This window comes from Schistocerca nitens, chromosome 1, assembly GCF_023898315.1.
Source record: "Schistocerca nitens isolate TAMUIC-IGC-003100 chromosome 1, iqSchNite1.1, whole genome shotgun sequence".
Taxonomy (NCBI): domain Eukaryota; kingdom Metazoa; phylum Arthropoda; class Insecta; order Orthoptera; family Acrididae; genus Schistocerca; species Schistocerca nitens.
In genome coordinates, this window is record NC_064614.1 from 506,458,750 (window position 1) to 506,602,928 (window position 144,179).

A 144,179-nucleotide genomic window follows, 5' to 3' on the forward strand; every position below is an offset into this window, starting at 1 on the left:
CACATCTTACGACACCGTGGCAGACACCTGTATGAAATCCAGACGGACACGGGTGTTGCAGTGCGTCATTTGGACCAGCTTCGGCCTCGTGTGCCGGCAACACCTGTTCCGGATGCCACTACACCACCTTCGGCTCTACCTGACGCTCGGGATACTGGAATCTCTCATTAGTCACAACATGGTCCTCTCACCATCATATTGGTGGCAGCACAAGAACTGACGCCACCAGGAGACGAGCCCATGCAGGAACCAGATGACCATCACCTGTTGGAGCAACTCTACTCACCTCCTCCTCCAACGGACGCCGACATATAGCCCATGTCTCATGTCATATCAACTGGACTTGCCGCAACGGGCAGATTGGTGCAGGGGGCCCCAGCAGATTCGACCCCTACGTCTCCTGTCATCTCGACCCGTTATCATCGGGGACACTTCCGTCCATGTGGGAAGCCGCCTCTTTGAGACTTTACGGTGAGTCAAACAACGGCAATGGACGTTAGCCGTCTCCAGGACACCTCCATCAAGAACAGTGCAACCATTTCATAGGGAGGGAAAAGTGTTGTGACTCGCCGATCATTCAAAGCGCTGCTGCGCAATTACGCGCGTCCTCTACTTGCGGCGCTGTCTGCCAGCCATGCAGCAGTTGTGCCACCTTAGCGGTCAGCCGAGCAGCGGCCGCTAGACTGGGACTCAGTGCTCATTAGAATGCTAACGTGTACACGTCTTGCTTGTCAACTTACTCTGTGATTTATATGTGTTGTGTCTTTCTGAAATATATTTGTTAAACTTGATGTTATAACACAGATGTTTATAGCAGTGTAGGAAAATCCAAGCGTGTTCACGTCCACAACACCTACAGCAGAATGGCAGACGGAACGTGTATGCACATCCACAGCAGTGAAACGCTTAATCTTTTAACTCTGAGTTTCCTCAAACACTGATATTTTTGTGGTCGACACGCAGCAGTTAATACAATGCAGTAGCCAGAACAGCAGCAGTTTGTCCACAGTAGGCTGCATGAACACATCTCCCAAATTCAAAAAAGCACTGTCACTGTTTCACACTACATGACCCTCTAGTGAATGTATATAGCGTATGGCTTACTCTCCTAAGCAACTACTGCAAAAGCTATTTTCTAGGCACATCTATATTTGCAGGCTTTGCAAGCAACTCAGTCAGCAGAAAATAGAAATTATCTCCAACTTTAGATGGAAACATAGCAATTTTAAGATACAGAACATCATTAGGAGATAACCAGATAGCAGAGCTGAAATGTTTACATCTTTCTTTAAGTGAATGCCTTTCAGGTGCTGATAGACTCAGTGATGTACACATTGGTGCAAGAGGAAATTTTCACACACAACGCAATGGAAAATTCCTCAACATGCTCTGCCTCAGTTTACACCACAATAAGTGTGCAGACAACTAAATTACTCATAAGTGTTACAGGAACAGAAGCTTACGGTTCATCAGTACAAATCATCAGTAGCTGACAAACACGAGGAGAGGAAAAATGAATGAAGTAAACCTGACTACAGGACAAGAAAGTACAGTCATACATGTATTAACTATAAAAGAAAACAGCACACACACAAAACAAAAGCAAAAGGAAAATGTAAGGCTACATAATTTCTTTGTAAAATACCAAATGTATATCACACACAAGTTGTATCTTTAGAGAAGAAATGTATTGGCAGTGCTTGATTATGCAACAAAATAAAGTTTTATATCTTGCCCACAATACTGAAATGTAACATACTCGAATTCCAAAAGGTTGATTTCATTACATACCAGCACACAATTGCAGAGCCTTCAGGAGGGGGTTCAAATGGCTCTGAGCACTATGGGACTCAACTGCTGAGGTCATTAGTCCCCTAGAACTTAGAACTAATTAAACCTAACTAACCTAAGGACATCACAAACATCCATGCCCGAGGCAGGATTCGAACCTGCGACCGTAGCGGTCTTGCGGTTCCAGACTGCAGCGCCTTTAACCGCACGGCCACTTCGGCCGGCTCAGGAGGGTGGAAAACCACAATCTACACTGACAAAAGGCCATTTGTAACCTGTAATAAAATGTGATCATAATGACATAATATTTTGTATACAAAATTCAGGAAAGTATGAACTATTTTTAAGTAATGTATACAATTGAACTGAATTTCAGGACTCTTCTTAAAACACAATGCATGCAATTTTGGAAAATGTGTACATTCTCTAAGAGTTGTGCTGCTTTATTTTACAACAATTCATTCACATCAAAAATATTTCTTATCAATCTACAGATTCATATTTTGTACTGACAGATGTTATGCAAAATAGTTTCATCTATAGCTTTTACGGACACTATCTTCAGATACTTCACAAATACAGAAAAGTGTACTGAACAGGCTGTTTCCCAACAAGTATAGAATCTCACACTAAATACACAAAACTGGATGAAAACATTTTACATCACAACCAACCCTCTCACTGACCAGAAGTTCATAACCACTATGTTGTATAGTGTGTGGAGTCTGAGATCAATTACAAAACCAATCTGAAATTGTTCACAAAAATGAATATTTATGTACATGTGTGGGTTCATTTACTAATTAATGAAAATACTCATTCCTTCTACACCATGCCTTTTTTTGTTATTATTACAATATCATCATCTTCACTAAAATGACAATTTTTGTGACTCAGATCACCAGTTAAATACAATATGCCCCTGAAATGTAAACAGGAAACGTATGTCACACTAGGATATAAACTCTCAACAATTCCACATAAAATTCTGTACATTTGACACAGTGAGTAACTGATCATCCATCTCTCTCTCTCTCTCTCTCTCTCTCTCTCTCTCTCACACACACACACACACACACGCACGCAGACAGACAGACAGACAGACAGACAGACAGAGAGATAAGACAGACAGACAGACAGACAGAGAGATAGAGCAAGCTTTCTGTATCCACACGAAAGATCAATTTTCATTTTATACAAAATATTGCCAGAGAAATAAAAACAGATCTGTTCAGCATTACAGAATGATTTAAAATCTTCTTACTTAAATCTTCCAGTAAGTGATTCTGTACCCCTACATGGTGAAAAACATTGATAACAGTAAGCCCATCTTCAAGGTCAAGATCATTTCCTGTTTCTGAACATTTGGAATTAGAATTGGTACACACAGATGGAATGACACATATATCACAACATTATTTTCAGGTATTTGTATGGTCACTAAAGATATTGTGTGATGTAATATATGTAATTCATTTGGTCCAAATAGAAGGAATGATGAAGAAGAATGATTTATACTGATATTGCGTTCAAAATACTGTCTGAAGGTTAAAAAACAATGCAGTGAAAGGTAATTATTTTGGAAATTGAATCATAAGTAAGACATCTGTTTATAACCTATGCTTCGAATGACAAAATTTCACTGGCATGTAGAGTGTATTATATCAAAACAGAAAATATTAACATTTAGTCCACAAATTACTGTACACATGGAATTTTATAAAATATGTCAATTTTTTTAAAAAGTCTGACTTCTATTTACAGTTTTAAAAAGTAATACAAATAAAATATTTCCCTGAGAAGAAGCCTGCACGATATCATCCTATTGTACAAAATTAAAATTACAGCGTCCAATAATGAAGTGACCACTGGACAAGTCAATTCAAACAGTTATGCAGTGTGATTGTTCACCACTGAAGAGAAAACTAAATTTGTATACAATATATTTGAGCCTCTTCCCAGTCAAGTTTGTACAACACACAGCTATACTAAAATAAATAAATAAAACTTTTCATTTTATAAGTATATGTTCTAACAATACACTGTATGTACATGTCATTATTGGTAAGACCACTTCAGAAGTTTCTAATCATACTGTTCCAAAATAATGTGAAAAATTAAAAAGTCTTTAAAGTTAGTGCTCTCAGAGTCTGCTATTTTGGTCAGCTTAAATATTATGCAACAATTACTGTAAGCTAACTAGAGGAATAAAATGGTGCCGATCAAATTCTCAGATAAAATTTACAGATAACACAACACACACAATCATAACACGAATTGTATCACATTACTTCACAGCTTTTTATATAAATATGAAATTGCTGCAGCTTAATCTTAAAAATGGAAAATAAATTAAAAGTAACTATACACAAAACATAAACCGTACATTTCAGATAATAGCTCTTCTTACACTATCGTATTTTCATATGTTTTAAAATTAACCTTGAAACCACTTCAATTATTTCAGTTTGCACAAGCAATTAATAACGAATCCCACATGCATAGGTCCTATCACGAAATGTTGTCAGACAAGCTAAAATGAGATGATAGGGTGTCCTGATCACTGGTACTTGGGCCATCACACTGTACCAGGAAGTTAATTATACGGCGGGTTTGAGCTATTCCTCTACTGCTGCCTACAGCCTGTTGTAAAGAAAAAGAGAAATTTCTTCTTTGAGTATAATAATACATTACAAAAAAAATATTTACAATATGTACAATTAAATATTGTTATTTATATTTAATTTCAGTTTCATTTTGGCAAATATTTTCCTTATATCTAACAAAATTATTTATATAGTCAGCATTTTCAGATACAGTAAGCAAAATATGATGGTAATCATTGCTAATGATGATGTAAATAAGCAGTCTGTAAATGGCTTAAAGTGGCAGCAATGGTGAAGTGAAAATGTATCATTTGCTGGAATTGCAAGTAAAAGGTGTGGTCTTGTATTCCTGGTGTCCACATTTGTAAGACATAACAATAACCTGTGTATTTTCACTAACTGTCTGAAATTATCTTCTTAAATGCATGCAAATGACCAATTTCATCAACAACACTATTTAGCTGATCTATATACAGCTTTATGATCCGGTACATAGGTGATAAGGCAGGTGCATAAGCAACCAAAGTCAATACAGATTGCACTGGTGAGGCAGCTGTTTCAAAGCTGATATTTTGTGGAATACAATATGAGTTTTTCTGTAATTCTTGCCTGTAAGCTATCCGTCACTCAAGTATGAATTATAGTGTCTATGGTGTGCAAACAACAGACTTACACACATGAAAATGAGAGGATACAAATTGCAATGTATCTGAGTTGCGAACATCAAATATTCAGTTCTGGAGATGAAGATATAGAGCACAAATGAAAAAATTCAAAAAGTGTCATTCAAAGTGCCTTGTCAGCACGGTGTGTGTGTGTGTGTGTGTGTGTGTGTGTGTGTGTGGTTGTCCGTCCCCTTTCTGGAGAGTGTTTTAGCTGAAAGTTCAATGTGTACCAGTCTTTCTGTTGTGCCTGTCTGCAACTCAATGTGTCATCTTTACGGCGGGCAGAAATCTATCCCTTTTCGTAATATTTTAAACAAGAATGTTCCGAGCAAGATCTTAAGGTATGGGAAAGACCCACTGTGGTTTAATAGCTGTGTTAGGAAACTTCTATCAAAACAAAGAGAGCTTTATCACAAGATTCAAGAGAAGTTAAAATCTAGCTGACAAACTGAAGCTGAAAGAAGCAAAAATGAGCATAATGAGAGCAATGAGACAAGCAGTCAATTACTTTGTATGTAAAATTTTGTCAACTGATCTGACTAACAACCCTATGAAGTTTTGGCCATACATAAAATTATCAAGCAGTTTGAAATCCTCTGTTCAGTCAGTCACTCAGTGACCATAATGGCATCGAAACAGAAAATGACAAGAGAGAAGGCCAAAATACTGAATTCAGTCTTCCAAAATTGTTTCACAATGGAAGATTGTATATGGTCCCCTCCTCTCAATCATCGTACAAACTTGGAAATAGCAGATGTTGACATAATTGACTGCAGAATATAAAAACAACTACAATCATAGTGGAAAGGTTTCAGGACCAGATGAGATACCTGCAAGATTATACGGAGATTATCCGAAAGAACTTACTCCCCTTCTAGCAGCAGTTTATCGTAAGTTGCTGGAGCAATGAAGGGTACCTAGTGACTGGACAAAAAAGCAAGTCATTCCCATTTGCAAGAAGAATTGTAGAAAAGATGTGCATAATTATAGGGCTGTATCACTGTCATCAATCTGTTACGGAATTATGCTCATGTATTATGGTGGTTTTGAAAAAAATCTCCGCTATAAAAATCAACGAGGATTCTTCGGAGATCTTTCGAAACTCTATTCACTCTGTTCCTCCATGAGATCCATAGCACTGTAGACAACAGTGCTCACTTGGTGGTACCGTAAGTACTCTCTGGCACACACTGTCAGGTGAGTTGCGGAGTACTGACGTACGTGTACACACAGAAAATGTAGGCCTGAATTTAATCTTCATTAGGCAGGTGTCAACCAAGATATGAGCAACTCTTGACTTATTGTTACTGTAATATGCGGCGCTGTCTGACAGGCTTTATTTATCGTCATCCTAAATATACAACACAAAAGGAGTGAACACAAATACTTGTATAAACTGATAACAAAGGGTTCTTGGTGAGTTGTTATGTTTCTTCTCCTGCTCCACCTTTGAATGGAGCACTACGAAATGACAATATGCAGTTATTAACAATTAAATTAGTAGGTTATTGCTGTATTGCAGAGAAAAAACAGCTGTGATAAAAGCAGTAGGAATAGCTTAGCTTGTCACATGGCACAAATGTCATTATACTTTGATGGAAACAGAGCACAGGATGGGCAAATTTTAATGCAGCCAGAGCACGCTCGCTTGATGCATTGGCAGCAATTCACCTACTAGCCAATGTTAACTGAACATTTTTTTTTCTTGTTTTGGTCCATAATACCACCTACCAAAACATTTAAAGCTAAGAGTTTGCAGTAGCAGATACCTGTTCACAAGATTCAGAGATGGAGAAATGCTCTTGGCTCTTAAGGTATGAATTTTAGAGTCCACGTTTACTTGTCTTTTTTGCTTCAGACTATCATTCCTCTCATATATTTAGAATTCCTCCCAGGATACCTTGTATAAGCCATAGTGTCTCAATGGCAATCAATATAGGAACTAAATATCTGAATATGTATGAGGTGTAATCCAGAAATACAATGAATAATTTTATCAGAAATAAATTAATAAGCTGAAATGGAATCTGATTCAATCTCCTTCAAAGTACTGTCCTTGGATAGCAATGCACTATCCCAACACTGAATCCACGACTGGAAGCATTTCTAACATGGTGTCAAAATGTTTTTCTTTAAACAAGGTCTTAATTTTTGGGAAGAGCCATAAATCGCATGGTGCTAAATCTGATAAGTCAGATATGAAAAGACATGAATACTACTCTGCACAAAGACCTCGTGATGAAGAAGGAAGCCACAGGGGCCATTTTTCTGGTCTCTTTCTCTGTACATCATTTCACAAAAATTGCGGTCACCCTTGTAAAATTTGGCATTTACAGCTGTTGCCCTTGAAAAGAACTCCAATCAAACTATGCCCTCAGTATTGAGAAATCCAAGGACAGGGTGTGTATGTGGACAAGGAAAAAAACTCATTTCCCAGTTGAAAATACACTTTTTCCGTGTTAAGTGACAGTATGCTTTCCCTCAGAACTGTAAAACTTATCAATCCTATGAACGGCTATGGTTTGTGTTATTTTACACACTGGCGTAGAACTTCCAGCACTTTAGAAAACAAAACACAGCAAAAGAAAAAACCGTTTTGGAAAGATCTTTGATGTGCAGCAACATGTACGCTGTATATTTTCGTATAACGAATGTATAAATTTGAATTCCAACGAACACAGCATGTCAGTTGCAATCCAGACTGTGACGAGCTTTTGTAAGCCTGTTCAGGTCACATGATCTTGCCAGCCGCTGGAAGCGCATATTCAAGGCATGTAGTCAGCCAATAGCAACATCACTGCTCAGTAGCATGAAGACACAAACAGGAAAAATTAATGTTCTAAATTAATATGCATAGTGTAGCTACAAGGAAAACATAGCTTTCACATATAATATTGGTCGCAAAGATTAATAAGCTGCAAGAGAAGCTGTGCTTTCACATATAATACTGATCTTTTTTTGTGTGTGTTACACTTTAAGATACATCACACAACTGTGCCAGAAAAATTTTAGATAATGGCATAAATGTCTGATTTTCTGGGCTTGAAATTCTTCTATGGCTCATCCTAAAAGTGTTGATTTTTCAACGAGAGTCAAGTGCTCTGTGGTTTAAGAAATTAATTGCATATTCTCACATGTAACATAATTCATCTTGTGTTAAAGGAAATTTACTTTGAAAGTAGCGCTTTTCAAACCATCATTCGCAATATTTTCCTGTGACCTGTCAGAAATATGTTCATTTCAGCAGTTGCCAGAGAGAGCCAGAAAACAGGCGTTATTGCGCTTGTGCAGCTACAATGTGTAGGTAGCCCGTATGTTTGTATGTGTGAAACATTAAGAGCTCTTACATTACATCATACAAGTAAGAAGACATCAGAGGATACTCCAAGAGCACTGGAATTTCATAAACCATACTAAAATGCATAATTCGGCTTAAAGTGCGCATTCATTTGTCCAAATTCACAATGATGTAGGCTCAACCTGATATTAAGCTTTTCAGTGTGGTTTTCAGGATGTAAATTTTCTTGGAGTACCAGTACTGTATTTTCTCATGTTTGGTTCTTTATTATCGCGTAATCCCGTATGTACCAGAAGATGAAAACACTAACTTGAAATTCAGTGAACAGTCGATACTAGCCAATAGTGTGGAACGAAACACATTGTCTGAAAGAAATTGACTGCCTCAGCAGAAAAAATTAATACAAGCCAAATTTCTTTAGCAAACTGACAAAAATAACTTCATTGTTCTGCTAGACGATTAATGCTTGACTGTCAAAAAAGTGGAAATAAAACAAAATCTGAAAACTGCAACAAATAACATATTTTAGCCTTCAGTAATTATGTGACTGTATGACTGTATTTTAATTCGCATGAAAGTTCCCGGCCACACAAATCAATTTTGTTTTCATTTGACGTGAGAGCCGTAAACAAAGAGGAAACAGCAAAATCACTAAACATACACACAGGTCACGTGGAGACTACCCCCTCCCAACTACAACTCACACTACTCCACACATGCGCGAATCTGGCAAGAAAAATTTTTGCAGATAGAATCTGGCTGCTTGCTGCTACTGTCGATACAGCTAACAGTTGCATTTAGTGTAGCCAGAAGCAGGAGAAAGCACTGTTCATACGCGACTCAACTGTACATGTACATGAGCTCACTATTAACTGCTCAAACGAATCTAATGTAAACAGTTGTGATGTCATGCTGATTGAAAGCAGCTTTCTGCTATGAAGCTCTGCATAGTCTTCATTCTAAAGCATTTGACACATTTTGCTGTTGGCAGATGCTTGTGTGAGAACCCTGTGTTTTGTTGCTGTATATGATGCATTTCCTTTGCAACTTCAATTTTCGTTTTTTCCTCTCATATATGTTTTACTTTTGCAGTATTATCACGCAGTAGCAGAATACAGTAATATTTTTTGTTAGAGTATCATTTCTTATCATTCAGGATTACAAAAATTTTACTGCAAACTAAAACAAAGTAAAATTTCCGGAATTCTAAAAAATTCCCGGGCTTTTCCAGGTTGAAAAAATTCCTGAATTTTTCCTGGATTTCCCAGGTTGTATACACCCTGAATGACCACAACTTTGATACTCGATTTTGACTAACTTGCCCTGTTAGGGCAAGAAGCTTCACTGGTTTTCCATTGGAAACTTTGAATTTTCATCTCAGGGTTATACTGACAGATCCAAGCTTGACCTGCAGTCACTATTTTGGACATAAGAAGTAGTCCAGATCTGAATGAAGAGATCCATCAACTATGTGCAAACTGACACATGATTTTCCTGAGGAAAATTTTTTTACTCATTCATCTCATTTGCAAGTTATTAGTTAAAACCCTTTGCACAGACCCAAACAAAATGTGAAGTTCTTTGGTAAACTCTTGAACAGTTATTCGCCTGTTTGAACAAACAATTTTTGCCACTTTTTGCACATTTTTTTCTGTTTTTGACAATAAGGGATGTAGCAAACATTGCTCATCTTCTACTGACTCATCTTTGCAACTTGAAACAGAACTTAGTTTTCCGATGTTGTTCAAAATCCATGATGCACAACGGACATGATAAACACAACCTTACCGTAGCGTCTCTGGACACGACTGACAAGCCAAAGCGTGTTCTAACTTGACACAGTCTGTCTCAATGGATCAGGCTAAAAGACAAATTACACTGAATGATTGTATATCACATGATTTTAGCATCAGCAGTTGCAGCTAAAAAGATTCATTCACCGTATCTTTTATCACAACTTGTACACCCATGTGTCTACCTATACCACTGTACAAGTGACCTGTAACTTCACCAAGACAATGGTTGGTTGGTTTTGCGGAAGGAGACCAGACAGCGTGGTCATAGGTCTCATCGGATGAGGGAAGGAAGTCGGCCGTGCCCTTTCAGAGGAACCATCCCGGCATTTGCCTGGAGTGATTTAGGGAAATCACGGAAAACCTAAATCAGGATGGCCGGACGCGGGATTGAACCGTCGTCCTCCCGAATGCGAGTCCAGTGTGTAACCACTGCGCCACCTCTCTCGGTCACCAAGACAATGCATTAGCCCATTGTTTCTGAACTGTGTCATAATTATTGGAGTAGCACTTGATGGAGATGGGGATGTCTGTGTGTCCTAATAGGTCAACAGGCTAAATACTACTGACCACACCTGGGGAAACCCGAACCAAGGTGTGAGGGACTGGTCAGTCTTTGCAAATTGTAGTGGTCATGTCTCACGATAGCTCTCCAACACTGCCTTGTTAAGGCCATGTCAAGGCATGTCACTGTCATCGGCAGGGCATAAAAGATTCTAAATGCTAATATGTAGGTGTCTTTAATTTGACTGCTCACGAGTGTTAAAAAGAACTTCCAGAGAGACATTATGGCTATTTGCAGACTACAACACCCCTCTTTTCTTCTCTTGGGTTGTTAGTAGCTAAATCTTTTCAATAATACCCAAACATTTTGCAAACCATTAATTATTCTTTTTCTTTTTTTCCTCATTACCTGTGGATGGAATAAACCCTGACTCTGAAATCTGAAAATATGGTAAACTATTTTTGTTGCCTTCTACCTCCTATCGTATATTACTCCAACCTTTTTAACAGGATAAAACTCTCATCAACAGCTTTACAAGGCATTTGCCCTTGTCATCCTCTGAACTACTGTGCATTTCTACATTTTTCACATCATCAAATATTGCCAGAGTTGAAAGAAATACTAAGTGATAGAAAAAAAAAATAATATTGAAAGTGTTGTCAAGCACTTCACCACTGAGCCATTGGCCATTTTTATACACCTTGTAAATTATGTGTTTGTATGTTAACGTTCTGGGGCATATTTAATTTTCATTTGTAATCACAATTACTTACAGAAGCTGTGAGATTCATGAAGTCATAAACCTTTTGCAGCACACCAACTATTGTCTTGAAATTTCCCTCAGGCAGGTACTGACGAATCAGATGTTCATAGTCCTGGAAATCACATAAATTGCTTACATCAAATTTCTTTGAATCATCTGCTATGGCTGTCACAATAAAATTCAAGTTTATTTACAAAATTTGCTCCTTTTATGTATAATATGAATCAATGTTTATTTTCTTACCTTATTATCTATAACAAGATATCCCAACAGCAGACCTACGTAAGCACCAATGAGAGTATGCTCCATATTACGACCAGCTTTCTGTAACACTGTAGTGAAAGGGCATTTATTAATGTGTCACTTTCATCACAATTATATAAGTGTTAAAGTCGAACAATGGAAAATCCAGGATGGAATAACCACAATGTTAATTAGGGTAGATTGCTAGTAACCACATAGGGGAGGCACTGAGTGGCACACAGGCATATACACAGTGCATTTAAAATGCAGACAAAGCTATGGGACCAAGTCCTTCAAATTTAGAAAAATGCACACATTCATACATAACTTGTACTCACATGCCAAAGTCATCTCCAGGCACTGAGCCGCCCCCCCCCCCCCCCCTTAAGGCAGTTTTAATGTTATTCACAGATGGGTACACAATGGATTTATATGAGACACTCCACAAGCAGCAAATTTTGCAGTTCCTCCACACTCCATTGGCTACTTTTAAATTTAAATTAATGATCGTCAATTACCAAAGGACCTTTTTGATGTATCTACTGACGCACCGAGAACAAAACTACAGACACAAAATAACTGGTTTCTTATTAGCAGTATTTGTTTCAATTCAGCTCATTATCATAGCTGCCAACCTCGAACCTTGAGAAGGGGCTTTCAGTAATGACATGGAAAGTGTACAGAGGGGACCATACTTGGAAAATTTTAAAAATTAGAAGCCTAATTTAGTCCTTTAAATGCTATATTTCAGACATTTTTCAAATCCTAAATAATGAAGATATATTTAATTGGTCACACATTTATTTTTATTTTCTAATACCAAGTACCATCTTCAATAAAGAAAACAACTTCATCCTCAGTGTCACTCACATTTCACATGAATGTGACAAGCGTATCTACAGCTGATTATCTCCCTGCCACATCCATGTCTACAATTGACAGCTGCCTCCTACATACATTCATTCCTGCTTAATAGAAAATAGTGTAATTTCTTTTTTTTTATGGCAGTTTATGAAACTTACTGACAACAAATTTTTCCAAAGGCACAAAATGAATCCTGTTGTCTTTGATGTTACTGTGCTACTGAGAAATGAAAGCATAAATTCTTTTACTATGACTTTCAACTTTTTAGAGCCATTCCTCTACATCACAGAGAGTGACAAATTCATGAATTTTGCTTTTTGTCTACTCCATTTCATACAGAAAAACAGATTAAGAAAACATACAACAATGCAGGTAGAGCAAAAACAAACAGTGGCATTTAGTGATTGCAAGCCAGGAACAATGTCCCTTTTGATCTGTACAGACACAACTGTGGAGCTTTGGTTTTGTGTAGCCAAGATGTTGACAAGATGATGTATCATCATTAGCTCAGTGCTAGTCACAACAATGTGCAAACAATGTTGCAGAACATGTTTTGAATTAAGAATAAACACACTTTTAATAAACCTTGGTGACAAATTCATTCTTGGACAGGTTTACTGAGTACCCAGCAAGGAAATCATTAGTGTTTATAAATAATTTTAGTAACATAATATTAGTGAAATGTAAACAGGGCCTTTTCATTAAAAAATCAAATTATAAAACGTCTATTTCAAAAAATTTTTAGTAACTTCTCACAGCTGTGTAATTAAGTAGATAAATTTGTAAGAACTGTGATCAATCCACACCAGTTGGCAACCATTCATTATGTACATCAGCAAGTATATACTGCCTGAACACTCTGGATTATATACGACTGCTGTCAAGTACAAAGAAACAACAAAGTTAAAGTTGAGTTTGGGACGTATGATCAGTCTGATACTAATTTAGGGCAAGAGGATTATGCTTTTGGTACATATCACAAATCCAACATTTTATAGTGCAACATCAAGGAAAAAATTGCATTTATAACACACAAAACATTATGTGCAAATATAAAATAAAATTAGAGTGATTTCTTTGTACTTCCCCTCCTTTTTACCTAAAACGTTTTCTTCTGGGGGAAAAATACAGGAAAAAACAAAACCAATAGAACTAGTCAAGAGAACTAGTCAGATGTTAAGTAAAATCAAACAATGTTAATTCCAGGATGGAATAATAACATGAAAAGCATACAATGCCACTCAGCACACGGGGCAGTCATTGGGCACAATGAAAGAGACTGCTAAAAATTCAAGATTTCAGTCAAAGAAGTCGTCCTGCTGAAATGGAAACACACACACACACACACACACACACACACACACACACACAAGGGCCACTGAGGTCCTCTGTGGACTACAACTTCGCCTGACACAAGCAGAAATCTGTTGGGATGGATGGAGGTGTTAAGGAGATGGTTTGAGGCGGAGATGGGGAGGAATAACAGGGTAGGGTGAAGGTGGGAGAAGATACTTTTCTGACTGTGAGAGTGTGCAGGGATGTGGTACGGACAGGAAAGGGCTGCTAGGTGCACAATCTGAAGGCTATGCTGGAATGGGGGAGAGGAGAGAAGTAGAAAAGGCGTGCACTGTTGGGCTATATTGCATGTGTACTGCTGAAGTGGAAGCAGGGAAGGGGATAGGTAGGTGGAGGACAGGGACTAGCAAAGGCTGAGACCAGGGGAGAATCTGACAGGACGGCAGTGGGCTGGTATGAATGTTTGTCGGGGCGGCCCGCCGTCAGATGGACACTGTTTACAGGCGAGCTAATTGGAAGTAAAGGCAGCTAGCAAGCAACAAGGCCCAGTGGTTATCGGGGCTTTTCCAGACAGAAACAGGGGTATGTTATGGTGGTATGGTCACAGGACGACATAATATGGAGGGACCTGTCACTTGAAATGTAGTCATCACTAACCCTTTGACTGCTGGGGACATGTAAACTCGTCATGCCTCGGTTCTTCCCTATGGTGCTAAGGACATGTTTATGTGTCCCACCCCACTGGCCTTCCCACCGCTGGGGACGAGTTTAGGCACACTGAGTCACAGCTACCTGAGTGCTACAGACGTGTATACATGCAGAACTGTCTTCCCCCACTGCTCTTCCAGTAGCTGTTCAGTGGTCTGACTGTAATTCGAGAGTGCATAAATGTTTGTTGCTGTGTTCCCTCTTTGCAGAATTCAAATTAAGATTCCTGTATTTTTGTCAGTTTTCTTGTTTTCTACGTGAGAAATGTCACATCACCATGGTTGCACAGATAAAGAAATCCTGGATATGCTCACTAAGAGCGACTGTGAGTGTGAATTATCTAATGTTGCTAACAGTGATGAGTCTTCAACAGAATCTCGAAGCTGTAGTCCTCAGCCCTTTGCATCAGAGGGTACAGCCAAAATTACAGCCAGCAGTTCCTCTGAATCCGAGGAATCAGAAAATGACAGTGAAAGGGTTTGGACAAGAGCATGCTTAAGTGACACATTTGACTGGAAAGTAACTGATTTCCAGCCATTAAACCACTACTTTGATGACTCGAACTCAGGACACAAATGTCAATAAGATACTTTCATTTTTTGTGATATTTATGTCTCAAGAACTGTTGCAATTTACTGCAGATGAAACAAAGCTTTTTTACATTGACACCAGAAAAATACTACAGAATCTGTGAATTCTCGATTGTCAAAGTGGAAAGACACTGGATTTGAGGAAATGTTTTGTTTTGTTGCTGTTTGCCTTCTAATGGCACAAGTTAAGAAGTTAAAATTAAGGGATTATTGGCCCAGAGGTACACTTTTGAACACACCAATTTTCAGCGAAATTATGTCCCGTGACCGTTTTTGTCTACTTCTGAGAATGTTACACTTCAGTGATAACTCTGCGAGTACTGGAGGCGAGTCTATTTAAAATTAGGAAGATTGTTGACAAAGTTCCTAAGACGTTTCGCAATTTATTTCGCCCACGTCACAAGCTTTGTATAGATGAAAGTCTCTTGCTGTTCAAAAGACGATTATCTTTTGAGCAATTTATTCCAAGTGAAGTAGAATTGGAATAACGACATTTGTACTGTGTGACTGTCAGAGTGGGTATATTTTAGATTTTATTGTATATACAGCTGCAATAACAGAAATTGGGTTCCACAATTTGGGAAAAAGTGGCGACGCATTGGCAACTCTTATGGGACCATATTTGGAACAGGGTCGTATTCTATGTCAATAATTGGTACTCCAGCATGGACCTATTCCTTTGGCTTCACAGCCATGGAACAGCCGATGTGGAGCTGTTCGTAAGATAAAAAAACTGCAGAAGAAATTAAAACAAGCAGAAACTGAGTTTAGGTACACTGACAAGGTCCTTGCTATCAAGTGGTGCGATAAGAGAGAGGAGGTACATGTTGACCGCAAGTCACACAACACAAATTGTTGAAACAGAGAAGACTGACAGAAATACTGGCGAAAAAATAAAGAAACTGCAATGTATTGAAGATTACAATTTGAGTATGGGTGCAGTTGACCGTTGTGACATGTTACTGAGCTCAGTGGGATCAGTGTGTAAGACTGTGAAATGGTATAAGAAATATTTTTTTCACATTCTGGACTTTTGCATTCTAAATGCTCATGCTCTCCACCGGTCGGTAACAGGGCGAAAAATGGCACTCGCAGAGTTTCACTTTTCTCTTGTAAGGGCAATTTTAGAAAAATATGGTACAGAACAGAGAAAAGCTGGTAGGGGAAAGTGCTACAACGACAAGAATCCTCTGCGATTCACAGGGAGACATTTTCCGGCTGTTATCGTGAGTGAACATCGCAGAAAAGTACACAAATGTGCAGATGCTTGGTTTGCACGAAACAGAAACTGCCGGCAAACTAGATATCAATGCAAAACTTGCAACTTTCCTTTATGTGTTGTACCCGGCTTTGAAACTTATCATACAAAGAAGCATTACTAATTATTGGGAACTAAATCTGAGAAAGTTTATTGATGCTTCTGAATGAATTACTAAAAAAACAGGCAAAAATGTAAAAAAAAAAAAAATTCTCCAGTGCCGGTCCAAAGCCCGGATCGAAAAGCGAAAAGAAGAATGGGAAATAGATGCAACAGGTGTAGAATTATTCAAAAGAAGCCTGACTTCTTCATATGCAGAAGTTTACTGCCAAATAAGCGGACTTGGTGATTGAGATGGTGCAATATCTGTACTGTGGAAAATGTAATTACACCGAGGACATTGCGCCAGTATAACAAAATCCATGTATTAATTTGTGTACGATACATTTAAATTATTAACACGTAATATGGACAGTTATATTCTTTTATCCTTAGCAGCACAAATGTAGAGCATATTCGGTCTACTTGTACAAAACATGTTTTCCATAACTGATTTAAACACCTTTGATCAACGAGAAACAACATGCCAGAGTTAAAGCTCTTTTCTTAGTGCAATTTTTCTTGCTACTTTGCCTCTGTTGTTAGCCAATATCGAAAATTAAACTTATTGTTCTGGGGAGGGTGGAGGGCTTAAAATTTGTTGTTTGAGTCAGATTGGGTTTGAAGCATTAATAGAAAACGATATTTGAAAAAGAAGTATCGAATATACCCTGTTTTCATCTTTTCATAAAAATCAACATTTTTTTGACTAATTTGTGGATTATTGGAAAATAGTACGGGAATAAAAATTTTTACTCCTTATCATTGTGCAATCAATATACTGCACTCTAAATTTCATTTTCATCATGTGTTCACCACCGAGCAAGGTGGTGCAGTGGTTAGCACACTGGACTCGCATTCGGGAGGACGACGGTTCAATCCCGCGTCCGGCCATCCTTATTTACGTTTTCTGTGATTTCACTCCAGGCAAATGCTGGGATGGTTCCTTTGAAAGGGCACGGACGCCATCCTTCCCTAGTCTGATGAAACCGATGACCTCGCTGTCTGGTCTCCTCCCCCAAACAACCCAACCGCAACCCATAATGTGTTCATACTATTAGATATGCTAACCCAAAGTTTACATTGTTTTCGGGCCTGATTTTCGCACCTAACTTTCGTTCCAGTTGTACAGCTTGGTACGTTTTACAGAGCATAGTTTTTTTTAGCAAAATCAGAATGAAAATACTGCATTTTTGATGTTTTTACTAAATCTTCAATTTTGCGCTTGATTAATTCAGTACTGAAAAGTGCTATGGAAATGAAAATTTATTTAAGAACCTTGTGTTGGTAGGTTACTACATGCCAAGTTTCACATTCGTCATAGCGTTAGTTCAGGAGATGCAAGAAGCCAAACTTTGAAATTTTTTTGGGCACCTATTTTTTTGGCCGATTTACCTACAATTTTCTGGCTCAATATGGCTTGTAAAATTCTTTTCATTATTATTCTTAAGAGAACGCATAAAGTTGTACAAGATGGCCAAATTTTATTTTTTTACAAAACCTTTTGCCCGGGATATTACAGCTCAAAGTTGCCAAAAATTCACGCTGTCCCTGCACGAGTTGTATTCAGCCGAGAAATATTCAACACAGGGTGGGTTGAACAGCGCGGGCATCTCTGCTATATGGTAAGTAGCAAGTTTCCTTTTCCTAATATTGTTACAGTCCATTGTTTGAAGCATAAAATTGGGAGTATAAAAACTGAAATAACTGGAAATATAAATTCACAATTGGAGGAAATGGAATCGGAGCTTGCTGATATGTGTAGTGAGTGCAAAATTTGATCAGCTAGATAGTAAATTCAATGAGATTACAAATAAAGTTGAAAATACAGTTAAAATGGTCAAGAGAGTTAATTAAAAAGTTGATGAGGTAGGAAAGGGATTGGCAGCCAAAGTGGAAACTGTGGAAGATCATCTTGTGAAACTAATGGAGGCACAAGAAAAGAAATGTATAAATTATGAAATAGGAACAAATGCAGAGTGAAAATCAGTGAATGATGGCATTGTTGTAAAAGTATAGGTGAAAAGCTGTAAGGGAAGTAAGTAAAAGAGAGAAAAAGATAAATGAATTGAAGGAATCAATACGTAATGTAACAGCTGGGCTAGGGAATTTAATGATGGGACATTCCATGGGGCAAGGATTGTGTACAAAACCATTCAGTGGAGGAGTAAGTACCATGCAGTGGACTTCTTAGCTGTATGTAAAGATAATTCTGTTGCATGAGTGAGATGGTTAAAATTAAATTCATAAAGAGGCAATTACAAGGGGGAGTGCAGACATGAGGTAACCAGCAAGTACAGCAATTCGTCGATTTCAGGACTTTTGAAATTATGTTCTTAAATAAATACTGGGGTGAGTTACACAAGTAAGGTTACAAAATGAATTTCTGAATGGGACAGGATATAAGAGTGGCAAAGAGAGCATGAGGAAATTATGTGCAACAGAATTAAATCAATTAATACATTTGGATAGGACAGCAGAGGTTCTTACAGAAATCTCTACAATAACTAATCCAGAGCCCTGCTGATTCTGTAGAAGCATTTCTAGATTTCACAGAAAACATGGATAAGGCTCTACATTACAGATCAAAATTTGTTGAGCAGAGGGATAGTAACTGAAAACATGCCAGAGGTAATTACAATAATATTTTCAATAAAAATCATAAAAATGGGGGGAGAAATGACAGGAGTGGACATAATAATAGTAGTAGGAATTGGAACGACAGGCAGCAGGGAGATAATGGGAATTATGATGAAAGACGAGATAATTTTGAACAAAGGAAAGAGGAAGTATGGCTAGGGTCAAGATATGAGAGTGTACAGGGTGCAAGTCTTCAAGGCAGACAGTTGGAAAATTGAAGGGAGCCTCACTCAAGGTCCACAGCGGGGCTAATGGATATGCAAAGAATAGGACCAGACAAGGTTACAATAGGGAAGAGAACTAATGAGAAACACGGAAGAGAAATAGCTTTATACAATATGGATACAATAATAGGTAATGAAAATATGCGAGAAGGGTTTAATGACTACAGTAATTGGAACAGGAGGAATAATATCAATAACACATGCAATATGAACAAATGTAACAATGCTGATTCTTGCTATTATGTTGGGGAATTGTTTGCCAGAAATAAAATGGTTGACCTAGAAGATAATGAAGAAAATATGGTGGGTTTAATTTCAATGAAGATTATAGGCAATTTTGAAACAGAGGCAGTGACTCTGCCAGAACTAGAAATAGGTGTCCATGTGGGAATGAAGAGCAAAGCAAATAATAACGAAAATATTGGGTAATGTTAGTGGACATGTAGGTGAGTAATGATGAAGTTCTTCAGATATTAATGTATGTGAGCCAGCTCAAAGTGGAGTATGCGCTGTTAGTGATAATACTGATATGTCTGTACCAGTGGCTGCACATGGTTACGCAGTAGGTAATGATGTATATGAAAATGCTGTGGCTGCACCAGTGGGTGCACCTAATAATGTTGTGTGAGGTAATGATGAGTTAGTGAGTGAAGTTGAGGCTGACTGAAGTAATGAAAATGTCCTAGGGAAGCAGCTCAGACAAATGTTGTTACGGAATGTTGTCAGGTGGTTCTAAATAACAATATTAATAGTGATTGGGTGGGAAAAGAGAAAGCCGAGTATGATGTTAATTACTTGGTATCTCATGATAAGATCCATAAAATATTAATTCCTGAGAAATGGGATAATTTAAAATTTAAAGTGGCAAGGAAAATTGAAGGAGTGAACAGGATGTACAGGAAGTTGTTAAGGGTTTGTTTATGGGAGTATGTATAAGACTTATCATACAATCGATAGAGAGAGCATGGACGGAATTGAAACAGATCTGTTGGAAGAGACTGAATTAAAGAGGGTAGTTACTGAAAAAATATAACCAAATATTAATTTCAAAGTGGGAAATGTAGAAAGTATTGCACTATTAGATTCTGGCTCTAATGTGTCTGTTGTATCTGAATTGTTCTGGCAACAGATAAGAAGCAGATATTAGGTGGAGTTGACTGCAACTAGGGTTAAAATAAAGACTGCAACTGGGGGATGTAGCAAGCCAGTAAAGATGAAAATTTTATAACATTTTAAGATTAAGGAACAGTATTTTGATATAGACTGCTTTGTGGGGCCTGACCTTGCTATGTACATTATTCTCGGGATGAATTTTATTAGTAAGTATGGACGCAATATTATTGTAACGCACAAAGTTTTGGAATTGAATGATGGAGGTAGCATAAAAAGAGTTAAATTTAAAAATGAACTGAAAAGAAGTAATGTGATGATTCGCCTAAAAAGGAAGAACAAGCATAGTTGGGGGCCATATTCTCTGGAGCCAATAAGTTATAAAGAGATCAAACATCTTTCAAAGGATCAAAGCTCACAGGTCAAGGAACTATTGAGTAAATATAAAGGCGTGTTTTGAGATAAGCCTGGGAAAGTAGTTAATTTTAAATATCATTTAAAGGTAATGCCCCCTGAAGTAATTAGTATTAAACATTTCATTATTGCTGTGGCAGGCAAGGAAGCAGTAAGAGCCAGAACAAAGAAAATGCTACATTGGAAGATTATTGAGTTGGGCAAGAATGAGTATAGTAACCCGACTGTTAAAGTAAAAAAGAAAGGTGGTTCTTTGAGAATTATGTCAGATGCAAAGAGACTGAACAAAATAATTGTAAAAGACAATGACCAACTGAGAACATGAATGAACTTTTGAAAAATTTTAACAATATACAGGTCATGTCTAATGTAGATTTAATCATGGTTTCTGGCAGGTGAAGTTAGCTGAAGACAGCAGGAAGTATATTGCAGTTTTATTTGAAGGGAGAACATTTATGTTTAGAATGGTTCCATTTAGATTACATATATCAGTGGCTGTGTTGGTGTGGCTAAATTAAATCATGTTCTTAGATATGAGTTCTTGGGAAAACTTACTTTGTATGTTAATGACGTATTGATAAACAGCAGCTGATGGCAGAGACATTGCCAAATACTAGAGGTGGTGTTCAAAGCTATATATAAAGGAGGAATGACTCTTAACCTGAATAAATGTGAATTTTTGCAGGAAGGATTGTCATTCTTACATCATCTGTTAACTTCTGAGGTTATACTACCTAAAGGCTATAGCTGAGTGCAGGAGAACAACAAATAGGAAGCAACTGAAGTCATTTATTGAGCTATATACACTTTATCGAAAATTCATCAGTGATTACAGTATGAATTCACCAAATCTATGAAGGTTATTTCAAAAATAGTGTTAAATGGAGTTGGTCTGCTAAGTGTGATAAGGAATTTGAAGCTACCAAGAGCAGCTTAGTTAATAGTAAAGTATTATACTATCCGGACATGTCACTGCCTTTCTGCATTGCACCTGCAGTTTTCCAGGAGAAAATGACAGATGGAAAGATACAGAAGAGAACTATAGCATTCACAAGCTGGACGCTGTCTAAGTATGAACTAATGTATGGAATATCAGAAAAGAAGTTACTGGCTGTGGTATTTGGCTTCCAAAAATTTAGGATGGCAGAGAGCTTGTAGTTTTTACTGACCATAATGCTTTAAGCTGCCTCCAAGAATAACTGCTGAACAACTGATTAATTAAATGGACCATGTTTCTGCAGCAATTTAGATATCGTATTGCGTATATAAAAGGGACATACAACAATGTGGCAGGTGCCTTGTCCCAGCTACCAATCGTTGAGGAAGAGTGTGAGGAAGAAACTGAGTCTAAGAAAGAGTGCCAAATAATGAGTATAAGAGGTGTCGAGGAAGAGAAGGGAATGAAGAGAATGCAATGTGCTCAAGTGTATAAAGTGTACATTTACCTAGTTGTATAGTTATAAGTAATTCTGTGAGTTTCTCAATGTTAGATGTGTCTCTGGATGTGTTGTGTAACCTGATTTAAACAACTGATACTGTTGGAATTGAAGGCAGAAGTTTCATTTAAATAAGGATTATAGGAACTTTACTGTTCATGAGCAGATAGGGACATTTAATGTGATTTGTTTTTGGTATATGTGTATACATATGATATTACTATTGTCAGAGGAGAAGAGAGAGGTGTATACAACTATGGTATGGGAAATAACTCGTGGGGATTAAGTCTGAAGCATGGGGGTGAGGTGAGTAATGCGATGTCTAGCACAGTGTTTGATTGTTCTCTCTTGTGTCAGTATGTAAATGTAATGTTCAGATTTAGAATCATGGAAATCATTTATTTTGTCAATTAGATCACAGGTAACTTGTGGGATACAAATGAGTTTTCTCAAAATTTAAAATGATTTGTTTATTATCAGGGGAATATCCAGCAGTTTTAGTATGTATTTATTGTTGACTTGGTAGTCTCACTTGAGATTTAAACACAGAGGACACACGGTGAACGAGGGAAGGGTTTCTCTAGTTTGATCACTGAGGAGTCATGGTACGAATCACTGAGCGCTCAATCACTGGGATTTTTGTTTGAACACTTTGATAGGATAAGGCTTGGCTCGCGGTGGGTGGCACGGCACTGCTGGCTGTATACTGACGAGTGTGGAAGGTGTACAACTGCACTATGACTGTCTTGGACAAAAGAATCCAGTTGCACCAACCTGATGCAACTACAGGAACAGCTGTGGATGTGTGTATGCATGAAGAAGGAAAAAAAAAGTGAAAATGACAATATATTCTAATCTTGGGTGCTGCATGTACAAAAAACACTAACATGGGCATTTATTTCACATAAAATCAGTTTGGTTACTATCTCATTCTAAGACTTGATTATCAAATTATTACTAGCATGTCTAGGTAAAGATACATCAATTACATTTAAGTTAACATGTGTGTACGTTTGCTGGTGCTAATGCTCATGCTAATTGACTTACCACTCACAAAATTATTACACGAGTTTTGGCTTAGTTAAGTATCTGGAAAAACTGGTATTACTTGACATTATGTGAACAGTGAGATATGGTGGTACTTCATATATCACACAGCAGGTGAGTAATGTATATGAAGTTGAGGTATGTGACTTACAAGCAGATGGTTTGACTGTCACAGGACAGAATGAATCTGACATGTCGGCTGTGGACCAATGTGAATTGGGGCGGCAAGCTGTCAGATGGACTGTGACAGGAGAGCTAAGTGGAAGTAAAGGCAGCTAGTAAGCCACGAGCCCGAATGCTCACTGGGATTTTTCTGGGCAGAAACAGAGGTTTGTTCCAGCAGTATGGTCTTGAGACAAGCTAATATGGAGGGACCTGTGACTTGAAATGTAGCCACTAACATGGTCTTAATGAAAACTTATTAATACTTGTTACAAGCATGCTAGAGGAATACCCAATGACAGTTTTGGAACTGTGGCAATGGGACGAGCTCATTAAACACAGATCCATGCCTGAAGCTTTACCAGTTAAAAAACTATAAACATTATTACAAAACTGATTATGGTAAATTGTAACAACTGGATCCACCATGAAAGTCACACTTGTGATACACCAGATGAAAGAGGATAATACCTGCAATATAATGATCAGATTATTTTTGTAATTATACAACTATAAAATATAATAAACAATTTAGTTTGTTCACATAAACAGTGCCATAACTATGAACTCCTCCACAGACACACAAATGATCATATCATCACGAGTTTTCTTCCTTAATAGTCCAATAACTTTTGACATGTATTGAATTGTAGCTGTGACATATGAAATACGTGGAGTTAGTGTTTTGACTTTAGTGCCAAAAGTGGCAATTTGTGTGTTTGAGATTTGTTTACAATTGTTCAAATAACATACAAGTGAGTTTGTTAAGAGATTTCAAAATGACTGCAAAGGTTTTCATCTGTTTTATCATAAGTATTTATATGAAATTATTATGAAAATTATGAATGGTGGTCAAGATGAGAGTATCTGCACTAAATCGAGGAGTGCCCATGTGACCAAACCTTTAAATAAGCATGTGGGGCAGAAGCCTCTCTTCTAACTATAATCTGTCATAGATCTCTTGAACAAAAAACTGTGTTCAACAGTTGGAAGAAAGCACAGCTCACACTCATTGACAAAAAGGGTATAAGAATTGATCCACAAAACTACCATCCAATATACCTGATTTGTTGTTAATTCTTAGAACATATTGTGAGACCAAAGATAATGAGGTATATCTAACAGAGTGACCTCCTTCATGCCAACACTACCAGCGCAGATTCTGGAAACTTCGATCACGTGAAACCCAACTCTCACTTTTCTTACATGACATACTGAAAGCTTTGGATTAAGGCAGTCAAGTAGATGCAGTATTCCTTGACTTCTTTTTTTAAAAAATAATAATAAAAAAAATCAGTGTCACATCTACACTTATTGTCAAAAGTACAATCATATGGGGTATCAAGCAAAATTTTTGACCGGACTGAGGATTTCATGATAGGGAGGACGCAGCAAGTTACTTTGAATAGAAAGTTATTGTCAGATGTAGACGTTGTCTCAGGTATGCTGTAGGGAAGTGTGTTGGGACCCTTGCTGTTCACATTTTATTTTAATGACCTTGCAGCAGACAGTATCAATAGAAACCTCAGGCATTTTGCGGATGATGCAGTTATATATAATGAAGTTCTATCTGCAAGAAGCTGCATAAATATTAAGCCAGACTGATAAGATTTCAAAGTGGCGCAAAGACTGGTAATTTGTTTTAAATGTTCAGAAATGTAAAATTGTGCACTTAACAAAACAAAAAAAAAATGTAGATCCTGTGACTGTAATATCAATGACACTCTGTTAGCTGAATCAGTAGATTTAGCTGTCAACGTAGTATATATGCCAACATATTGACATAGTGATGATGAAATGGAAGAAGTATAAGAACAACTTGGGGAAATCCGCACTATGTGCTAGACACACATGTGGAGACTCTTATTATTATGGGTAACTAGAATGCTGTGACAGAAGACATACAAAAAGCTGAAGTGACAGGTAGGTATGAATTAGCAACTAGAAATAAAGGAGGGCACGGACTTACTGACTTTTGCACAGAAAAAGAGTTGGTGATCACAAATACATTATTTCATAACCACACAAGATGATGATATATATGGATAAAACAAAGTGATACAGGTGACATGTTGTTGATGTAGTCTTCAGTCCTGACACTGGTTTGATCCAGCTCTCCATGCTACTCTATCCTGTGCAAGCTTCTTCATCTCCCAGTACTTGCTACAACCTACATCCTTCTGAATCTGTTTAGTGTATTCATCTCTTGGTCTCCCTCTACGATTTTTACCCTCCACGCTGCCCTCCGATACTAAATTGATGATCCCTTGATGCCTCAGAATATGCCCTACAAACCAATCCCTTCTTCTAGACAAGATCCGCCCCAAATTTCTCTTCTCTCCAATTCTATTCAATACTTCCTCATTAGTTATGTGATCTACCCATCTAATCTTCAGCATTCTTCTGTAGCACCAGATTTCAAGAGATTCTATTCTCTTCTTGTCCAATCTATTTATCGTCCACGTTTCACTTTCATACATGGCTACACTCCATACAAATACTTTCAGAAACGACTTCCTGACACTTAAATCTACACTCAAATGTTAACAAATTTCTCTTCTTCAGAAACGCTTTCCTTGCCATTGCCAGTCTACATTTTATATCTTCTCTAGTTCGACCATCATCAGTTATTTTGATCCCCAAGTAGCAAAACTCATTTACTACTTTAAGTGTCAAATTTCCTAATCTAATTCCCTCAGCATCACCCGACTTAATTCGACTACATTCCATTATCCTCGTTTTGCTTTGGTTGATGTTCATCTTATACTCTCCTTTCAAGACACTATCCTTTCCGTTCAACTGCTCTTCCAAGTCCTTTGCCGTCTCTGACAGAATTACAATGTCATCGGCGAACCTCAAACTTTTTATTTCTTCTTCATGGATTTTAATACCTACTCCGAATTTTTCTTTTGTTTCCTTTACTGCTTGCTCAATATACAGATTGAATAACATCGGGGATAGGTTACAACCCTGTCTCACTCCCTTCCCAACCACTGCTTCCCTTTCATGCCCCTCGACTCTTATAACTGCCATCTGGTTTCTGTACAAATTGTAAATAGCCTTTCGCTCCCTGTATTTTGCCTCTGCCACCTTCAGAATTTGAAAGAAAGTATTCCAGTCAACATTATCAAAAGCTTTCTCTAAGTCTACAAATGCGAGAAACGTAGGTTTGCCTTTCCTTAATCTATTTTCTAAGATAAGTCATAGTGTCAGTATTGCCTCACGTGTTCCAACATTTCTACGGAATTCAAACTGATCTTCCCCGAGGTCGGCTTCTACCAGTTTTTGCATTCATCTGTAAAGAATTCGTGTTAGTATTTTGCAGCCGTGGCTTATTAAACTGATAGTTCAGTAATTTTCACATCTGTCAACACCTGTTTTCTTTGGGATTGGAATTATTATGTTCTTCTTGAAGTCTGAGGGTATTTCGCCTGTCTCATACATCTTGTTCACCAGATGGTAGAGTTTTCTTAGGCCTGGCTCTCCCAAGGCTGTCAGTAGTTCTAATGGAATGTTGTCTACTTCCGGGGCCTTGTTTCGACTCAGGTCTTTCAGTGCTCTGTCGAACTCTTCACGCAGTATCTTATCTCCCATTTCATCTTCATTTACATCCTCTTCCATTTCCATAATATTGTCCTCAAGTACATCGCCCTTGTATAGACCCTCTACATACTCCTTCCACCTTTCTGCTTTCCCTTCTTTGCTTAGAACTGGGTTTCCATCTGAGCTCTTGATATTCATGCAAGTGGTTCTCTTTTCTCCAAAGGTCTCTTTAATTTTCCTGTAGGCAGTATCTATCTTTCCCCTGCTGATATGTGCCTCTACATCCTTACATTTGTCCTCTAGCTATCCCTGCTAAGCCATTTTGCACTTCCTGTCGATCTCATTTTTGAGACTTTGTATTCCTTTTTGCTCGCTTCATTTACTGCATTTTTAAATTTTCTCCTTTCATCAATTAACTGCAATATATCTTCTGTTACCTTTGTATTCCTTTTTGCTCGCTTCATTTACTGCATTTTTATATTTTCTCCTTTCATCAATTAACTGCAATATATCTTCTGTTACCTAAGGATTTCTACTATCCCTTGTCTTTTTACCTACTTGATCCTCTGCTACTTTCATTATTTCATCTCTCAAAGCTACCCATTCTTCTTCTACTGTATTTCTTTCCCCCATTGTTGTCAATCGTTAGCTAATGCTCTTCCTGAAGCTCTCTACAACCTCTGGTTTAGTCAGTTTATCCAGGTCCCATCTCCTTAAATTCCCACCTTTTTGCAACTTCTTTAGTTTCAATCTACAGTTCATAACCAATAGATTATGGTCAGAGACCACATCTGCCCCTGGAAATGTCCTACAATTTAAAACCTGGTTCCTGAATCTCTGTCTTACCCTTATATAATCTATCTGAGACCTTCGAGTATTGCCAGGCTTCTTCCATGTATACAACCTCCTTTTATGATTCTTGAACCAAGTGTTAACTATGATTAAGTTATGCTCTGTACAAAATTCTACCAGGCAGCTTCCTCTTTCATTCCTTCCTCCCATTCCATATTCACCTACTATGTTTCCTCCTCTTCCTTTCCCTACTATCGAATTCCAGTCACCCATGACTATTAAATTTTTGTCTCCCTTCATTATCTGAATAATTTCTTTTATCTCATCATACATTTCATCAATCTCTTCATCATCTCCTGAGCTAGTTGGCATATAAACTTGTACTACTGTGGTAGGTGTGGGCTTCGTACTTATCTTGGCCACAATAATGCATTCACTATGCTGTTTGCAGTAGCTTCCCCGAATTCCTATTTTCCTATTCATTATTAAACCTACTCCTGCATTACCCCTATTTGATTTTATAACCTTGTATTCACCTGACCAGAAGTCTTGTTCCTCCTGCCACCGAACTTCACTAATTCCCACTACATCTAACTTTTAACCTACCCATTTCCCTTTTTAAATTTTCTAACCTACCTGCCCAATTAAGGGATCTGACATTCCACGCTCCGATCCGTAGAACACCAGTTTTCTTTCTCTTGATAACAGGTGACATAAAATTGCTTATATTATGGTCAAATAATTTTACATTATGATCAGAAAGGAACAAGGAAACCACATGTAACAAAATGAATCTTATTCTGGAGCTGATATATTCAGCAACTGTAACTTAGTTGCAATGTAGCACAAACTACAATTAAAAAAAGTTCAAAGTTCAAGGTAAAACCTGAGAAAACGGCAACAGATAAATTAAGAATGTTGAGTACTCAAGAAAACTATAGAAATTTGGTGAAGTTAAAACCGAAGGAAGGTCATACAACAAACACCTGAGTTGGAAAAATCTAAAAAATGCACCAAAACAGCAGCAAAGGACACAATTGGTCTCTCTCAAAAGTAGCCCAGTAAACCGAGGCTAAATGCTCACATGACTGCATTAATTGAACAAATAAGAAAGTGCAAGGGGAAAATGAATCACAATACAATAGACTAAGAAACTTAATCAAGCAAAAAAGAGCTAAAGAAGAATAGCTGAAAGCCATATCTGGCAAAAGAAATGAAAATTACAAAAAATGTAACATAGGAAAGGATCACAATCAGGTAAGAAATCATTCTGGAAAAAGAAAACAATTCAGTAATTCAACATGCTCCAAGGGGGGAAGGATTCTTTTAGAAACTGAGGATGTAGTGAACAGATGGAAAGAATATATTGAAGAGTTGAAAAGAAGGCTAGTGGTATTGATAACCTCCAGGTGAGATACTTAAAAGCATTAAAACCAGAAATTAAGCATGTGATACCTGTCTTCATCAATAATATACCTAAAACTGGCATTATCCGAGAAGCCTTTCAGAAAAGTTTCATGATAATAGTTTCAAAGAACAAAAAAGCAGTCACATGTGAAGATCACGAGTTTTAGCATACTAGCTCACACATCAAAAATATTAAAAAGAATAATACACAGAAACATTAAGAAAAAAAACTCAAGCCAATTTAGCTCCTGAGAAAGCAGATGCACAGAGAAGCTATCCTACACCTTTTTGCAGTACAGCTGAAGAAAGCTTTAGGGTCAATAGAAAAAAATTACATAGCTTACATAAACCTCAGGAAAACATTTGGCACTGTCACCTAGAACAAACTAATGGTAATTCTAGAAATGATTAAACTAGACTGCAGACGCAGAATAATAAATAACTACACCAAGACAAACAACAGTTGTAAAGACAATAAATACAAAAAAGAAGCCAGAATTCTTAAAAGCATTAGATCTCTATTCAACATACAAGGGTAATCCCAAAAGTAAGGTCTCCTATTTTTTTTTTGTAAGTACATAGACCTATTTATTTCTATAATAGTTTACATCAGTTTATAGCTTGAACATTTAGCTATTTTTCGCCAAAATCACCATTTCTGTTGATGCATTTTTGTAGATGCTGTGGCAGTTTTTGTTATGTCCAAGTCATATGAGCTCGCTGCCATGCTGTTCAGAAAGTTATGAACCTCTTCTTTCACCTCGTCGTCGGAGCTGAATCGCTTTCCGGCCAAATGTTCTTTTAACCTAGGGCGCCAAGTCAGGACTATAGGGTGGGTGGGTGAGTGGGTGGGAGGGTGATTATGTTCCACTGAAATTGTTGCATGAGAGCAACAGTTTGCCAAGCAATGTGTGGGCGAGCGTTGTCATGGAGAATGTGTATGCCCTTGCTCAACATTCTCTTCTCCGATTCTGAATTGCCCGTTTGAGTTTTTTCAGAGTTTCACAGTACCTGTCAGCATTAATTGTGGTCCCAGCGGGCATAAAGTTGGCCAACAATACCCCTTTCCGATCCCAGAAAACTGTTGTCAAGACTTTACCGGCAGACTGTGTTTGTTTGAATTTCCACGACTTTGGCGAAGAAGGATGCCACCACTGGTGTGATTCTTGCTTGGTCTCAGATGTAAAGTGGTATGGCCAGATTTTGTCACCCATGCAATTGAGTACAGAAAGTTGTCCTGTTCGGCTGAAAGGCGGTGAAGAAATGTGCGGGAAGCATCAACTCGTTGCCACATGTGGTCCTCACTCAGCATGCGTGACACCCATCATGCGCACACCTTCCGGTAGTTCAATGTTTCCATTAAAATTCTGTGAGTGGTGCTTTGGGAAACCTCAGGAACCAACGTGCAGAGATCATCCAGGGTGATCCGCTGATCTTCATGCATGCTTTGCTCAACCTTCAACACTGTTGCCTCAGAAATTGACAGTCTCCCACTCCTTTGTTCGTCGTGAATTTCGAGTCCAACATTTTTGACATTCATGCATGACTCACCATACATTTCCGTCAATTGGCAATGGATTTCAATCGGCGCAGTGCCCTTTGTGTTCAAAAAGTGAGTAACTGCGCATAATTCGCACTTGTTGGTAACATCCAATGGGAGCTCCATTCTCAACGGCTGCCAAGCCAAGACTGAGCACCTCAGTGTGGTGTGCGCATGTTTACAATCAGTGCGTGAAGCACTCTTCGTAACAGTGTGACCAACTGCCACACAAACAGAGTTCTGTACTTATAAAAAAAATAGGAGTCCTTACTTTTGGGATTATCCTTGTACATAGAACATGCAGTAAATGAATGCAAAGAATACTTTAGAGGTATCAGAATAAATGGAGAAGAAAGAATACCAATGCTAAGGTTTATGGATGACATGGGTGTGACAGCTCCCGATGAAAGAAATCTCCAAAGAATCTTACAAGTTACAACTGCGAAAATGAAATGAAATCTCTCTAAGCATTTGAAGTAATTTGCTGGAGACCTGTAAAAGATAGAATGGATAGATAAAACCACCCACAAGAACTGATGAAGAAAGGCCATTTAGAAGAACAACAAAACAAAGAAGACACAAGCACATGAGGATTTGTCTCCCAATATGACACAACCAGTTCCTTGCAAATGTTCTAGAAGGAACATTGCAAGGGAAGATATCCCAAGGGAGACTGTGAATGGCATTTTCAAAAGCTATACATAATACAAGAGTCTTTATGGAGAAATGAAGAAATTAGTTTCTAATAGGTGAAGATAGAGAGCTGTCAAACAGTCAAAATATTGATGATGAAGATGATGAAAATGAATTAAATTATATCTTTTCTCCTTAAAATTCCAAATGAATGATCAACTTCAAGGTTCAGTTTAGTAAAACAAAATTGTATATTTAACAAAGGTAGATAGAGGTGAATCATGAATCTTTGGCTTTCTAACATTACATATAACCAAGCCATGTTATAAAAATAATGTATCCAATATGCACCAACAATACAGATGCAAATACACAACAGATAACAAAATCTTATGAAAAGGATAGATTGTTATTCAGCGTATAGCAGAGATGTCGGGATGCAGATAGGCACAACAAAAAGACTATACAGCAAGAAAGCTTTTGGCCAAAAGACCTTCTTTCGTATTAAACAACACACACACACACACACACACACACACACACACACAACCATTCTCTCAGAGACAGTGACCATGTGTGCGTGAGTTACATTTGCACGAGCGTGTGTGACTGCCTCGGCAGCCAGAGACAGTGATCATGTGTGTGAGAGCTGCGTTTGTGTGTGTGTATGTGTGTGTTTGTTGTCTAATTCGAAGAAGGCCTTTTGGCCGAAAGCTTATGTGTTTAACAGTCTTCCTGTTGTACCTATCTGCGACCCAACATCTCCACTATATGGTGAGTAGCAACCTATCCTTTTTATAATACTATCATTATACCATCCTGGATTTTTCATTGTTTAATATAACAAAATCTGAAATGCTTCACATTTATCACAAAAATAATTATTTCAAAACAAAAATGTCACTTACATTTTGCTACAGTTTCTTCAATAAACTCTTCTTGTGTTTTAGGTGCCTGTGCAGCTTCATCCTGAACTTCAGCATCTTTCTTTCCATCCAAAATGGCATCAGTCTTACCCTCTTCAACACGTGCTTGTTGTTCTTGCTGGTAGAAGAATGTTACTAGTGCTTCCACGGCACTTTTGGTGTTATCTGGAAGTTATACACCACATTAGCACACAGAGAAAGGCCTTATTTTACTTTAAGTCATTAAGCACTGAAAGATAATTTTATGTTGTATACTTCTTAAATTTTCTTATGTAATACATATCAGTTTTCTCCTCATTGGTTTGTTATTTGTGGTATTTCATTAAAAATTTAGTCTCTAAGTCACTGATAACAATATTCAGTATCACACTTGCTAATTTGCACCCCAATGACGATAAGTTAACCACACGAAATATTAGTCCCTACCCTCCTTCAAAGACAGTGGTCACTGTGGAGCAGTATAGAAGTGGTACCTGGTGACCCTCCACTGCTGGTGTAAATCATGGCATATGAGCCAATCAGGGGTATGGAATCAGTGCAGTAAGATGGATCAATGTGGACGTGTGACATAATGTCAGAAACAAGCTATCATGTTTGGATGCGTCAATGACCACACTGTGAATGTAGCTGCCTGACTTATAAGTGTATAATGTGGAATGTCCAACTTATCTACAAGGAATGGCATAGCGATTGCAGCAGTGTAACATAGTGGTCAAAAAGCATCTTAACTAGCATGGATCAGAGACATGTCACACTTTGACAATCACAACTGTTTTTAACCATGACGGGAATTGCTGCTATCACTGGATGCAAGTCCATCTCAACAAGTTTCTGGGGAAACACTGCAAAGACAACTGCATACCTTGAATATCCGGAGTGAGGTACCTCACAAATGGCCACTGCAATTAATAAAATGGCCCAGCTGTTGTGCCATGGTCAAATGGATTTCACATTAAGAGGGGTAAGACGTCAAACAGGCTGACTTGGTGCAGGAGAGGCACTGTGATGAAGCAAGCTGGGATATTTTTACTTCCTCTCTTGTCTTGCCATCTGTCTCCTTAAACTCGTTTTTTCATTTTTGAATTATTTACCATTAACATACATGAATATAATCTGCATTTTCATACAAGAGAAAGATCGGCCCTCAGTTTTTTCGCAACTTAAATTCTATTGTTGACTTATAAACTAATATAAATCTGTACAATTCTATTGCTGACTTATAAACAAATATAAATCTGTACTAATTATTAACATTTGGAAGACGAAATGCTAATCTTAAACTATCTATTTGGCTCTCTTCAAAAACATGTTAGCAAAGCCAACCCTTAATTAATTCCAAAGTAATTAACAGTTTTGTCAAAAATATTGTTTGTGTAACAATATTTGTTAATTTCATGATTTAAACAAATAATTAGGCTAAACGCTTGTAGTAGAAGAAACTGTTAAAAAGAACCAATTTTTCAATGTATTCAGTTAATTTAAAAGTTAAGTTTTAATTGTAATTTCTATAAATTAAACTTCGAACAATGTGTAATTTCGGCCCCTATTATTGTGAGGACCCGACTTTTGGTCACGAGACAGTCAGTCCACGGTCGAATTTCAGATGAGAAACGTGGTGGTTAGAACAACAACAATGCTTCAACTTCACTGTGAAATAAGTGTAACACATTTAGGCTGTATGTAAAAACAATGACAGTGTCTGTTCCATATGTACCTGATTATTCCAAAAGAAATGTGAATTATGTGGTTATATTTTTATTGCTCATAGATATTCAACAGTAAACTATTGTAGCAGTATGTCGATTTTCGCCTTAAAACTACTAATGAGGCTTATGGAAAGTTTAAACAATAGCGCACCGGCCACATGTAACTGTGTATTATTGGGGGGTTATAACAGTGAAAGTTAAAGACTGTGAAACACAACTGTGAATCTGTCAGCTACATCATTTAAAGCAGTAAGCGTTGTTCTTTCACACCCCATTTTTCAGCCAGTGTAGCAACGCAGTAAGTTGACACCGAGAACGATCAACGAATAAAGAAAGCAGGGAACGTGGTCAAATGTGGTATTATATGTGGGCACAATAAACTAGAACTCATGAAATTTGACAGTGAAGTGTGAACACAGCAATTTACAGTGCAGTGATGCTACAGCCAATCAGCGCTTGGGTTTCATGGCCACAGTATGACAGCAGCCAATCAGTGAGCGGGTTCCATGGAAGCAGGCACAGTACAGGAGCAGCCAACAGCACGCAGGTATCCACAACTACATGGTATCATATAAATTCTTGCTTTTCCATGCAGTTGGCGAGCATCCTTGACCGATATTATGTGATCTAGGATATTCCGGATGGTTTTTTAGATTACCGAAATGTTACAGTTTTTCACGATTTTACCTATCCAGTCAGTAACTTCCTTAGTCAAATACAGGAAAATTTTCTATTTCACTGGCACTTGAGCATTGCTACGATTTCTACACAGTCTTAATGCTCTTTTTCCCTTGGTGAAAAAAATGACCATTCTTGAACAATGCACTGGTGAGATGTTTTAATTCTGCATCAAGCAGCTCTGGTTCGCAGATTTTCCTTGCTCTATCTGTCAACTTTTTATGATGATTTTTTTACAAATGGCCATTGATCACAGCAGCACATAAAGCTTCACATCTTCAAAGGACCAAACAACACAGACACTGGGCTGCAGCTGACAGAATGCAAGTAGAGCAGCCAACAAGCTGCAATTCTGCCTCTTTGCAACTGAAACAAGGTGTTGGTGCACTGAAGGGCCCATGTAATATGCAGTGTGGGGAGGGTACAGTTCAGGCCGGAAGTGGTTATGTGATGTTTTGTGCATCATAAGTTCAGACCACTCACTCACTCAGGTGAACATTAACCATGACATTTCTTCCAACATCACTGGTGATCAAATGCTGACTGTTATGGCATAAAGTCGAGTGCCAGCATGCCAGTCGGGAATTATAGAGAAGAGACGGCTGTGAGAGTAACTCAGCCAATTGCACAATGACCGACCACCACCTCTAGAATGACAACACAACAGCAGCGGCCCCTATGTGAAGAGGACATAAGTGCCATGCACACTTCGATAGCAGCTTCACTGTTAGCCACTTTGTTAGGAATCTCTATATGGCACAGACTTGTGTTTGTCTATTCTAAAGATGACTGATTATTTTGCATGTCGCCCTTTGTTTGCGACACATATCAAAGTTAAGTAATTGTCATTTCCTTTTGTAATAAAACACATTAATACAAGTTGTTTGAGTGTTTGCCTAGTGAAACGAGTATGCAGGATACCTAAACACAACAATGGTGACGAGGTGAACAAATATCATAGTGACAACTTCTTAACAGAGCCACACTGCCATAGATTGTGACTGTTTTTTGTTGTGGGCTTTTTGTTTTGCTGGTGCCTTAATTGTGCTCATCTTTTCTTTGCAGGGATGTGTTTACATGTTTTAACAGTGTCTCTTATAGTGTTTTCTCTATTCAGTATTTTCAGCTGGGTGTTGCAGAAATTTTCTTTACTTGCGTGCTTATTTTTACTGCTTGCACTTCCTGTTTCTTGCATTTGCCTATTCCAAAATTAGCAACCCCCCCTCCCCCAGGACTCAGACGCCTCAGCTGCAAGCAATACGTGCAACACAGCTAAAACAGACGTTTCAGTTTCAGACGCAACAGATTGCAACCCTTCCAAACACGGTACAGCAGTTACTTGCCAACCAAGCAACTAACGCAGTGCAACATGCAACAACTGTAGCTCCGAGTGCCATATGGCCTTTTCGCCAGTTTAGTGAAAACAAAGAGAAATGGCTCGAGTGGTTGCAACAGTATGAAGCCCACATAATTGATTCACAAAGTGTCAGGTACTGTGAAACTACATTACTTTTTGTCGACGGTAGGAAGTGCCCTTTCATCTCATTCAAAAATTGTTCCCTACCACCACTCCAATGAACTTTCCTATGATCAGGTTGTAAGTTCTCTAACTGACTACCATGACCAACAAGTGAATGTGGTGGCAGCTAGGTACCAATTTTTTCATTGCAACAAAAGGTCAGAACAAACTTATCATGAGTGTGTAACATATGCAGAGTATGACGAGGAAATGCAAATTCAAATGCACTTATGGTGCTTTATATTCAGATGTTATGATGCGTTATGCGATTGTGTAGAATGTAACTGATGTCAACCTTAGAGAACAGATTTTGAAACAGTCAGATCCATCATTTCATCACACAGTGCAAATTCTCGATTGGTATGATTCAGGTGCCGTAGCGACTGATAAATCTGAGCAGCCACCAATTTGTCACATTGAGTCATCCCTTGCTCATGACTGGCTCAGTAGGCAGCAACAGCACCAAGCCACTTTAACTGTTCTCTCAACAGGCAGCTACATCGGTGAATAGAATTAAGTCCTGCCCTCGGTGCTATTCCCGGCACAAATGCCAGAATTTCCAGTCAAGGCAAGCACAGTGTTACGCTTTTGGAAAGAAAGGTCACGTACAATCTGTATGTTTGCAACAGAACAAACATAAGAATTCTCTCCACTCACAAAAATCTTGTCACAGGCCCATGTAATCAAAGCAGGGTATTCAAAACCTGCTGCAGGAATTAGCAAAACTAGTAAGCAAACAGTTTTTTCAGTGCTACACCAGTCCAACAAATTTTTTGTTTATTTGCATCTTAGGGGAAAATGTGTGTAATTTAAGTTAGACATGGGTGTGTCTGTTACAATGCTGAATCGTAACACATATGAACTATTAGGCTCCCCACGCCTGTCTAAAACTAGCACACACCAGTCGACTCATAATGGACAAGACATTCCCATTCTCAGAAAGCGTATTTGCCTGCCATGTATCGTTCGCAAATGCGAACTGTGACTTTCACTGTGCTACAATCACGCGACTGTGAGAACATATTTGGCCTTGATTTATTTGATTTGTTTGGCTTTCAAATTCAATTCAGGATTACGTGTTCTCACTGAGCTAAAGACAGTGTAGCTAGCTTGCTGAAAGAATTCAATGAACTGTTTTCTGAAGGCAAGGCTAACAATTTTGTTGCACATATTACTATGAAAGACAACACTCAGCTGCAATTTTGCTGGGTCATAACTGTTCCCATTGCATTATGGGACAAAGTGGCTGCTGAACTTAAAGAATTGCAAGATAGCAGAGTTACTGCACCCATAAAAGCTAGTCAATGGGCAAGTCCACTGGTTTTGCTCCCCAAACGCATTTGCCTCTGTGTTGACTTCAAGTCTGCAGCCAACCCACAAACTGTGATTGATACTTACCCGTTGTCACACCCAGAGGATCTCATGGACAGGTTAGGTGCTGGTATCTACTTTTCAAAAATTGATTTGCACGACGAATATCTTCAAATACCACTAGATGAAGAATCTCAAACCGTGTGTGTTGTGAACACTCATTTGAGCTTGTTTAAATATTTGCATTTGCCTTTTGGCAGTGCTTCCGCACTTGCCATTTCCTAATGGTCTTTGGAACAGCTGACTGCCCAAGCACCAAACTGTTCAAACTATTTGGACGATATTTTCATAGCAGGTCGTACAGCTCAAGAACACATTGCAAATTTGCATGCTTTTTTTCGTGCGTTATCTGACGCAGGGCTCCAATGCAGAGTAGACATGTGTGATTTTTTAAAAATTGAATTGCAATATCTTGGTCACGTCATAAACAGTCAAGATGTACATACTCTTCAGTCACATTTGTTAGCCATACATGACCTGCCAGTTCCTTGCAATGTCACAGAATTGCAGTCAGTTTCAGGGAAAATGAACTATTATATTCGGTTCATACCGAATGCTGCACAAATCGCAGGTTCATTGCATCACATGTGTCCCAAGGAAGTCCCCTTTGTTTGGACAGATGAGTGGAAACTTTTCAAAAATTTAAAGATGCATTGCTCTGTGATTGATGCTTGGTTCACTTTGATCCTGACAAACGAGATGTGTTGCAAATTGACGCTTCATCGTATGGAATCAGTGCAGTGCTTTCGCTCAGATTTGGTGATAAAGACAGGCCTATTGCTTCTGCATCAAAAGTGTTGTCTAAACCTCAGTGTAACGATTGATAAGTAGAGAAAGAGGCATTGGCTATTGTCTATGATGTCAACAAATTCTACCATTATTTCCACGGCAGAAATTTCTTCTTAGTAATGGGTCACAAGCCATTGCAGTCCTTGTTTCATCCAATGAATCCAGCTCCTGTACGAACTGCCCAAAAATTGCAAAGGGGGGCTTTGTAGTCTCAATACCAGTACGAGGTTGTGTATCGTCCGACAGCTCAACATGGTAATTCGGATGTACTTCCACATCTTCCGATTGGCCCTGATTCAAACTTTGACGCATCTGCTGCATCTTGTTGTCACATCGATGCTCACAATTCTGAATTTCTTCAGTCCTTTCCTCTGAACTATAGGAAAATTGCAAAGGCCACGGAAGCTGATTCAGATTTGAATTTTTTAGTACCGTACATTTGCACATCTTGGCCTCGCTCATTGCATAGCATAAAGCACTCTTTAGTTCGCTGATACTTTGCACGCTGGCATGGCCTCGCTATACAGAAAGGTGTGATTCTTGTTCAAAATGAGAGTGGAAAGTCACGTGTGTTAATCCCCAAAGCTTTGCAAAAAGAAAGTGTTGCAGTTACTTCACCAAGGACACTGGGGGACTGTTCGTACGAAACAGTTAGCGTGTTGTCACAGTGTCACGAATGTGTGGAAAATCAACCGCTCCACCACAAAAATTCTCTACTTTGCCTTAGTCGCAATCACCATGGCAACATGTGCACATAAACTTTGTGGGACCTTTTACGAACATATGTTAGCTGATTGTGATAGACTCTTATAACAAGTTTCCTTTTGCTATGCCAATGAACTCAACAATGTCACATAGCACAGTCCAAGCGTTGTCCTCTATATTTTGCCTTGAAGGTCTGCCTGAAGTCATAGTGTTGGACAATGGCCCTCAGTTCACGTCAAATAAATTTGAAACATTCTGTGAATGCAATAGCTCACAGCATCTAACTAGTGCACTGTTCCATTAACAGTCAAATTGCAAAGCAGAACATTTTATCAGAATCTTCAGCAGCAGAAGGACAAACTTCACACCACACACACCAGGGATCAAGAACTGCACCTGTTTCTCACCTCCTATTGTTCGCATCCACGAGGTGGACCATCACCAGCGGAATTGCTTCATGGCCGCCGCCATCAGACACTGCTCCACCCTCCTCAGCATCCGGCGCCGAAGGAATGCCGCAAGTATTGCTTTGCACTGCATGATATTGTTTTTCAAGATTTTTAGCAGCAGCAGACAGTGGGTGCGAGACGAGATCCTTCGTCGACTTGGTGCATGTATGTGTAGCATTTCATGCCTAGACGGATTGCAGGGTCAACATTATGATCAAATTCGCCCCCGACATGTGCACGATGATCCTTCTGTACCTCTTCCCCCAGATTCACGGATCCTGAGGACAGTGCGACCACAACAGCCACCAGAGGGTGTCATCACGACACCATGGGACAACCCCATGGAGACGGAGCGTTTGCCTCCTCTTGTCCTACCGAGGGAGCTGGACACACCCATGCTGCAGCAGCCAACGCCTTCTAAATCTTGATATGGGCCTCAGGATGTGGACGCCTAGCCTTCTGGTTGTTTTCTGGGGGATGTTTCCACCAGAGCAAAGGCCAGATGGCGTGGTATAACCGGAAGTCTGAGGTCCCCGCTCCCCACTGTCAAGGTCTATATACAACCTCGGCCGATAACTTTGGGGAGGGCGGCTCTGTATGTTACAGCATAAAGTCAAGCACTGGCATGGCAGTCAGGAATGGTAGAGAAGAGATGGCTGTGAGAAGAAGTCAGCCAATCGCACAATGACCAACCTCCGTCCAGGATGACAACGTGACAGCAGCGGCCCCTATGTAAAGAAGACATAAGCACCACGGCCGACTGGTGGCAGCACACTTCGATAGCAGCAGCTTCAATGTTAGCCACTTTGTTAGGAATCTCTATGTGGCACAGACTTGTGTTTGTCTATTCTGAAGAAAACTGATTATTTTACATGTCGCCCCTTTGCATGTGACTCACATCAAAGTTAAGTAACTGTAACAGCCTTTTGTAATAAAACTCATTAATACGAGTTGTTTGATTGTTTGTCTAGCGAACCAAGTATGCAGGATACCTAAACATAACACTGATCTTTCTCTTTCATCTTCATTATTAGTAAATTGTAGACATTATTGACTTCCAAGGTGATAACAGCCATGTTCACAGGGCTGTATACATTTGTTCTTGGTTTGACTAACACTTAGCACCCTATTGCATCTTGAATGGCCCACTAAATCATCCAATTCCAACCTCAAAGAAAGTATCTGCACTATCTGCAGTAGCGTGTGATACAGAGCAGTCCCAGAATTCGGTAGCTCTGTAGGATCTGAATATCAATGCGTGGCTTCAGCTGGGTAGGCATGCCTGGAGAAATATGTGGACATACTTCCTCATCTAACAGGTCATTATCAAGGTTAGAGGCAATGTTAAACAGTATTAGTGTGATACCTCCAGATGGTGACTAATTTTTTGGTCCTGCATACTTACTTCTCTTTGAATGTATTTGCATTGTGAAATGAAAAATAGTTGAAAGAAAGTATTTACATTAAGATCTCAATGAGTTTTATTATTGTCCCATCTAGAATATTTTGTGTGGAAGTATTTTTTTCCACATATCAGCTGACTGGTTAATGGGGATGTTTATATAAAAATTAGTAATTTAAGGGAGGAAAAACTTGCTCCATTTGGAATAATGGTACCTAATGTTTAATCAATTCGCTATTATTCTTAATAGCGCACTTTATACGTTGCAGATCATGAGTTTGCCACATGGAGTTCAATATCTTTTATACTCAGTGCATGTTTTAGTTTCTACTATGTTTTTTCCAAGATTAACTGTAGAATTTTACAGGTGTAATCACTAATGAAATTCATAACATGTCAGTAAATACTGCTACAGCACAGAGTAATATGGGTTCCAAGTTATAAATTATGTAACAGAGTTCAACCACCTTGACGTAAAATAGGCTGGTTATGCCATGACAAGTGGCGGACCAGGAAGCACAGTAATGCAAGACAGACAGGCAGCACAGTCTGCAACTCTGCAGTGGCTGAGTGAGAGAGAGCATACATACATAGCAGGAAAACTGAAAAGGACAGTGACTAAGCAAAATAACACGCACACTAGTTCGTACGACAGAATGCCGCAAGAAGCAATAGCCATGGCTAGGGAAAACATTCATAGACCAATTTAACAAGCTACTAAGAGAGAGTTAAGGCAACAGCAGCAGAATAATGAGGTCACATGTGGTCATCACTAGTAACCGAATGTCAAAGAACTAAGGAGAGCTCTTTAAATACTGGAACCCAGCTCCAAGTAAGATAGCATGGTTCAGGTCAATGGGAACAATGGAGTCCGTGTCAATGACGTTCCATTCCATGACCATGTTGTTTTAGCAAGTCTTGTCTAAGATCAACCAGTGCAGTACCAGCCAGCTGTGGAATGCCACAGAGCTGAACTCCACTGACAAACTTCAAGCTGTGTCACACCAACCACTACTGTTGGGAGAGCTGATTAACTACCAGCAGCGCAGTACCAGGTGCTGTACTCTCTGAGTGTGGGACGGAAGATGACAACCAGCCTAGCAGTACTGGATTCAACACCTGCTGCCTACCACACCACGGATGTGGTGGTCCAGGGAAGAAAAGGTATGGAGTGGGCACGAATACACTCTCTCAGCCAGTAGCAGCTATCCATGCTGTACCAGGATGGGCTAAACATCTGTATCGGCACAAGAGGAACGTCGTCTCGCTAGATGCAGGCGCATGCACTGGCGCAGCGTTCGACACTGAGATTCTGTCCGTGACCAGGGCAGGAGGCAATACAGCCAACAGTGCATCACCCTTCGTAAAGTTGTCACAATAAATGATTCACTGAACTCATGTTTTCTTAGTGTCATGAGCGCTTCCAGACAATTCCTGACATTGTCCAAAGGTGTCATCTGCTCGGACCCTCTGTAATACTTATAATTTACTGACCAACATTTTCATTTTTTAAAATAGTTTCTACCATAAGATAAAAAATAAGAAATTAAAAATGGAAGTAGTTTCAAATAAATCTATGGGAAATAAGATATATCACAGAACAATGATTGTCTTGAATCTGCAGACACAGTTATTCTTATTTCAAATGAAACCAGGAAGACAGCAAAGAGCTTTTGTTAGAAACAGTAAGTGTAGTGGGCAGAAAAATGTAAAGTTGTGCATGTGTTAACTACAGGGCCAAAGAGCAAAGGGTGGGAACAAAACATCAAAAAAATAGTGAGATGCTTTTAAGAAAATGACAAAGAAAGTAGGACAGAAGAAGATTAATTAGAATATTTCAAGCAACAAAAAACTCAAACTACTAATCACAATACAGTTAAAAACAGGAGAGGAAAGGAAAAAACGGCCTGAACTAATTGATGAAACGAAGAGGAAAGAAAAAGAACAAGTAGTAATGACATTTTATGGAAGAAACAGAGAGGCGAGGGGGTGGGGGGAGAAGTAGGTTGGCTGTGTTGTTTACATAGCTGTGGGGTTTTTGGGCATATCATCATCTCTTTGCACTTATAGAAATATAAATCACTTTTAAATTTGTGTTTTCAAATATTGTATCTATTTGTTACACAGCGTGCACTTTATTCTAAAACAGAAAAATATAGGACAGTGCTACAAAAAGTATGCTGAGGAGAAGCAACAGGTCATTTCACTGCAGTGTACACAATCCAAATTTAATGTTTCATTTGAGAACCATATTAAATATGCATTGGTAATCACGTATAGACTATAAACATCGTGTAACAGCATCGGAAATCTCAGTCAGCATTAACTTTTGATAGAATGTATTGGTGGTTGTAAATGAATTTTGACAGAGCTTGGTAAGCCAAAGTGATGCTTTATGGTGTCATACTTGCGTGCACACATACAGATACCAAGATGAATGTAATGTTCAGTTCATGAGTGGCCCTGTGCCCTCAGTCAGACACAAATAATCAAAACTAGAAATAAGTGTGGCTCTGTTGTCTTAAGTCAAACCAAAGCAACTGCATATAGAACTTGGTGAAGCATATTTATAAGAACCACAACACCACCAACAGTGTTAGTCAAAGCAGAATGACTGTTCCCGCATACACCCAAACCTTTTACTGAAGAAATTAACTTTGAAAGGCGGATTTCAATGAGTTTCCATTTATATTCAAAAGTGCAGAATCTAAATAGTTTCACATGTTGTTCTTTGTCTTTTTGTTTCTTGTAGAATGTGGTTTTTTATAAATTTCAAATTTTCTTTCATTATATAAAATGTTCTAGGCTAACAGAATACTCAGACACAAATAACATTTATTTGCATGTGTATCTGGGGGGGGGGGGGGGGGGGGGGGGGGAGGTGAGAGAGAGACCCACATCAGATAACTCATTACCTACCAGACACTCTTCAGGCTGGGTGACCAAATAGAGAATGACATGAAATGTCCCAGAGTATTTGGAAAGGGAACTCCCTGAAGGATCAAATCTGTGTGTCAATATAAAAAATTAAAAATGCAACTCAGACTGCAACCCTCAAATTTTGCAGACAGTAGTGTTTATTCCCAAGCGTCTCTCTTGCTTGCCCTGCAACTTTTGCTTTTTTCCAATGAACAGAACGTTGTCCAAAATTACTCATGGTACAAGAAAAACTTCAGATATTAAAAAAAAGGAAGCTGGAGGACACAAACAGTTACATTCCATGTTAGGAGTTGAGCAATATTTTTTGCCTGCAGTAACTGAACAGCAATTTCTAATATTCATTACAATCAATAATAACTAATTTACTGTGAAGATATAAGATACTATCACATCTTTTACAAACTTTCTGTTTGTTGTCTTAGAATTCAACTGATACTTACAGTGAAAAACATTATCTGGTCCAGCAGGGGCTCTTGCTTCAAAAAGAATTTTTCTGTTCTCAGTATTATGTTCCACCAAATTGGTTAGGAAAAGAAGAGACTGCAATAAAATAGCATGTTACTTTGTCAGTAAATTAAAATTAACATTCTATGACAACGCCTAAATAATTATGTAATATCGGAAAACTAGAAGAGTATTAAACTGTTTGTAATAGTAGTAAGATAAATCACATAAAACCCCGAGTTATCTCGTTTTTATTATTTTGACATAAGCTCAAAATTCTGAGTATACTTGGGCAATTAAAAGATTTTTAAAAACACTAATAGCTGTTTTAGCACTGATAGTTAAATGTTCAGCCACTACAGAGCATCTGGCCCTACATATGTAACGTGACAGTTGTGTTTTGGTTGATGTGATTGTGTGCAGCTTTGGACACTTGACAACAAAATGCATGTTTTCAGCCTCTATTCTGCATTGTTGTTTAGGCAATGCTTTCAAAAATGAGTGGCTGTAATGATCCTGAGTTTGACATTGCATTCAGCGGTTAAGAAAGTGAAAAAGAATATGATGTTACTTCCTTAGAGACAATGTTATGACGGTTCATCAATTGAGTGACTAGTGGTCTACAGTGGCATGGGATAAGTACATTCATTGTGCTCCAACCAGCTCCTACAAGATTTATGTTCACAGGAAACTGTTGTGAAATACACACTTAGACTTCATAGTTTCATATTTACACGGAAATTACAAAATGACTTCACATTTCAAGATATTTTCATCAAGCCCAGTGCACGAGTATAACTGGGATATTATTACTGGTGATCTTCAAAGTTTTATATCTTGAGCTTCAAAAGCTATTTTTATAGTCTATATGTAATGCATTTATTGTAGTATGTTTTTCATTAACAAAACAAATATTACTTTTTAGAACATAATTTGAACAAAAAGTAATCAATATGTTACAGTCTTAATGTTTAATATGAAGTCTTATGAACACTTACCAGAACAAGCAATTCAAATTTCTTTTCTTCAGGTACATAGTTTGGCAACTGCAGCATTATGTGTAAGCTTGCATCAATTGCACCATGCCTTCTACCAATTAAAGTGCTTCCAAATGCTGTAACATATTATAATACTTTAAGGCTTGTTGCTCTTGATATTTAGTGGTTTACAAACTTTATGTATAAGTCTGAGGAAAAATTCTTTATGAAATGTTCTCTCATTGATTAACCCAACATCATGGATGCTACACATTCATAAAACTAGTCATATGTATGGTGGGAGGGGGGGGCGAGGGGGGGGAGAGAGAGAGAGAGAGAGAGAGAGAGAGAGAGAGAGAGAGAGAGGAGGGGGGAGAGGAAGAAGGGAGAGTGGGGGGAGAGGAAGACTGAGAGGAAGAAAGGAGAGGGCGAGAGAGGGCGAGAGAGGGAGAGGGCGAGAGAGGGCGAGAGGGCGAGAGAGGGCGAGAGAGGGCGAGAGGGCGAGAGAGGGCGAGAGGGCGAGAGAGGGAGAGGGCGAGAGAGGGAGAGGGCGAGAGAGGGAGAGGGCGAGAGAGGGAGAGGGCGAGAGAGGGAGAGGGCGAGAGAGGGAGAGGGCGAGAGAGGGAGAGGGCGAGAGAGGGAGAGGGCGAGAGAGGGAGAGGGCGAGAGAGGGAGAGGGCGAGAGAGGGAGAGGGCGAGAGAGGGAGCGGGCGGGATAGAGGGGAGCGGGCGGGAGAGAGGGGGGTGCAGGAGAGGGGGGAGTGAGTAAGGGGAGAGGGGCGGGAGAGGGGGGAGTGAGTGAGGGGAGAGGGGGCAGGAGATAGAGGGGGTGGGAGGAAGAGGGGAAGGAGAGAGTGGGTGAGAGGGAGAGGGTGGAGAAGAGAGGAGTAGAGAGGGAGAAAGAGGGGTGTGAGAGAGGGTTTGTGAGAGAGGGGCTGGAGAGAGGCAGAGGGGGGAGAGAGGCAGAGGGGGGAGAGAGGCAGAGGGGGGAGAGAGGCAGAGGGGGGAGAGAGGCAGAGGGGGGAGAGAGGCAGAGGGGGGAGAGAGGCAGAGGGGGGAGAGAGGCAGAGTGGGGAGAGAGGCAGAGGGGGGAGCGGGATTGGGGGAGGGGGAAAGAGGGAGAGGTGCTGCGAGGGAGAGGGGTGTGGGGGAGTGGGATTGGTGGAGAGGGGTGTGGGGGAGAGGGGGGAGTGGGATTGGATGGAGAGGGGGTGTGAGGGAGAGTGGGGAGATAGGGGGAGGGGGAGTGAGGGGGCAGAAATCGGGGGAGAGGGGGAGGAGGGAGGGGGAGGAGGAGGGAGGGAGTTGGGGTAGAGAGAGTTGGTGGGGGTGAGAGTTGGTGGGGGAGAGAGAGTTGGTGGGGGAGAGTTGGAGGGGAGGGAGTTGGGGGGAGGGAGTTGGGGGGGGTAGTTGGGGGAGGGAGTTGGGGGGAGGGAGTTGGGGGGAGGGAGTTGGGGGGAGGGAGTTGGGGGGGAGGGAGTTGGGGGGGAGGGAGTTGGGGGGAGAGAGTTGGGGGGGAGAGAGTTGGGGGGGGGGAGAGTTGGGGGGAGAGAGTTGGGGGGGAGAGAGTTGGGGGGAGAGAGTTGGGGGGGAGAGAGTTGGGGGGGAGAGAGTTGGGGGGGAGAGAGTTGGGGGGGAGAGAGTGGGGGGGAGAGAGTTGGGGGGGAGAGAGTTGGGGGGGAGAGAGTTGGGGGGGAGAGAGTTGGGGGGGAGAGAGTTGGGGGGGAGAGAGTTGGGGGGGAGAGAGTTGGGGGGGAGAGAGTTGGGGGGGGAGAGAGTTGGGGGGGGAGAGAGTTGGGGGGGGAGAGAGTTGGGGGGGAGAGAGTTGGGGGGGAGAGAGTAGGGGGGAGAGAGTAGGGGGGGAGAGAGTAGGGGGGGAGAGAGTAGGGGGGAGAGAGTAGGGGGAGGAGAGTGATGGGGGGGAGAGAGTAGGGGGAGGAGAGTGATGGGGGGGAGAGTGATGGGGGGGAGAGTGATGGGGGGGAGAGTGATGGGGGGGAGAGTGATGGGGGGGAGAGTGATGGGGGGGAGAGTGATGGGGGGGAGAGTGATGGGGGGGAGAGTGATGGGGGGGAGAGTGATGGGGGGGAGAGTGATGGGGGGAAGAGTGATGGGGGGGAGAGTGAGTGAGTCGTTAGCACATGTATATGGTAGCTCATGGATTTGCATTTTTCTCTCAACAGAACTCTAACAGGACTAAATTGTTCCACCAATGGGGCCAAACATCGCAATCAGGTCACAGTGCCATGAAAATGCTGCATGTGTAGTCTACAGACTTACTATAATGGATTAAGTTTAAGTTCAGTACAAGCAGATCATAGTTATTTTGTTTACATGGACACTACAAACATGAACCCTGACCACAATTACCAATTTTGAGGGAAGAAAATAAATTTAAAAAACTGAAATTTTTAATAAACAGTGTATTCTAAAATTTAATATAAATTATGTGCGTCTTTCAAAACATAAACTATTTTTTGGAAACATCTCAGAAGAATTGCATGGCTACTCATTATATTTCATTTTTTTTAAAACAAAATGTTATACGATTAACCTTCGTAACAGGTAAGGTCAGTGTTGTTTCTCTCTTTCTACTATTTGGATGCTTTTTTTGTTTTTTAAAACAATGCCTTGTAAAGTCATATTAGAATATGCAAGGGTCTGCAGTGTGGTGATAATTTATCCCATCATTTATTTCCACAACTGTCAACATCATGTGCCTACGTAAATAATGTTGTAACTTATATACGAAGTCTGTTCAAAAAATTCCAGAATTCTGTCCATAAAATTTTTCTACACTTACCATTTACTTACTGTGCGTGGTCTCCCTCAAAATACTCTCTTCTACCATTGATACATTGCTCCCAACACTGTTTCCACTTCCGGAAGCAGTCTTGGTACACCTCTTGATGGAGCACGCAAAGTACTACTCGCAAATTTTCTTTTATCTCGTCCATCACTGAAAATCTTTGGTTTTGAAATGGATTTTCCAACTTTGGAAACAAAAAAAGTCCTCAGGGGCCATGTCTGGAGAGTACAAATAATGAGGCACCAACGTGATTTCGTTTTTTGTGCAATAGTCACACAACAACAAGGATATGTGGGTGCATTATCAAGATGCAAGAACCATGAATCGTCTGGCCACATTTCAAGCCGTTTCTTTGTCACAATTTCTTGCAGGTGTCGCAACACGTCCCAATAGCACCATCGATTAACATTTTGACCCTATGGCACAAATTTGTGATGAAATAGTATTCCAAAGTCAAAGAAAACTATCACCATGGCTTTGAAATTTGACATGACCTGACAAGCTTTTTTTGGTCATGGATAAACTTTCCCAACCCACTGTGAAGAATGAACCTAACTCTCATCTTCATAACCATAGACCCACATCTCATCACCAGTTATGATTCTCTTAAGGAACACCTCATTCTCATATGTGCGATCCATTAGCTCTTCACAGATTGTGAGGCGAAGGTCTTTCTTGGGATTAACTTGGCAGCAACATGATGCATTTCAAGATTTCATGACATTATCCAATTGAAATGTTACATTCTGCAATCTCTCTCTGACAGTCAGGCTTTGATTGGCATGCACAATTTCATTGATGATCCTGAATGTGTGCCATTGGTAGATTTCGAAGAGTGTTCTGAATGAGGGTCATCTTTAACTCCATCCGGCCATTTTTAAAATGTGTGAACCATAAATAACACCACGTACAGCTTAAGCACTCATCCCTGTAGGATTCTTGAATCATTTGGTGTGCCTCTTTACAGGTTTCCTCGAGTTTCATGCAAAATATAATGCAGTTGCGTTGCTCCTCTAACTCTGCCATCTCAAAATTTACAAGCTGTGAAACACAACTTTTTACTCAATACAGCACTGAACAATAACTGACAGACATAAACAATGAAACTGCCAGCAGATACACATTAAACACAGGTGTGTGCAGGGATGCCAAATGCATTTCGCTCCAATACAACACTGGTGGGAAATTACGAATGTTCCAGAATCTTTTGAACAGACCTTGTTTCTTTCTTTTTGTAAGTGATCATTACTTACAATGAAAACTAAGTGTAGTCCTATGTGAATGAGACCAACCCTACTGAAAAACTAGAGTCCTGTTTCTGATAGTTTCTACATTCATCACACACAGTTAAAGCTGTTAACTGCAGATCGACAAATGCAACTGTATGTTCTACACCAAGACTAAACACTGATAACTGGAACAAATATTTTTTTCATAACAGAGCAGAGAACACGGCCACGGCAATTCATTTTATTATACTGGATAATTATAAAACCTATAAAACATTTTAAAACTCCTTTTCTCTTCACCTTCTGCCAGAAGAATGAGCCACTGGCTCCAAAAGCTTGCGTAAGTAAAACCTTTTTTACATGTGTTTCTCCTGCCGCCGCTTGCTTAGAAGATTTCTTATCTAACCAATTACATTATATTATAAAAAATTGATTATTTCTGTTGTTGTAAGACTGTTTCATGCACAATTCACTTTATGAATTTGTATGCTCTAGTCAAAAATAGAAGTAGATTTGGTCACTTCTTTCTATCTGCAATTTAACCCCTCTGAACCACAATCAAGTGAACATTTCTGAAGATTTTTGTTTGCAGCTGTATCAGCAAAATCAGAGAACAACTCCGTCAATCCATTTCATTTTCCTATGGTTCCTGATCGACTAGAAATCTGAGGCTCTGATGGAAATGGCATGAACCCGCAGACCCCAGAAAAACTGCCTCATAACCAGCACTAATATACACCTTAAGCAAAATTAAAAATAGATCTAATACTTACATTTATCATTGAAGTCATGAGAAAGATTTATTAACACCTTCAGAGTAGCAAGCAATGCCTCTCTTATTACAGCTCCAGCAGACTCTTTGTCACCTGCATTTGTGACTGGGTACAATGGTATCTCAGAGTCACACTGGCAATAGAGTCTCATTAATGTATCAACCAAAATTCCATCACTGTAGCGTAAGAGGTACAACTGATTTTCTTCATTTTGGTGAGTAACCTGGGGAGCAATAAAAAGGGAAACGAGAAAAAAATAAATTAATCTTTCACACCATGAAATTCATGGAAAGTATAACTAACCATTATCTACAAATATCTGCATATTATCCACTAAATTGAGGACACCTTAGAACACAATGGAATATTACATTTCTGTGAGATAGTAAATGATCTTACATTTTCCAAAACCCTGAGGCATCGATCAACTTTCCTGAGCCTGTTCAAGAGCACTTCAGTCCACTCAACAACATAATCATCAATTTGTGTGCAGCAGTCACAAATTGTGCGCACTATGTGTTCAAGACCACCTAGTTCTCGCAGTTCTTCTTTAAACCATTCTCCAGCGCGTCTGGATGTCAAACTTAGCAATGTTTCCATGGCTAGATGGCCCACCTACAAAAACACAAAAACTCAGCTAGTTTCATATTCCAAGGATCATTTGTACAATAAACAAGACATTTTATATTCACATCACAAATTATTTTATGCGTATGTCCACAGGCCAATAATTTTTGGTCAACCCAACTAAACAGTGAAAAAATATGATAACCAAAAGTGATAAAAATAGTTATTTGTGAAATAATATAGAAGTTCAAAATAAATACCACAAATTTCATGGCAATGTTTAATACAGTCATTTTCAATAAGAACTTCAAATCTACTGTATTTCTTATGATCATTCAAGAACAAAAATATTAATAAACGTCATTAAAATTTATACTAACCGTAATGTTATCAAGGTCTAGGTATTTAGCATGGCCCTGGCTTTGTATTGCAGCACAAAGCTCTCGCACTTTCTCCTTGTTCTTTGCAAGTTGAACACTGCTCATGCCACAGTCATCAAGGGCACTGTGGTGAGAAGCATCACATTCTAATAGACCAAGCATCAACTCAAGAGAGTCACGATCGAGATCCATATTGAGACGATCCTGGCTCAGCACAAACATCACAGTTGCAGTACAAAGCCCCAAGCTCTGATCTCGAGTTGCGTCATGTAGTGCACGGAAGAATTTGGCAACTGTACCATGGGCACGGACATGCATTCGAAATGCTGGTGCCATACACTTTGAAGCTAATGTTATGGCTGAAAGGCACCTGCCACAGAAAAACAATTCATTGATAATTTTAAAAGATGAAATTATTAGTTTTACTTCCAATACAATACACACACAAAAAAACAATGGCAGCTGAGCAGTGACTGACAACTTACCATGTTATAATAATCAGTAAGCAATGTTTCTGCTGTGACACCTAGCAGTAGTAATTATTACATAACACACTTACAAAATTAACATGACTGACATGCAGTTCATCTTGTATCAGCAATGCAATGAACACTGAACAACAAATTTGCAGGAAAAAGGACGCAAATGGAAAGAAATTTCAATAAAACTGTGACTATGTCCTATAAGTTAATTATGATCTGTCACATACCGTGTTCCAATTGGGTTGTTGTCCTGCAGAGCATCTAAAATATATTCTACATCATCATTAAATTCTTGAAATTCTCCAGACTCTTGGATCTGATGTGCTTTTTTAACATTGCGGACAACAGTATAATACTGGAATTTAAAAAAAGAGAGAAAAATCAAATTGAGATGAAAACTGTAGTTGTTCATGAACTTCTTCAATTATAGTCAAGCCAGCTAATTTTGGAAACTCATCCATATTATTGCAGCACATGACAAAATCCTTCAAAATGAACAATTTCAAGATGCAATGTGCTCCGTTTCTTTCCTTGTAGTCAAATAATACAGTAACTTTCTATAGCTGTGAAAAGGTTCATCAGAATATTCTCTGTAATTACATGTGCAATTCAAGTAATACATCATCCATCTTGTACTCTTTGTACAGGTAGTTAAGTATGAAAACTAGACAGATAAAAATGTATTATACGCAATGTATGCACTGAGGCTTTCCACAAAATACAGTAATTACAAAATACAGACACATTCAACCTTAGTTCCAAGGCTGCTGATATTATGTAGGGATGAATTCAAATGTTATCATGTGGCATTCTTCTCACAATTCTATCAAACGTCCCATGCATGGCAACTTGTTTTCTTAAATCTCTTTTAGATTCCTCTACACTCTCGTGAACAGTTTATGCATTCTTATAATTTTATGTCATCCTGTTTTACATATAAACCTAGTAGCTCTCATGTTCCAAAACCACAGCACCTTCATTTTGCTATCAGGGCCAGAAGTTTGTTGATCTAGACTGAAGTTCCTACCAAATAACGTGAACAACCACAGATATTACGTTCATGAAACAAATTCAACAATGGGAACATGATGCTTGTCTGAATACTCTGTAACATATAGCAACAGCAAATACTACACCTATAAAGCAGTAAAAAAACAAACGAATTAAACAATGTTGCACATTCTCACAATCGAGACACATTACGGAGATGCAGATTTCACTGGTTTAGTTAGCTATGGACCAAACAATGTTATTAACAACACAACATTAGACTATATTGTGTTAATCTATAATAATTAGTGGTAAGGGCAGCAATAACTAGTGTGAGTGAAATAGATTGAATCTAGACAAGATATGATATCAGTACTTCAAAAGAGGCAGTTTTAGACATTACATCAATACTTTGAAATGAGACAGTACTTTTATGAATCAAAACATCTCCCACGTTATTTTTAACTTAAGAAACTTTTACAGCTACAAGTTTAATGCCTCATGGGGAATTCTGTTCTTCCTGCCATCACATTCACATTTTACTATTACTCATTATATACAATTATACTATATTATTATTATTATTATTTCTTTCTTTTCTCAGACGTTATGTCTGGTCAAAAATGGAAAATGACGCGGACCTTGATCAAGCGTGACTTCCTTTTAACTGTGTATGTTACATTGCATTTAGGAACTTTCGGGTAATGGAACAAGTATCAATAATTACAGATTTCTATAGCTGTATATATAAGTTTGGATGTAGCTGTATTGCATTGATGTACTGGTGGATATTGTGTGGTATGACTGCTGTAGTTGATAGTATAATCGGTATAATGTCAACTTTATCCTGATGCCACATGTCCTTGACTTCCTCAGCCAGTTGGATGTATTTTTCAATTTTTTCTCCTGTTTTCTTTTGTATATTTGTTGTATCGGGTATGGATATTTCGATTAGTTGTGTTAATTTCTTCTTTTTATTGGTGAGTATGATGTCAGGTTTGTTATGTGGTGTTGTTTTATCTGTTATAATGGTTCTGTTCCAGTATAATTTGTATTCATCATTCTCCATTACATTTTGTGGTGCATACATGTATGTGGGAACGTGTTGTTTTATAAGTTTATGTTGTAAGGCAAGCTGTTGATGTATTATTTTTGCTACATTGTCATGTCTTCTGGGGTATTCTGTATTTGCCAGTATTGTGCATCCGCTTGTGATGTGATCTACTGTTTCTATTTGTTGTTTGCAAAGTCTGCATTTATCTGTTGTGGTATTGGGATCTTTAATAATATGCTTGCTGTAATATCTGGTGTTTATTGTTTGATCCTGTATTGCAATCATGAATCCTTCCGTCTCACTGTTTATATTGCCTTTTCTTAGCCATGTGTTGGATGCGTCTTGATCGATGTGTGGCTGTGTTAGATGATACGGGTGCTTGCCATGTAGTGTTTTCTTTTTCCAATTTACTTTCTTTGTATCTGTTGATGTTATATGATCTAAAGGGTTGTAGAGGTGGTTATGAAATTGTAGTGGTGTAGCCGATGTATTTATATGAGTGATTGCTTTGTGTATTTTGCTAGTTTATGCTCATTCTATAAAGAATTTTCTTAAATTGTCTACCTGTCCATAATGTAGGTTTTTTATATCGATAAATCCCCTTCCTCCTTCCTTTCTGCTTAATGTGAATCTCTCTGTTGCTGAATGAATGTGATGTATTCTACATTTGTGGCATTGTGATCGTGTAAGTGTATTGAGTGCTTCTAGGTCTGTGTTTCTCCATTTCACTACTCCAAATGAGTAGGTCAATATTGGTATAGCGTAAGTATTTATAGCTTTTGTCTTGTTTCTTGCTGTCAATTCTGTTTTCAGTATTTTTGTTAGTCTTTGTCTATATTTTTCGTTTAGTTCTTCTTTAATATTTGTATTATCTATTCCTATTGTTTGTCTGTATCCTAGATATTTATAGGCATCTGTTTTTTCCATCGCTTCTATGCAGTCGCTGTGGTTATCCAATATGTAATCTTCTCGTTTAGTGTGTTTTCCCTTGACTATGCTATTTTTCTTACATTTGTCTGTTCCAAAAGCCATATTTATATCATTGCTGAATACTTCTGTTATCTTTAGTAATTGGTTGAGTTGTTGCTGCCAGTAGTTTTAGATCATCCATGTATAGCAAATGTGTGATTTTGTGTGGGTATGTTCCAGTAATATTGTATCCATAATTTGTATTCTTTAGCATGTTGGATAGTGGGTTCAGAGCAAGGCAGAACCAGAAAGGACTTAATGAATCTCCTTGGTATATTCCACACTTAATCTGTATTGGCTGTGATGTGATATTATTTGAATCTGTTTGGATATTAAATGTGGTTTTCCAATTTTTCATTACTATGTTTAGGAACTGTATCAATTTAGGATCTACTTTGTATATTTCCAATATTTGTAGTAACCATGAGTGGAGTACACTATCAAAAGCTTTTTGGTAATCAATGTATGCGTAGTGTAGTGAACTTTGTTTAGTTTTAGCTTGGTATGTCACCTCTGCATCTATTATCAGTTGCTCTTTACATCCTCGTGCTCCTTTGCAACAGCCTTTTTGTTCTTCATTTATAATTTTGTTCTGTGTTGTATGTGTCATTAATTTCTGTGTAATGACCGAAGTTAATATTTTGTATATTGTTGGTAGGCATGTTATGGGGCGATATTTAGCTGGGTTTGCTGTCTGCTTGATCTTTAGGTTTCAGGTAAGCTATTCCTTGGGTAAGTGTATCAGAGAATGTGTATGGGTCTGCAGTGTAACTGTTAAATAATTTAGTTAGATGTGAATGTGTTGAGGTGAACTACTTTAGCCAGAAATTTGCTATTTTATCTTTTCCAGGGGCTTTCCAATTGTGAGTAGAATTAATTGCTTGGGTGAGTTCATGTTGCAAACTTATCACTTCAGGCATTTGTGGTATCATCTTGTACGTGTCTGTTTCTGCTTGTATCCACCGTGCATGCCTGTTATGTTGTACTGGGTTTGACCATATGTTGCTCCAGAAGTGTTCCATGTCTGTTATGTTTGGTGGATTGTCTATTTTAATGTGTATGTTATCTATTGTCTGGTAAAATTTCTTTTGATTTGTGTAGAATGTTTGGTTTTGTTTCCTTCTATTTTCACTTTTTTTGTATCTTCTAAGTCGTTTGGCCAATGCTTGTAATTTCTGCTTCTTTTCATCTAATTGCTCTATCGCTTCTTGTTGTGAGATTTTACCTAACCTTTTTCGTTTTTTTTTTTCTGATGTTTCATTTCATATAAATTGTGTTAGCTGTCCCATGTCTTTTCTCAGTTTTTCTATTCTGATCTGTAGCCTGTGTTGCCATGCTGGTTTTGTGGGTTTCTTCTGTGTGTTGGTTGGTTCTGATCTCTGCCTAGTGTGTATATTTAGTGTAGTGAGTGCTCATATATAAACCAGTAGTTGTAACTCTTCCATAGTTGTGTTTTCATTTATTTTGTTGTGTATGATTGTGTTGATAGTTTTTATTGTTGTTTCGACTTGTGGGTTATTTGGTGGTCTATGCAAGAATGGTCTAATGTCTGTATTTGTGTCTTTGTATTCTATATATGTCCGCTGATTCTTCTATATCTAACATGTGTGTCACTTCGTGTTCTATTTGTGCTTGTTCTGGTGGTTGTCTTAAGATTTCGTTTTCCTCTGATTGTTTAATTGATGCGTGTTGTTCTTTGTTTGTTTGCTCTGGGATGTTTGAGTCCATTACTGTATTTTCTTCTTCTTCTGATTGCACATTATTTTGTTCCAGTATTTGTTGTACTTATTATTATTATTATTATTATTATTATTATTAACTACTGATTCCCCTTTTTTAAATTTTCTAACCTATCCATCCAATAAATGGATCTAATGTTTCATGCTCCAACCTCTAGCACAACAGATCTGTTGCCCCTTAAGGTAACGTCATCCTGAGTAGTCCCAGCCCAAAGATCTGAATAGGATGTTATAGAGAGAGCAACATCATAACCAAGAAAGACACAAATCCAACATTAGTAACAGTTTATAGCCTAGTAGCTCAACAGAATGAATAGGAGATTGAAAGAATGGAAGACAAAATTTAATTTCAACAGGAGGCTGTTTGAAGGGAAGGAAAAATAGCAGGAGAATGTGGATTTGGGGAAAGGAAATTAGTTATGAACTGCAAATTAAAACTGAAGAAATAACAAAAAAAAGTAGTACATTAAGGAGATGGGACCTGAATTAATTGAAAGAACCAGATGTTGTGAGATCTTCAAAGCAAGAGTGAAACAGGGGAAAGGAAAACGATATAAGATGAATAGCAGAGGATCAAATAAGCAGAAAGACAATGTCTAGTAGAAACCATTTGCTTACACACGAGACATTGAATTTTATAGATGACAGGAGGCAGTATAAAAATGCAGCAGGCTGAAATTATTGAGGGTAGGATGCATAAAATGAGAGAAAAAAGGTTATACTGTATACAATTTGTACAAAAACTGCACTGCAGGTATACCTGTCAAAGGACTCTTAAGGGAATCAGTGGTGGAGCAGGGAGTCCAACAGGATTGTATTCTATCTCCAATGTTATTCAGTCTGTGCACTGAGTAGCTATAAGGAAAGCCAAGGAGAAATTTGAAAAATGAATTTATGTTCAGGGAGAAGAAATAAAAACTTTGAGGTTTGCCAATGACAATATTATTTTTTCAGTGCCAGTAATGGACTTAGAACATCAGCTGAACAGAACAGATTGTCTCTTAAAAGAGTTTATAAGATGGACATCTAGAAAAATAAATAAGGGTAATGGAATGCAGTCAAATTAAAACAGGCAGTTCTGAAGGAGGAAATTTGACTAGAAAATGACACTAAAAGTAGCAGATGAATTATGCTATTTGGGCAGAAAACTGACAGAGGCAGAAGTAGAGAGGAAATTAAAAGCATACACACAATAGCAAGAAGACTGTTTCTGATCAAGATTAATATATCAACCTCTATAAATATTATAAATATCCCTCACCTCAGTTTCTGTTTGTATGTTCAGGCTAATCTCAGGAACTACTCTTAGGGATTTTGATAGGATTTTCACTAATAGACTCAGGAGGGAGATTTGTGCATATAATATATTACTGCTAAGTAATGATGAGTGCTTAAAACATTCATTTTTATATGTTCCACATTTAACTGTTGTTTGGAGTGACATCAACTGGTAATGATGGAAACTATGAGCTGGTCACCTAGAGAGGATGAGGTATTTGGCGGAAAAATACCAGCTGCCACAAATCTGCAGAACAGTGAATCTTAATCAAACTACAAAAAGTGATAAAAAAGTAACAGGAATTTTTTGTTTTCCACAAAGAATCTTTATTTATTCATCAACATCATCTTTGGCACTTTCAAAGTAATCCCCCTCAGATATAATTCACTTGTGCCAGTGCTTTTTTCCAATCTTGGAAGCAATTCTGGAATTCGCTTTTCATTACAGTGTTCAGCTCCTTCGGTGATTCTGTTTTTATCTCATAAATGGTGGCAAAATGATGTCCTTTCATAGTTCATTTCAACTTCAGGAATACAAAGAATTCGCAGGAGTCCATAACGGCGAAAACTGTGGCTTAGGTAACATAACGCCCCCCCCCCCCCCCACACACACACACAAATCATGAACAAACACTGAAGTGTGAGAGGAAGCATTATTGTCATGCCCAAGTAGTTTTGTCACAATTCTGGTAGTTTTCTTCAGATAGCTTCATGGAAAATGTGCATAATTTCCAGGTAACATTCCTTACTGACTGCACAACCATAACAAAAGAACTAATGATGCACAGCCCCATTGTAACTGAAGGAAACAGTGAGAAGAAACTTCACATGTGATTGAAATTGTCGAATTTTTTTTTCAGTCTCGTCTCCTCAGGTAGTTTCCGTTGGGACAACTGGGCCTTGGTTTCGGCATAATACCCGTACTGTTATAACCTTCTTTAGAAGTTCTGAATCATTGTCAACTTCATTCAGCAATTCCTTAGCAATGTCTATGTGACATTGTTTTTGGGTGGAAGTCAACAATTTCGGAACAAACTTTGCTGCAACATGTTTCACGCCCAACTCGTCCGAAAAATTGCGTGGCATGAGACAAACGATACACCGATGTCATCAGCAACCTCTCTGATAGTGATTTGCCTGTTTTCCTGGACATTTTCTTTACTCCCTCCACAATGTTGTCAGTAATTGGTGTGCTATGGCATCCACTGCAGCTTTCATCTTCAACTTCTTGACCCTCCTTGAAATTTTATATGACTCAAACTCTTGCCTTACTCGTAGTAGATTTGCCAAAAGCCACAGTTAACATTTTGAATGCAGTGCTGCACTTTATTCCATTTTTCAAGTAAATATAACGCAAAGTCTATGATCCAGCTTTTTCAAAATATAAATTCGTCAAGCACTCGAAAACATGTATACCCTTTTCTTCGACTGTCAACAATAAACTAAATATTCAAAACAACTGAAAATGCAAACATCCATCAGGAACATGTGTACCAAAAAGTAAAAAAAAATTTGAAAATCAGATGTATAAAGCCCGCTAACTTAAAAAATTCCCTTACCCTGTGATCAGACCTCGTACACACATTATAAACTAAAGTCCTCTGTTGCATTTTTCTGTCTGTTGGTGAATGCTAATCTCAGAAAATACTGTTGGCATTTTGACACAGTTTTCACTGATAGGTAGACTAATTCACAAGGAAGGTTAGTGTATACCACTAAAAATTTTAAACATGTCTTCCGGTCGTATGTTCCGTGTGAATATAAATTAAGTATGAGAGTGTGCTGAAAAGTAATGCGTCAGAATGTTTTATGCGAAAACTCTTAAAGCTTTTTAAATAAAAGAAACATCATTAACACTTTGCGTTTTTATTCTTGATGTTAACATATTTGCAGCCCTCTGCCACTAGAGGGTTCCGAATTGTAGCTTGTAACAGGGCAGTGTGTAATGTAACTTAGTTGATGTGTGAGAAACAGCAAGCTGTAATCGAGTTTGGAATTCGAAGAGTACGTCCACACACGGAGCATCATCTCCTTTGGTGTGACAATTCCAGACCATTCAAAAGCGCTGCAACATCTCCAACGACTTGGGTTCACTGTCATTGATTCATACTCCATACAGTTCTGACTGTCCCATTTGGTTTTCATCTATTTCTGAATCTTAATGAACACCACTGAGGAGTTCAATTTGATAGACACGAAACAGTGCAAATATACGTGAGGTTGTGGCTGTCGACAAAGTGTAACATTCTATAGTGAAAATAGCATCGAAAGGTCCCTCGTTGGAAGGTGTATTTTAGTCGCTGTGGTGACTGTGTTGAAAAATAAATATGTAGACACGATGAATAAAGATGCATAATGTTATTAATGTTTGTTTTATTTAAAAAGCTTTATGAATTTTCACATAAAAAATTCAGAGGCATCATTTTTCAGTGTGCTATATTAGGAAGTCTTTTATGAACATATTTATCTGGAATGCAACCTTGTACAGAAGTGATTAAACAGTTTAGACAAGAGAACAGAAGCTTCTGAAATGTGAAGCTACAGAAGAATGCTGAGGATTATGTGGGCAAGACTGAATAACACACGAAGAGATACTGAATCAAATTGGGAAGTAAAGAGTATTAAAGCACAACTTCACTAAATGAAAGGATCAATTGACAGTACAAAGCATAAGGCACCAAGGAAATGACAATATGGTATTGGAGATAGGTTTCAGAAGTTACGAGAAATGAAGAGGTTCGCATGCAATAGACTAAAGTGGTGAGCTATAAGCTACCCTTTGGACCTTAAAGCACAAGATCAATGATCCTGATAATCAGGCTCAGCAATTGTAAAATTATATGTCAAGCATGTATTCACCGTTTTATTATCTGAGAGCATCAGTGAACACATTATCTTTAACAAATAAGTTTATTTCAATCAATGCTCACATAATGATTTTTGAGGTTAAATCAGTTCCAACTGTCTAGCCTTCTGATCATACAATGAAGGCTTTTAAGACTGGATGTCATAGTTGCTGACAAATCTTCCAGGATTACAATTTGGAAGCAATGCTTTTGATGAAAATATCTTTTTTACTTATGCCTCCAAAAAGCATTTTTTCAATAATCTCTATTAAATTTATCAACGTTTATTTATTTGAAACAGTAATAGTAAACTAAAACGTTCAGTGTCTCATTTTACTCTATTCTATTAGCATTGCCTTTGATTCAATCAGACTTCCTGGTTCCGCTTTTACTGGCATTCATCTTATAACCTCTCTTCAAGACATCACCCATTCCGTTCAGCCAATCTTCGAAGTCCTTTGTCATCTCTAACAACATTACAGTGTCATTAGCAAAACCTCCCAGTGAAACCAGATAAACTTTTTGCCATTTTTTTAAAAAATGCAAATGATTTGTTCACTTGTAGTTATCATTCATTCATTGAAAGCACACTTAGGTGCAGATTTCAAGTGAAGAACTTGATACTTCAACTGGCCGGCCAGGATGCTGCCTGTCAGTCACTGAGGCTCGCTGTTTTTGAACTATTCTACCCACTTATAAAAATTCCCGAAGTTCATACAATTTTCACCATACTATAAAATCATTCGAGAAAAGATTTTAGCCAGTTTTTCACTTTCAGAAAGAGAGAGAGAGAGAAAAAAAACAACTGATCACTTAATTAAAATGAACACTTCAAGCAGACACACGATTGTTAAAAGCAATATTGAGGTTATAAACAAAACAATTTTTATCTGTCAGCTGTTCTCAGCTCATCCCAGTGATGCCAACCTAAAGACATGAAAGTACAGAACTACTCCTACAAAAACTGTTTCTACCCTGATTTGTCTTGATTATTGAATGCCCATTGTATATGCCTTGCATGTAGCCTTGAGAGGAAGTCATTCTTGGATGATATGCAGTTGAGACAATAAGAGAATAGAAGCTTTTCAAATGTGGTTCTACAGAAAAATATTGAAGATTAGAGAGACAGTCACCTGATGAGCTGGCACTGAATTGAACTTTGAGGGAAAATATTATGGCACAACTTGACTAAATAAGGGATTAGTTGATAGAATACAACCTAAGGCATCATGAGATCATCCATTTGGTAATGGAGGAAAGAGTGTGTGTGAGTGTGGGGGGGCTATAGAGGGAAATCAAGACTTGACTAAATTAAGCAGATTCAAATGGATGTAGTTTGCAATAGTTACGCAAAGGTGAAGAGACTTGTAGAGGATTGACTATCATGGAGAAATGCATCCTACATATCTTCACATTAAAGACAACAGCAACAACAAAAGAAATAAAGAGACGGCTAAAACCGGCTTTCAGTTTGTTTAAGAAAACACTGCTGTGCTCAGAAGTAAATTCCTTATCTGCTTCAAACAGGAAACCTACAACCCACAAACACTGACAGAATTAACTTATGGAAGTGGAATTTGGCCACTAAATGCTTATACAGTTCAAAAACTGAGGGCTGGCCAAAGAGAAAAGAAAAGATGCATTATGGGCATAAATAGAAGGCATGGAAAACAAACAAAAGGACAAGAGAAACGACAGGAGTAGAGGACATGATAGTGACTGTTTTGAAAGTAAATTGGAGTTGTGCAGGACACACAGCACAATGATGGGAGATGTATTAAGGAGATTCTATATTGGACTCAACTTCTTCTGTGATGGCCCTTTTTAGAGATGGCCATTCCTCTTTTTCAACTGTACTGCAAACTGAGCTATTCCTTACTGCTGTATCTATAGCCTTAGAGAACTTCAAGTGTATTGCATCATTCCTTAGTACTTCTGTATCCCACATCTTTGCATATTGATTCTTCCTGACTAATGTCTTAAAACTTCAGCCTATTCATCACTCTACATTGTCATCTGAGTCTATATCTGCTCCTGGGTAAGTCTTACAATCAAATATCTGATTTTGGAATCTCTGTCTGACCATGATGACTGAAATCTTCACGTATAACCTGGCCTTTTCCAAGTATACCTCCTCCTCTTGTGATTCTGGAACAGGGTAATCACTATTACTAGCTGAAACTTGTTACAGAACTCAATTAGTCTTTCTCCTCTCTCATTCCTTGTCCCAAGTCCATATTCTCCTGTAACCTTTTCTTCTATTCCTTCCCCTACAACTGCATTCCAGTCCCCAATGACTATTAGATTTTCATCCCCCTTTAAATACTGTATTACCCTTTCAATATCCTCATACATTTTCTCTATCTCTTCATCTTCAGCTTGCAATGTCGGCATGTATACCTGAACTATCATTGACGGTGTTGGTTTGCTGTCTATTCTGATAAGAACGACCCTGTCACTGAACTGTTCACAGAAAAACACTCTCTGTCCTACCTTCCTATTCATAACAAATCCTACTCCTGTTACACCATTTTCTGCTGCTGCTGATATTATCCTATACTCATGTGACCAGAAATCCTTGTCTTCTTTCCACTTCACTGACCCCTACTATATCTAGATTGAGCCTTCGCATTTCCCGTTTCAGATTTTCTAGTTTCCCTACCACATTCAAGCTTCTGACATTCCACACACTGACTCGTAGAGTGTTATCCTTCCATTGATTATTCAAACTTTTTCTCATGGTAACCTCCCCCTTGGCAGTCCCCTCCTGAAGATCCGAATGGGGGACTATTCTGGAATCTTTTGCCAATGGAGAGATCATCGTGACACTTCTTCAATTATAGGCCACATGTCCTGTGGATACACGTTACATGTCTTTAATGCAGTGGTTTGCATTGCCTTCTGCATCCTCATGCCATTGATCATTGCTGATTCTTCTGCCTTTAGAGGCAGTTTCCCACCCCTAGGACAAGTGAATGCCCTGAACCTCTGTCCACTCCTCCGCCCTCTTTGACAAGGCCGTTGGCAGAATGAGGGTGACTTCTTATGTCAGAAGTCTTCGGCCGCCAATGCTGATTATTAATCAAAATTTAAGCAGCAATGGGATTCGAACCTGGGACTGAAGATGTTTTGATTATGAATCAAAGACACTGCCCCTAGACCAGGGGTGCTGATGTTAAGAAGTTGGGAAGGAAAACATAGGTACAAAGAGGTAACTGCAAAGAAACCATGGGTAACAGAAGAAATACTTCAGTTGATTGATGAAAGGAGGAAGTACAAAAATGTTCCGGGAAACACAGAAATACAAGTCGCTGAGGAATGAAATAAATAGAACACACACGGAAGCTAAGACGAAATGGCTGCAGGAAAAATGTGAAGACATCAAAAAAGAAATGATTGTTGGAGGACAGACTCAGCATACGGGAAAGTCAAAACAACCTTCGGCAACATTAAAAGCGAGGGTGGTGACATTAAGAGTGCAATGGGAATTCCACTGTTAAATACAGAGGAGAGCAGATAGGTGGAAAGAATACACTGAAAGCCTCTATGAAGGGGAAGATTTGTCTGATGTGATAGAAGAAGAAACAGAAGTCGATTTAGAAGAGATAGGAGATCCAGTATTAGAATCAGAATTTAGAGGATCTTTGGAGGACTTAAGGTCAAATAAGGCAGAAGGGACAGGTAACACTCCATCAGAATTTCTAAAATCATTGGGGAAAGTGGCGCCAAAATGACTATTCATGTTGGTGTGTATAATGTATGAGTCTGGCGACATACCATCCGACTTTTGGAAAAGCATCATCCACACAATTCCGAAGATGGCAAGAGCTGACAAGTGCGAGAATTATTGCACTATCAGCTTAACGGCATCCAAGTTGCTTACGAGAATAATATAAAGAAGAATGGAAAAGCAAATTGAGGGTGCGCTAGATGACAAACTGTTTGGCTTTAGGAAAAGTAAAGGCGCAAGAGAGGCAATTCTGACGCAGTTAATAATGGAAGCAAGACTAAAGAAAAATCAAGACACGTTCATAGGATTTGTCGACCTGGAAAAAGCGTTCGACAATGTAAAATGGTGCAAGATGTTCAACATTCTGAAAAAAGTCGGGGTAAGCTAAAGGAGAGACGGGTCATACACAATATGTACAACAGCCAAGCGGTAATAATAAGAGTGGATGACCAAGAACGAAGTGCTCGTATTAAAAAGCGTGTAAGACAAGGATGTAGCCTTTCATCTCTACTGCCAAATCTGTATATCGAGGAAGCTTATTACTTACTGTGTTGGCCTCACAAACCGCAGTCTGTCTTTGGCCTCATCAATCAGCCTCCTTCAGCGTCCTCATATCCTCTCTGACCTGATCAAGCCATCGGAGTTCTGGTCTTCTATGTGGTCTTTTGCCTCTAATATCTTCCTTCACTACCTGCCTGATGATCTGGCCTTCTCAATGCATTACATGTCCATACCACTTCAGTCTTCCCTCTTTGATCACTGCTACGATGCCCATCAACTTCTGTAGCTTCTGCAATTCACAGTTCTTTCTGTTCTTCCATTCATATCCATCCTTCAATGGCCCAAAAATCTGTCTGAGGATGGCATTCTCAAATGTCAGCAGTTTTCTTTCGTCTTTTGGGTGATTGTCCAGGTCTCTGCTCCATATAAGACTACAGGTTGTATTATTGTCTAGTAGATCTTGGTCTTTGAGGATCTCGATAGAAGCCGGGGCTTCAGCAGCTTTCCCAGAGCAAATCTTGACCCGTTTCCTGCTTGTATTCGTGCGGTAATTTTCTGGTCCATATCGTTCCTTTCATTGAGTATAATCCCAAGATACTTACAGTCTTTTACCCTTTCAAAGGCTTTGTCCTCCACTTTCAGGCGTCTGTCATCATTTTCTCTGCTAACTATGAGGTATTTTGTCTTATCCACATTCAACTTCAGGCCTGCTTTCATTACCTTTTCTTTTCCATTAATGTTCTTGTTGTCTGAACAATGCCTTGCTCTTTCTCTGCTATTGAAACTATATCGTCCACATAGGCCAGGGTGCTGATCCTTCTTCCCAGCTGTATTCCTGTCTCTAGGCTTGCTACCTTTCTCAGGGCTCTCTCCAGTACCAGGTTAAACAAGGGAGGGGAGAGACAGTCTCCTTGTCGCACTCCAGTCCTCACCTTGAACTTCTCTGATATGTTTCCAATGTTTCCATTTACTTTCACCATGCATGTTGTCTCCTGGGTGCATATCTGTGTCAGTTTTATAAGTTTTCTGGGAACTTGAGCACTTTCGAGTTCTTGCCATATTGCTTGTCTATTCACACTATCATACGCTTTTTGGAAGTCCACAATATGGCAGTGAACATTTTTGTGCGATTCCCAGTACTTCGCTAGCACTTGCAGTATTGTATGTAAATGGTCTACAGTTGACTTTCCCTTTCTGAAACCTGCTTGCTGGAATACCAGTATTTTCTCGACATGTGATGTTAGTCGCTTCAGTAACAACATGCTCAAGATCTTATAAGATGTACATAGTAGTGTGATTCCTCTATAATTGCTACATCTCACTGGGTCTCCTTTCTTTAGTATAGGGCATATGACAGACTCCTCGCATTCTTCTGGGATCCTTTCCTTCTTCCAAATTGAGCAGATTAAATGGTGTAGCCTCGCTGGTAGAGTAGCTCTTCCCTCCTCCAGCATCTCTGCAGGTATGCCATCTATTCCTGGTGCCTTCCCCCTCTTCAGCAGTTTTATGGTCACTCTTAGCTCTTCCATGCTTGGTAGTTCATATTCCCCTAAATGGTACAGTATCTCTGTTTTCTAAGTATGATTCTTCTTCTTCATTTTCTGTTGTAGCACTCATGGTGTTTACATCCACATTCAGGAGGTTTTCGAAGTCATTTTTTCATTCCTCCATAGCTTTCATTTCATTTGTGATTATCTGTCCTTCTTGACTTTGATCACGTCAATCCTTGGATTGTATTCTTTCTTGAAGAACCTCACTGTTCTGTAAAAGTCTCTTGTATTTCCTACCATCCAGTCTTCTTCGCCAGTTTTATTTTACTGTTTATGAACTCTCACTTTTCTATTCGAAGGACTTGTCTTGTTTCTCACCGAGCGAGGTGGCGCAGTGGTAAGACACTGGACTCGCATTCGGGAGGACGACGGTTCAATCCCGCGTCCGGCCATCCTGATTTAGGTTTTCCGTGATTTCCCTAAATCACTCCAGGCAAATGCCGGGATGGTTCCTCTGAAAGGGCACGGCCGACTTCCTTCCCCATCCTTCCGTAATCCGATGAGACCGATGACCACGCTGTCTGGTCTCCTTCCCCAAAAACCAACCAACCATCTTGTTTCTCTAGCTGCTTCCATGTATCCCAACCTTGTTCTTTCATTCTGTTCGTTTGTCAGCCATAACAGTTTTGCTGCTTTTCTCTTGGTGACTGCATCTCTAAACCTATCACTAAACCATCCTCTGCTCTTCCTCCTTTTCTCCATTGGTTTCAGCACCCCACTTGCAGCATCTTTTAAACCTGTCTTGATTTTCTACCAAAACTTTTCAATATCATCTTCTTCTTCTTCTATGGAAGCAAACATGTTTCCAATTTCAACTGCATATCTTTCTTTAATGTGGCCTTCCTTCAGTAGGTCCGCATTTATTTCTCCTGCTGTTAACGGCTTTCTATCCTCTCCTGTACGGTTGTTACCACAAGATAATGGTCTGATCCTATTTCTGCACCTCTTTGAGATTTTAAATTCTGGCTAGCACTTCTGTGTCTGGCATCCACAAGTATGTGGTCTATTGAGGAAGCAATGATGGTGAAAATGTGCGTTTGAGTACAGCATTGTATGGTAGTGAAACATGGACTGTGGGAAAAATGGAACAGAAGAGAATCAAAGCATTTGAGATGTGGTGCTACAGATGAATGTTGAAAATTAGGTGGACTGATAAAGTAAGGAATGAGGAGGTTCTATGCAGAATCGGAGAGGAAAGGAGTATGTGGAAAACACTGACAAGGAGAAGGGACAGGATGATAGGGTATCTGTTAAGACATGAGGGAATGACTACCATGGTACTAGAGGGAGCTGTAGAGGACAAAAACTGTAGAGGAAGACGAGATTGGAATACATCAAGCACATAACTCAGGACACTTGTTGCAAGTGCTACTCTTAGACAAAGAGATTAGCACAGAAGGATTTGTGGTGGGCTGCATCAAAACAGTCTAAGACTGATGGGGGAAAAAAAAGGTTTGACCCCTCATGATCAGCAGACCCACAAGCAGACTTGAAACATATCAGGTTGGAAACTCCTTCATCTGTTCTGTTTCCTGCTCCCAAGAATAACTTTTTTTTTTTTTTTTCATTCCATATTTAACACAAGACACATGCAAAATGCACATGATATACCAGAATATTACTTTGGCTGAAATCGTAAACTTATTACGTAACTGATTATAGTCCCTTCCTCCAGTCAATGATATAATTAGTTCCACTAAAATCTCAATTAATTAAAAAGTTATGGCTAATTGCAACTTGAACTACAGTATGTAATGGAAAAAAACATTTTGAACTAATTCATAGATTCCAAAGCACTGGTACCATTCATTCGCACGTAGACATTGCCAACTTTCCAAGAACATATTTTAAATTAACAAGTTTGTTTGTGTGGCCATCCTCCGCAGCAAGCATATAAATACTTATTTTGTAAATAAAACTGCCTTTTACTGCTAGCAGAAGGAAAAGGCAGTTTTATTTACAAAATAAGTATATATTTTAAATTACCTGAAAACAATTAACTTACAAAGTAACTGACATTAGAAGTTCGGACACTCAAAATTATGACTGCCTATTTTGCGTCAATTCTTACAAGATTCGGAACTTTAACACTGTACTTTTGTTGCTGTATTTTTTCCTGAATCAGATGACTCCTCTCACAAGTTAACTAAGTCACTAAAATTTTGGATAATTCAGAGTCACAGAAGATTGATTTCAATACAGGTACCATACTCATAAGTAGTGAATTTCAGACAATGGAAGCATATTGCAGTTCTTATATTTTAATAATTTACTAACTTTCAACATTTTCCATGAATTAGATAACAGTTAAGTCTTACGGTCCATATCAAATATCAAACTCTATCCTAGATAATTTTCAAAACATTAAGTAGTTTCAGATATCACATTGTACTCTTACACTTGTCTTTACATAGTCATCCCTCCCCCAAAATAGTCTGTCTGCATCCAAAATTGCCATTTTTGATGTAAATGAGTTGGTTGGTTTGGAGATGCCTCATGCCACAAGAATTAAATTTTAAAGAGGCAGAATGCTTTAGTCACTCCCATCAGCATGCGTCAAGTGTCAGGAGTAGAACTTTCAAAGTGACTTTTAGTGACATAATTATTCAAAATACATTTTTAAATTCTGCAGCAAACAAAAAATGGATTTTAAAAATACTCACCCCTTTTGCATTTTTGGAACATTTTACACTGGTTATGGCCTCTTCTTGATCTTCTTCACTTGCCATTGAATTTAATGGCCATGATGTGACCCTAGTAAGCCTAGAAGGTTCAAAGTCTTCTTCTGTTAGACAAGGTTGTGAAACTGAAGTTCCAACACTATTAGCTGCTCCCCCAACTTCCTGGCTTTGAGATGCACCTTCAGGTGTGGCCCCACCACCACCTTCTTTATCATCAGCCCACTTGTGTTTGTACAAAGCTAGTCTCTTCTTACTACCGGACAATAATGACCGACTCTTGAAAATGCTACCTTTTTTTATGGGTGATATTCGAGTAGACATTGGACGAGTTTCAGCCTTAGGCGAAGGTGGAGGTGACTGTTTATCTGCAGGTGATGTCCTTCCTGACTCTGGGCCTGACTCTTGCTGTGTATCTAGTTCACATTTTTCCTGAGTCAATACCCTGGCCAAACTTCCATCAGTTATTTCTGATTCTGTTTCACCTTCACCTTGGGTGGAAGCTATCGTGTTTATGTGATCAGAAATGCTATCACTACAGTCGTCGCTGTCTGAGAACCAGTCCTGATCGAGCAAAGTTTTTGTATCAGGTGGTTGTGGAGAATCTGCTACCATTTGCTCAATTTCTTTTTGATTATCTACCTCAGTTAATGCTTCAGGTATGGAATTACACATCTGTACAGGTTCCTCTGTATACTGTTCTTGGTGACCATTGCACTGTTCACCAAAATGTTCAACATTTTCTTGCAGAGGTAGTGTGTTAACTGAAGGACATTCCAAAGCAAGAGGCTGATTATCATCAGCTTCCACCACTTCTTGCTCATTTTTCACTGGTATAGGAGAATTGTCAACATTTGCAACAGGACTACTCATTCTTTCTACAGGATTCTCGGGCAAACATTCATTGTCATTCTTCGTTGTGTCCTCTACAGCTAAATCTAAACAATCATTACTAGCACAATTACTCCTACTGCTGCCACCACTGCTACTGTTGCTGTTGGTGCTACTACCACTGCTATTCAAATTATCTACCGCTGAGGCCTGTTGTGATACTTCTGCTACATAATCGAAACTTGAATCCGAAACTCGCTTGCTTCTCAGTTCTCTAGTCGATCTCTTTGGTGCTGTTATAATACTGCTGCTGTACATCACTACACTACGTGAATCGCTGCTGTGACTTCGTTTTCTTGTGGAGCTACGTAATGATATTCCACTGCTGTTCTCACATGGACTGGATGGAACACTAACTAAGTGTGAAGTGCCTTTGAATATCCTCAGAACAATTGGAGGCTTATTCTCTTCTCTTGGTGGAACTGCTGTTTTGGCTGGACTTGTTAAGTTCATAGCTTCTGTCTGCTCCGCCTGGGGTTCAACATTTGAGGTGTTGGAACTGCCCTTAACAGAAGCTCCAAAAACTTTTTTAGACCCTGCTGAATGAGAATGATAGTTATTTTTGCCATACTTTTTCACTTTGGATTTATAAGTTGAATCTGAACTCCTTTCTTTGTTGTTGTATGCTGGTGAACTGATGTGTCCATCCTCTGGAGGTGAATCAATATTACGACTTTTGAAGAACTTTCTGGGTTTCACAACTGGTGGTGGACCAACAGCACTCGACTCAAAGGAGAAAGGGTCTCTAGATGACAGCTGAGAGTTGCGGCCACTGAATTCCAGACGCATTCTTTTGGCACCATATTCTTCTTCCTTTCTTCCTGAAAATTGTTAATAATGATACTTAAAAATACAGAAATGTAATAACTTAAAATTTGATAGACACACCAAAACCATTTGTGAACCAATACTACTTTTGATCTGACATTAAAATTGTTTCTTGTCAAAGACTAGCATAGTTATTGTCATTATTGTTATTATTATTATTATTATACATATTTATTGTGATTATTAATCAACTGCGTTCCTTGTCTGGTGAGGAGAGTAATATGGAATGTGAAGTGTTGCACTCAAGCATTCCATATGCCACTTGCATTGTGTGAACTATCCTTTCTCCTCTATGTGGCACAATGATGGCCATATCACAAGCTCTGCCATTTGGCCAGAGCAGACTACACAATATTCATTAACAAACAAGCCAACACTAAAGAATATACACTACACATTATGAAATATAGGGAAACAAAGGCAAAAATAAGAAACTGTAAAGGAAAAACTAGAAGTATAACCAATATGTAGAGAATGTGTGAAATGTAAACAACTCTAAACATACTGTGATATAACTGTTTGAAGATTGACAGCTCATGTAAGTATACGAAACACCATTTACTTAGTATAAATAAAACACTTTTAATCCTTTACTATAATTTGACTCTGCTGTGTTGTCTTCAAAAGAAAACAGTCATTCAAAAAAATCATGAAATGAAACTACAAGCAAATAACTACTTAACTAAAAAGCGCCAGTGCACAAACTCAAACAAAAAATATACAAGCTCATGCAAACCCTCCCTTTTTTAATTGTGTCCTGTTGACTTTGAACCACAGCATAAACATACTTTAGTATAACAAACATTAGGGGGAGGCCATGAAAATTACTTTGCAAAAGGAACCTACCAAGGTCTGCTTGAAATAGTTTCAGATGGAAATGAACCAATGGACAAGTGAAGAACTTAAAAAGCTAAAACAATCAAGATTTTAAAATAATAGTTCACAAGTAGAAGTTGAATACAACAACTTCTCAAATCTTAACATAAGATTACATGTCAGTTGATAGGGAAGATGAACCTTCCAGTACGGGCTAAGAGCTGACAAAACCAAGACAGAGAAAAAGAAAGACTGCACAAATGTCACACCAAATTGCACGGTTTTCATGATCGCTAACAGAAAGGTAAATGGTGAGTGGTGGAAGCAACTGCCCTGGTCAGCGAATACACTCCTGCTAGGTGGGAGCTTGATGCAGTACTTATCTCCAGCAGTGCAGTTACTACATGTATATTCTGTATCATGCAATTAAGCAGTAGAAGTGGCAGCTGAGAGGGATACGCCAGTTCTCCCACCACTCATCTTTCCTCCAGTTCTAAGTGCCAATGAGAAGCTTTGCCAACTCCAACTTGGTCCATGACCCCAAGCTCACACTGTTGACACAACACCATTTCCACCACAGCATAGCAAGAAGCAATGGGCAATGGGTATCAAACAAATGTCTACAATTAATGGGGTTTAAATCGCAATACGACTGAGTTTCAAGTCACGCAGAGCCAGACAAAGAGGTATAGGAATTTCTTCATTACTTTAAAGACAATGCCAGAAGAGACAAAATCTTATCGGCACTGCAACAGCAAGTGCTGTTTGGTATTTTACAATGAACCATACACAGAATATTTGCAGACGTCTGGGCAATGGTAACATGTCATCAAGAAATGAAGTTTTAATCTGAAGAACAGTCACTGATTTGGACAACTGTTCACCGCACTGTATTAGAGCTTTATGACAGTGGCAAGTATCCTGCAAGGCAAAAGGTAGCAGATGTTTTAAACATCAAGATTACTTTAACAGGGTTCAGAATGAAAGATGTGCAGAATTTACTTGAGGAAGTGATTAATGATGTCAGGGTGGATGACTGGATAAATGTATAAGCCATGCTGGAAATCTGCAAGAGAATGACTTGCTGAGGGAAGGCATCTAAGAAAAATTCATGGACAGCATTATCCTGCTTCAAATGAATCCTCGGATAGTGAGTCTTCTGAAGAGGACAATTAGATAGCAATAAATGTTATGTTTCTCATTCCTTCTCCTCCCCAAAGCTGTGAATGCCACCATTCCATCTCTGTGCTCCCTTTCCTGCTATCTTCTCCCCTCCCCCTCCCCACCCCCCTTCCAAAAATGCCTGGCACACACTGTACATGCTGGTATATTTGTCAATGTTATTTGCAGGCAAGCTTGTATGTTCGCCCATACCCAAAATTGAAATAACTTTGTAATTTAACAGATGAGCAACAATAATGTATTTGGCTGTAAAATACCATCCAAAACGCACGAGAATACATTAATATCGAGAGGCTGCCGTTTCACTATGTTATTTCTATGCATTTTCTTGACATATTGTTCTTGGAGTCATAAAAATTGTTTAAAATTAGTCACTCTCTGCGTCTGATTCTAAAATCATTATTTCAAGCTGCTGTCTGACGATTTGGGGTATCATATCCGTTGCATGATTGTGCCACGTAATGTACTAAGTATACACGTGCCCTAAAGCATTGTCTGATAGCACAGTTTGCTGGATTCAGCTCAACAAGCATGGGACAAAGGCTACCGACTAGTGGCAATTCAAGTGTGTGGTGAGGTCATGAGTGGGGGGGGAGGGGGGGGGGGGGAAGCATGTAGAAAAGGTAGAGGTGGTGCTGTCTACACTTAACCCTCCAGCTGCAATTTTCACTGCTACCTAGTACAGTTGTTTGAAGTCTTCACAATACCTCTGATTCAGAGTTTCTAAGCCCAGCAATCAAGATAGGACACAAATAGTAGATTATATGTTGCATCAGTTGGTTCATATTCAGGTGTCTGATAATGTGAGGATAGTGGATGTACGCCAAGTGAGTGGAACAGACACACTGGATCACACCTTTGTCAACCACTGCTTTTGCCAGTCATCTTCCAGAAAGTAAATGAAGCTCTTGTCCAAACAGTACAAAGGAAAACGGAGAATGTATATCAATCGAGAGAAAAAGTTCGTAGAAATAAGGACATCGGAAAAAATAATATTTTTCCATGTTAAGAAATAGTGTTCTACCCCCCCCCCCCCCCCCCCCCCCCCAAATCTTTTGAAGTGTAGAACTGATTGCAGTTCTTGGAGCAAATCCCCATATAATGTCCTGACTGATTCTGTGACTCGGCATCGCCCAGCCCAGACTAGTAAGGAGAGAAACTTTATATTTGGCAATGGTGTTGATCCTAAACCGTAGGTATCCATTAAGGAGGGATTTTTCAAAATTCCACACCTAATGGGGTGAAATACTGGAAGAAAAGTTTTTTTTTGAAAATGTCACTATTAAGGCCATTTTGGAGCTAGAACTAGAAAAATTAGTATTTGGTTTCTTGGTCAGAAATAAAAGAATACGATTTTCAGCCTTTTTGGAAATTTGGAAACTGGGTGAAAGTTTTTTGAAAATAAATCGTAATTAAAGAACTACCAAAGCATTTTTAAAGCTACACCTATTAAAAGTGGTATTTTACTTCTCAGTTACAAATAAAAAAATACATGTTTCAGTGTTTATGGAAATTCAATCCATAAGGAGGTGAAATATGGATGAAGAGCTTTATGAAAGTATTTCATAATCAAAATTCTACAAAAATTTGTATTTGACGTATCTGTTAGAAATAAAGAAATGCGTGTGTTAGGAAACAAAAGTTTCTATGGAAATATCACCACAAGAACCCAAAAGGCAAGATTAATAAAAACCTCTAACTCCAGTTACCAGAATAGCTTTCCAGTCAGAAAAGTAAATTCGGAAAAGACCACACTTCTATCACCCCAATTAGCATGAAAAGTTCAGAAGGTTTTCCAATTCTGAACTAAATCAAAGAAAGCCTTTTAACAGTCACCACAACAAGTCAGCTTTGTCAGAATTGCAAAGAAAAAGAAATGGCCCTTAAATACATTCATTTTTCAGTAGGCCTAATATTATAAGTTTATAAAACTATTTTTGTTGTAATTACTACACAAACATGAACAAAGCAACTGGCACTAAGCTTAGCATTTTAATATAGGAAGAGAAACTGAATGACAAGCATGATGTAATATTATTGCAGAATTCAGTTTTTTATAATCCTCCGAAATGTAATTTATGTCTCTATAGTAAAGAAATACAACCAAAGTTGGTACACTGTAATAAAGGGAAAAAAAACATAAAATTACATTAAATTTATTTTCCAGCATCGCTGAATTATGGGCATATCTCAAAACATATGATTTTAAAGCAGTAACAGAACAATAAATGATATGCACATTGAACAAAAAAATTAGTTACTTTCCAGAGAAATCATGCTAATGCTGTGTAATGACAGCTCTAGCCCCAATTCAATGAGACAGGCAGTCCACTAGTTTATTCACATGTGCCATATTCAGATGAAGGCATTAGAAACTGTAAAGCTACCAAATGTTGGAAGGTGTTCACTGCACCAGTGGTGCTTTGAGGCATTTAACCTGTAGTGCAACAATTCACACACAGTTCCAAATAGTTCCAGTCATTTTCCATGGGGTTAAAGTCAGGTGATTTAGCTAGCCAGTCAAGGTGCAATAGTTCATTTGACAGTTTGTCAAACCAGAAATTTATGTGGGCATCCCTATGAACATGGCTGTTGTCACCTTGGAAGGTGGGAGCACCACAACATATGCCTAATGAAGGTGCACACGAAAGGGTAACACTTGGTCACAAAAAATGTTAAAGTAAACACCCTGGTTGATGTGCACAATAACCTGGAATTCGTGGGCTGAAGTCATGCTAAGAAAACTACCTCCAGAACATCACAAAACCACCTCTGGCTGAAATTACTTCCTGCATACACTGCAGGTTAAATGCCTCAAAGCACCAGTGAGCCCCTTCCATTATTTGAAAAGAGTCTATACCACAACTTGTCAAAATGATGCTAATCGCCTCCAGTCAGCTAATGCCCAGTTTTTGTTTTGTTTGGTCCAATGAAGAAGAGCTGTTTCAGTGTAGAGCAATGGGCATTAGTGTGATATGCAGCCCCAAGAGTCCACTGCATCCCGTATCCTTCATTAGTGAACGGTGCACCATTCCTTGTAGACGTGTTGGGCAGTCCACATTGATGTCCAACATGGGCAACTTAGTTCACAGTTGGTCTATTTACCATTCTGTCACCATCTGCCCTCCAACCCACTTTACTGCGCTGATTCCATATAACTGACCAGCACATACACATTACTTCACTAAGATGACTCCTTTCATAAGTGGAAGTGCACATGACTGGCTAGAAGCAGTTCTACATGATTTACAGTACTTCAAAACTGTCAGTGTGCTCCTTTAATGAGGTGATGGGTGAGGTATGACTGATCTTATCACGATATAGTCTAATTCTGATATGGAAACAATACAAATTTCCTATTTTATTCACAGACATGTATTTCTGGAATTGTAATTCAAGTGTGTCAGAGAACCATATACTGACTGCAGTCATTAGACATAGCAATAAGTCTTTAACATATTGGAGTATGATTTGTTTCCAATAACCTTTTACAAAGCCAGGGCTAAATTGAATTCAGCGCTTACCGAATGGAACACAAAAGATTGTATCATTGGTACTTCAAATACATGACACAGATTGAATTAGTTGTTTATATTTCTAAACGAAAAGCCCTACTAATAGGATTATTGGCACAGAAAAGCAACAACAAGTAATTTTCTTAAGAATAAAATACTGTGCAGGCGAATAAGTTCTGCTATCGTCAACCTCTGTAGCATACATTAAATACCCCAACTTTCTTAGAGGGGGAACAAAGCCTAGCCATGAAGAACATGTTAAATGATTTAAAGACTCACCATGCAATAAAAGCAGTAAGACCTGAAGATCTAAGATCCCCTGTCTACAGGACTAATATAATTTACAAACTTTAATAACATTTTCAGATGTGACTCATTGGGTGTATTTATTTGAAAGAGGATGGAGGGGGGGAAAAAAACTGTAATGTGACTGAGATCTACCATGCACCAACAGATTAGCAGCACATACATTAGATCGGCACAGAGTAGAATGGAAGAGTGTTATGCTGCATGTCACAGAAAAATGGAGATCTTCAAGATTCTTTTTGTTATAAAAAGAGAGAGCATATGCATGACACAATATATGTAACAAGTGCTTGAAGGCTTGAATCTGGAAGGAATGAGGAGGAGAGAGATGTCATTTACACAACTGCCCACACAACATTTGGCACAGTACATAACGGTTTTATTTTCCGGTGTACAGTGTAATCCCTTGTCACAGCAGCATCGACAGTTTCTAATCTCAGGCCTTGCAAGTATCTTTGCAGTACCCAAGGTTTCAGATCCAATCCTCTATATCACAAATCGCTCAAGTTTCAATGCAGTAAGTGTCACTTTGGCAATAAGTGACTATACAAGTTTAGGTATCAAATAAAGATCAGCCTGCACGTACATCAAAGCACAGTTTTCATTTAGTAATAGTGGAAAATACGGTTAATTTTAGGATGTACGCAAAGTAATTTTTAATGCTTATAGCTGACGAATTATCTATCCAAATTTGTTTCTTTTCAAAAGTTTAACTATACACGCTGGTGTCCAAAATTAAAGCAACGGTAATTTTGCAAGGTTGTGTTCATTTTGCCACAAAACAGTATGAACATGTGATAGTAAAGTAGAAACAATTTAAAGAATACAAAATGTAAGCAACTGCAACATGCATAACGGTAGACAAAAATGTTGTTCATTTTTTTCCCAACTTAACGGGTGTGTACACAAATTCTGACAACTGGTTGAAGTGCTCAGTATGGGTAGTGATCACCTCTGGCAGCAATACAGGATTGACACGATGGGGCATACTGTGAATGAAGTCATCAGTCCCATATTGAGGCAATAATGACCATTCTTCCTGCAGAACTGCTCGCAGTGGATGCTCATGTGATGGAACCCATCTCCCTAGTGCATCCCAGACATGCAGTATGAGATTCAAATTGGAACAGCAAGAGGGTCAAGCCATGGGTGCAGCACCTTCCATTTACATGGAAACATCAACCACCCATGCTCTATGAGGTCGAGCATTATCATCCATCAGTACCTCATGACAATTGAACGAGGTCCGAAGATCTCATCACAATACGTGACAGCAGTTAAACCTTGCCGATTCATCCGTACAATTTTATGAAGAGGTGCTGCGAGTTGTCAACATAATCCCTGCCCACACCTCCTCGATACCCGTCTCTTTCTACAATGTTTGGGCCCGAAATCGTGTTCCTTCAGATGTGAATCCATCAAGAACCACTCTCCAGACTAAACTGGGACTCATCTGTGAAAAGAACATTGGCTCACTGTTTGACTGTCCATGTGGTATATTAATGACACCACTCTAGACGTTCCCTTCTGTGAAGACACATCTCTGATGATAGACATACAGCAGGTATCTGACAATAAAAGCCACTCTGTCGGAGCCTTCTGTACCCCATCTGCCTCAATACAACACATCCAGTGGATCCTACGCTCAGATGCCAGTTGCATTGCAGTACTAGGGCAGAACCATCATGCACTTACGGGCAAAGAACAGTCCTGGATTTGTGATGTTACACGTGGTCAGCCCTGTACTGGCCTTCGGGATACAGCTTCGGCTTCTATAAAATGTCGCTACATCCAAAAAACAGAACAATTTTCATTAAGCCATTGGACCACATCAGTTTGCGACTGTCCTGTTTCCATTCTTCCTATGGCCCTTCACCGCAGAGAGTCAGGCGTCTTCTCTGTGCCATGCTGCACCGTCTGTGACTGAATACACAGCAACTGTGGATTTGGGACATCTGGCAAACACTACCCTGTTCGATAGGTGTCCCGACATCATCATTGGCATGATTGTCCATTGACTAGAATGCCATCTTCTGTGCAGAACATCATCATATTGACATCTGTTGACAGTTTGTGTATTATATTGTGAATTAGACACAGAACGGGGAAACAGAAGTTTGTTGCTTTGATTTTGGACACCAGTGTACTTTGTGGCAGTTAAAAGAGCATTGAAAAATGACTTCAGCAACATAACATGTGTGGAATTTATTCAAACAGTGACAAGATAACACTGTTGCAAACCACTGCCATGCTATAAAGAGAAGAGGTCCCACAATTATCTGCCCTACTGTACCAAACGTTAGTAAATATGTAACTCAGAAACTCGGGCACAGTTTGCATGTCATCTGTGTGTTTCAAGTCAATTAGTCCGTTGCCTGCAGTTACAGCAATCCGGCAACTTGCTAGTGAAGCTATCTGTACAATAGTCAAAACAAATGGATATGATATTTGTTCATGGTACCATGATGCCAAAATTTTATAGCAGTGGTGCAGTCATAAGCTGAAAGGTATCCTGATTGTGCCGAGCCATCATGATCTGTCTTTGAAAACATTATAAAAAAAAATTTCAGAAACTGAAAGTGTGAAGAACAAAATATGTCAAGGAAACAGAGTAGCAACTGCTGAGAGAACTGCAAATAACATTTAAGCAGTGGTAAAACGCAAACCACAGCCGGTTGAATGTGTGTGCAATTAGCAGATGCCCACATTTTCAAAAATCCATTACAGTTCTCCAGATGGTGTATATGAAAACTGTTAAGTGATGTGTTTTTTTTATTTGGACATATTTTTGATAATGAAACATTGTTTACAAACCATGAACAAATCAGTCTTCAAATATGCACTACTTGTCAGTTGGAAATCTACAATGGCTGCGAGAAGTAACTGAATAACAAGTGGTCTGTCAACAAGTGATGCAAGTCTCTCAAGAATCATATCACTGGTCCCTGTTTTACTGCTGTAGCTCTAAGCACAACTATCAATAGTTCCTACGAGATGTGCCACCAGAGTTGTTGGAAGAAATCCTATTGCATATAAGATAATCCTTGTGGTACCAACAAGAAGGATGCCCTGCCAATTTGACAGAGATAACTGCACACATTCTTGAAAGCAGATTTGGAGATCATTGGATTGTTCATTCAGGAAACACAAAATGGCCTGCATATTCACCAGGCTTAACATCTCTGGACTTTTATGTGTGAGGAAAATAAAAACTAGGTCTGCAAGGAAACACATGACTTTCGTACACATGGGATCCCACAGAACCCAGACATTAGCTTCAATATGTCCAGATGAAATTCAACATATAGTACTGTCAGTCTGGCACTGTTTTATAGCATTGATCAATGAATGCTTAATTTTGTGCACTTGATATGAACAACATAATACTAAACCCGTGGATCACACCTCAGTTACATGTTTGCTTATGTCTGGTGCAGTACAGTGGACACTGGTGAGACCTCTTCTCTTGATGAAGGGACCGCGGTTTGCAGTGCTGTTATCTTGTTACTATGTGATCAAGTTCCACATGTTTTGTTGTTTAAGTTCCCTCCAGAGGTTCTTTCCAGAGAAAAGTACATACTTTCATTTTAGAAGAAAAAAAAGTTCGTGTCCTAATTCAGCAGCTATAAACATTCAAAATTAATTGTGTGTGCCACATAATTCACCACACTGTCTGCTTTAACTCAGAAAAGAAACAAAACCTAGATACATTTATTGGTTGCAGATATATTTTGAGTGGCCAGTCTTAGCTGCCTTATCTTTTATTTGTATTTCACTTTTCCTTATGCTTATAGGAGTCTACCTACACCAACTGGAAGATTTTTTTAGAGGCACTTTGTGGTTCTCTCATTTGATTCACCACATAAGGCTGATAGGTTATTATCTGTTTGGACTCACTTTTTCTGGTATTTGATTTTTTCCTGCACCTTGTTTCTTCACCCTTGTGGGTATGTTGAGCTTTCTTCGTCTGCCTGCAGACTGCAAGGGAAGGGTGAATAAAGCTTGTATCTGTTGTGTCACTCCAAGCATTTTACTGGTTTGATGATTCTTGTGAGGTTTTTACAACTTATTCTGTATGTGAAGACCACTATTTTAACTGAAGCAATGGTTCTTTGAATTATTAAAAAGCCTCTGAAAGGATTTTTAAATGCTCTGTTACTCCATATTACAGAACAGATACTTTCATTAGACTCAGACTTGACACCCATTCTCTCTCCCCTCTGAGCAAGACTCATCCATCATTATGTGTGTGTGTTAATACACACAGTGGGATCTAAACAAGATTACTATTTTGACTGCTTTGAGGTCTTTCCGTGAAGTGCTCAACACTAAAATGCTGAATGAATTTGTACTTTCAGACATAAAATTACAAGTAACCCATCACTGAAGCCAATCGATGTAACTGTCGACTGAAATTATTTGTTTTCCTTTCTGCAACCCACTCATGTCAGCAACATCTAGGTTTTCACATATCTCCAAATGTTTATGCCCTCAACAGGAATCCAAATATTAAATTACATGATCCAGTTAATAAAATATTAGCTTCTCTCAATAACTCAATCTTAAGTAGACCCACTCAAAAAAACATTTAGGAGACCAATTTACCATTAAAATTTATTACACATTAAGAAGCAAGAATAAGATTAAGACGGTAATAATCTGTAGATTCACTTTTGGGCAATAGTTCTGACCACTACGTAAGTCACCAATGCTGAGTTTACCTTTAGGTACTGTTTGCCACACATGACGATGCTCTGAAACACTATTCACTCATCTGCCCCAGTTTCAAGGGGCTACTATGGGATGAGTGAAAATATAGTGAGAAGAGTGAGTCACTAGAGGAATTCTGATTTTGCTTTCCTCTGACTTGAGTACTGGCTCACTCAGACAGTTATTAGTGAACCTGCAGTTCAAAACTGAATCCAAATCTATGGTGAAAGCACAGAATAAACCTTGGACTTCCAAATGTAGAGTTTTATTAAGACCTGCATAGCCCAAGAGCCACAGTGCAACAGTTAAAAGTCAAATGCTGACAGCAATGTAGTCTACAAGTTTCACTTTGATACCTGCACTAACAGAAAACTTTGGACCAGTGATTTCACTAGATTGACTCTTAGGCTGTAACAGACTTTGGAATGAAGTAAGAGTAGGAAATCACTTTCAAAGGATACTGTCAAAATACGAAGAGGAAGATCTCATTCTAAGCATCTCATCAACCAAATCAATGTATCACGTATATTATGCCAAAAGCTTAAGATTTTACCACAAGAAGAAAAAAGTTATCTTATTTATTCTATAATTGGGATGGTGCATCTTCATATCACGTTAAAACAGGTCCAGAAAAACTGGTTTTTTTTTTTTTTTTTTTTTTTTTTTTTTTTTTTTTTTATGCTGCATGTAACTGGATTTTAGGTAATGGTAAAGGTGACTCATGCTCTGAATTTGGTGGAAGACAATAACTGCCTCATATTTCTTGAGGTAATAAAAAATAACTCTTAGAACTGACCTACAAACAGCAGCTTAATGATGCAGCAAACAAAATTCTAGTTGATAACTTCATTTTATTTGTCTGGTCATTCATCTCACATTTAGCAAATCTAAAGCGACCACTGTGTGAATGAGAAACAACATGGCTTCTTGGAATATTTCACATTTGCAAAACCAGTCCTTAAATCATATTACGTGTGTGATGTTTACTAAATGCCAACCTGGTATAAACTCTGAACTTTCCATACCTTCAGTGGGAGCTATTTCAGGTGAGTCCATACGACACACATCACAATTGATTATGCCATCAGCTGGTAGTGATTTTGGCTTCCGGAAAATCTGAAGTTTGTCATGCTTAGGAGGAGAAAGTGAACTCTGGAAAAAGTTCTGCATTTACTTCTACATGCATGCAACATGACCAAAAAGTATTGACTGGCCCATGCTTCAATTACTGGTGTCACGTTCTCAGGCAAATGTCACCAACCAAGACATTATATCAACTTTTAAATAGAACTTACTTCACTATTTAATGAATTTCTAACATTTTTCTGTACACAAACATTCTAAATAATTCAGATCAAGCAGAACGGGAATACAAAGTTAATCACAGTGTATAATGATACAAAAGAACCTATTATGTTGCTCACCTATTATGTTGGTGCTTCGTAGTGACGTGCATGAGATTACTCCCCAACGGCCAATAGTACCTGCACTTTTTGCAGCTGAGGGACGATTGCTATTCTCATGAAAAAGTTTGTCAAACTGCAAACTGCCCTGAGAGGGCTTGCGGCTATTTAATTTGTAGTACCCACGGGACATGTTGCTTGGCATTTATAATGGCTGCAACAAAAAAAAGATATTTATATATTCATAAAATGACACTGCAAAAACTATTATTTTTCAAGCTGGAAACACATGTCAATCAACATCTTTAATTGCCCTTTCACTTATTTCAACAAAATTTACTGCATCTTTAAAGACCATTATATTTTTTAATGAATGTAGTCTTTACAGTAACTATTATTACAACTGCCTGTTTTTACTTACTGTCAAAGCAGAAATGAAGATAGGCTACATACTATTAAATTAATCAGAATTACTTAAAATTTTAAGAAGAGATACAAATGCTGTAGAATTAAGTGCAGAGCACATAGGATGCTGGAATTGTGACTATGGATTAGGCCGGTATTACACTATCAAATTTCTTTGTCAAAGATTTGATCAAAGATGTGATCCAATATTCCGTCCAATATATTTGACAAAGATCTTTGACGTAGCGCTACAAGGGGTATTACACTGTCATCAAATTTTTCGTCAAAGTTCAAGATGGCTGACAACAACTTGTTATTAACCGCAGCAGTTCTATGTACTCCAATTGCATTGTGTGCACATGCGGAAAAGAAGTGGGGGGAAAAAATGGAACCATACATACGAGGTTGACAGTTTTAAAAGTCCTGGGATTACAACTTGATAATAAATTCAGTTGGGAGGAGCACACCACAGAACTGCAGAAAGGCCTTCACAAATCTGTATTTGCAATTCGAGTGTTAGCAGACATAGGCAACATAAAAATGAAAAAGCTTGCATACTTTCATTCCATAATGTCATATGGGATAATATTTTGGGGTAAATCTTGAAGTCAAACAAAAGTTTTCAAGGTCCAAAAGCGTGTAATACATATTATTTGTGGAGTAAATTCACGGACCTCCTGCAGAAACCTCTTCAAAGAACTGGGTATACTAACTACTGCCTCTCAGTATATTTACTTCTTAATGAAATTTGTCATAAATAATATATCTCTTTTTCCAACAAACAACTCAGTTCATACATACAATACCAGGAACAAAAATGATCTGCACAAGGACTTAAAAGCACTTACTTTAGTTCAAAAAGGGGTCCACTACTCAGGAACACTCATCTTCAATAATTTGCCAGGAAACAAAAAATTTAGTTAGAAATAAAGATCAGTTTAAAAGGAGCCTGAAAGACTTACTACTGGCCAACTCCTACTCCATTGGCAAAATTTTTAATAGAAACAAATGATGTATTTATTCATACTATTAGTATTGTTATTTCAGCTTAAAAAAAATCGACATGTTCCACATCCACGAGGATCTCCTCAGCACGGATCTATGGAACGAAAAACTAATCTAATCTGGGTGAAGCCGTGGGTTTTACGACGACACGATAAAAGCATTCACCAAAACTTGTTACGTAAGCTTACAGTGGAAGACGTCAAGTCGTACATCAATTACTTAAGAATGGATGAGCAAACATTTCTGTATGTGCTCAATGAAGTGTATCCTCATATCACAAAGCACAATATTCACTTAAGAACTGCTACATCTTCAGAAGACAGGCTCACTATAACACTCCGATTCCTTGCTACAGGAGAGGGTTATGTTAGGTTATGTTAGGTTAGGTCTCCAATCTTTTTAATCTATTTTTGTATTCAGGGTGCCTCACGTTGTAAAGCGCCTCATCAGCTTCAGACATCTCTATTAATTTTGTAGTTGTCGGCACACACCAATTGTATTTACCGGCAATGTTTATAAAAACACTACAGACGACAGAACGCTGCAGCGATGCTAGCGCTCCATGTGGTCACATGTCACATTGCAGTGAACAGAAGACAAGCGGTTTCTTTGATCAAATATACAGCGAGGCCCTAGATTTGATCAAATATTGGACGACATTTGACAAAGTCCCTATTACACTATCAAATATCTTTGACAAAGATATTGGACAAAGAATTTGGACAAAGAAATTTGATAGTGTAATACCGGCCTTAAGGATTGTTTCAGAAAGCTACCGTATGTTTAAAGTGGAGAAAAAGATGTAACAGAGATATGAAGATTTTTGGAAAGTTTTAGAATCATGTTTTCAATCACTGTGTACAACACTATGTCTACAGTTTGACATCCAGTTTCAAGAGTAAATCAAACAGTAATAATTTCAATGATGTCCCCCCCAAGAAAAATCTTTCAGAAAATGAATAGGCCTAATTTTTTTAGGTAGTTGCAGCAAAAATTACTACAAAAATACAAAGGCAGTAAATACAATAAAGAAGCAGTAATGTCATATCTCAAACCTTTAGTTCTGGATAGGAGCATGTAGAAGAAATACGGCTCCAGTTTTAAAGAATGGTTGACCATGCACTGGACAGATGTGTACCCAGTAGAAGAGTTCATGATGGAAGGGACCCTTCATGGTAAACTGCCACTGTAAGGATACTTCTGAAGAATGAAGAGGCTACTGCATGTTAGGTGTAAAATATAGCCTATGGCTAAAGGTATATAGATGCTGAATGAAACATGTTGGGCTGTCAAGAGAGCAATGCAAGAAGTTTCAACAACTGCTGTATCAGATTATCACCAAAAGATCTCACACAAAACCCAATGAATTCTGGTCATAGATAAAGGCTGTCAGTGTCTGGGACTTAAACTGAGTGAAGCAACGTGAAAGCAGAAACAGTGAACTTGGTTTTCAAGTCTTTGCTTACAAATGATAATCATGGGGTTATTGCCCCAATGTAACTCTCGCACCACTGAAAATATGAGTGATATAAATATTAATGAAGTTGAGAAACAGTTGAAATCACTAAAACTGAACAAAGCTCCAAGTCCTGATGGAATCCCTACTAGATTCAATAACGAATATGTGGTTGAGTTAGCTGCTCTTTTAACCAAAATATACTGTATATTCATTGAACAAAAACTATGTCTAGTTCTTGGAAGACAGCACAAGTCACACCCACAACAACAAAGACAGCAGAAGTGATCCATAAAAGTACCATCCAATATCCCTGACATCCATCTGTTGCAGAATCTTAGAATATATTCTGAGCTATAATGTAATGAGGTACCTCAAACCAAATGACCCCTTCTATGCCCACCAGCATTGGCTTCTGAAAATGTCAAAACCCGCCTCATACTTTTTCACATTACACCCTGAAAACAATGGATCGAGGCCATCAGGCACATGCAGTATTTAGTACTAACTTATAAAAGCATTTGACTCAATACCACATTTTCTAATTATTAAAAGTACAATCATATGGTGTACCAAGCAAAATACGTGACTGGATTGAGGATTTCTTCATAGGTAGCATACAACATGTTATTTTAGATGGAGAGCCAGCAACAGATGTAGAAGTAACTACAGGTGTGCGATAGGAAAGTGAGTTAGGACCACTGTTTTTAATGTTGTATAACAACAGCCTGGAGAACTATATTAACAATAACTTCAGAGTTTTTCACAGAAGATACAATTATTTATAATAAAGTAATGTCTGAGAAGGGGTGCTCTAGTGTCCAGTTAGATCTTGATACGATTTCAAAGCATTGCAAAGACTGGCAACTTGCTTTAAATATTCAGATATGTAAAATTATGCACTCCCCCCCCCCCCCCCCGCCAAAAAAAAATATAGTTACATATGACTACAATATTAATGAGTCACAGTGAGAATCTATCAACTGATATAAATACCAGGTTGCAACAATTTGTAGGGTGGACTCAGTCATAGGTAAAGGAAGGAGGCAGGCTTCCATCTTTGGTAGTATACTGGAGAAAATGCAAGCAGTTAACAAAGAAGATTGCTTACAAAACACTTGTGAGACTCGTCCTAGACTACTGCTATGACACCATGAAAGTCTACTAAGTAAGTTTCAAGAACCAGCTCTAAGTTGTGAATCTAGGTATACACAACAATCATCCATGTATCACTCCCACACAGAGTGCAAAGACAAGATTAAACAAATTACAGTTCACCAGAGGTGTTTTAGTAATCATCCTTCCCATACTTCAAATGAATGGAATGGTAAAAAGCCCCAATAATTAGTACAATTTGAAGCATCCTCTGCGATGCTTTCCACAATGGTTTGCAGAGAATGAGTGTCAATTCATGACTGTAGTACGATTCCAAGATAAATCCATTAAGGATTGTGTCTCTGTTACAGTGAGTACTACTACGTAAAAAGCTATGGTCCGATACAAGTAACACACGGTAGTTCCTTTCACATGTGTTATGTGTATAGACAAGTTGGAGAATTATGATAAATTTAACATTCAAACATTAAGCAAGCTTTTTCTTCTAATAACAGTAAAAGACATAATGCAATTTCCTGATGTTTTCAGCCAATCACTACCGACCAGAGAGACAGGATCACTTACAACTATTTTTTATGTAGCTGCCACAGCTATGACTCCAAAACAGTCTCTCACAGCATGTAGGAGTTGATCACATTCTTAAGAACTTTTGTGGTCTTGACAGTATACATGGTTGGAACTTTAATAACAAAGACAGCCCACACACTGTATGTGGCTTTTTCCAAGTTAAACCTCATTTGAAATACTGCATAAACTACGTCCTAAAGGAAAATAAGCACAACAGGATCATCCCAACACCAATGTAGTTTTCTTAAAGGTAAAATTTTGCTTTTCCCACACTGCAGTCAACAAAAAGTCAGTCTGTGCAAAATGTCTGCTCAATTGGACAACTGCTAGATAACCCTAAAACACAATTAATTTTGAAAATAACACATGTACTGATTAACCCATTCCATCAGTAACATCTCCTGTTTTATTCTAAGAGAAATTTGTGGGTTCACGTGTTTTCTTTAATAGTGTACACAGCTTTTGTTAACCAGAAGCATGCTCAACCTCCCCCCCCCCCCCCCCCACACACACACACTAAGAAGGGACTTCGTAGAAGTTGGGTATTTTTTAGTCTCCAACAATGACCAGTAAAACATATTGTTCTTCAGCTTCATCTTTTGTGAGAATGATCTTGTTATCTTGGACAAATTTGAAATCTCTTATTCCACAGAACTGTCTTCTAAACTTTTTCAATTCAATTCATGTAATCAGAAGCATTCTTTCATGCTGAAAGGCATTTGCCTAAACAACCAGTGGTGACTGAAAATCTTCAATATGAAATTCGTGCACCAACACTTACAAAATATGAGAATCAATGTTTGTAAAGGAAAAAATATGTCTTTAATATAGGCTGAACCTTTCTGGTTGACGTTTTCCTTCTTCCTCTTATTCGTCTTCACCTGTTGTTGTTGTTCTGGTCTTCAGTCCTGAGAGACTGGTCTGATGCTACTCTATCCTGTGCAAGCTTCTTCATCTCCCAGTACTTACTGCAACCTACATCCTTCTGAATCTGCTTAGTGTATTCATCTCTTGGTCTCCCTCTACGATTTTTAACCTCCACGCTACCCTCCAATGCTAAACTTGTGATCCCCTGATGCCTCAGAACATGTCCTACCAACCGGTCCCTTCTTCTTGTCAAGTTGTGCCACAAACTCCTCTTCTCCCCAATTCTATTCAATACCTCCTCATTAGTTATGTGATCTACCTATCTAATCTTCAGCATTCTTCTGCAGCACCACATTTCATGAGCTTCTACTCTCTTCTTGTCTAAACTATTTATCATCCACGTTTCACTTCCATACATGGCTACACTCATACAAATACTTTCATAAACGACTTCCTGACACTTAAATCTGTACTCGATGTTAACAAATTTCTCTTCTTCAGAAACGCTTTCCTTGCCATTGCCAGTCTATATTTTATATCCTCTCTACTTTGACCATCATCAGTTATTTTGCTCCCCAAATAGCAAAACTCCTTTACTACTTTAAATGTCTCATTTCCTAATCTAATTCCCTCAGCATCACCCGACTTAATTCGACTACATTCCATGATCCTCGTTTGGCTTTTGTTGACGTTCATCTTATATCCTCCTTTCAAGACACTGTCCATTCCATTCAACTGCTCTTCCAAGTACTTTGCTGTCTCTGACAGAATTACAATGTCATCGGCGAACCTCAAAGTTTTTATTTCTTTTCCATGGGTTTTAATACCTACTCCAAATTTTTCTTTTGTTTCCTTTACTGCTTCCTCAATATACAGATTGAATAACATCGGGGAGAGGCTACAATCCTGTCTCACTCCCTTCCCAACCACTGCTTCCCTTTCATATCCCTCGACTCTTATAATTGCCATCTGGTTTCTGTACAAATTGTAAATAGCCTTTTGCTCCCTGTATTTTACCCCTGCCACCTTCAGAATTTGAAAGAGAGTATTCCAGTCAACATTGTCAAAAGCTTTCTCTAAGTCTACAAATGCTAGAAATGTAGGTTTGCCTTTCCTTAATCTTTCTTCCAAGATAAGTCGTAAGGTTAGTATTGCCTCACGTGTTCCAACATTTCTATGGAATCCAAACTGATCTTCCCCGAGGTCCGCTTCTACCAGTTTTTCCATTCGTCTATAAAGAATTCTCATTAGTATTTTGCAGCTGTGACTTATTAAACTGATAGTTCGGTAATTTTCACATCTGTCAACACCTGCTTTCTTTGGGATTGGAATTATTATATTCTTCTTGAAGTCTGAGGGTATTTCACCTGTCTCATACATCGTGCTCACTAGATGGTAGAGTTTTGTCATGACTGGCTCTCCCGAGGCCATCAGTAGTTCTAGTGGAATGTTGTCTACTCCCGGGGCCTTGTTTCGACTCAGGTCTTTCAGTGCTCTGTCAAACTCTTCACGCAGTATCTTATCTCCCATTTGATCTTCATCTACATCCTCGTCCATTTCCATAATATTGTCCTCAAGTACATCGCCCTTGTATAAACCCTCTATATACTCCTTCCACCTTTCTGCGTTCCCGTCTTTGCTTAGAACTGGGTTTCCACCTGAGCTCTTGATATTCATACAAGTGGCTCTCGTTTCTTCAAAGGTCTCTTTAATTTTCCTGTAGGCAGTATCTATCTTGGCCCTAGTGAGATAAGCCTCTACATCCATACATTTGTCCTCTAGCCATCCCTGCTTAAACATTTTGCACGTCTTGTCAACTTAATTTTTGAGACAATTGTATTCCTTTTTGCCTGCTTCATTTACTGCATTTTTATATTTTCTCCTTTCATCAATTAAATTCAGTATCTCTTCTGTTATCCAAGGATTTCTATTAGCCCTTGTCTTTTTACCTACTTGATCCTCTGCTGCCTTCACTACTTCATCCCTCAGAGCTACCCATTCTTCTTCTACTGTATTTCTTTCCCCCATTCCGGTCAATTGTTCCCTTATGCTCTCCCTGAAACACTCTACAACCTCTGGTTCTTTCAGTTGATCCAGGTCCCATCTCCTTAAATTCCCACCTTTTTGCAGTTTCTTCAGTTTTAATCTACAGTTCATAACCAATAGATTGTGGTCATAGTCCACATCTGCCCCTGGAAATGTCTTACAATTTAAAACCTGGTTCCTAAATCTCTCTCTTACCATTATATAATCTATCTGATACCTTCTAATATCTCCAAGACTCTTCCATGTATACAACCTTCTTTTATGATTCTTGAACCAAGTGTTAGCTATGATTAAGTTATGCTCTGTGCAAAATTCCACCAGATGGCTTCCTCTTTTGTTTCTTACCCGCAATCGATATTCACCTACTATGTTTCCTTCTATCCCTTTTCCTACTATCGGATTCCAGTCACCCATGACTATTAAATTTTCGTCGCCTTTCACTAACTGAATAATTTCTTTTATCTCATCATACATTTCATCAATTTCTTCATCATCTGCAGAGCTAGTTGGCATATAAACTTGTACTACTGTAGTAGGCGTGGGCTTCATGTCTATCTTGGCCACAATAATGTGTTCACTATGCTGTTTGTAGTAGCTTACCCACACTCCAATTTTTTTATTCATTATTAAACCTACTCCTGCATTACCTCTTCACCTACTTGCAGCATAACTTGCACCAAATTCCCCCTATTTTATTTAGACTGTCATCAAATGAGGACAGATTAATAAACGCAGGAAATATATGTACGAGAGATGTTGGAAGACCATTTCACAGCAACCTTACTGACTTCCAGATCAATATTCTGTAATTTATTAATTGAGTAATCAATGAATATGAACTCTTGATAATGTATTTTATCTATGATGCAGGCATAAAGCTAGCACGTACATTTGAGGAAGTAAAATACAGATTCTTCTTAAAGAGTAGTTCCCCCCCCCCCCCCCTCCATGACATAACTGAAACTGATCTTGAAAGAGATGTATCTTCAACATGAAAATTGCCTTTGTTACTCACCTAATGTAACTGACAGCTCCCAGCACACAATATCCGAGTCTTCAGAATGCCACAAGTTAACTATAAAAGTTCTTAGAAATCTTCTCACAGTTGCTGAGTGGAAAGGTAGTGTTCATAAACTCCAAGCTTGGTAAATCAGACACTATACTGCTACTAGTCGTGTAAACATTACTGCCATGTCTTGCCTAGGTGTGTTTCTTTAAACCTTTTGGAAAGAATTGTGTTTGGACTAGTTCCTGAAAATTAATTACAAAATGTGGTGATAGCTCGAGATGTACAACAGATAATGATCAAATCACCATGACCAACACCATTTAGATGATATGTGTCGCTTGGTGTTCACATCCAAAAAAAGTACCTGTATTTTGTCACTTATACTTCACTTTCCCACTGTTTGATAAACAGCTATGACTTTGTGTTCATCTGAAGATATTAAGATTTCAGTAACTCCTAGCAATTGCTACCCGACTTAAAAAGTTCCTACTATTGTATCTCTCAACCTTTTCAAGGCCTGTGAATTGCACTGTACCACTAACCCTTGACAACTGTTAAGATTAAACAACCTGTTTTTGATGCACCAAGCTGATGAATTGTATTATTTTGTTTCAATTATTCAGTTTTTTTTCCTCCCCTGGCAGATTTCATTTGAGTAAAATTCAGTGAGTGTTCTTCCCTGTGTTTTAATTTTTATCTAAAGCAATCACAGTGGTGGATTGCCCTAATTTGCATTGAAACATTAGAAAATACTAATATTCTGGTTCTTTCAGTGTTCCAAAGCATGAAAATGAGCTATGTCACAGAGATGGTCCACTACCCCTCTTTCTCTTTCCTTGGCTGTAGTTAAACTCAAATGTTTGTATAAATGTTTCCAATCATTACAGAGTTTGATAATTTATCAATCCCATGGCCATTCCTCTTAGTAGGAGTTTGTGCTTTTTTTTTTGCCAAAGAAAGCAAATTTATTGAATCACTGAAGCTGTACTTAGATTTGTTGTAGATTTTATGGCTTTTATATTGTGAAAGCAAACATCTGAAATTTGCTGATTCGAGGTAGTTTGACTCCAATGATTTGATTCAATAAGCAGTCAACAAGGGAGACATAAAACTGATTTCTTAACTTGTGTGATGAACTACAAGACTAACACAATGTCCTTTTAAGGCTAGGAGAAGCACATCATAGAAGTCACTTCACACCAGCAACACAAATTATTTGAAACTACAACAGAAAAATCTTTCTCATGAAAGCCAAGCTGACCGTTGGTTATGAAATAAGGAAACTAAGCACATAACAATACAGAAATAATAAGCTGTTATGAAATAAATTTATCAAACAACAACAACAACAACTTGTAATAAAGATCAAATGTTACTTAAATTTAGGAAGACTTACTTCAAATGAATCAACTAAAAAATGAATTATTTTGTGTGTGTGTGTGTGTGTGTGTGTGTAGGGTTGCTGGGAGTTGCATAACAGTTGTTTGTTTGAGCTAAAATTTCACAGAGACCATTTTTGATTATTTGAACAAAATAAGAGACTGGGCGCCGAACATTTAGAATGTTGAAAAAATAAGGGCCAGCCTAATGCACCTTACCCCCAGCCAACAGTAACTACTAAGTTCAACATGACTGACCTCCACTCTACACTTTGTACACAGTTCAGTTCAAGATCATGGGTATTCTTTGTTCCTTTCCTTCTGTACATATGTATGAAGCCCAATGACATTTTGGGACAGAACTTGAGTTTTCATATCCCATGTGTATTGACAGCTGTTCAGTTTTCTGATACAGACTATTTCAATACTTTCAACACAATGCCAGTGTGTGAATTAGTCCTATAAAGAGACTTAGTCTTGTACAAAAAGGTCTGCATTACTCAGGAACACACTTTGCAATAAATTGCCACTAGCCATAAAAAGCTTAACAACCAATGAAATTCAGTTTAAGAGAAGCCTAAAGGATTTATAGGTGGCCAACTCCTTCTACTCCATTGATGAATTTCTCAGAAGAACCAACTGATATATTGCGCAATTTCAGTGCAGTAATTCTGTCGGAGACAGCAAAGGACTTGGAAGAGCAGTTGAACGGAATGGACAGTGTCTTGAAAGGAGGATATAAGATGAACATCAACAAAAGCAAAACGAGGATAATGGAATGTAGTCGAATTAAGTCGGGTGATGCTGAGGGGATTAGATTAGGAAGTGAGACACTTAAAGTTGTTTTGCTATTTAGGGAGTAAAATAACTGATGATGGTCGAAGTAGAGAGGATATAAAATGTAGACTGGCAATGGGAAGGAAAGCGTTTCTGAAGAAGAGAAATTTGTTAACATCGAGTATAGATTTAACTGTCAGTAAGTCATTTCTGAAAGTATTTGTATGAGTGTAGCCATGTATGGAAGTTAAACATGGACCATAAATTGTTTGGACAGGAAGAGAATAGAAGCTTTCGAAATGTGGTGCTACAGAAGAATGCTGAAGATTAGATGGGTAGATCACATAACTAATGAGGAGGTATTGAATAGAATTGGGGAGAAGAGGAGTTTGTGGCACATCTTGACAAGAAGGGACCGGTTGGTAGGGCATGTTCTGAGGCATCAAGGGATCAGCGTGGAGGGTAAAAATCGAGTAGGGAGACCAAGAGATGGATACACTAAGCAGATGCAGAAGGATGCAGGTTGCAGTAAGTACTGGGAGATGAAGAAGCTTGCACAGGATAGAGTAGCATGGAGAGCTGCATCAAACCAGACTCAGGACTGAAGACCACAACAACAACAAAAATGTGTTTGTTGTATATATATATATATATATATATATATATATATATATGTGTGTGTGTGTAAGTACAATCTAACTTCTGCACCATTTCAGTGCAGTAATGTGTTCATTGTAAGTAAGTATTATAGTAGTTGTATTACATGTTTATTACCTTATAAATAAATTTAAAAAAACTTTTTTTATTTTAAATTCAGTGCATTAGTATTTGTAAAATGATTCTTTCATATAGCGTTCATTAAAAAATGACAATCATTCCGCTTGGGAGCTGTGGAATGGTACATTAGCTTATTTGTTTGAGTTTTAAATATTTGTCATGTATTGTTATTTTTCTGACATGTTCTACATCCTGGAGGACGACCTCACTACGGATCAATTGGAATGAAAGTAAATCTAATCTGATAACTTACAATGAAATAGAGGCAATACATTACTTTATAATAACAAGAAATGAAGACTACACGGCGATAAATTAATGAACATTATAATTATCTAGCAATTTCATCAGTCTACAGGAACAATATAGAAAATAATAGAGCACATTACAAGCACTAAAATAACTGTTAAATGTATATGCGCTGTATGCTAAGGTACAAATAACAAGAATACAACAATGAAAGAAAAAGCAATAAAACCAAGGTAATCTGAAACATGTTTCCCTTTGTGCGCCAAGCTTAACCTGTTCTCTGGCAACTGTCATGAGCTAACAGATGACTCAGTGTATAGTGCTTAGTAGCAGCAAAGACAGAGAATGTTCAAATGTGAACCATTAATAACAGCTCAAAATGTATTACTGATTAATGAAAACACTGTCCTGGTTAAACACATTGCTTCAGCCCAGTTAGGCTGCAGTGCTAACACAGTACAGATCTACATCAACATCTATACTCTGCAAACTACCGTGAGTTGCATGACAAGAGAGTACATTCCATTGTAACAGTTATTAGGGTTTCTTCCTGTTCCATACACTGTGGAGCATGAGAAGAATGATTGATTGAATTTCTCTGAGCCTGCAGTAATTATTCTAATCTTATCTTCACGTTCCCTATGCAAGTGATATGTAGGGGTTTGCAGTATATTCCTAGAGTAATCATTTAAAGCTAGTTCTCAAAACTTTGTTAACATACTTTCTCATGATGGTTTGCGTCTATCTTCGAGAGTCTTCCAGTTCGGTTACTCCAGTATCTCTGTGACTCTCTCCCACAGGTCAAACAAACCTGTGGCCATTTGCGCTGCCCTTCTCTGTATAAGTTCAATAAAACCATGTTAGTCCTACCTGGTACAGGTCCCACACACCTGAGCAATATTATAGAACCAGTCGCACGAGTGATTTGTAAGCGATCTCCTTTGAAGACGAAATGACAAGGGCGGAATCTGCTGGAAGTGTGACAGTCATTATTGACTTCTTAAATAAAACTTTCATCGTGACACCTGAACTTACTGTAATAAATAAAATTAAATGCAGATGTAAACTGGCTTATTATTTCCAAGTAAAATTTGCTGGACAACGATGAAGAATAAAAAGAAAGAACGTGGAAGACAAATCAAAGTGTACCCAGTAACGCTGAAAAGGGAGAGTCTGAAAAAAAATTACATCACTTCTTCTATTCATTTTTGAGGTTTAGAAGGAAAAAGACATGTAGGCCTACACAGAAAAAAATTGTCAACCTGTCAAAACTACTTCAAATGCTAGCCTAGGCAGCAAAAAATAGATGGCATTTTATATCTTGATTGAAAATGTCACCTCCCGCCTGTCCTCCTTCCTCTCCCTCATTCACCCCCCCCCCCCCCGAAACACATAAACACTAGGACTGACAACTGACTACATCTAATTATGACAACAACATGAACCTTCAGGGTAACTAACTTTAGTCTTGATATCCACAAAGAGCAGTAGCAAACAAGCAAGAAAAATGTACTATTACCATAAGTAGGCCTACATATTGATGTCCATACACTGAAGGAGGCACTATGTACTTTCGAGTAAGGCTAGATAACAAGATGAAACCAAGAAAGGTACAGACACTGATCAGTATGCACTGAATGAGGCACTATATACTCTAAGGCTAGGTAACAAGCTGAATCGAGAAACCTGTAGGAGTATTGTTGCCATAAAAAGTATCTCTAATTGTGTTGACAAAGATGAGAGTGTTATAAATGTTCACTGGCCACTGCCTTAAGAAATTATCTCCAGAAGCAATGCACCCAAAAGTATATGAAATACTTATTCAGCAGCAGAGAGCTATCTTTGATAGCTTTTAAGTATCTTGGAATTCTTACACGCAATTGTGTGTATATTTATTCCTAAATGCAAAAAATAATTTTCTAGTAGACGTCTTGTCTAAGGTTCAGAGGAAAGTTTGGTGCAAATTCTAACCCATCACAGGCTAAAGCATGAAATTGGGAATCTCAACAAATTCTACAGCAACTCCAAAATATGCTCCCCTTTTACAGCTTATATAACTAGAGCTATTTAGATTTAAAGACTGAAAATTCTTGTCAGATTCATGTGAAGTAGAACTGTTCATTTTAAAACTGCATTATTACTAGCAGCAGTGCATTGTAAACAGACAACTATTTTCAATGAAAATTTTCAAGATAATGAAGTGAACATCACACTATAATAGTAGATGAACATCAGCATCATTTTTCAAGGTAAAGTACTGACATTCTAACTGCCTATGTTTCATTTAGCTCTTATAAAAATGAATGAACTACTATGATGCACTTTAGCATCAGATTATTGTTAATAGTGTCTACAGATCAATTTTATACGAGTTCCTTGTGTTTCGTTTATGTGCATTTTTTTCTCATTCCACATCCCTGAAGGCTCTTCTTGAGAGGATCTCTACAGATTATTATGACTGACTGACTGGTCTATGTCAAGCACATTTTGCATAATTATGATGTAATTATAACTTCCATTCTTTCTCTTTGAGATAAATCACTAGTTTGCACTAGCTATTTAACCAATAATCGATTCAAAATCCAGTTTAAATGAATATCTACTTATAATGATTTCTTTTTCAGTATAAATCTAACCTGCAACTCTTGGCTGAAAAGTGCACAGAGAATTTTGGATTTTTGGTCATTCTCTATTTTGTTGCCTCTTGTGACTGCAATGACACCCCAATCTTTTTTTTAATGTTTTTGTCATAGCGAAATACGCAACTGTGCTGGCTGAAATAATTTGGTTTGGATGGCTGGATATAATAAGGTTTACATTTGACAGATTAGAAAAATAATGTTTCCCTTCAAGCAGTAGACTTACACGGACCTTCCCAATTACAGGAAAGTAACCGAAAATTATGTCGGGCTGAGTGTTAAACTTTCCTGTCGAGCATAAAACGTGTAATGTATGAATATAATTAAACACAAATGCCCTATAAAATTTTCATGACTTCTAGTTTCTGTGATATTGTGAAACTCTAATGATTCCGGTACAACCATAACGAATCGAAAACAAATGTTCTATCAACAAATTGTTCGGGACGTACGATAACAATCAGATGTCTTACATGAATCCTCTTTAATTCATAAGCCTGCGGCTTTTTCCTTATATACGTTCGTTACACCCTCTATATCAATGAACTATTATACATGAGAAACTGTCATATACAAACGGAACGAAAAAAACTCACATTTTACACTAGTATTTACTTCTCACCTTGCTAACTGACGCAGAGCACTGAACTCAATCACATATTAATTACACATGACCGTTGTATTTCCATTGTACCGCCAACAGAAAAGCTTGCATCTTTCTGATAAGCAAACATGGGCTATAGCTTCTTGTCACACTCGCATCCACTGAAGTCTACTATACTACAAATGGTTTGCAACAGGTCCAATCAAAACACGCACTGTTACACCGCAGACCCGAATGCGTCACATTTTGAACACATACTGTTTTAAACGGGAAAGCTGAAATTTGAATCTCAAGGTAGAACTTGTGCTACGCAGGTTCTGATGTTACTATAAAATCACTTGGTCTACGGCACAACACCACGAATTCAATACACAACTTGTGAAAACTGATATGGTTCCAGAAAACGTTATAACATCTCCTGCACGCAATAAGCACTCGCTGACACAAATACAAAACACCTTCTGCAGGTCGCCATGTTCACGTAAGTTAATATGTGAGCATCACAAACTGCCTCTCCAGTTACATGAGTGACTGAGTGTTCGTCATCCGCACATAGAGGAAACATCGTCACGCTCGGACAACATAAACTTCCCACATATCTTTCTTTAGGAGGATAGCTGCAAGAACACAAACAAAAAATATATACACACGCTTAACTATACCGCTCGACTACCGCATCTTCGGTTTCGCAATCTCTGCCTCGGCCCATCGATCGCGGGCGACATACAATCCTGATGTTTACAAACGATGTCTTAGTATTCTCATGAGAACTAGAGCTCCAACCTATACGACTCCAAAATTATTAAAAAATGAATCGTCAATAGAATAATCCTCTGTTCCTCAGATCTACAAACGCACTGAATTCCAGCTTAGTTTCATCCTTGCGATATTGATTTATTATTAATAACATTTCTTGTTTTACACTTTTGATTCAAATACATATAGACTTACTGGCAATACGTAATGCTGAGTGTGTTTCGACATAATAACTCCTTCTTGCGTTACTTTAAAACCTTTCAATTGTAATAAAGCTATAAGTCTGCTTAAATAATCATTCTGAAAATCAGAAATACGGCTTTCGTCGTAACTATCCTTGGCTATTCATTAAAATGTAATTTTTAACACGTGCACAAACGTAAAATGACCTCCGATAAAATATTATACTGAAATAAACCGTGGTATGCCTGGGGGCTTCTCTTTCTCTTCTGTTCGTCACTTGCGCATTACCATAACTTCTAATAGGCGTCTATGCCACATTTGTGGGCGTGTAAGACCAGAGGACATTTTGCATGTACAACAGTTTGCTAGGATATTCACACGAACATTGTTGCTGAGAGTACTGACTGCAATCAAATGCAGATATATAACATACATTTTAGAAAGGCCTTTCTCCGACAGACTTCAATATAACGCATTGTCTTGCGTTCTCTATCTCTCTCTCATTCAAGTAATAGAAGGCAGGACGTTATTTTAAATACAAAGTGAACGTATTGTTTGGAGTACACATTCCAAAAATAAAAATGATGGATGATGGTTTCATATTTAAATAACAGGAAACTTTGTGTCTCAGTGCAAAATAGATAGGCTTTTAATCAAAACTTCTTGAGACGTGTGCCGCAGGATTCAGTTTTTGGGCTGTTCATTTTCGAAATTGAGATAACTGATTACCGACTTGATATTCTTCATCTTGTAATCTGCTACGTAGATGACACAACCAAGGTTACCGCTATTCAAAACACAATAGTGTTAATGTCTCACGAATTTGTAGACAAGGCAGTTAACTGGTTCTCCTACTATAAACTTTTATTTGTAATAGTAGTAAGACTTTGAGAAATTAGAGCTAATACAGACGTTTACTGACAATCATTCTTCCCAGGCCCCATTCGCAACTGGAACGGGGAAGGAGATATCTGATTTTGGTAGAGGAAGTACCATCCGTCACACACTGTCAAGTGGTTTGCAAAGTATTGATGTAGATATAGATGTTGACAGTGTTCTGTTAGCAATATCAAACAATATAGAAAATTTATTTTATTTATTTATATTTATTTTTGTATTTAGTTATCAAATAACAATTTTTGCAAATGTCATATTTGTGTAGAATGATTAATATATAATATCATTTATAAATATAACATTATGCACAAATTACAGATTATACATAAAGGTACTTGTTTCTACACTTATTTACTATGGTTTATACCTGCTTCTAACTTTCAGTAGCTATTGTTCAACTAGTGGCGATTTAATGAAATTTTGTGGGTGGGAGCTGTTGCTGGGAAGAGAAAGAAGGCCCACAGGACCTCTCCTTGACAGTTAAGGAAAAAAATCTTCAAAACCTATTATTGTAAGCTGTTTTGATACTTACAAATTTCAAAGAAGTACAAAAATGTAATATGTTTTCAACAGAAAAGCTTTAAATTCCTTGAAATCTGAAACTTCACAGCCGTTTTCTAAGTAACATCATTCATATAATTGTTAACACATAATGACAAGCTGTATAAGCTTTCTTCCAACAAAGAGCTGCTAAGGTAACTGGTATCGAGAAATTGAAATTAGAAGAAAATTCTTTTAAAACTAGTTTTTAATTCACTGCTATGTATTCTAATTTTTATTTTTAATATGATTTAAAATGATAGTCATTTACAACCAAACTTAATAAAATAACAATGAAATATCCAATGCATTTGAGACTAATATCTCCAAAGAAGTATAATGTAAACATAAGCTAACCAGATTTCAAAGTGAAAAAAGCGGCACACTTGTGTTTATACCACATACCTAACGTTGTTATTACATTTATGTTAAGCTACCTTGTCAATTATAATGATAATTGTAATCGATACGATGCCTATGATAATGCAGCAGCTGAAAATCCCATAGCAACAATGTATCTTCATTTTGTGAATTGGAAAGGAACATGTAGACACATTATGCGTAAATAAAATTCTTTTGTTCAACAATAAAGACTCATATACACTTTCTTATTGTAATAGCCTCGATATATTTTCTGCAAATTTAGTCACTTACTAGGTAACTAGGTACAATTCAATAATCCCAAAAACTGTGTAATATTACTGTGAGACTATAGAATCTATGTCTTGACTGTGTATATATATTTTGTGTTTGCTATGGACGCTATTATTCTTTATTCTGTGGACTGTATAATGCAATAGCTTGTGTAACTTAATAAATTTTACATTTTCAATAAGATACTGCCAGCAAATTACTCTGATAACAGGTTATGAGCACAGTCTATATAATTCGGCGTAATATCAAAAAATAGCAGATCACTGGCTAGGAGAAATTAGCAGCACCACACATCAATTTGGAATCACATAATAGCTAACACAATGAGTTCTATAGTACATATGGCAGTTCGGTATGCAATGTATTTAGAACACAAACAATTTTACGAATTTGTTGGTGGCGCAATAACAGATGTAACTAAAGTTTGCACAGAGAGAACCAAAATTGTTCTCTCCATTCATCCACTGATATATGTTCATTTCCAAGATACATCTACAGCTAAGGAAGCATTGGACAAGCTAAAGCAAGTCTATGAAGATTCTGGCCTCTTCTGACAGATAAGTTTACTAAAGACACTGCTGATATCAAACTAGAAAATTGATCGTCAGTCAAAGAATAAGTGTCAAAGATAATTTCCATGTCACAAAAATTAAATTGCCTGAGCTTTGAAGTTACAGAAGAATGGATTGGGTGTATTCTACTTGCAGGATTACCAGGCTAATATAAACCTATGATTATGAGTTCAGAATATTCAAACTTGCCAGAGACTCCATAAAAATGAATAACTGCAAGAAATTAACGATGACACCTGTAATAATCCATCGATAAACGACGCTGCTCTTCGAGTCACCAAGAAAAAGAGTAATGCTATATTCCAGAAAGGAACCAAGGATATGAAGCTATCGTTTTCTAAAGCAGAAAACGGCAGAATAATAGGTTATTGTGATACAGACTGGGCTGCAGATTACAAAGATAGAAAATCAACAACTGGATACTGGTTTAAATCTCAAGGGGCAGTAAAAAGCTGGCAGAGTAAGAAACAGCCAACTGAGCCTTATCCACAACTGAACTGAATATATGGCCCTGACCTCAGCAAAATAGGAGGCTCTGTGGCTTCATAGTTTAGACAATTGTATAGACACAAAACACCATTTTATAAGAGAGAAAATAGAGTTAACCCATATGGCTGCAGTCCTGTTAGGAGAAATAGTCCCTGATGCTCCTTTATATCTCTTTTGGCTTTGGTTTTACTAGTACCAGGGACTATAAAGTTTAAGATCAGCAAGTTAGAGGTAGTGCTAGATCATACCTGCTTTTCTTTTCAATATATCTCTTGCTGTTTCTTTAGGTCTAAGACAAGTTAAACCAAATGCAGTAGCCCTATTGGGCATATTGTCAAAATATATATTTTTATAATGTTCTACACATAGGAACCTTGCTTTTCACAAATATTTAATTAAATGATAAATATTATTGCATGCATTTTGTTTCTCGATTAAAACCTGGGACAATTACATGTCCTGAATGATTTTCTCAGGACACCAGAACATTTATGTGAAGACTGGGACTTACAGTCAGCCTACATAAACAATGAGAGTGATATTACACCATTACAGTAGCTCAAAGTTTATTTGAAGATGTGTGAAAGTATTAATATGGAATGTGGTCTTGTACTTTTGTAAAAGACTAAGTGGTTAAAATATGCCACATAAGACATTTTTACAAAACATTATAATATCTATATTTTCCATTTCAGTTCTCCACTCATACAGTATATATTTGGCATGCTTAATGGATATTAGCATCTGATTTGCACTTGTTCAGTTTTTTTAATTGTAAAGAGTAATCTAAGCATTCAAATGCTAATTACTCTACCATTTTACATCAAGGAACAACCACTTTTAGATTAGATTAGATTTACTTTCATTCCAATTGATCTGTAGTGAGGATGTCCTCCAAGGTGTGGAACATGTCAGAAAAACAACAATACATTATCTGTATTTAAGAAAACATGACTTCTCTGTTCTTTCTGTCCTGTCAGAACCATCACCATCATCATCATCATCTACTACACAAAGAATTGGGCCTTTTGGTCCATTCTGTCTCCTTCAAAACTGACCAAGCATCTCTTAATTAGTCTTTCTAAACATATTTTGCTTCCTGTTTTATATTGTTTTATGGTTTTAGCGATTTTTGCGTCTGGCATACAGTCTATATGTTTTTCCATCTTCATCTACGTCTACATCTACAAGTGTAGTCTGCAAATCACACTGAAGTGCTGAAGTGCTGGCAAAGGGTTCATCGAACCACCTTCACAATAATTCCCCATTATTCCAATCTCAAACAGCACATGGAAAACGAGAACACCTATATTTTTCCATGTGAGCTCTAATTTCCTTTATTTTATTAAGATAATTGTTTCTCCCCATGTAGATCGGCGTCAACAAAATATTTTTGCATTCGGAGGAGCAAGTTGGTGATTGAAATTCCGTGAGAAGATCCTGTTGCAACGGGAAACGCCTTTGTTTTAATGATGTCCACCCAAAATCCTGTTTGCGATACTCTCACCCCTATTTCTCGATAACACAGAGCGTGCTGCTCTTCTTTGAACTTTCTCCATATACTCCGTTAATCCTATTTGGTAAGGATCCCCCACTGTGCAGCAGTACTCCATACCAGGAACGACAAGCGTAGTGTAAACAATCTCTTTATTAGATCTGTTGCATCTTCTAAGTATTCTGCCAATAAAACGCATTCTTTGGTTCGTATTCCCCACAACATTTTCTATGTCTAATTTTCAGTTTAAGTTTTCATAGTAATTCCGTGGTATTTAGTTGAATTTACAGCCTTTAGATTTGATTTATTTATCGTGTAATCAAAGTTTAACGGATTTCTTTTAGCATTCATGTGAATGACCTCACACTTTTCATTATTTAAGATAAATTGCCAATTTTCGCACCATACAGATATCTTTTCTAAATCTTTTGGCAATTTGGCCCATTATTCCAATCTCAAACAGCACATGGAAAACGAGAACACCTATATTTTTCCATGTGAGCTCTAATTTCCTTTATTTTATTAAGATAATTGTTTCTCCCCATGTAGATCGGCGTCAACAAAATATTTTTGCATTCGGAGGAGCAAGTTGGTGATTGAAATTCCGTGAGAAGATCCTGTCGCAACGGGAAACGCCTTTGTTTTAATGATGTCCACCCAAAATCCTGATGACTTCACGACACGATAAAGGACAGCATCTGCAGACAGCCTAAGACTGCTGCTCAGATTGTCTCCTAAATCGTTTATATAGATAATGAACAGCAGAGGGCCTATAACACTGGCTTGGGGAACGACCAAATCACTTCTGTTCTACTCAAGGACTTTCTGTCAGTTACTATGATCTGTGTGACCTCTCTGACAGGAAATCACGGTCCAGTCGCATAACTGCGATGATATTCCATAAGCACGCATTTTGACTGCAAGCCACTTGTGAGGTACAGTGTCAAAAGCCTTATGGAAATCTAGAAATATGGAATCAGTTTGAAACCCCTTGTCAATAGTGTTCAACATTTCATGTGAGCAAAGAGCTAGTTATGTTTCACAGGAATGATGTTTCCTAAATCTGTATTGACTGTGTGTCAACTCCTCGTACTTTTCGAGGTAATACATAATTTTCAAATACAATAGCATATCGACGTTAATGATATGGGCCTGGAACTTGGTGAATTACTCCTAGTGCCTTTCTTGAATACTGGTGTGGCCTACGCAACTTTCCAGTGTTTGGGTATGGATCTTTCGTCGAGCGAGCGATTTTATATGATTGTTGAGTGTGGAGCTATTGCACCGGCAAACTCTGAAAGGAACCTATTTGGTGTACTGCCTGCAGCGGAAGACTATGTTTTCTTAAGTGATTCTAAGTTGCTTCACTTCTCCAAGAATGTCTGCTACTAAGTAACTCATGTTGGCAGCGGTTATTGATTCGAATTCTGCATTATTTACTTCGTCTTCTTTGGTGAACGAATTTCGGGATGGTGTAGTTAATAGCTCTTATTTGGCAACACTGTCATCGATAGTTTCTCCTTTGCTATCGCGCAGAAAGGGCATTGACTGTGTTTTGCTGATATTTTACATACGACAAGAATCTCTTAGGATTTTCTGCCAGGTATTGAGACAAAGTTTCAGTATGGTGGGGGGATTCAGTTCCGTCATTTGTTAATTTGTTTGGTCTAAACCTCACAATTGCTCTCGATACTATGTCTTTGAATTCAAACCTCATCTTGTCTACACCTACATTGTTGATTTGGAAGAAGTGGTGACTGTCTCTCAGGAAGGCATCAAGTGAATTTTTATCTGATTTTTTTGAATAGGTATATTTTTCGTTTATTTTTGGAAGATCTTCGAGTTAACAATATTCTGTCTCGCTACAACAACCCTCTATCAGTCTTTATGCTCGTTATTAGCTCAGAATTATTTGTTGCTAAGATGTGACGTGTGTTTACACAACCGTTTACTATTCGAATGGGCTTATGAACTAACTGCTCCAAATAATTGTCAGAGAATGCGTTTAGCACACTTTCGCTCGATGTTTTATACATTCCTCCGGATTTAAACATGTATTTTCACCAACATATGGACGGTAAATTAAAGTCACCACCAACAATAATCGTATGAGACGGGCACATATTTGAAATTAGACTAAAGTTGTCTTTGAACCTTTCAGCAATTGTATCATCTGAGTTTGGAGGTCAGTAAAATGATCCAAATATTATTTTATTCCAGTTGCAAGAATAATCTCCAGCCACACTAACTCACAGGAACTATCTACTTCAATTTCGCTGCAAGATAAACTACTTCTAACAGAATTAAACAGGCGTCCGCAGTTCGTGGTCGTGCGGTAGCGTTCTCGCTTCCCGCGCCCGGGTTCCCGGGTTCGATTCCCGGCGGGGTCAGGGATTTTCTCTGCCTCGTGATGACTGGGTGTTGTGTGACGTCCTTAGGTTAGTTAGGTTTAAGTAGTTCTAAGTTCTAGGGGACTGATGACCATAGCTGTTAAGTCCCATAGTACTCAGAGCCAATTAATCAGGCCACACCTTTCTGAAAACGATAAGATCCTACTCAAAAATTTCGGCTGAACTTATCTCTGGCTTTAGCCAGCTTTCAGTACCTACAACGATTTCAGCATCAGTGGTTTCTATTACCTTAACTGATATTGTTTTCTTATGTCAATTATGTCTTGCAAATTCTTAAGCTCAAATTTCATCATTTCTCTTTTTATCCATAAAAGTTTATCCAGCCACATACCTAGGGAAACTCATTTCACATGCTTCTATTCTCTTTTCATTGCTCTTCTTAAGGGTCCAGTTTTCGCATACCTAGGGAGGTGCTGGTACAGACATAACCTTATAGAACTTTAGTAGAGTATGTCTGTGGAATTTCTTTTACAATGGAGATTAGTTAAATGGATCTAACTTATTTTGTATTTCATTGTTTGCCCTGTATGTAATAAAACGTCCTAAATATTTAAATATATTAACTTGCACTATGATCTACTTGTCAGTTGCAATCTTAACTTGTATGGGATGGTGTCATAAAAATGCCATTGATTTTGTCTTTGTGATGGAGACAATCAGATTATATTCTCTGGCTATTTTACTTAAAGATAGCTTCTTGAAAGTCATTTTCATTCTGAATAACAATTACTTGGTTGTCAGCAAAAAGTAGCGTACTAAATCCACATCGTTAATATTTTAGTGTTTGTATGCAAATTTTAGTTACATCATCAATATATATATATATATATATATATATATATATATATATATATATATATTAAAAAGAGTGGGTGAGAGGGTGCACCTCTGTCTAAGTGTACGGTTTATTTCAGCCATATTATATCCCGTTCCAACTATTATTATTTGGTTTTTGTTATTCATAAAAATGGGGTCAAATGGCTCTGAGCACTATGGAACTTAACAGCTATGGTCATCAGTCCCCTAGAACTTAGAACTTCTTAAACCTAACTAACCTAAGGACAGCACACAACACCCAGCCATCACGAGGCAGAGAAAATCCCTGACCCCGCCGGGAATCGAACCCGGGAACCCGGGCGTGGGTGTTATTCATAGATAAATACTGTACAGCCCTTATAAAATGAGATAGATCCCTCTGTTTCATAAACTTGTTTCGATTTACTTTATCAAACGCCTTTTTGCAATCAATGAAGGCAGGAAATGTTGGTACCCTAAATTGAATTCATGGTGTTTTTTTCTGTTAGTTGTGTTATGATGAAGATACAGTCAAGCATGATCTGCCTTTTTGAAAACCATGTTGGGCATCAGATATTATTGCTCCAGTAATTGTCAATAGTCGTTTTGTTAAAATTCTAACATACAATTTATAACATGAATTCAGAAGGCTGATACCTCTATGGCTGTGACATGCATGTCTGTTTCCTTCTTATAAATGGTGACACAGAATAACAGGAACGTCTGAAATGAGTAGTGGCAGCCATGGGCAGGTGGCAGCACTGCGGGTTCGTGACAGTAAATAGTCCACCATTTCTGTAACCATGAATCAGTGGAATGGACAACAGCGTGAGTTAGCCATAAAATGTTTTATAAAAACAATAATAGTTTGGTGGCGGCGCAGAGCGAGTTGTGACGTTTTTATAATTTAGCACGTCATGATGCCGTTCCGTCGAAACACGCGATAAAATGTTTGATTAATAACTTCGAAGAGACTGGATCTGCCCTCAAGAAGAAACCAACAGAACGACCAAGAAGTGTGCATTATCCAGCGAAAACTGATGTTGTACATGAGTGTTTTACAGAGTGCACAGTGTTCAATTCCTAAGCAAGCAGCAGTGGTTGGAATGTCACGGGAGAGTGTTCGCAGAATTCTTCATCTTGATTTAAAATTTCATCCATACAAACTACAGATGGTGCAATAATTGAAAGACAACGATTACCGCTTATGATTAGGATTCTGTCGACAAATGATAACAAAAATAAACAATGACGATGAATTTCTAAAGAAGTTGTGGATGTCAGATGAGGTATATCTCACAGGTTATGGGAATAAACAGAACCACCGTTACTGAGCAAACACAAATCCTAATGACGTTCATGAGCACTCTTTACACGCTAGTAAAGTGACAGTATGATGTGGTGTTTCATCACATGGGATTGTCGGACCGTATTTTTTCGTAAATGAACTGGGAAACCCAGTAACTGTTAATGTCGATCATTACGGGGAGATGTTATGAACTTTTGTTACACCGGCATTGAACAACTTTCCAATCATTCAAGAAGCCTGGTTTCAACAGGAAGGGGCGACATCACACACTGCACAGCAAACAGTGGCATATGTGCGAGAATTGTTTGGCAACTTGGAAACTGTGTGATCTCACGATTCGGTAACATTCGCTGGCCACCTACATTGCCGGATTTATCCGTTTATTATTTTGTGTTGTGGGCCTACCTTAAGAGCAAAGTCTTCACTGTTCGACCAAGAACCCTAAATGAGTTAAAACAGTATCCCAGCTGAGATGTTGCAGCGATCAATGAGAAATCTCAGCAGCAGATTTCACGAATGTATTCGTACAGGAGGACGCCATCTAAAGGACATAATTTTTTAAAAAAATGGTAAATGTCATCAATGTTTCGTAAATGGCAAAGTTGTAAGGTTCCAATTACTATTAATGCAATTTCTTTCCTTAATCACTTCTAGTTTTATTGGATTATGGAAACGTTCCTATTTTTCTGTGTCACCCTATAAATGGACATATACAAGCTATATTCCATTCTTCAGGTATATAACCAGTTTTCCAGCACATACTCATAAAATAGAGTATTCTTATTTTTGCAAAATTGGTGCATGTTCTTTCAGTTCTATATTGGTTTTGTCAAATTCTTGAGTCTTCCTGTCCTTGCTAGATTTTATTGCACCTTGTAGTTCCTCCAACATTATTAAGTCTACATTGCTATTTGGTTCAGACAGAACCATCTGTGTAACTTGCTTATTTGTCCAAAGTGTTTTGTAATATTGTAACCAATGACATTCAGATACTGTGTACATTTGCGGCTTGTCCTTATTTTCTTTTTTTAGTGTTTCATTTGACAGGGCATTCAGTCAAGTCATTTTGTACAGTTTTACTAAGAAATGTATGTCTTTTGTTGTCAGAGCTATACTATGTCACTCATTCAGTATCTCTACGTTCTTCAACACCAGATTTTTCAGTTCTTTAAAACTACCTTTGTTTGATAGTCTGGGCTCTTTTGAGAAAACAGAGCCATGATCACGATGCTCTCTAAATGTATGTTTCTGCTTCCCAAGAATACAACGTTTTGTAAAGAAAATGACAGCTTTTCCGATTTCTTTTTGCTCTTTTCATACAACACATGTCCACTTAATTTTCAGTGGATTTCTTGGGGATTCTGCAAGAAACCAGACAGTTATTAGCACGTTCTAAAGCTTACTTATGATAAAGCGTTTTATTAGGCATTCCAAGTCACCATCTTTGGCTCATAACTTAGAGAATTTTGTTAGGGGTACGATTACTTGTGTGTATAGCTTTATTCATCCATAATGGCCACCCTTAAGAGGAGGCGCAAAAAATGACGTAATTTGCAAAACAGGCCTCGTTCTGATGGTCAGAAAGCTAGCTATGATTTTTATTTATCGAAGTGCTCTTTCTTCAAATATCATGTTTCAACCTGTCCTCTGTTGCTGTGATTAGAACATCGAACTTTGTATTCAGCAAGAGGACCCCAGTAACTTCAAAGTGCAACAGCAAGTACTCTGTTTGATGTTTACCCCTGATATGTAGACCAATGTCGTTTTCATTATAATGCTTGAAGCAGAAATATAATCTGTAGGTAATGAAGCTAGTCTGACCATCTTGGATCTGTGATTTGTCGCTCGTTGGAGACTCTGAATTCTTGACATATTCATCTGGTCTGGAACCTGAAAAGCGGACATAGCACTAGAATCAAAAACATTATGTGTTTAACCCTTTCCCTATATGGGCATATACAGGGTGTATTAAAAAGAATGATGTAATTTAAAAAAATCATAACTATTATGTTATTTGAGATATGTGCGTGAATGATGTACTGTCGGAAAGATCAAACTCTCCAGTTTTACATGCCTCCCACAAGGAAGCAGCAATATGCGCCCACTTCAGTTCTCGTAAAAATGGTGTCGAGAAAACAGAAAGCATTTTGTATTCTGTTTTGTGCAGTGTGGATCAGTAATAACCGTTCAGCGTGACTTTCGTACTAGGTATGGTGTGGATCCCCCAGCAGCACAGAGCATTAGACGATGGCATGAACAATTAAGAGGTAGAGGTTGTTTGAGTAAAAGCAAATCGCTGGTGAGCCGTGGTAAAATTTGCTGTTTTGAAGAGTGCACCGCAGCGCGTAGCGTAAAGCAGTCGCCCTCCGTGTCTGGCGGCGGCGCCACTGTGGCAATCGCAGCTTTGGTGTCTCCCTCTGGTGTGAAAGGGGGAAGGTAGCTTTTTCATGTGCATTTAAGGGGCGCTATGAGCTCGCTAAGCGGCGAGTCTGGTCAGTTGGTCAGCCGGGTCAGTGTGAGGCAGTCAGTGTCTGTCTGTCTTCCGGAGTACTAGTATGTGTTAGGCCGCCAGTCTGCTCGAGTTTCTGGAGCCGCAAGGCCGCAACGGTCGCAGGTTCGAATCCTGCCTCGGGCATGGATGTTTGTGATGTCCTTAGGTTAGTTAGGTTTAAGTAGTTCTAAGTTCTAGGGGACTAATGACCTCAACAGTTGAGTCCCATAGTGCTCAGAGCCATCTGCTCGAGTTTGTTCAGGCAATGGTCATTGGCGGTTGGATCGATCGATTGGTCGGTCGCGCACTGGGAAACAAGATGAAATCTCAAAGGGTTTTTAGGAATAATATTTCCATTTGTTGAAAGAAATTTGTTTTCATCAGTTACCCACTGGCAGCTACTTCCACACTCACATAGTGTGATTAAATGTGTCAATGTTCTTGATGAATAGCTCGTAAATAAGTAAATTCTTTAAGAAAAGATTTTGAAAGTAAATTCAAGGTTCAGCAGGGCAGTCCCCGAGTGTCTGACACAGACATCGAAAGCATCCGTCATAGTTTTCACAAGGAGTCCGCAAAAATCCGTTCGCCGTGCAGCTCGACAGTTCAACATGCCCCCGATGTCTGTCCTGCATGTGTTGCGTCGACGTTTACACATGAAATTTAGAAGTCACTGATGTCGCGTTGTCATCCTGGAGGGAGGTCAGTCAGTGTGCGATTGGCTGACCTTTTCTCATAGCCTTCTCTTTCCTTTCATTCCCAACTGGCGTGCTGGCACTGGCTTTATGCCGGTAATATTCCTTGCCCCCCTCCCCAAAGCGACGGACCATCGACGTATATGGAGCACGACAATGGGCGAGGGGGAGGGGAGGGAGATGCAGGAGCGTGGATGCTCTGATGGACTGGGAGCTGTGACTGCAGGGGACGTCAGACTTCCGGTCGTACCTCGACATCCAGCCTCCGCTCTTGTGGAAACGTCTCCCAGAAAACTCCCAGTAGGGTATGCATCCATCTCTGGAGGCCCATACCAGGTTGTAGAAGGTGTCGGCCGTTGTGGCGTGGGCGGGTCCAGTTCCATCGGTACGACGACAGGAGGCGGAAAAGGCGAAGGTTCCGCCTCCATGGGGTCGTTCTGCAGTGTCGTGATGACACCCTCTGGCGGCTCCCGTGTCCGCGCTGTCCTCGGGATCGTGAATCTGGGGGAACAGATACAGAAGGATCACAGTGCATATTACAGTGGCGAATTTTATTGTGATACCGGCGCTGCAATTCGTCTGGTCTTGAACTGAGATACATGCCTGCGAAAAGTCGACGAAGGATCTCGCCTCGCTCCCATCATCTGCTGCCACTTAAGACCCTGAAAAACAGTATCATGTGGCGTGAAGCGATACTTGGGGCCTTCGTTCGGTACCGGATGCTGAAGAGGGCAGAGCAGTGTCCGATGGCGGCGGCCATGAAGCAGTTCCGCTGGCGATGGTCCATCTCGTGGATGTGAACGATAGGATGTGAGAAACAGGTGCAGTATTTGATCCCTGGTGTGTGCGGTTTGAAGTTTGTCCATCTGCTGCTAGAATGTTCTGACAAAACGTTCCGCTTCGCTGTTTAACTGTGGATGAACGGTGCACTAGTTAGATCCCATATGCCATTGTGTTCACAGGATGTTTCAAATTCATTTGACGTGATCTGAGGACTGGTGTCCTACACTATGATTTCAGGCAACCTTCGAAGCAAAATTTAGAGGACAACACCTGACTTTTGCTACGTGACTTTCTCGAGTTCACTGCACAGCAAAGGAAAATTTGCTATAAGAGTCTACCACAATCAACCAACCTGCAAAGTCTATGTGCACACGTTTCCACGGTGATTGCGACTTAGGCCAAGCAGAGAATTTTTGAGGCGGAGTGGAGTGACTTTCCGCACATGCTTGACACTGTGACGTCATCTGTTCTATTTGAGTGTCAATACCCTGTTGATTACAGTGTTGACGCGCTAACTATTTCGTAAGAACAATCCCCCAGTGTCCTTAGTGAAGTAACTGCAACACTTGGAGATCAACACACGTGACTGTCCACTGTCATTTTGAACAAGAATCACACCTTTCTGTATAGCGAGGCCATGACAATGTGCAAAGTATCGGCACACTAAAGAGTTCTTTATGCTATGTAACGACTGAGGCCAAGATGTGCGAATGTATGTTAGCAAAAAGTTCAAATTTGAATCAGCTTCCGAGGCCTGTGCAATTTTCCTATTGTTCGGAGGAAAGGAATGAAGCAATTCAGCATCATGAGCATCAATATGACAACAAGATGCAGCAGATGCATCAAAGTCTGTAACAGGGACAGTCGGAAGACATGAAAGTGTGTCCGCACTACCATGTTGAGCTGTTGGACGGTACAAAATCTCATACTGTATTGAGACAACAACAAAGCCCCTCTTTGCAATTTTTGGACAATTTGTACAGGAATGGGCTTCATCGGACGAATCGAGGACTGCAGTGGCTTGTGGTCCATTACTAAATAGAATTTTCTGCCATACAAACAGTTGTGGAAGTTCGTGACACCATATGCAATAGGCAAGGCCTCTTTCTCTATTTGTGAACAGTTACAAAAAAAATGGTTCAAATGGCTCTGAGCACTATGGGACTTAACATCTGAGGTCATCTGTCCCCTAGAACGTAGAACTACTTAAACCTAACTAACCTAAGGACATCACACACATCCATGCCCGAGGCAGGATTCGAACCTGAGACCGTAGCTGTCACGCGGTTCCAGACTGAAGCGCCTAGAACCGCACGGCCACACCGGCCGGCGAACAGTTACAGTGAGCTTTGGACAGCAATTTTGATGTGAAAGCAATAGGCCTGTCCTTATCACAAAATCTGTGCGAAAGCATTGCACTGATTCCGTAATATGAAGCGTCAATTTGCAACATGACTGGTTTGTCAGGATCAAAGTGAACCAATCATCAATCACTGAGCAATACATCTTTAAGTTTTTGAAAAGCTTCTTGGCACTTATCTGTCCAAACAAAGGAAACGTTCTTGCAATGCAAGTGATGCAGTGGAGCTGTGATTTGTTCAGCACTCGGAATGAACTGAATATAATAGTTCATTTTCCTATAAGTGACTGCAATTCTGTGACATTGCGAGGAACTGGCAGGTCACATGTGACTAACAAATGTGACTGAAGAGGATGTACATCTTGTCTGTTTATGACATGACCAAGATACTGCAATTCAAGTTTTAAAAAGTCACACTCGTCCAGTCTACGCTTTAGTCCTGCATCAGATAACACACGAAACAAAGCATGCAAATTTGCAATGTGTTCTTCAGGTGTACGACCTGCTACGACAATATCATTCAAACAGTTTGGTACTTGAGCAGCCAGCTGTTCCAAAGACCGTTAGAAAATGCAAGAGGCAAATGCACATATTCAAACAACCCCAAATGAGTGTTCACAACACACATTGTTTGAGATTCTTCATCTAGTGGTATTTGAAGATATTCGTCGTGTAAATCAATTTTTGAAAAGTAGCTACCAGCGCCTAATTTAGCCATGAGATCCTCTTCAGGTGGCAATGGATAAGTTTTAATTACAGTTTGTGGATTGACTGTACAGTTAAGGTCAACATAGAGACGAATGCGACCTGAAGGTTTGGGGAGCCAAACCACTGGACTTGTCCGTTAGTAGTGGGGCTAAAGGGCTGTCACCACACTCTCCATTGTTGCCAGATGTATCCAAGATGGCGGCGATGACGTCATCCAAGATGGCGGCCGTGATGTCAGCTGATGACACAAGTACCATTATCCAAGATGGCGGCTTTTGGCGGGAAAGTGCGACGCCCTCCTGCCACCCCCCCCTCCTTGGTGGGAAGTTCAAATTCCAACAGGATATTGCATCACACCATGGTTATCTCTATTAACCTAAGAAAATCACGAGAAGATAGATCACTTGGGCTACCTCCACTAACTTAAGTCACCCGACCGCCACCTCTTCCTAGGGATTGGTGGGAAAAGGACTCAGCTTGCACTGGGCTGGTGGAGAGAGGAATGGATGTACTTTATTTATTGTGGAACAGTTTATTTAGGGGTGGAGTATATTTATCACAGTGATACAGAAGACATGCTCTGACATGCCACACAGCATACAGACATGCAAGCTACTAAAAGATTCTGCAAACATGCTTGCTAATTGTGAACTGTTGAAATCATGCACCAGACTTCATTTAAACAATTAGAGGCACCACCACCATCCAGTGTATTCGCCACGAGGTCCACACTCCAACGGACCTAGCACACAGTACCAACAGAGGGCACTGTCATCTGTTCTGTGACGTAATCCAAGATGGCAGCCATGACGTCAGCTGATGACGCAAGTACCGTTATCCAAGATGGTGGCAAACAGTGTGTTCACCATGAGCTCTGGACCTAGTACACAGTACCTCTACCAGAGAGCGTTGTCGTTCGTTTCGTGACATAATCCAATATGGCGGGGGGAAATGGCGGAAAAACGACTCGGCCTGTGCTGGACGTAAGTTTTTATTTTGCAGGCAGTGTCTCCACCATGAGATCTAGACTCCAATTGAGCTAGTACACAATGCTGCCACCAGAGGGTGCCGTCATCCCTCCTGTGACGTAATCCAGGATGGTGGTCTGGAGGGGAAAATGGTGTGAAAATGGCTCAGCCTGCGCTGGGCTGCTGGATAGAATAAGGAAGGAGTGTACTCTATTTATTTTTGAACATTTTATTTAGGGGTGGAGTATATTTATCACACTGACACAAAACACTCGCCCTGATGTGCTTGGGGTCACAATACACAGTCTGCAGACCTGTAAACTACTTCTAAATAACGATCTCGAGACATGCAAACTACTCCTAATGTACCAAAATAATTTCAGCACAGACATGCAAACTCCTCCTAAATAATGCAGTGCACTGATGTGCAGACACGAAATCGTAAACTACCCAAATAATGTATAGCACAGCCTACAGACCTGCTCGCAAAATAATGCAACAGACACACAATCAACACACGCAAGCACCTTCCACCACTCCCTGTCCACTAGACCACACAGGAGGCTACAGGCAGCCCCAGCGAAGTGACACGGCTGTCAGCTGTCAGACTACACACAGCTGCCCTCAAGCATGAGATGATAACATCCCTTTCATACTTTGTACCTGAGAAATTCCTCTCGAAATACGTGTTCACCTAGGCACCGTTGCTGACATGAGTGGATGGGAGCAAAGACTTATTTACAGAGTGCAGACGCTTCAGGGGCGCGCACCGTCACAGCTGCAAGCCGCCATCGGACAGAAGTGAAAGTTGCCTCTATGTTTGGGTATATAGTCTGTGTTATATTGGTGTAACAGAACTCCAAGGCGCTCTCACGCCAGTTTCATACACGAGACACCTCCGGGCAGCACGTGTCTTTATCGTTGATGACAGAGTAGCACAAACTGCTATATCCGTAGCATATGAGGCCCAAAAGATAGCATGAGTAGAATGTGCCAGCCCACTGATGAGGCAAAAGCGGGCTTAAGTGCCACAAAGCTTTGTAATTGTTTGCAGCGTCTGGCAGAGATTCTGCCAATATTGAAAAACGAAAGAGGCTGGAAGAATGACAGAGTGTCAAGAATGCGACACCTAACAATCCATTTGTGGTTACTATACTCTATCCTGAGGACTTTTTAATTTCACAAAAGCAGCCAATACACATATTAACACAACAAAAATAAATATTTCCACGTGTAGTTGCATCTAAGTAAAGAAAAATTGCATCTGGTGTCGTCAAGATGAGAACAATGTTTCAGAAACTTGAAGACTGGAGCATCTACAAGATTTTCAAAGAAGGAATTACCACTGACATAATAAAGAACTTTGTGTTACCATCACACAGTACAAAAATAACTTGTCAGCTGAAAAGAAAAAAGATCTGCAAGAGATGTTGCCGTATTTGCAATTAGCTAATAGAACACTTTTCGAACAATTAATATAGCTTTGTGCTCTATAAAATTAAAAGAAGGATTAAAAATAATTTAATCAAAGCACAGTGTATCTATAAAATGTATCTGTAAAATGTTTATTGTTAAAAAACTGATAAATGCTTGAGATTTCTTTCATTGGCACTTAACCTCGCCTTTGCCAGTTCCTGTATGGCATGGAGCACATTCTGCGCTTTTCAGGTTGAAATATTAATTTTCTTTGATAAAAGTAAGGGGACTTAAGAAATTTGCAATAGTTATGTGACTCTTACTACATACAATAAATAAAAAACATCTTTGAGGTTTTCCACTAAAATATTTTTGTGAAAACAAATAAAAAACTCAATAACTCGGAATCAGTCTTCTGGGATTTAGCCCGTTACTGATTTCCACTCTATATAAGTTATGCAGCTCTACAGTTTGTCGACTGGGAAGTAATACGAGCTTATACGTTGGTCACGTGATCATGACGCCACTTCCAGTCATGACTCCCAATAATAGAGTATGTATTGACACTACTGATATAAAAGCGCGTTACGTGCTTGGCCGATTATGCTACATTTTACCCGCATGTCGGAGCTCTTATTGCTGTAACGATGGATACAAGAAACCTGATACGAATTTTCAAGTGCTTTGGTAAAGGAAGTACAACATGTAACCATTGACCAATCATATGTGTTATTATTCTCAAAAGGGAATGTGAAGGATTACGTGCTTCTCATTGTGTGGTGGGAAACCCCATAGGGAGAGCAAAGTTCAGGAAGGTTAAGGACGGGATGGAGCCTGAGTTGCAAATTTGCAAACTGATGCCTGTAGCTGTATCTTTAGCCTTTCAATCCGCCATGTGTGTGTTATTAGTTGATTATGTAATAGCGACAACACTTCAGGTTACGATTCCTAAAAAATAGAATACGTATTTACATTATGGATAAAAAAATAGCATAACGTGACTGATTGGTTCATGATGTTCTCGATTTGCGTCAGGCGCTTCTCTTACGCTAAAACAGATTACATTATATGTGGGTATGTGTATTACAGTTCGACCGCACTGCGCTAATATGCTGCCATAAAATGCTTATGATTACCCATCATGACCATTCTAATGTACAATTATTTATCACTTGAGTACCACGTGTGGGAAATGATTCAGATTTTCAAACACTTTTTTTATTGTGTTACAGAAAAATACATCATGTTATGTGATTTGCTCATCTGCTTGAGACTCTTCATAGATTAGATTTACAGATACGATACTGTGGTGTACAATTATTGCGCAACCTATCTTCAATGTATGTTCCTTAAAAACAACATAGCAAAGTGTTTACAAACATCTTCTATACAAAGTGCCACATTTACCACCTTACAAGAGAAAGGAACAAAAACATTTAAACAGAGGATTCTAGGTAAAATTCTACGCATAGGCTCCTCTTCTTGACAACACCAAGCACTGAACTTGACTCTGATGTAAAGCTCATTTGTGCTTCATCTTCAATGGCACTGTCATAGGGAGGACGTTGTCAGAGCTCTTTCTGGTCTAACGATACATGAGAACCATGGGAGGACTAGTTGCAAATTTTAACGTTCAACATTTTAAACCTGGTGATTTTATTGTAATGAGTGCATGTAAGAATATATTTGTTATTAAATAATGCATTTGTTTAACGTAGGATAGCAACGTATTTTGCTAATAAGATTGCATGGGGATACCCAGCAGCTCACAGATAAGATCAATGGCATACATGAGCTGTGTAATATAAATAATTTAAGAAGGTTTTTAAGGTCTCCTTCATACTGCATTCACTGGCTGCTTCGGATACCACGTACGCCACTCTACCTCCATGCATTGGTACCACTCCCAGTGTCCTTGTTTTAAAAAGTACTGTGTGCATTATTTGTAGAAGTCAGGTGTTCACACCTTGTTGATGTGAGGAATTCTGTGCCTCTAACGAGAAGGACACGTAATGGTGATTGCCCATTTATCTGTTTTTCGAAAGACGTTCTTTCAGCAGTTATTGGCAACCATTGCAGTTCTGTTGAGGCCATGGGGTTCTTTCCTGGTTCATGTGTTTCATTTGTGCTCAGACAGGAGTCGCAGTAGCTGAGAGTGCACCATACATGGGACAGAGACTGTGGAAGCTCAGTATGTCATGTGTTAACACCTGTATTTGGTAAGCAGCCTTTGTATTTCAGTGTGTATTACTTGTTCAGCCAAATATTTACGTGCGTTTTCTAGAAAAAATTGAAGATAATCAGTGAATATAACATAAATAGCGATAGGTGTATTTGGATTGTTTATGCCATTGTTTCTTTTAATATTATGATGTTGCATATCAATAGTACAGTTACTTAGTAAGTGGGTATTTGTTGTTAAATAATGCACTGTGTAATTTATTAAACATTCAAGTACCTCATATGTGTTTTTGGAATGTCAGTTGGGGTTCATGATTTGTAGTGCATACAAAAAACACCATGACTTATTTGTTGTTTTTTAACAGTTGACTCCCCTGGGGGGAGGGGGGGGATGGGGTGAGGGTGGCCTGATCCAGTTTCCCCAGTACGTAACCTGATACCCCAAAAATCCTTATCTTACCTCTGAACGATATCTAGAACATATACTGATATCCTACTATGGAGGTGTTATAAATGACAAAAAAGTATTTTAGTGGGTCCAATAGTTTTCAAAATGTGATGTGATAAGTGTGAAGCTGTTTCCTGGACTACAAAATATCACCTGTGTAATGGTTGGGGGCAGGTGCAACTGAGTTGGTAGCATCAGGAGCTAATGTATGTTCTGAAGATAGTGGTTGTGGAGGCCCTGAGGTAACCAGATGCAGTGTGGTGATGCCAGCGACTCATTGGGAATGCTGATATAAGGTGCATGTGACTCTATGTGCACAGACTGAGCACAGCTTTGTAGCTCAATGTAAGTAGCTCTGGAAGATGTGCTGTGGACTGTGTAGAGAAAGATAGCTCTCAGCAGTAGTGCCTACACTTACAGACGGAGGTGGATAGTGACAGTATGCAAGGGCAAAGGCGGCTGAGTGGCTTCCCAGCCCCAGTCTCAAATAATAGCCTTCCCACATAGGAGGCTGGCAACGACTGCAAGTAGGCCTGTTGGTGGACCATCAGCTGGAAAGCGCTAAGTCCATAACAATGGACACAGAGCCAGCAATAGGCCTGTAGTTAGTGGAGGTGAAGTCTCACGGTAGCAGTTTGTAGATTCTTATCAACATGTAAACTGGCATGGCCCTCTCCTTGAAGCTTGTGGTTGCCAGGCTGCATGAATCTACCTAAAAATGAGGGGTATTTATATGGCCTTGTACTTGTTTTGCCAAGGCATTAATCCCATCATGTAGCCCCAACAGAGCCTAGTGCTCTAGTGTGAAATAATCGAGCCATCGCACCACAGTGGCAATGTCTTTCCATGGTGTCATTGTTTTTACATTGTTGTCCCTTGGCTGGTCAGAAATGTGGAAATTGTCTGACATAATGGTGGCAGTTCCCATCACTTCAGTGGGTAGTCCCTAGTGTAACTGTGTTCTGTCAGCTATAGTTTGACTTGCTTCCATAGTCCCTTGCATTAGCTGAGAAAAAGTCGTTATTTTATTCAGCAATGCCAAAAGATAATGGTTGCACTATGCACCTCCCTTCTTCAGCAGATCTGGCCCCTGGATCTCAGTCATGATAGTTCTACAAAAACTCAACCTACAAAATTATAATTGTGAACAGTACATTCTAAGTTTCCCTTAAAATAGCTTAAAACACAAGACTCATTGACTGTGTACTTAACCTAAACGGCATTCCCATTATTAGCCCACTGGCTTCTCTCTTTTTTTACACATGACCATTAGCTCCATTTAATGACCACTGAAAAGCTAGCAATGTATCATTACCAGACTCTTTGTTCTCTACTCATCCCCTAATCACTACTTAATAATAAGTAGACTCACTTAATAAATTCCTTATACTCATTAGGTAGTGTGTATACCAAATTTTACTAAACTACTCCACACTGGCTATATGTAAACCAGTCCCTCGGCGTAGTTGTAATTTCACTGAACTTCTCTTGTTGTTCACCCACAAATATTACCCAGTTGACCCATCATGCAACAAATTAAAAAAATTGGTAAACTTTTTCCCTCCCTTCACAAATTTCCTTAGTAATTCGCCTCTCCACAGAAAATGTCATATTCAGTTGATCTCATATGTTTGGGAGTTCTCCTCTTCTGCTCAGTGGCTTCTTTACTCGCTGCTTTGGTACGTCGTTCTGAATTTGGTCCGTGCGACAAAAATTTCTCAAGTGTTTTTCCAGAAACCACATCCCCAAGACTATGTCCACACATAGCCTGTATCTGATACCACTACACACAATACGTTGACAGGCAGCTCCACATGTCCTCACTGTAATGCGAATGACAGACTGAATTCTTCTTGCAATGTTACATTTCCGTGCGGTTTGTGGTACAACATCGTATGTATTGAGTCTTGGCGATTTTGCCTGCAGTTTAATTGGTTGTCCCTTCATTCTTTCACTACAGACGAACCCTGAGGCTGTTTGCATTGGCGATAGTTTCCCCTATCTGAACAATCTTCTGGCCGTGCGGTTCTAGGCGCTACAATCTGGAACCGCGAGACCGCTACGGTCGCAGGTTCGAATCGTGCCTCGGGCATTGATGTGTGTGGTGTCCTTAGGTTAGTTAGGTTTAAGTAGTTCTAAGTTCTAGGGGACTGATGACCTCAGAAGTTGAGTCCCATAGTGCTCAGAGCCATTTGAACCATTTGAACAATCTTCTCCCAAGTTTCAGAGTGCGTCGCCGAAGGTCAATTTTTGCATGACTCTCCCTCTTACCGCCAGTGCGTATTCTATTGCAAATGTCATCATTTTTGTGGACCTCCCAATCCTTAGGCACACTCTCCTGAAAGGATGTAGCTTTGTCAGTCCAACAAGTAGTCAGGCAAATGGCGAGAAATCTGCATTTTTCGGAAATAAAATGCGGCTGTACCATTCATTAATCACAACATCTGCAACACAGTTATCATTTTCAGTAGCTTCCTGTGGACCCTCCGCAGTACCTACAAAAAAAAAAAAAAAAAAAAAAAAAAAAAAAAAAAAAAAAAAAAAAACCTACTGCAGTTACACTCAGCACGGCACAAAAATCATCGGCACATCTACTTCCCTGTACAACTGGCCCATGCTCCACAGCCTTGACCAACACCCATTATGATGAGATCTAACCTCGAAAAATGTTGCTGATCATATAATTCAAGCAGTCAATAAATTTTGTGAACTGGAAGCGGTATTTAAAAACCTTTTCATAGGAGGGACTAGGACGCTTACAGAAGCATATAGAGATCAATTTCCCCCACAGTATATACACGATTGGAACATGGTAGGAAATAGCTAGTACAGGGTGTCTCACATAATACCAGTATCAGTATGCCTCATGCCCGAGATTCAAGTAACAATGAACTAACTAAGAAAGACTAGATAATAGTAACTTTGAAAAGATGTAGTTGCCTGTTCATAAGAGAGTGGAGGGCATGGACATCCAAGCATGGCTGGCTTTGTATGGTGATATTACCAGCAACACGCCATAATTCTGCAGGTGTGATGTTAATTTCTCTAGCAATATTCCATTTAAGATTGTCTATTGTGCATGGATTATAAGAGGCCTCTGCTGACAAGTCTGTCTTCAGCAGTAACTACATCGGTGAAGTGGACCATACTGTGGTTGGATGTTTGAGCGATTGCTCCATCTTGTTCGAATACTGTATACAGCTTCCCTGCACCTGTTAACGGTGCATAGAAAGAGACAAAGATGTCTAGATATTGGGCATTGTTTAAGATGCATTTGAAAAATATGTAAAAAGAGCGATGCGTGAAGCATACAACCACTACCACCGTCATACCTTAGCAAAAGATCTTGCTGAAAACCCAAGGAACTTCTGGTCTTACGTAAAATCGGTAAGCGGGTCGAAGGCTTCCATCCAGCCACTCACTGATCAGTCTGGCCTGGCAACGGAAGACAGCAAAACGAAAGCTGTAATTTTAAATTTAGCATTTGAGAAATCTTTCACGCAGGAGGATCGTACAAACATACCGCCGTTTGAGTCTCGTACAGATTCCCGTATGGAGGACATAGTGATAGACATCCCTGGGGTTGTGAAGCAGCTGAATTGGTTGAAAATAAATAAATCGCCAGGTCCTGATGGGATTCCAATTCGGTTTTACAGAGAGTACTCTGCTGCATTGACTCCTTACTTAGCTTGCATTTATCGGGAATCTCTTGCCCAACGTAAAGTCCCGAGCGACTGGAAAAAAGCGCAGGTGACGCCTGTATTATATAAGAAGGGTAGAAGGACGGATCCTACAAATTACAGACCAATATACTTAACATCGGTTTGTTGCAGGATTCTCGAACATATTCTCAGTTCGAATATAATGAATTTCCTTGAGACAGAGAAGTTGCTGTCCAAGCATCAGCACGGCTTTAGAAAGCATCGCTCCTGCGAAACGCAACTCGCTCTTTTTTCACATGATATCTTGCGAACCATGGATAAAGGGTATCAGACGGATGCCATATTCCTTGACTTCCGGAAAGCGTTTGACTCGGTGCCCCATTGCAGACTCCTAACTAAGGTACGTGCATGTGGGATTGGTTCCCAAATATGTGAGTGGCTCGAAGACTTCTTACGTAATAGAACCCAGTACGTTGTCCTCGATGGTGAGTATTTATCGGAGATGAGGGTATCATCTGGAGTGCCCCAGGGAAGTGTGGTAGGTCCGCTGTTGTTTTCTATCTACATAAATGATCTTTTGGATAGGGTGGATAGCAATGTGCGGCTGTTTGCTGATGATGCTATGGTGTACGGGAAGGTGTCGTCGTTGAGTGACTGTAGGAGGATACAAGATGATTTCGACAGGATTTGTGATGGGTGTAAAGAATGGCAGCTAAGTCTAAATATAGATAAATATAAATTAATGCAGATGAGTAGGAAAAATAATCCCGCAATGTTTGAATACTCCATTAGTAGTGTATCGCTTGACACAGTCACGTCGATTAAATATTTAGGCGTAACGTTGCAGAGCGATATGAAGTGGGACAAGCATGTACTGGCAGTTGTGGGGAAGACGGATAGTCGTCTTCGGTTCATTGGTAGAATTTTGGGAAGATGTGGTTCATCTGTAAAGGAGACCGCTTATAAAACACTAATACGACCTATTCTTGAGTACTGCTCGAGCGTTTGGGATGCAATTCAGAGGCGGGCTGTTAGATTTGTTACCGGTAGGTTTGATCATCACGCAAGTGTTACGGAAATGCTTCAGGAACTCGGGTGGGAGTCTCTGGAGGAAAGGAGGCGTTCTTTTCGTGAATCGCTTCTGAGGAAATTTAGAGAACCAGCATTTGAGGCTGACTGCAGTACAATTTTACTGCCGCCAACTTATATTTCGCATAAAGACCACAAAGATAAGATAAGAGAGATTAGGGCTCGTACAGAGGCATATAGGCAGTCACTTTTCCCTCGTTCTCTTTGGGAGTGGAACAGGGAGTGAAGATGCTAGTTGTGGTACGAGGTACCCTCCGCCACACACCGTACGGTGTATTGCGGAGTATGTATGTAGATGTAGATGTAGACCAATAATGTGCATGCCAGACACTGAACACCTATCTTCTCAGAGTGGAGAGGTTCTTCATGCAGAATATGTGGGTTGTCTGTGACCAGTACCTGCAGTTCTGAGAGTTTAAGAAACCTGCGAAATGAAACCAGGCCTCAGCTGACATAAATTAAAGTAAGGTGACCAAGTAACTGTTAGCAGTTATTGTTTACAACCAGTTACAATAATTAACTCTTTTTTTCCTGATCCTCAAATTTCAGATTTTGTATCACAATCACTCAATAGGTTTTTATAGTCTACACATGATATGGTGGCAGAAGCGTAGTGACTAGAATTCATCCAGAGCGCAGGGCGAGTTCATTCGTTTGTTTGAAATAGCAGGCCAACCTTGTTTGCCCACTTTCGACCAGTCATTGATGCACTGCGATGACAGAATCGAGGCACACGCCCTCCAACCTTTCTCAAACAATTTTACAAAAATTATTCGGTAAAGGAGTTTCATTTTTTCGTTACTTATAGCTTTATATGTCAGTTTCATGATGACATGAACATCATTTTGTTGATGGTCGTAGTTACTGTGATATTTTCATTTAAATAAGACAATGCGCGAAATCCGAAAAAGTTTGCAATGAAAATAGGTATCGCTATGACTTTTCGATTTGTGCACATAATGTAATATGTTGCTGTGCATAAAATGTAGCTAACACTCTGAAGTTTACTTTAGACTGTGGTGGAGGTCTTTATCTGTCACCAATCTCGAGAAAATTGATATGATGTAGTACACTCATTTGGACTGTGTGCGCCAGCAATAAAGCCTGAATGAAATATCCACAACATTCCTCATATTTCATAAACGGTTTGAGATACTGAAATGAGATTTTGGGTATGGTAGAATGCAAATTGCAGAGTATGGTTACTATGCAAAATTACATGAGATAACATAATTTTTAAGGGCCTTTGAAGCTGGTGAAACGAAAAATAGTGTGGATTTTGGAACAATATAAGTGAAGATGTTACATGTTTAGTTTTGTACCGAGGATGTGCTTTTCCATAAGCTATTGATTTTATTTTTCCTCTGTTAATAAACTCAATAAACCACTGTTTCAGAATTCTTTCACAATTTCATCTCAACAACATGGTATTGAGTTGACACTGTGGAAACTCCACTGTGTTTTGGCAAAATAAGCAAATTTTAACATGGCGTCAAGAGAAATGTAGTTTTTGCTCAAAATTCTCCACTCATGACACTGCTCTGAACGTTAGAAATGGTTAACAAGCCAGGCGAAAGCAAATCGCTACTTTTGTTTCATTTTCAGCAGAGTTCTTTCTAGATACTAACCAAAACAGAAGTGACAGTAGCTCTTTTTGATCTTTTTGAATACAAGTGGGGCGTGGAGGAGCTCCACTTAATATTCACAAAAAATGTGAGCAATGCCTGACCGTAACCCCTACCACTATCGCTTTCCCTTCGCATGCCCTCCCAACAGCGCATCTATTGGTCACATTATTCTGCGCATGCTATAATTTCACGTATTTGACGACACGGTGTACGAGATACACCAACCTGTTGTGATAACCTCCTTACCGACTTGTGGGGACTTCTCACAATGTACATGTGAATTCTGTCTACAGTTTCAGGGGTCCTCACTGTTAATCGCCTATTCCTCTGTACATTCTGAAAGGAACCTACAGCCCTCCACTTTTTGTACTGTGAATAGTGCCCATTGTGGGGAGTTTTCTACCAGGATAATTCGCTTGAAACACTTCTTTACATTCCCTGACGGAGCCTGTCTTTACGTAACACTCCACAATATCAGTTCTCTGTTCTAATGCAAACTGCCCCATTTCTGTAACAACGCGACGTTACAACCTTCTCAGAACAACTGAGGCACAAACACACAGATGCAATCAGCTTTTAGATAAAATGCAGTGAAGCCAACTTTCGAGACAGTGTTGCCATTTCACAAGCACTGCGACTAGAGATGATTAACCAGTAGGTGAGACGTGTCGGTGTTATGTGGGTCGCCCTGCATTAGAAGAATGTACCCTCAGCCATGCACTGTATAGTGACTAGCGGATTATATGGTTTCTAGGGATTCTGATGGGAAACCGTTGTCCAAAAGTGTACCGTTTGTATATAAAGTGAGTTTGAAGATCGGACTACTCTCATATCTCCCACTTCACGGTATGTACACAAATTGAGGAGAGGCCGCCGTCGTCAGTCTCTGCTGTAACAGGGTATTTGACTTTTTCTGGAAATTGTCTTACATTATTAAATATGTCATTTTATGCCCCTAACATCCTTTTTTCCTCTTTTATAAAAACAGAAATGAAATTCAAATAATTTGAAGGCCCGCTAAAACGCTCCATTCGAGTCATGTGATGTCTGTGACATCACTGCTCATACTGCCATTGTGCTAATTCGTAGCGATGTCTTGTTTTGGAATTTACGTTTCGGGAAATGGGTTACAAATGGTGTGTAGTACCGTACTGTACAAATACACCTACAAAAACTCCTGAAAAGTTAGTTCAAATCGCTCTGAGCACTATGGGACTTAACTGCTGTGGTCATCAGTCCCCTAGAACTTAGAACTACTTAAACCTAACTAACCTAAGGACACCACACACATTCATGCCCGAGGCAGGATTCGAACCTGCGACCGTAGCGGTCGCGCGGTTCCAGACTGTAGCGCCTAGAACCGCTCGGCCACTCCGGCCGGCTGAAAAGTTGTCTTTGAGTGTTATAGAGAACGAGAAGATGCATAAAATGTTGTTGCACTATACCGACGAATTGCCATCACGTTGACACACAAGTTCACTAACTAAATTAAAAATGAGTTCCACTGTGAAGTTAACATTAAGTTATATCCGAGATACGCTCTTCACTGTTACAATGGAGGATAGCGTCCTACTGAAAATTGTCGTTTTACCTAACTCAGCTTCAACTATTCAGCATGGTAGCTCAGCGTGTTCGGTCACAGGGTTAGCTGACCTAGGTAATAATAAAAAAAGAACTGAGTTAATGAATCAACGATGAACTTGAACAAGCGTCATGGGACGTCCGCCCCCAACAAATACAATGACCATTAACGAACAAAATGACAACAAATAAAAAAAAGTAGCTCAGTTTTTAGAGTGATAGACCATCGAATTTTATGAGATGATGTCCATAGATCGCTGGTTCGAATCTAACCCGAAAGAACATTTTACCTTATTTGTAAAAAGACTCGACAGTCGTCTCGTATGAAAACCAAATCGCGATTACGAAACTTCACCACACCGATCAGAAATAGAATATTATTGTTTTCCATGCTGTTTACACGCGCTTACATTTGCAGCCGCTGTTCACACATGTCACGTTCAAAAAGATATTTTTTAATCTACGTGACGACACACTTTTTACTTTATTAGAAACTAAACATCACAGCTCTTACGCTTGTGTTACCTGCTTGTTGTACACACTTTATATCTCTCCGTATAATCTCATCGTCCTACACCTCATTGTACTGTGGACGTATGGCTGTATCTTCATTACTAGCAATGATATCCAAAAAAGTGAATTATTTGTTCGCGAAGTAAAGTATTTATCCTCTGCTCTCTGTTTCTCAGGCTAAGACTAATGTGAGGATATATATAATAATCCCACAATCGAAAAATCAGTTCTTGCTAATGCTATTTTCGTTTTTCGTGTGATACTTTTAAAGAAAATATGACCCTTCTAGAATTCGAACACGTGATCTCTTGAACAACGGTCGTACGCGCTGCCCGTTGCGCCACAAAAAGTCTCACAGAAGTATCCTTTCTGAGTGTCTTCTGCACAGGAAGTCAGTACTAAGTTTTACAAGAATAATTGTTTTGTGCTTTGGGTCGTAGCTCATGACTGATAGTCGACAGTCTAGCTATAATATACGGACCCATTTGCAAAAGTTCTACAACTATTCAGTTTTGAGCGAGTTTAATGATGTTGCAGGGAACGGAGAAAAGTATGTCCGACGTTGCACATACCACCAATCTAAGTGGGTGGAGCATAAACGATCAATGTTCGCACGGCTTTCACTTTCAGCATTCACAAAATTCCTTTCTATTGTTACTTAAAAGTTGTAGCAGCGTTTTCCATCACAAAATAGCTAAACTGTTTGCAGTAAAAGTACCTAAAAACCTCGTTAACTTCGGCTAACGTTTCTATAACGCAAGTATACCTTCGTCTTATTCCTAGCCTGGGACGTCACCAGAGCATCAGCCAATAACAGAGCGTTTTCGATCACGTGACCAGATATTGATATATAATGATTGTTAAGTTTTAATAACATAAAAATATCAGATATTTTCTGAGAATATTGACCTTACATGCTATTTAAATGTTAACAACAATCAGAACCATATTTTTAACATAGGAAAATAGTCTATTATAACATCGCATAGATTTTTCGTCCGACTATAATAAAGGTAGCGAGAAATTGTTACGTTCGCAACTAAGTGCTCCACGTCACACTCTTGACTCTGAAGAGGATTTCCCTTGTTGCGTAGAAAGGAACCCGGTGACAATCTGATCTTTAAACTTGTTTTATGTCCAAACGGTACGTTTACGGACATGGGTTCCTCATCAAAACTTCATCTACTAACTTCACCTGCTACAACCCATAAAACTCTGTAATACGAATTGTGAAACACCCAGTACATGTGGGTGTAGATCTGGCGAGTCGCTCTTCAATTGAAACCTGGACAGTGGCTGTTGACTAACAAAAATGGCTGAGGTGCCAACTGTTAGAGAATTTCGTGTCATACCTAAGGAACACAAAATAAATCTGTAACAGTCTGGGAAGCCAATAAAACGACCACATCCTATTGGTTTACACGTGCACGCGCCTATAGCAGTCATTTCGCGGCATCCACAACAAATTAAAATAAATCTGTAACAGTCTGGGAAGCCAATAAAACGACCACACCCAATTGGTTTATACGTGCATGCGCCTACAGCAGTCATTTCGCGGCGTCCAAAACAAATTCTGATCTACTGTAAATCAATTCCGATTTACTACGTCATTAATTTGAGTTACTGAGGCATGTAGCTCTAACTGCTGAAAGTAAAGTGCACGTTACGATTCGTAAAAATGTAATATCCTTAGGCCTTTTAATTAATGAGTCGCAAAACGTGATATCACATGAGGCTGATTCTGGGGTAACTACTAGTGTAATGCAGAATAATATTCAGAGTGTCCGTGATGGTTACACAGCGCAGTGTTTGGACAGCACGACCGATGTGTCAAATGGTAAAACGCACTGCTTGCCTTCAGGTCATCATGAAACAGGGATTTCAGTTGTGAACTGCCATTCACTCTTTGTGGGTATATCGACCATGTCGAACAACCTTCCCTTGCAGGGTTTCACGTCAAAATACCATCGATGGACAGTACCCTCCTGATTTATCTCTGAATTAATGCTACATCTACATGCCTACTCAGCAAACAACACTTAAACGCTTGGCAGAGGCTCAACAAACCACCTTCACACTAATTCTCTATTGTTCCACTCTCGAACAGCGCACGGAAGAAAAGAACACCTATATCTTTCCGAACGAACTCAGAGTTCCCTTATTTTATTGTGATGATCGTTTCTTCCTTTGTAGGTCGATGTCAACAAAATATTTTCGCATTCACAGGAGAAAGTTGGTGGTTAAAATTTTGTGAGAAGATCCCCCTGCAAAGAAAAACGCCTTTGTTTTAATTATTTCCGCCCCAAATCCAGTATCATGCCCGTGACACTCTCTCCCCTATTTCTCGGTAATACAAAAGGAGCTGCCCTTCTTTGAACTTCCTTGATGTACTCCGTTAACGCTAACTGGTAAGGGTCCCAAACCGCGCAGCAGTACTCCAAAATAGGTCGGACAAGGGTAGTGTAGGCAGTCTAGTAGATCTGTTGTGTCTTCTAAGTTTTCTGCCAATGAAACGCAGGCTTTGGCTCGCCTTCTCCACAACATGTATTGTTTCCGTTTTAAGTTGTTAGTAACTGTAATTCCTAGGTATGTAGTTGAATTTATGGTCCTTAGATTTGATTGATGTATCGTGTAACCAAAATTCAACGGTTTCCTTTTAACACTCATGTGGATAACCTCACACTTTCGATTATTTAGGGTCAATTACCAATTTTCGCACCATAAAGATAGCTTATATAAAGCGTTTTAGATTTGGTTTTGATCTTCTGATGACTTTACTTGACGATACACGACAGCATCGTCTGTAAAAACCAAAGACAGCTGGTATAGAGGAAGTTGCGTCGCAAGGACGTTTGGAACAAATATACGATAGTGTAGTGCCTGTGTTATTCCAAATTACAATGCAATGTTCCTTCGGACATGCATGCATATCTGAAGAAACAGGCACTGCAGCGATTACAGACGTCATGAAATACACGAAATGTATTCGCTGTGAGAATATGGACACCCATCAAATGTGTAATGAAATGAGGTCAATGGAAATCTATGCCGGACCGTGACTCAAACTCGAGTAATTTGGAGCAGGCACTGCAATATCGTATTTATCCGACGACACTGGGCAAGCGTCTTTCGAGTAAAATGTCTCCCCTGTTTGGGAATATGCACAATGGATGCACTAGTACAGCTTGTAGGCACATTGTTGACGACGTAAGGAAGTATTCACTATTTAATCAAAAGTATCAAATGTTCAAATGTATGTGAATTCCTAAGGGACCAAACTGCCGCCGGCCGGAGCGGCCGACGGTTCTAGGCGTTACAGTCTGGAACCGAGCGACCGCTACGGTCGCAGGTTCGAATCCTCCCTCGGGCAAGGATGTGTGTGATGTCCTTAGGTTAGTTAGGTTTAATTAGTGCTAAGTTCTAGGCGACTGATGACCTCAGAAGTTAAGTCGCATAGTGTACAGAGCCATTTGAACCATTTTTGAACCAAACTGCTCAGATCATAGATCCCTAGACTTACTCATTATTTAAACTAATTTATGCTAAGAACAACACACACACCCATGCCCGAGGGAGGACTGGAACCTTCGGCGGGAGGGTCCGCGCAGTCCGTGACATGGCGCCTCTAATCGCGCGGCTCAAAAGTATCCGGACATCAATTAGAGGACATTAATATTGGGTATGTGAGCCATTCGCCTTTATGACTGCTTGAGCTCTGCTGAGAACACTTTCAATGGTCTGTTTCAATGTCCGTTGAGGAATGGCAGCACGTTCTTCCTCAAAAACGGAAACCAGAATAGGTAGTGATGTTGGACGCTGGGGTCTGGAGCGAAATTGGCTTTCTAACTCATCTCATAGATGTTCCATTGGGTTCAGGTCGGAACCCTGGCAGACCAGTCCATTTCAGGACTGTTATTGTCCACAAACCATTGCTTCACTGATGCTGCATTATGGTAGGGTGCTGATACTAACAACCATCGTCTCCGACCTGTCCCTCTACTGTACGCAATACACAGTGGTCTAAAATGTGTTCATATCCTTCACATTTAGCGTTTCTTACGTGCAATAAGGTGACCAGACGCTAATCACGACAGACACCCCCATTCTGTAGCACCACCGTCTCTGTACTTTACTGTTGGCCCTACACATGATGGCAGGTAAAGTTTTCTGGGCCTTCGGCAAACCCAAGCCCTTCGATCGGAATGCTGCAGAGTAGAGGGTGATTTATCATTCCAAATCATTCTTTTCAAGTCATTCACAGTCGGGGGGCGTCGCTATTACGCCACGCCAAGCGTCGCTTAGCACTGACTGTAGAAAAGTGTGACTTATGAGGAGCTGCTGATAGCACTTTGGAACTCACTAGTGATTTCTTCCGCTGAACTGATCGATTTTTTACGACCACCCTCCACAATGCTCAAAGGTCCCAGTCCGTCAGTACATGAGGTCTGGCTAGTCTTTGTTTATCTGTGGTTGTTCTTTAGCGTCTTCACTTCACACTCACATCAGCAACAGTCGACTTGAACATCTTTAGAAGAGTTGACATGTGCCTGACGGATTTGTTACTCAGGTGATATAGAACGACTAGTCCACGTTCGAAGTCACTGAGCTCTTCTGTTACCATTTCTCAACTGACAACGTAATACAGCCCGCCTTCTTTTTTATGCTGGTGCGTCCGCTTCTCGTGATCTAGTGGTCAGTTCCACATTTCATTGCGGTCTCCGGATACTTTTGATATGATAGGGTATAAGGAAATATTGCGCAGCGGGTTTCTCATTCAGAAACTACGTTTAAATGTCGGTTGTGAGAAAGTGTATTATCCCTGGTGTAAGATGGAGAATACCAGCACGTACCGGAATTCGACAGGGGCACGATCGATTGCTAATGAGACTGAGCCTTATCGTCACTCGATATTGCTGCTCGTATTGGTCTGAATCTCACAAGTGTCGTGCGAAAGGGGAATCGATAGGACGTGAAATGCCGTACTGAGAGCATTCAAGAGCTCAATGGCTGCACGCGACTTGCGCCCGAGAGGACAGACGTACTGTTCGCTGTGCTGTGCAGGATCATACAACCACGCCAAGAGCCTTCAGTCGGCAAATGGGCTCGTTTTCAACAAGAACAGTAAGCGCCGCATCGTTTTTCAGATGAGTCCCAGATTTGCATACAACATCAAGATGGGCGTGTCCTTCTCTGGAAGTTCCGAGAAAAATAGACGTTGCCAGACTGCATTCGTCATCGTCACTCACGTCCGTCACCTGGCATGATGATATGAGGTGCTATTGGTTCGCGTAGCTGTTAATTTGGACAGCAGCCGTTTCATTTCTGACAGGGTTCGTGGCTGTGCCCTGTCTTCGATTTTCCCATAATGGATCAACAAGACAACGGAACACCGCATGTTGCCCGTGCTATTTTGGCCTATCTAGATGCAGAAAGATTTCGACTGTTGTTCCGATCAAAGCGCTCTCAAGATATCTCAACCACTGAAAACATCTGGTGTTGGTTTGCACACTGGTACGCTACCATTAACCAGCCACTACAATTAATAAGCTTTGTAATGGAGGTGAAGGGGCACGAAATAATACACCTGTATCTGCCATTGAAGCTTAGTCTGATTCGATGCCTATCCAAGCTAGAGTTGTGTACTGAATTTCGCACCCTGTATACTCTCAAATCACTTAAAAATGGAATCTCGTACTCTTGCTACTGCACTGTATACGCACATTTCGTTATTCACTCTGGTTCCTAGTGTTGCAATTTCAACATTCATCAGTAAACATTCGGTGAAGAGGCAGCAACCATAATCAGTCAAGGAATGTACAAGCTGGACACGTGGATTAAATTTTTGAAGGATATGTGGCGTCGTGTTCAAAACGAACTCCAGGAAGCCTTTTGTAAATAGAGTTGCCAGATGTGCAGCTTTTTACGGTCGTGCTCGGCCAGGTACACTCATGTTCAGAAAAAAACGGCACCTTGAACTACAAGGGGTAGGACGTTCATATTCACCGGACATCTACATTAGAATGTTCTGCAGAAATGATTAGCATTTGAACCATGTCTGTCTGCGGGTTCAAGGTCAATGGATTTGAGTGACTTGAGCAGATGTGCAGGATGCCTCACAGACGTATGTGCGAACCTTACCGTCAAATCAGTGAGTTTGAAAGAGGGCGCATAAGAGAATGTGATGCATCCCGTATGGCATTGCAGGACAGATCTGCGTCCTTCTCGGCTCTGGCGCAACAGTTGAACAACGTAAGACATTGTACAGTACAAGGGTTGACAGTCCGTCGCCGTTTATTACGAGATGGGTTACGTGTACGTCATCCACTCTCTGCCTGCCATTGACCAATGTGCAGAAACATGCTAGACGGCAATGTTGTATGGAACGATGTTACTGCGGACAGGTATGGCATCAAATAGTGTTTTCGGACGAATACAGGTTGTGTTTGTTTGAAAATTATGGCCACATTTTGGTTTGCACCGCAGACAGGGAGAACCGCATCACAGTGACTGCAATCGCACAAAACATACAGTGCCATCTCAAGGCTTATGATGCGGGGTGCTATGAGGTACAACGACAAATCACAGTTGGTGCATGGCCAGGGCACTGTGACTAGTGTGACATACGTGAATGACAGTATTGGGGCTAGGGCAGTACTGAGCCACTCTGTATTGTTGCCAGATGTATCCAAGATGGCGGCGATGACATCATCCAAGATGGCAGAGTGTAGACTTGGCAACAGCGCATGATATCATCTAAGATGGCGGCTGTGACATCATCCAAGATTAAGGATTTTGGCGGGAAGTTTGAATTTTGGCGGGAAGATAGGTAAATTGGGCTACCATCACAAACCTAATCCCCCTCCCCTCCCCTCCCTCAGAAAAATGGCGATAAGTTCAAATTACAACTGGATAATGCATCACACCACAGTTATCTCTACTAACCCAAGAAAATTGTGGGAAGATAGGTCGCTTGGACTACCTCCACTAACCTAAGTCATCTGACTGGCACCTCATCCTAGGAACTGGTGCCGAGTTTGAATAAGAAAGATTACTTGAGCTACTCTACTAACCAAAGAAAATGACGGGAAAGGAAGGTTGTAACCTCCCCCTCACTTATCGACCTAAATGACAGTGAAAAAATTAAACCGCGTGTACCTAATGGAAATCTGGGAAAAGCAATCGTCACCGAAGTTAATCTGTCGGTAAAGAGGGAGGAAAGGGTTACATCTAAATGAGAGGAAAAATGCAAATGAAACTGGTGGAAATTAATTTTGAAAAGGGGTAAAGTTAATAAAGGAAGTAAATGTGCGGCCGTTACGTTAACAATTAACTAGCGGTAATTAGATATTTGAGATTTGGGGGAAATTACGGTCGCCAGTCCTAAGGACAATTACTATAGTAACAGAAAAAGAAAGCTTATTACACATATAATTAGCACTAGAAGCGTGGCAACTGAAGGTTGACACGTGTAGTATGAAAACTGAAAGTTTGTCAGAAGTAATAAATTTCGCTACACTCTGACTTAATTTAGCAAAAGAATTAATAAAACCGGAAAATCGAAAGTTAATTTCGTGACTGAAGTTAATAGTGAGCTTTCTTTCTGAAGCACATCGAAATTCAGTAAAATATGGTTAGTCTTGGACTACCTCAACAATCATTTCAAAAGCTACTTGAATCTACGCAATTTAGAAATAAGAGATTTAACTTTGAACTTGAATTAAATGATTCTGAACAATTAACAATAGTAAAATTTAGTACGTACCAAGCTGAGCTGCAGTCACACGTAAGCTAAAATACGGTAACAAAACTCGCACTCTTAATTTGTGCTTGTGTAATCTAAATATTGTAGCCAGCTATGAATAATTTAACTGAACTTTGAAATTAAGGCAGTGAAATTGAATTATATTATGTTAATGCTGGCGTTTGAATTTCAACGACACTCGGGTTCATTTCGGAAAAGGAAGGGACCCTGCTTGGTAATGCAATTGGGACAATGAGCAACACAGGTTCATGCTATGTTGCTGTAATTTTGTGATTTGAACAGTTTGAAAAGCTGAGGTCTGCCATACAGTTCTAAAACTTTACGTGCTTCCAGTCTTCCTTGTTGGTTGATTGAAGGTTTGAAGCCGTCGATCGAGGAGGAGGCGACAGTCACTCATTGTCGGCCGCCGCTGTTGCAGAAGCTGGATGTTGGCGCGCCTTCTTCTCGACACGGTCACCAGGCGAAACGGGCTCTTGATGTGCGCCAGCTAATGCTTCCCGTCCGCGACACCGTGTCAGAAACTATCATAGCAAGTCGAGCGCAATTACATGCTGCCCAACCCCGAAAGCGCGGCAACTCGCGGGAGCGTCACACAACACACCTGCTCCACTGCACCACCCCAGCCACACTCTCCTCTGCCCGCGCTCCACGCGACAGAGTTAACACTACCAAAGATCCTAAACACTTTGGTTCTCCCCACGACCTATCGATGTATTCGTTCGATAACATATTTTTCCCATGGCCAGACCCTGCGTATAAATACAAATAATATTCACAAAACAAACCAATTATACATCGACATAAATGCATATATATACAAATAGTAAAACAATTACAATATACAAAGACACAGAAATGTTATATCTTCAGGTAACAAAATAAGGAAAAAAATTTGCAGTGCAATAGATGGAAATAGGAGGATATGCATTTCCGGCGTTACACGTGCCCCACATTGTCTGAGGATGTTCGTGTAACCTAAACAGACTCAGAAAATGTCCCAAAAAAGAAACAGCGGATATGCATGTGCTCAAAACTTCAACAAAATTTAGTATTCGTCTAATTAAGCATAAATCAATTTTTAGACCATAATAATTGAGTGGAGACACTCCTAATCTTATTCCACTCTGTCATCTTGCACAAAATAAAACAGGCTGACAACATATTAAAAGTCGTAGAAAACATAGAAAATGGTTTAGCTATTCCAAAATCGTCAAAATTCGTAACACTATCAAGAAATGGAATACTATTTACAAAATTAATCAGAGTACATGGTCATAAAAACAGGTAGATCAAAATACGAAAATTAATTATTAATTACATATTATACACATTTTATGTAACCTTTTCATAATTAATATTCTCGTCATGAGAGTCCAATTTACGCTAAACAAGAAAATAATATACAGCAGATCGACAAAAAAACATAAATATTGACAGCAGAATTCTTTCAGCTGTCCGGGAAGAAAAACAATTCCGCCTCCCGTACTCGCAAGTGCAAAGAATGCCGACAGCGGCACATAAGCCGACAGCGGCTCCGCCTCGCCAGTATTGTTGCGCCCACCTGTGTGGCACGCTTGATCTCACTCGCCTGTGTAACGGCATTTTCAGAACGTCCGTTTCACTGAATTCTTTCGGAAAAACTCACTCCCGAGTAATCTCAAGGAGTCCATTAACACTATCACAGTGGATAACTCAACACTGTCCATAATCACACATGTACAAGCCTGAAACTTAAAACAGCGTCTAAGTACATCGGCAATGACTAGTAAAACACATATTCATGAAATCTTACAGCTAGTTAAAAAATCATATTTACATTGCTTAATCTACTGTGACTCAGCTGGAAACTTAAACTAGCAGCTTGGATTTTTAAATTGATTAATATCCAGTAACTCTTAAATCATTTAAACAACATTAATTACTTATTAATTACAACTTCTTTAATGACCTCTAGGTCAGGCAAAAGCATCGCAACATGGCACATCCATAAATCTTACACTCTATATTTACATACTGTACAAATTACCCTTTCTGTGGTATTAATCAATCCGTTGGTACAATTTCAGGTCTACAATGTTCCGTATACCTAATAGTTTTCCAGAGCTTGGATACTCTAAGCAACAAGCATTTGTGTGAGGTATACCAATGACTTTATATGGTCCATTATACACAAACTTGAATTTAGAGGTTTCATTGTCTATCTCGCTCGATTTCTCATGAGCTTTTACAAGTACTAAGTCTCCGATTGCAAACTTAGCAAAACGGGCTTTAGCGTCATGACGACGTATGCGAGCATCGGCTTTTAGCTTCATTACTTCTCGCAAACGATCTTTTTTCACACCAATACTAATGTCAATCCGTGGAGGGAATTTGATTATCTCTTCCAATTCACTTTCTACACTTTTGTCAATGCCGAAATTCCTCACGTTACGGCAGTTCAAATTCATTCCTACGTCAATGTCATCCGGCCAGTTAACAACGTGTATAGGCTGGTATTGCCTATGCACACCGTCTCCTGCCTCGTCAAAACTAACTACTATTGCTTTATCTTGTGACGTACATGTCAAAGTTTTGCTTTCGCAATTAATCACTGCACGGTACTTTAATAGCCAATCTAACCCGATAATTACTTCCGTAGTTAAGTCTGGCACAACGACAAACTCTTGTTCAAATCGTGCCCCACATATCTCGAAGTTGACAAAAATCTGTTTTGTGGCCGGTTTACTGGCCTTCCCAGTAGCACCGATAATTTTCACTCCTGTTACTGGCATAACTACGATCCAGGTCTGTCTTTCAGTAACTCAAATATTTTCCCAGATACAGCACTCAATTCTGCACCGGTGTCAATCAACACGCTTAGTTGTAGGTCGTGCATATTAACAGACACTACTATCTGTCTACACTTGTCCTCGACTGTTTCTTTATTTTCTCACAGTAAATCCTCGTCTATATCCAGGTCATTCCAGAAAAAAACCATCCGGCTTAGATCGTAAATCCGACTTATCTGGCGGCTTTTTCAGCCTCTGTTCATATGCAGTTTTAATTTCAACACGTTTGTCCTGAGGCTTAGTCTGTAGCTTCGCCTCCAATACCGAAACCTTTTCCTGTAACTCGTTATCTAGTGAGTGTTGATTTGCTATCAATTCACTAATTGTCACCTTCGTTGATTCCTCTTTGGCCAGATTGATCTCATCTGCCAATCTACCTGGAGGAATGTGCCCAGTAGCATCTGAAATTACTTCCTCTGGATCTGCGCAACCCACACTGCTACCGTCTGACCGTATAATGTCAGCTCTAACCTCATATACGCTGTAATCTATGTGCTTTTCTACCAATCGTGTCCGGCTATCACTAAAATTTTCGCAATCTTTCTCCTTAATACTCTCGCAATGTTTGCGTCGGATGGGTCGGCTACTTCTACCACTATAACTTTCGGTAAAGTCTGCCGGTTAGGGCCAGAACTTTCCGTTACTACTTCAACATCCAACTCCTGCGGGACGAAACACGACGAATCTTGCTCGTGCTCCCCATTAACATCAACTATTTCTAGTAAAGTCTGCCGGTTAGGGCCAGAACTTTCTATCACTTCACAAATACTATCTTCCTGTGGGTCGAGACACGGCAAATCCTGCCCGCGCTCCCCATAAACACTTCTCCCGTACAGTCCCCTATAATCTCTTAGTTCGTCGTATAAGCGACCGAACTGCCTTAACCAGACCTCATCCCTCTCTGCATCCCCTCTCTCAATGACGAACGTGTTATCCGACATCTGATCTTCTCTCAACAATTGCGAATCATTCTTAAACTCAATCTTCATTTCCGCTGTGGGTGTTACAGCTGCCACTTTATAATCGATTTCCGGAACACTACTTAAATTGTTCTCACTGACAGTGAATGTATTTTCTACCGCCGTGTCTACAGCTGATCTACTACTTGTGGGCGCACTTCTTTCTCCTAACACTGGCACACTCTCCCGCCGTTGAATATTCCATACGGAATTTTCATAACGACGACACCTGGGTTTTCTCCTGTTATTGGGCCGCCAAAATTTCTCCACGCCCGGTCGGCCCCTCACCGGCGCGGCTAATGGTTTCCCTGTATCGTCCCAGCAGATACGCTCCCCGGATACTGCTGAGGCGGCTGGTCACACCCTCTGGCGTTACTACTATTCTGTGAAGCCCGTATCACGTTAGTATGATACTGGTTTCCGTCATTCCTGTTATTATTTGCATTGTACCGATTGTCATTACGGTCCGAACCATTATTGTTATTGCTGCCATGGTTGCGGTATGCATTATTTCCATGGTTATCGTTGTTGTGGTTGCTGTGGTACCCGTTGTTGTTACCACGGCCTCTACCACTGTCGCGATTATTGCGCCAATTGTCCTCGTCCTCAACTCTTTCCAGGAAATCATTGATTGTCCTGTAATTGCTTCATACGTAGCGTTTTGTATCATCTGGAAGCTTCTTGTAGAGTTCCCAGACTATTTCGGATTCCGTGCGGCGATCACGCAAATATTCCAACTTGTGGATCCAGCCCTCACAAAACTCCTGCATCGAACCGCGCGAATTCGCATCGAAAGGCCTCGATACGACAAATTCGCGCCAGACACTTTGCTGTTTTTGCTCTGACCAGTATTCAGTCAGAAACAAATTTTTAAACTCGTCAAAAGTCAGGTTCATAATGTTGAGGTTTAAGCCCCAACGCTTGGCATCACCAGCCAACACATCAATAACCGCATTAATTTTTCTCTCATTAGTCCATGATCTGGGAAAAACTCTCACAATTTTTAATGAAATCCGTCGCGTGTATACCGCTCTTTTTCAAGGGGTCGAACCGCTCCTCTTTCGTCAACAATTCCGAACTATGTGCACATATTGGCACATAGCTCTGTTTTTCGTCAAGTTTCTTTTCTAATTCCGAAACTCTCGTAATTACTTGGCAAGTGGTTGTCGCAAGCGTTTCTACTTCCCTTTTTTTTTTCTCTTCGCAGGTATTAGCCTGCTTCGTCACTTTAGCATCAACCTCGGACACTAAAGCCTTTAAAGTTTCCACCTTCTTTTGATCCTCTTTTTTCACTAATTGAATTTGTTCCGTCACCTTATTGTCGATGATCGGAGCAACTGCTTCTCCTACACTTTTCTCGATTCTGCTAATTTCGGAATTAAAACGAGTATTTATGATCGCAATTTCCGACTGAACGCTTATCATTTCCTGTTTAAGATTACCGATTTCGGTATTAATTACAACAATATCTTCTTTCATTTTATCAACTTTTGTGTTAACAACTCCAACATTGTTGTTAACAACATTAATAGCTTTGTTCTGATTGTCTAGCTTCCGTTCAATTTTTTCATACTGAGCTTCTTGCTTGGCAGCCTGAGCTTTAATTTCTGCCGATTGACTCTTGATTTCATTAATCAAAACATTCAATAAATCAGTTAAATTCCCGAAAACTACCGGTTTTACTTCCGTAGCGGCTTCCTCTTTAATTGTCCCCCCGTATTCGTCATCAAGGGGTTCAGATTTGATTTTCACTTCCGATTCCGAAACATTTTCTAAAGTTTGGAATTCCATTTCTGCTCTTTGTTGCGTTTCGGCGGTCGCGTCTTTCATGCTAGCCGCCTGCCCCTGAACAATGGGTACCGCGGTGCGCATTTCCAACTGTTGGACCGATTGTTCCGTATCCAAGTCTACGAAATTTTGGTAATTGTTGCCTTCACTCATTTTAATAATTTTCAATATAAACGCCAAATCTAAAATCTAATTAGGATTCCTCACACTAATATTCTCGCTGACGTATCGACCATTTCGTAACCAGTACTTTGTTACGAGATTTGCACAATGCAAAATTCGTGTCCAGAACAACCTCAAATCCGAAGATTGTCCTGTCACCAGGTCGCCACGTGTAACTTCCCCCTCACTTATCGACCTTAATGACAGTGAAAAAATTAAACCGCGTGTACCTAATGGAAATTTGGGAAAAGCAATCGTCACCGAAGTTAATCTGTCGGTAAAGAGGGAGGAAAGGGTTACATCTAAATGAGAGGAAAAATGCAAATGAAACTGGTGGAAATTAATTTTGAAAAGGAGTAAAGTTAATAAAGAAAGTAAATGTGCGGCCGTTACGTTAACAATTAACTAGTGGTAATTAGATATTTGAGATTTGGGGGAAATTACGGTCGCCAGTCCTAAGGACAATTACTATAGTAACAGAAAAAGAAAGCTTATTACACATATAATTAGCACTAGAAGCGTGGCAACTGAAGGTTGACACGTGTAGTGTGAAAACTGAAAGTTTGTCAGCAGTAATAAATTTCGCTACACTCTGACTTAATTTAGCAAAAGAATTAATAAAACCGGAAAATCGAAAGTTAATTTAGTGACTGAAGTTAATAGTGAGCATTCTTTCTGAAGCATGTCGAAATTCAGTAAAATGCGGTTAGTCTTGGACTACCTCAACAATCATTTCAAAAGCTACTTGAATCTACGCAATTTAGAAATAAGAGATTTAACTTTGAACTTGAATTAAATGATTCTGAACAATTAACAATAGTAAAATTTAGTACGTACCAAGCTGAGCTGCAGTCACACGTAAGCTAAAATACGGTAACAAAACTCGCACTCTTAATTTGTGCTTGTGTAATCTAAATATTGTAGCCAGCTATGAATAATTTAACTGAACTTTGAAATTAAGGCAGTGAAATTGAATTATATTATGTTAATGCTGGCGTTTGAATTTCAACGACACTCGGGTTCATTTCGGAAAAGGAAGGGACCCTGCTTGGTAATGCAATTGGGACAATGAGCAACAAAGGTTCATGCTATGTTGCTGTAATTTTGTGATTTGAACAGTTTGAAAAGCTGAGGTCTGCCATACAGTTCTAAAACTTTACGTGCTTCCAGTCTTCCTTGTTGGTTGATTGAAGGTTTGAAGCCGTCGATCGAGGAGGAGGCGACAGTCACTCATTGTCGGCCGCCGCTGTTGCAGAAGCTGGATGTTGGCGCGCCTTCTTCTCGACACGGTCACCAGGCGAAACGGGCTCTTGATGTGCGCCAGCTAATTCTTCCCGTCCGCGACACCGTGTCAGAAACTATCATAGGAAGTCGAGCGCAATTACATGCTGCCCAGACCCAGCGTATAAATACAAATAATATTCACAAAACAAACCAATTATACATCGACATAAATGCATATATATACAAATAGTAAAACAATTACAATATACAAAGACACAGAAATGTTATATCTTCAGGTAACAAAATAAGGAAAAAAATTTGCAGTGCAGTAGATGGAAATAGGAGGATATGCATTTCCGGCGTTACAAGGTCACCTCCACTAACGTAAGTCACCCGACTGCCGCCTCTTCCTAGGGATTGGCAGGCATGGGACTTGACCTGTGCTTGACATAAGTCTTTATTATTTTGCATGCACTATTTTATTTAAACAATTAGAGGTTCTACTACCATTCAGTGTGGTCGCCAAGGGGTCTGGACTCCAACTGACTTGGTGCACAGTACCACCACCAGAGAGTATTGTCATCCCTCCTGTAACATAATCTATGGGGTCTGGACTTCAGCTGACCTAGTACACAGTACCACTGCCAGAGGGCACTCTCATCTGTGACGTAATCAAAGATAGCCGCCATGATGTCAGCTGATGATTCAAGTACCATTATCCAAGATGATGGGAAACAGTGTGTTCGCCACGAGGTCAGAGTCTAGTACACAGTAGCACCACCAGTCATCGCCTATAACTCAGTGGATATAGTGCAGAACCTCTGACATGGTATCGAGACAGAATATGTTACACATACTAGAGAAATATCTAGTGGCATGAGGGAGTTGCAGACAGCAGTTTCATACCACATTCCTTAGCCAAAACACTTTCAAAATTGAGCGATTTTATGACGAGGTTGCATCGTGGGTTACATGTAACCTGACTGATGATATGATACTATATGCTCCTACGATCACCGCCTCGGTATTTGTCGAGAAAAAACATGCCATTCATGGGTAATGCCATACCTCGATTTATAAGGCCAGTATAGCTTTTCACATGGATACTTGTGTGCACCTGTAGAACCAAGACCGCTTGTGACAGTAACATACAGTCGTTGTTACCAACGGATTTTTTAACATCTGGCCGATTACACGTCTCTTTCTAAGACACAGTGGTAACACTAGCATGAAAAACTTATGATTCATGCCCACCCATCATTGATTTTCTCTCAGTATTATTTTGTATCACGTGGAATCATTTATTTGTCAAGTACTACACTTATTAGTAGTAGGGGATGTGTGACAGGTTCACCTTGAACATCAGGCTTATAAAGTATGTGTTTGTGTTCCGATATGTACAAAGGAAATGACTATGTCCATTTGTAAGGAAGGTAAGGATTTGACATCGAGCACTGTGATAGCAAAGGGATGAGTATGTCAAGTCATAAGAATGGTACTGATATTTCCATTTCCAGAGCCACAGCCATCAACAGAGTGTATTTCCGATACTTTGCTCATTGTCGAATGTCATTGAATTGAGATAACGATCGTAACATTTCGTTGTAAGTACAGGGATAAAATATATATGTGACTGATTTCCCGCTAGATATTTCTCCAGTTTGTGTAACATATTTCGTCTCGATACCATGTGAGAGTTTCTGCACCATATCCACTGAGTTATAGGCGATGACTGGTGGTGGTACTGTGTACTAGATCCTGACCTCATGGCGAACACACTTTTTCCCGCCATCTTGGATAACGGTACTTGTGTCATCAGTTGATGTCGTGGTGGCCTTCTTGGATTACGTCATGCATGAGAGCGCCCTCTGGCAGTGGTACTGTGTACTAGGTGCACACAAAATAATAAAGACTTATGTCAAGCACAGGTCGATTCCTATACCCGCAAATCCATAGGAAGAGGTGGCAGTCGGGTGACTTAGGTTAGTGGAGGTGACCTTTCTTATTCAAAGTTGGCGCCAGTTCCTAGGATGAGGTGGCAGTTGGGTGACGGTTAGTAGAGGTAGTCCAAATGACCTATCTTCCCGCGATTTTCTTAGGTTAGTAGAGATAACTGTGGTGTGATGCATTATCCGGTTGGAATTTGAACTTACCGCCATTTTTCTGGGGGAGGGGAGGGGAGTAGGGTTAGGTTAGTGGAGGTAGCCCAATTGACAATATTCCCGCCAAAATTCAAACTTCCCGCCAAAGTCCTCCCTCTTGGATGATGTCATAGCTGCCATCTTGGATGGCATCATGCACTGTTGTAAAGTCTACACGCCGTCATCTTGGATGACGTCATCATCGCCATCTCGGATACATCTGGCAACAATGCAGA

At 39.3% G+C, this 144,179-nt stretch overlaps 1 protein-coding gene across 3 annotated transcripts; it reads right to left on the minus strand.

The window, feature by feature from the left end:
* Positions 1-1,666: 1,666 nt before the first annotated feature.
* Positions 1,667-98,138, minus strand: LOC126253000 (protein wings apart-like). 3 transcript variants are annotated; one of them, XM_049954039.1, is made up of 13 exons: positions 97,474-98,138; positions 82,581-82,773; positions 68,894-70,620; positions 51,801-51,928; positions 51,092-51,461; positions 50,544-50,759; positions 50,145-50,367; positions 45,355-45,470; positions 44,353-44,452; positions 32,336-32,518; positions 11,665-11,753; positions 11,432-11,533; positions 1,667-4,434 (listed from the first exon to the last, which is right to left on the minus strand). In XM_049954039.1, exons 2-13 carry the CDS (start codon positions 82,762-82,764, stop codon positions 4,303-4,305), a joined length of 3,570 nt encoding a protein of 1,189 aa, XP_049809996.1. In that variant the 5' UTR covers positions 82,765-82,773; positions 97,474-98,138; the 3' UTR covers positions 1,667-4,302. The 3 variants fall into 3 exon arrangements, with proteins under 3 accessions (XP_049809996.1, XP_049810016.1, XP_049810007.1); XM_049954059.1 differs by lacking the exon at positions 97,474-98,138 and adding an exon at positions 94,934-94,952; XM_049954050.1 differs by lacking the exon at positions 97,474-98,138 and adding an exon at positions 91,037-91,247.
* Between the last annotated feature and the right edge of the window lie 46,041 nt (positions 98,139-144,179).

Excerpts from the sequence above, each read along its gene's own strand:
- LOC126253000 (XM_049954039.1), bottom strand. The coding sequence starts at position 82,764 with ATGCCAAGCAACATGTCCCGTGGGTACTACAAATTAAATAGCCGCAAG. Across the intron at positions 50,368-50,543 it reads GCCTCAGGGTTTTGGAAAAT|GTTACTCACCAAAATGAAGA; the intron begins GTAAGATCATTT and ends ATTGCTCCCCAG. Across the intron at positions 45,471-50,144 it reads TCATGACTTCAATGATAAAT|CATTTGGAAGCACTTTAATT; the intron begins GTAAGTATTAGA and ends AATATGTTACAG.